Raw genomic sequence first — 143769 nt, 5'->3', positions numbered from 1 at the left:
CAGGCCAAGTCCTGCAGGAGCACTTTTCAAGGGCCACTCTGCTAATTAAGACTTAGCATGTGTTAGGGCTGCCCACATGGGCAGCCCTATGTGACTGTGGCTGAGTTTGTGGCTGGTACCCTATGGTACCCATTAAAGCCAGAAAGCCAGCAACCATGCATATCATTTTGCTCTGTTCCAGCTATCTATGCTTTGTAGTAGATGAGAAAATACTGTCTCTTATGGAAAAGAAAGAGCCTTATTTCTCTATCCCATGATTCACTTGTGCAGGAAGAATGCTATTTAAAAAATTACCTTTGTAGAAGATTTCCCCTAGCACAGTGATGGCTAACCTTTTAGAGACCGAGTGCCCAAACTGCAACCCAAAACCCACTTTTTTATCACAAAGTGTCAACACGGCAATTTAACCTGAATATTGAGGTTTTAGTTTAGAAAAAACAACTCATACATTAACATCTTTTACCCACTATTACTTGTAACCCTTAATGAACATTTCCTCTAGAAATTTGTCCAATCCCTTCTTAAAGGCATCTAGGCAAGTTGTCATCACTGCTTCCTGTGGCAAAGAGTTCCACAGACTAATTACATGCTGGGTAAAGAACTATTGTCAGGGAGGGGGTGGCTGCAAGACCTTGCCACTGCTCATTTTCTCAAACAAGAAAATATTTTTTTTTAAAAGCCCCACCCACAGAAGTGGGCTCTAAGGCTGCTATCCTAGGCACTCTTTCCTAGGTGTAAGCCTCATGGACTCTAATGGGGCTTACTTCTGAGTAGACACCCACAGGAGCAGACTCCAATCCAAGCTTGCAGAACGCGCAAAATTGAAAACGGAAACAAATGTGGGGCAGGTGGGGGTGAAGGGAGAGGAGGCCAGGGGGCGGAGGGAAGCAGCCCACCCTCCCAACACACAGGGCTTGGAAAAAGCCTCCGTTTCCTTTAAAGGGACATGCAGCTTCAGCGCCCCTCCCCAGGATGCCTGGCTCAGCGCTGCGTGCCCACAGAGACAGCGCTGCGTGCCCTGTCTGGCATGCGTGCCATAGGTTTGCCACCACTGGCCTAGCAGCTTCATTAGCCACATGGGTGTGAAGAAGAAAATAAGATGAGGCCATGATTGCAACTAAACTTGAGCAAGAAAGGAACATGGGAATCAGTTTCTTGCAGAGTCACTGCTATGACCAAGGACCATCACAACTTGTTCCAATCCCATTTTGTAGCAGAATGGGAGATGAAGTCCATTCTACTTATAATATGCCTATTTTTGCCTAATGACATTTTCTGACTTCTTCACGTATTTCAGAATGGTCAGTCAACCAGCATAGTATATTACAGGTATTTAATCTAGGCTACCACTCCATGACTACACCATAGGGTTAATGGTTTCATGAACCATGCAAACCTTCATAATCAAGCCACATCTCTAATCCACCTAAGTGATAAAGTGACGGGCAGCTCAATCCTAACCTGTGCAGACACAGCCAGGCTGCATGGCCTGTGCTATATCCAGCACAGGTTAGAAGGCAGCTAGTGGTCTACTCAGGGTAAGGGGATATTTCTCCCCTTATGCCAGGTAAAGTCCCATCCTATTCAGTGGGGTTCCTCAGATCTGTGCCAGTTAGCACAAATTTGGGCAGCTCAGTGTAATGCCGCACGGCCTAGAAGGGAAGATACGGCAGAGGAGGCCTCTGCTGTTCCTGCCCTCTTGCCCACCCCAAAATACTTGCCTCAGAACCTTCCTCCTGCCGGCTGGCATGAAACCTCTGCCAGCATCCTGGGGGTCCGGTTGCAGTGCTGGTAGACCAGCACAGGCCGTTCCACCAGCACCGCTTGCTCTCAAGTCACTATAAAATGCTTTACAGCACTTTTCCAATGGCTTACGCTGGCACTCCTCTGAAATTGCACTGATTGTTTTAAGAAGTATTACAAACTGTAAAATATTCAACTATATAGCAGTATAACAAAGTTTTGCATGCCTCATGGCTGCAAGCTTTCACCAACACCAGTTTTGGTCTGAAGTGGGTTATCAAACAACAGTGAGCTGGCACAACCAGGATTGGGGGCAAGAGCTACAGGCATTCCACTGCTAGCAATCTCTTAACTAACCCTGGTAGCTAACACCAACCCTCAGCCAACAACCTGTAGACCGGACATTAAATGAGTCAGTGTGGCTCTCCGTTGTGCTGGCTACCATGGGCACTATCCAGATCAAGCAACTTGAACCATGACAACCTCTTTGAGAACCCTATCCAAAGAACACAAAGTCAGAGGTCTGGAATCAGACAATAGTTATTTAAGTCCAAGGTCTTAGGACAGGATACCCTACACACCAAGAACACTAACAGTCATCTGCTCAGTTCTTCACAACTTCCCAGAGTCCACAACCAACCTGGGCAAGGATTAAGCTGCTTTTACCCAGCTTATAAATAACCAAGTCCACTTCCTTGAAATTACTTTTTGCCTTAGTCACAAGCCAGAGTGAAAAAAATATTACTCCTTTGATATTCCTTTTAAGTATTTGAAAATTATTTCAAGTACTAAATACTAATATTTTATTTCTGTATGCATGTTGGTCTTCTTCTGTGCATAAGTTGATGTTTAAAACACAAAACCTGATTAATGTACACCACTATACTACTGGTATGTAGAGACCAGGGGTGTCCAAAGTTTTTGGCAGGAGGGCCATATCAGCTCTCTGACACTGTGTTGGGGGGCCGGGGGAAAAGAATTAATTTACATTTCAAATTTGAATAAATTTATATACATTTACATAAATGAATATATTAGATGAACTTAAACGAATGAATGAAGGTCTTGCAATAGCTCAAGGTCTATAAAAGGCCTAGCATAAAGCAAGGCCAGCCTTTCCTTCCCTGCCACTGTTGCACCACAGATGTGAAACAGCAAGCAGTGGAGGGAGCCCTTGTCCCACAGCAGTCAAACAGTCGCCCTCACGCTGAGATCAGTTGCATCTGGCCACTGTGGGCTCCAACAAATCTCCAGAGGGCCAGAGGCTCATTGGAGACTGAGGGCTGCATTTAGAGGCCTCGAGGGCTGCAAGTGGCCCCAGGGCCGGGGTTTGGGCACCCCTGGTATAGACTATTCAGAAACATTGCTTTTTTTAAAGGCAAAAATTCAGCTGGGTTTGTTCAGTATGAGCTCCACTCTGAAATCTATGTCCAGCACTTCTGAATCACAACACGCATGTATATTTTAGAGTCTCCATTATCTCCCCTGGAAACTGCCCTACAAAGTATTTCCAGCAGCAGTATTTTCAAGCCAGATGGATGTTAGTTCTTTTTTGTTTACCATATAGTCTGCATTGTTGATCTGAAAGAAAAAGAATACAGCTGTGCTGGTTGCTCTGAGGTAGGGAGGGATGGATGGATGAATGAATGTTGCATGCTGTGGCACTGCTGGTACATAAATCACAAAACACCTTTTCTAGTGACAAACCTCAGGTGTTTGTCACAACAGTGTCTTGTGTGAGAATAGAACACATTTGCACAGATAATTCCTGACTAAACTGCTGATAGTATACAAAACATTACCAGATTGGCTTTTATTGGTCAATTATTTCTTGGCAGCTAGTATTTGTCAATGTGTTGAGCAGCTCAACAAGTGCCTCAACGTTAAGTTCCCAACTCACTAGGACGGGTAATCTGTTCTCATTCTTGAACTGTTCGGCAAATTCCCAGATTCCTTGGGGGACAGACATGTGCAGAACATGGAGAAACACATTACAGGAAAGAGTGAGGCAAAAAAAAAAAAGGAAGAGTTATGTGACAAAGAAAACAGGAAACGCAGCCACTTCCCTTGGTTTTCATATTAAAGATGCAGCCTTCTGCAAATTCTGCAAATTTGCAAATTCTGTATCCACATATTTGCCTCATTGCAGATGCCAACCCCGCTCCCAGATAGCTCCACTGAAGACCTCCCAGATGCAATCAGAACTTCATTCCGGTTGCATCTGGGAGGTTCAGAATGCCACCCTTAGCCTTTTTCAACGACTTCTGGTTTTCCAACAACAACAAAAAAGACTCTGGATGCAACTGGAGTAAGGCTCCGATCACGTTCGGAGCTCAGGTGGGCTCCAAAAACCACAGATATCATTATCCATGGTTTTCTGTATCCACGGAGGTTTTGGGAACTGAATCCTCACGGAAAAACAAGCTCCACCTGTATAGTCAAGCCTGGAACTCTATTTCTCAAATACTGCTAGTCACCAACACACAAATATCCAGCACTGCTCACAAGATTGATATGACAGGTCAACTTCCAACATACCTTTATAATGCAATACAATCAGGTTTGAGAAGGGGGAAGGGGCAAAATCCCCAGACCATGGCATAACAAACTATACAGTACAAAACAAATTTATTACAAAATAAATTTGGGTACCTCAACTTCACCCTATCCAGACCAGCATTTACAACCCCCTTTATTCCACTTTCAATGCACGTCTATTACCCCATTGCATTCTGTAGAATGTAGGTTATTAAAGATAGTTCTAACAGATCTAAGATTTCTTAACAAACTACAGTTTCTCCAAAAGGCATTGGGACAATAGAAGTGTACTGACAGTGGATTAAAGCTGCAATGAAAATGCAGTCCAGGTCTTCTCCATAAGCATCAACATGTATTAGTACAGTTCAAACATTGTGGGAGGGGTGTGTGTGACCAGATGTCATAACGCAAAAACAGACAAGGTATCCCAAAACGTAAGAGTACCAAGGAAAACGTAGGACATGACAAATAAAACCTAAAAACACTCATATATTGATTTCATGTGGTTAATTTAAACACTAAACTATGATTGAAATCAAAACTATATTACATATAATTTATTGTATATAATTCATTAATTACAAAAAGGCTATGCGCTGCCTGCAGGCTCCCACTTGCAGGGAAAAGGAAGACATTTAAGTTCTTTGCCAGGATATGAGGTTAAAAAAAGAGGAAATGTCCCAGGGAAAGAGGACATCTGGTCACCCTGAACATGGGAAATTGAAATTTACACCTCCACACCAGAACTACTAGGCCCCAGTAGGAGGTCACCCAATTCAGTTTACAGAATACTCAGGGTCCAAGATTAAGATTCACCCTTTCTTCTAGTTTAGTGTGTCTCTAGAACACATGGCATCGGATCAAGTCTCCATATGTTTTGGCACTGTTCAAAGGTGAAATTAGCAGTAAGAAGTATAAATATAAATCTGGAGCAGGGAAAATAAAATAAAAAAATTTAAAAAATGAAAAATAATTTTTAAAAAGTCAGGCCAGTTTATTTCACCTGGGCTGTGCTTCAAAATCACCACATAAAAATGAAGGAGCTAGTGAAAGCCAGTCCTTGGACACCCCTGCAGGGGTAGTATTTCTGGTGTCAAACTTGGAAATTCAGCTGCAGGAAAGGCAGTCAAACAAAATACATGGAGCTAGTTTAAACCTGCAAAGCACTGGAAGCAGATGCCAAGGCAAACAATGGTTCACATCAATCCATAACCTTCCTGTTCACAATGCACAATACAGAAAACACCCCAGGTCAGTTCTTACCTGGAAATCAATTTCTGTTACTTCTTGTTTCACTTCCCCAGTTTTGCCTTTGTCATCACACTATGAATGAATTGAGAAGAAAGCAATGGAAAAGACAATAGAAAGATTTCCATAGAAAGCAGATTTCATTCAAGGTTCCACATACTCTCATAAAGTCCAACCAATTTTAAAAGTTGTGAAGACACAGAACACCTTTGTTTAACCAAGACAGATGCAAGAAACCTAAGTTCTCAAAGAGCAGCAGTCTAAAATTATTGAAAAAAGAAGTTTCCTTCCTTACACATAAGAAACAGGCTGACAGAGTCAAACAAAAAAAATACAGGGGGGGCCCTGTATCCATGGATCCCGTATCCGCTGTTTCATGTATCCAAAGAGGCTGCAGTTATCTGTCCACAACCTTGGCAGGCTTTAGAATGGCAGTTTTTGGCTGAAAAACATCATTTCTGGTTTTCAGCTGAAAACCAGAAGTAACGTTTTAATGCCCATAATAGGCATTAGGAGGGCTGAGGAAGACGTGGAGGGTCCAGGCTGTGGGGACGGGCGTTTGCCCATATCTGTGGTTTTGGTTATCCACAGTGGGTTCCAGATCACCTGTATAGGCTTAAACAAAAAAATATATGCATACCACTCCTATGCCCAGTCCATACATTTCATGCAATGTGAAATAATCTATGACAGTGCCAGCAAATATTCTGCCATAATAATCCCTGCTTGTGAGAAAACCTGATTTGCATTACTCCCTCCCATTAATGTTTTTCTGTTGAGAGGGATCTTATGAACTAGAACATAGGAACAGCCCCACTGGATCAGGCCATAGGCCCATCTAGTCCAGCTTCCTGTATCTCACAGCGGCCCACCAAATGCTCCAGGGAGCACACCAGATAACAAGAGACCTCATCCTGGTGCCCTCCCTTGCATCTGGCATTCTGACATAGCCCAGAAGTCCAATCCTATCCAATTTTCCAGTGCTGATACAGCTATGCAAGTGGGGCATGTGCTGCATCCTGCTGTGGGAGGGCAGTCACGGAGGCCTCATCAAAATAAGGGAATATTTGTTCCCTTGCCCTGGGGCTGCATTATGGATGCATTGGCACAAAAATGTTGGATAGAATTGGGCCCTAAATCTCTATGTGGGGGCGTTTGTAATCCATACATGGGGCTACCTTAGCAGGGGAGTCTCACCCTGCTTATCCACCAGGCTATGTCCAGCACCATCCTTTTTAAAATACATGACCCATAAAAACTTTCTTTGAAAGCTTTAGGTAAGCAGTCTCGAAAAGTCCACCTTTGGGCTAAAAGTTGCAAAATATCTTTTACATTAATTCATCCTCAGTCATACCCACAACTGGTCTACCATTGCCTGATGGTGGCTCCATCCATTTCCACATTTCCAAGCTAATACCTGTATCGGTCCCCGCCCAAGTGTCTCAATCATTCACTAAGGATGATTTCCTTACAAAACTAAGTAGTTTCCTCTTTGGGTATGAGAAGAATCACTCTCTCTAGAAAGAAGAAAGGTTGCAAAATGCACAAGATGTGCATTATGCTGATTTATTGGCCCATGAGTACTAACGAGGCAGCTCCTCCTTCAATCCCTGGAGAAGTTTTGCAACTCTTTCAAAACATTTCCTCTCCTTTATTATTTAAAAAAAGGCAAAACAGATTGTGTACACATGTCACTTAAAAAAAAAAAGAAAACAGGCAGCCTGCCTGAAGTGTGCAGGAACGGCCTAGAATGATGGCCAACTCTGCATTCTGTACAGCAGAATGTCCTTCTGCTGTCTGATCTTGGAAGCTAAGCAGGGTCAGGCCTGGTTAGTACTTGGATGGGAGACTGCCTGGGACTACTGGGTGGTGTAGGCTTATACCATAGTCTTTCGAGACTGAAGGTTGCCCACCATTACAAAATCAGGAGGAGGCCAGCTTCACACAACAGGGGAGGAACCTGCTCCAACACCTCCTATTATATCTGCCCTCACATGTAAGCTTCACACCATTGGGAAGAAACACGAAGGCTGCCCAGAATCCATTTCCAGAAAAGCAATTTCCTTTTAACTCACCTCTTTTGCAGTGATTTTACTGATACCTGTGTTTGCTACAGTGATCATGAAATCATGAAAGACTTTCCAGCTACACTGTCTTTTGGGACAAAGTGCTTGCATGCAGAGTCATTGCCTCTCCTAGAAAAATCAGTTGAAGTTGGAGAGTATCAGTTACCTCTATAGAGGACAAGATATGAGGAAGGAACATTCTGCTCTAAAAAGTGGTCACCTGAGCAGCTGAATTTTAACTTACGATGGTTGTGATCCTATATAAACACTCACCTGGTTAAGTTAATGCTGCTGAGAGTTCCAGTTGAACCAGAGCACACTCTTCCTGTCCAGGTCCCAGCACAGGTCATCAGCTGGGGCAACCAAGGCAGTTTCTGTTCTGAATCCTGATTGGAAGCCAGCCTGAAATAAATGAAAAAAGAATAAAAATTACTCTATTAAGAATATAAGTTCTATATAGAAAACAGAAATAGGATGCTATGATCTGCACAACTCGGGGTTTCAGGACTATCTGGAAATACTGATGGAATCCCTTCTAAGACATCCATACACCCTTAGAACATCACTTCTGGTTTTTCGGGCCAAACCAGAAGCGTTGTTTTAAGCCCAGTGCTATTCGAACTGGGGCATCGCGACGCCCCAGCCTGTGGGTCCTGGCCTCTGCCCCCTTAAGGGGCGGGGGCAGCCAGGAGACAGGGGGAAGGGGGGCTGCAGGGGCTTGGGTGCACTTGCCCAAGCCTCCTGCAGTTTCCCAGGGGTGCGGGGAGCCCTGTGCAACCTTTGGCAGGGCTCCGCAGGTCAGGAAAAGTGAAAGTGGAGTGATCGCCCCCCCCTGCAAAACTGGAAGTGGAGCACGATCGCTCCGCTTTCCCTTCTGATGGGGCTGCAGGGACTGGGGTGCACCCTCCAGTCCCTGTAGCAGCTGTCCCTGTGTGCAGGGAGCCCTGTGCAGCACCCCAGGTCAGGGAAACAGAGAGTGGGGCGATGGCTTTTGCAAAGGCAGAGCAGATCACTCCACTCTCCCTTTTCTTGACCTGGGGCGCCCTGCAGGCGCTCGCACAGGGCTCCCCACACACAGGGACAGCTGCTGCAGGGACTGGTGAGTGCATCCCAGTCCCTGCAGCCCCCTGAGCGACGCGATTCTGGGGATCACGTTGCTGCCTTCCCCCTGCCCCTGCTGCCTCCCCCCCACCCCCGCAAAGACTTACTGTGAATTTCAAACTCCCGGAGAGTTTGAAAACTGCAGTTTTAAGCCCTTTAGAAGGTCTTCTAAGGCCTGAAGAAGCTGTGCGCAGTTGCATTAGGAGGGGCACAGTGGTGGTTGGTAGCAAGGGGGGGGAGGACCTTGGTGACTGCAGCAGGGGCAGCATTACCACCCCCCCAGAATGCAACCCAGGGTCACCTGCGCCCCCCCTTCTTTTTGTCCCAGCCATGGGTGTTTCTGGCCAGTCATATACAAGGTGAGTGCCGTGATGGTTAGAGCAGGAACCTTTGCTGGGCTCAAACCATTCTTGGATGGCTTCTGGGCTCAAACCCCTCTTGCCTGGCTCCCAACCTGTGTCTTTCTGCAGTGAGCTATCGACACCCTACTTTGCCTGAGTGCTGCTGGGGCTCCCTTGAGACTCATTGCTGTTCCTCCCCTGGCATAAGGGCTCCTTTCCACTAGTGGATGACCCCACACAAAGGAATGTCCCCTTGCCATGAAGAGGTGTGCGCATTTGCTTCACATTGTTGCCCTCTTCCAAGGGAGCTACGTATCTGTCTGGGCTCTGCTCAAAAAGGTATTCTTTGGATGTGTTTTTGTGTCAGTGGGCTGAGGAGACTTAAATCCATCGGTGAGGTGGTGAATTTGTCTATGTTACTGAGAAGGGCTGTACCTGCGTCGCTTTGCCAGGACAGGCTTGGCAGTGGTCCTTGTTTCGATGTCAATGTGCCATTGGTGTGGCATTGCCAGGACAGGCTTAGGATGTGGCAGACATCATACCAGCATCTGGGCAACATTGGTGTGGCATTCAAGTAGGACTCGGCCATTAAAGGTCGGGCAGCCACCTGCAGTCCCAAAGCCCTCTGGCAACTCCAAGGATGAGCCAAAGCTTTGGTGCAACTTCAAAGAAGCCGCCTGTGGGTTGAGCTCAGCCTCAAGAACCAAAATCACCTGCTTTGTACAAAGGGGCCCCCAAGCTCTAGAAACCCCGCTGAAGATGGTCAGAAACCATGTGTAGAACAGGGGGCATTAGGATGGACATCTTGCCTACACGATAGCCTTGTTCTTCTTCTCTAAGGAGCTGAAAGCAGAACATCTTACTCATCTATTGCCCAGGGCTTAGGCTGCTGTTGGTGGCAATGGTGTTAATTTAACCCATTTCTGCCCAGCCGACAGGTGAACACATGTGATCCCTCTTGGTTAGTGCAACGTTAGGCAGAAATGGCTTAGGATTAACCAACTTTCCAGCACCGAGGTCAGGGCAATGCAACTCCGAGGTCAGGGAACAAACATTCCCTTGCCCTGAGGAAGCCTCCTTGACTGCCCCCGACTGCAGAATGCAGCACCTGCCCCACTGGCACAGCTATGCCAGTGCTGGAAACTTGGTTAGGCCTGTGCCCTTTATTAAATATCTCTCTGAACTAACCCAACCTATCTCAGCCCGTAATGCAACCTGTGGAAGCAGGTGGCTGGAACCTGTTACTTGCCAGCAGCACCTCAGTCCAAACTGGTTTCATTCTTACAGACGCCACCATTGGCGCCTCTTCCACCCTCCAACCGCACCGCTACTGCAGCCCCTTCACGAGGAGCAGCACCCAGTTCCTGTGCAGGGACAGGCATGGAAGGATCGGCTGCAGGAGAGAAACAAATGCTGTGCTGCTGCTTCCCCGTCCTTGCCTCTGCTTCCCAGGGTGAGCAGGGAAGGACCTATCTGTGAGGCGGTGCTCAGAAGGAAGCCTGGTTCCAGCACTTTCACCCCATCTCATTCTAATGCCCACCTGTGGAGTTGGGGAGTTTGCTGAACTAGGGTGACCAGATACAAAGGGGGGGACGGGACACAGAGTGCCTATACATTTCACCATGGACAAGAGAATTTTGGCAGGTGCAGCTTTTTTAACCTTTCCATGTTGAGTTGCACCTGCCAACAGTCCCTCTTCTATACCAGGGGTGGGCAAACTTTCAACTTTAGGGATCCTGGATCTTTAACAATTGTAGAAGCGAGAATTTCAGCAGGTGCAGCTTGTCAACTCACAGATTGACAAGCTGCACCTGCTGAAATTCTCACTCCTGTACAATTCTTGCTTAATCACTCCCGAATTGGCCTTTTCAGCCACACTAGACACTATTCCAGAACCACCTTTCAGAGCGCGATTCCATAGTCTTTGAAGGTTGCTAACATGTACAATTCTTAAAGGTCCAAGATCCCTAAAGTTGAAAGTTTCCACACCCCTGTCCTATACAATGGTTAAGGGCCCAATCCTATCCAACTTTTCAGTGCCAATGCAGCCCTGATGTAAGGGAACAAATGTACCCTTACCTTGAGGAGGCCTCCATGACCCTTCCACAAGATGCAGTGTGCACCCCACCAGCATGGCTGCATCTGCGCTGGAAAGTTGGATAGGATTGTGCCCTAAGTAAACCATTTCTGTTCAACGCTGCATATATATGCAACAGGAATCAAATGTGTACACACCTGTGGGCTGGGCAGAAATGGGTTAAAGATACAGACACTTTGTCCCCCCCCCCTTTGTATCTGGTCACCCTGTTTTATCCACTCCATGGAAGTGTTTAAAAAAAGCTCCACCTGCCAAAATTCCCCCTTCTATACAATGGTGAAAGGTACAGGTATTCTGTCGTCGTCCCCTTTGTAACTGACAAACTTAACCTGATCAGAATTTATTACTTATTTTTCACATTTTTATATCACCCTTCATCTAAAGAGCTCAGGACAGTGTACACAGCTGCTCCCCTCCTTTTGTCCTCACAACAACCCGTGAGGTAGGTGAGGTTGAGAGAAAGTGACTGGCCCAAGGTCAACCAGGAAGCTTCATGGCTGAGGAGGGATTCAAACCTAGATCTTCCAGGTTTAAGTCTACCTCCCAAACCGCTACACCACCCTGGCTCAATTAAGGGAGGAGGCGAGGCGATCACACACAGTAGCGTTCTAGCCATGTCTACTCAGAAGTAAGCCCCACCTGAACTCAGTAGATACTCCCTCTGTGCAAACAGCACCATTTTAAACATGTATGCTGCGAAGCAACTCCCACTGTGTGGGCATTCTTCCAAGCAGTGCTTTTTTTGTAAATAAAAAGGTGCAGGAACTCACAACTTGTTAATCTTTTATTTATTTATTTATTTATTTATTTATTTATTTATTTATTTATTTATTTTTAAACCATTTTTTATTGGAGAAATAAAATATTTTTTATGTGCTTCCCCCCTAAAGATGAACTTACTTCTGAGTAGACATGCATAGGATTGGGCTGTCAATCTCCACATCCCCTTCCCCCTAGCTATTTTTTCTACACATGGGGAAAAATACTATACAGGTGCACTTGTAGCATGTAGTATGTAGTGTGGCACTACTTTGAGGAGAGGAAGCAGTGAATGGATTCTGAAAAATGACTTACATGAGTTCCATGTAGTAAAATTACTCTAAGCAACTGTGGGAGTAAGAACAAAAAAGGAATTCTTACACGAGAGGGGTCCTTAGGTGCACATAGAAACAGCTACGTTTGCAAACAAGCCATTAAATATGGTTTAATTCAAGTATCAGAATACTCTGTGTCTTTGGGAAGGCGCTTGGCATGCAGTTGTATGTTCTCTGCTGCCCTGAGCAGCTGCTGGGCATTGCTGGAGAGGAGCTGCAAACGCTGGCTGGCGGAGGGCATGCTTGTGGGGGAAGAATGAGGAGGATCTCTGACAAGGCTGGACAGCACATTGTACACATGTAGAATCCCTTTTCACCTGCCCTTAGCATGTGAAAACAGGTGCAGATATATATCTCTGCCAGGATTAAGACCCAATCCTAGGTATGTCTACTCTGAAATAAGTCTTGTTCTAGTCAATGGAGCTTACTCCCAGGAAAGTGCCTAGGATTGCAGCCTAAGAGCCCAGTCCTATGCATGTCTACTCAGAAGTCTACTTTAGTGAATGGGGCTTACTGTGGTTAGGATGGCAGCCTCAGGGCCCAATCCTGTGCCTGTCTACTCAGAAGTCAGTCCCATTAGAGGCAGTGGGGCTTCCTCCCAGGAAAGTGTGGAGAGGACTGCAGCCACAGAGCCCTTCCTCTGCCAGTCTACTCAGGCTGCAAGGCTATGACACTTTCCCAGGAGTAAGCCCCATTGAACACAGTGGAACTTACTTCTGAGTAGACATGCTTGGGCTCTCAGGCTGCAAGGCTATGCAACCTTTCCCAGGAGCAAGCCCCATTGAGCACAATGAGACATACTTCTGAGTAGACATGCCTAGGCTCGTGCTACCGATTGGCACGGGGCTGCACCAGCCAGTTTTCTTCCCCTCCTCCTCCGCCAAGCCAGTACCTGGGCATTCCGTGGGTGCCACAGCCCGTCTCCCTGGCTGGCTGGCTGGCTGGCTGTCCGTCCGTCCTCTTCGGCGTTGGCACGTGTCCCCGTCCCCTCCACTAGCTTGGAAGCTTCTCTGGGAAGCAGAGCACGGGGGAGGGGAGGCGGGCTGGGCTCAGGCGAGAGCTTGGAGATGGGGGCAGGAGGGGGTCGTTGTGCAGTCAGGCAGGAGCCAGGCACCTGCCCACCCTGCACCCCCCAGCACCCACCCAGTGAATGCCTCTGTTTTGCTCCCCCCCCCGGAATGCCTCCAAAGGGGAGGGGCCCCTGAAAAAAGGTGCCGGAACTCCGTCCCCCCGCGTTCCATTAGAAAAAAAGCCCTGCTTCCAAGTACATATGCAGAAGAGATTGCATCCCTAAGGTTGCTTTCTAATGCAGGCTACTACTATAATAGTAAAACACAGTGAAGGGAGAAGAGTTTGTTTTCCTCTGGGTAAACACGCTTTAATAGTAGACCGGCAGTTTGGGACTTCAGAGATAAAGTTGGATAGAATCATTTAATTTAGAATTTAAATCTCAGCATATTTTTCAGGCTTCAGTCTTTTGCACCTATACAAAGAAATCAGGCAGCAGCCTTTTTACATTTCCTGAGATGGCATGAACATCCCTGACATTTGGCATGAAGATCATATAGAGAAAATTTCCCCACCTCCCTCTTACGCTTTCAATAATTTTCATTTGTGCTATGGCTACAGTTTAAAAAAAAATCCTAACTTATTTTGACTTACAAATGTTCACTATAAAGAGATATTACCACCTAAAAACTTCCCATTCAGTCACCAATGACTTTTTTCCTCTTCCAAAATTTTATTTTAATTATATTAACAAAAAGCAAAATGTTTAAAAATTGACACTACATACATACATACAAAAACTTGATAGGCTAGCCTGTTGCCATCATACTTTTCTCCCCAAATGTAAACACACTGCACAACATAAAGTATTCCTAGATATATTTTTTTTTACAAGTCTCTCCACTGTGAACACTGGGGTGGAGGAAAGAGAGAATAATTATACTTTTAATATCTTGCAAAAACTTAGGGAAGGTAGCTCCATCAATGATATAACCCCTGCTTTGCACACAGAAAGTCCCGAGTCTGATCCCTGGAATGAGGAGCTTGTACTGGAAAGAAGCCTTGTTTGAAAGCCAGGAGGGCGGCCAGATATTATAATAAAGAATGAACCAGGTGGACTAATAATCTGACTCAATACAAGAAGCCCCAAAGTCTTTGTGGTTCTCACTCTAACTTTGAGAACCAAACCTGCTCTTGATTGCATATCTCCAGCTTTGGTTTTGATTCTTGGTCACATGATAGAAGTTTGGGGACAAATGTTTATCAATATAGATGAGTGCTGTGATCTCTGTTGCTGTATGCTGATAGAAGAGTCCTCTACATGTACTGAAAGTGAAGGGGCAGAACTGTGATTTAAGGGAACACTGCAGCTGCCTTGTACCTTAGAGATTCAATATTCAGATCACCTTCCCCACTCCATTAACTGGAAATTTCAGGAAATAACTTGTAAATATGTTTCTTTATGTTGGAGAACTTAATGATGCTGCATGGAGAAAAAAACAAATATGCCACACTGCATTCAGCTAGGATGCACACTAGGATGCGCCAAGACTTGATACCACGTAATCTCAGTGTTGTTTGGAAATTGCCATTTCTACTGTCTTGAATAAAGCAGTTGTTTCATCACATCAGTTCACAGATTTAAACAAGCAGCTTTTCCAAGAAAAAGACCAAAAACCCTGAAAGTACTGTTGGAGTTGGTGCAACTCCATCTGCTGTCCAGAGGGGGCAGGATGCTATCCAGAAGGGGTCAAACTATGGCCCAGTGAATCTGACCTTTCTACCTGTTCTCTCTGTGATCCTTGTGGGCTGTGGCCCTAACCCTTTATCCTTCCCTTCTCCTCTGAGCACTTCCTCTTGTCCTCTGACCACCGACCTGTTAAGATGGGCACACCAGGGCTCTGATGCCCAGGCCATCTTGAGCACAAGGCATGCAGGGCAAGGCAGCTCCAGGGCCTTGCTATCTCTCAGTGTTAGCTGAACCTCTGATCCTGATCAGATGCTGTAAATATACACTCAATGGAACTGTAAGTAAATAACTTCCTTTTTGCAACTTTCCTTCCAAAGTAAAAATGCCCACATGTGATTGGCAAAATCATGCCTTACTCTGGTTAAATATAAAACCTACAAGCTATCAAATTTGTAAGGCATCTAAAGTCTTTTTCCTGCTATCTTAGCCCTTCAAACTATTTTGAATAAGAAAGATTAAACAAATGAACAAAAAGATAAATTGTCCATTTTCTTGCTTCTTTCTCCCCTTATCTCTCTTCAGAAAGAAATTATGCTCTTGGAACTGAAGATGTATACTGCAATCAGAACATCAAAGCCAGTGGCCTGTGTCGAGAACTGGTTTCAAAAGCAGATTGTTGTACCCACCCTCTAGTCAAGCATCTGCTAAGATTGCAAGTCCAAAAGAAAAACATATTAGGGAAGAGAATAGCTCTGAGCATATATGGAAAGCCTCCATTCAATCAAATAGTCAAGAAACATAAGAACAAGCAATTGTGACCCAGGAAAAAGAGTGGAAATTTTTTTTTTAAACTGTACTATGGGAAAAAAATAATTTGATTCAAAACATACCAATAACATTTTAACCAAGCTTTGTCATCATTATTTGCAGGACAGCTATTTCTGTGTGATGTCAATACCTGTGCACTAAATTAATCCTCATTTTCCTAGGCTTCATCTTTTACATTCCAACAGAAAAAAATAATATTTGAGGAACCATTTACATGGAAGTGAATGAAAGATTGTAGAAGTGTCTCACACCTGAAGCATGCGCTGAGAAGCCAATGTGCATTGGGCCGTGTACCTAGAGCACAGAAGACTGTGCCATTCAAAGGAATGTTCATTTCATGCCTTTCCCACCATGAAAATTTACCTCCATGTCAGAAGAATAATATCACATGTGAAAGAGCCCTCAATATCTCACCTGATGGAGTTTGCTAGATATATACATTTATGTGTCTGCATGTATTCATGTTCCTATGTGTGCACACAGAGTATATGACCAGCAAACACTAGGATTGTCTCGCAGCTATTCTCTACCACCTTTCTAACAGACATCTCAATTTCTGTGGCTTTTAGTCCTCCTCTGCAGCATATCGTTGCTTAGAAAAGCAATAGATGCAGCAGCTACAGAAGATTAACAAGGCCAGCACAGTGTGGCTAATGACAAGTACCCCAATCGCAAAGATGTACAGGATTTTATCACAGTAATCCTGAGGGTGATGGAAGGGTGGAATGAAATTAGGTGGATAGATTGAAAACACCCAGTAATTTCCCAGGATGAACCAGAGGAAGAGAAAGAGGCTGAGGGTCAGGTGAATGTAGTATTTGTGAGCATTCTGCCTCCATGGATATTCATCATCGTCATCATCATCAATCACCACCGACTTGGACAGCAGCTGCCTCATCCTGGTGGAGTGGAAGAGCAGAAGAACAACCTATACATTGCCCATAGGAGGAAGGAAAAAGGCAGGTTCAACAAAATCAATGAGTTGCAAGGTTGGCTCTTTAATACCAAATATTTAAAGTGCTGATTATACATTAAAATTGCACCTTTAACCTAACAAGCGTAAACCTGGTTTGGTTTAAGGCACACATTAAACCCAGCATTTAGCATGGTCTGCTCAATATGCTAAGATGACGTCTGGATGGAAAGAACTTGGAAGTCCTCTTCAGTGCATGTCAATTTAGAAGTCAATTCTGTACTAGGAAAGTGTGATCTAGATTATAACTTTACATCACATCATGTCTGCATTTGTGACAAAGGCTTCTGGGAAAATTCCTCCTAGAGTTTCCAGCTTCCCCCTGAACAGGGTTCCTGTCTGCCCAACAGAAATCTTCAGTACATTTGCAGTCTTTTGAGCTGCTGCAGTCTGATTGCCTCATAACTTTTCCCCCACTGCACATAGAAGAGTCCTCTCAAGTGAAAATTTGACTAGTAGTATTCGATAAAATATTTTTTTAAAAGGAACAGATTACATCAGGTACGTAAGTTCGACTGCATTCAGTCAAAATCTATCATCATGAGGCAAAACTTCATTTCATTGACGTGTGCTCACAAATACAGCAATCGTTTCTTTCTTATCCTCCATGAATGAGGTCATTCCAAACATATTTAAGCACATCTCAAAATCATTGTATAGGAATTATTGTCAGATAAACAGTAGTACCTTCAAACTGCCGATTATACCACCCACAAGCAAATATAAAGGAATTAGTGGCTGGACTGGACAGTTGTCTAAAAACTTCAGTCCTGAGGAACAAAAAGTAACTGTTTAGTTAATGTCTAGTGGCACTATTTAATTAGCAACAGGTTAGAACAGGACAAGTGCATTGTTAAGAAAACCATAGTGCAGCAAGCCTGGTGCTGCAATCCAGATACTTTGATACAAACCTTTTATAGTCCTGCTATCAATAGGATTGCTAATGTCTTTGTGGCAGGACTTCTGTGTCTTCAACAGCTGCCTAGCATGCAGACAAATAGCAGGTGAAGATTTTCTCCTTGCCTAATCCCCATATCAGGAAAAATGTCACCTCCAAATTACCTGCATGTCAAGAGGTGCCCTGACACGAAGAAACTGGTAATCCTAACTGAAGACCTCATTGGAAACCAGTCTAGAGTTCCTGTTTAATCCATTCCTGCCCAGCCCACAGGTGTACACATTTGCATATATGCAGTGTTGGGCAGAAATGACTTAAGTAACTAGGACTGAAAAGATCACATGTGATTATTTCAGAATTGGAGCCCAGCATCTCAGTCAGTACTGATCAGTGACAGTATTCCTATTGAGTTCTATGAGTGCTATTTGGACAAGAGGCTACATAATTAGGAAAGTGATGGTAGGCTGTACTCTTGTTTGTGTAGGCCAGGTTTACAGCATGTGTGTCCTGTCCAACACACCTTTACCTGGTGGAAGAAAATAAAGTAGCCTGGAGCCTGTCAGTGTTGGGCAAATGAAAAAGAGGGAGATGCTAGCTAGCTAAATTTTGTGTTTAGACCCATAGCACTTTGAAGAAATCTCAATTTTCTACTAAGTCTACCCCATCATTTTTGGCACTGCAGCTGCCATCCTGAACTATAAATGGTAAGTGGAAATCTGCACCAATTTTCAGATGCATTTTTTTCTTTAATATAATCTCTCTCCTCCCCCCATTTTGTATTCCTCCAACTTCCAATTTACAGATCACATGCCACTCAATCACATACCACTCCCAGGGCCCAATCCTATCCAATTTTCCAGCACCGGTGTAGTTGCAATTCAGCCCCAAGGTAAGGGAACAAATGTTCCCATACCTTCAGGAGGCCTCTATGAGTGCCCCCCCCCCACAGAATGCAGGGCACATCCCATTGGCACAGCTGCACCGGCACTGGAAAATTGGATAGGATTGGGTCCCCAATCTTATAGTTGATAGCACTCTTATGGGAGAATCCTTGCAGCAATTTTTGAAGGAAACACCTTTTGTGGTGAAGGAATGAACCTCCCCCTTTTTATATGCTTGAATTGGAATCCCCCCCCCCCCACACACACACAGCTTGTTTTGGAAAAAGAGGAAAGAGGTGCTTCTGATTGGAATTTGTATGCATTTTGCTGGAGTGTCCATAAACTTTCAGCTACTCGGCCAACAGCTACAAAGGCTTCAGTGACTACAGCCTGTTGCTTCTGTGGTTTGATTCCCCCCCCCCCACCAACATTTGTTGATGTCACCTGTTTTGGTGGGTAAATTTGACCCCATTGTTCTGCAAGTCGACTGTGCTTTGTTTAATTAATTAAAACCCTGCTCTGTTTGAATCCTTCATTCATTTCTGTTACAATAATAGCACCAAACGAAAATGCCCTTGGTAGAGCGGACTTACCAGTAAAAGCCATGGACAGTGGTAATGCCAGGAAAGCAAGGAGTCCAAAAATAAGGCAAGCTACAAGGAAAAGGAATTTCATGTTTGAGGGTTTGTGTTGATTAGAAACAAAGTTGTCCTATCAACTCCTCTCTCATCACATAGAAATAGTGACAAACTGCATGGATACATGGTACAAGGATGGTCACAAGGGCTGTCTCCCAATGTGCTAGCACAGTCAAGTTCATTTTTGGACCAGGGTGGACCTTCCTTTGATTTCACTGGTCTTTGGAACTCATCATGTCTGCATCCAGACAAAGGGAAAGCAATTGTTAACAACTATCCCCACCACACATTTTCTTTTCACCAAGCACCTAAGAGGGTTAAAAAAATAAAAATCTATAATTAATGTGATCATTGTACTGCCTATCCAACACCAACAACTTCCCTGCCCCAACACACACCAATTCCCTTGAAACCTACCATTGCTAGCAATTTTTGAGATGCATCTATGACATGCCTTCTCCAAGCCCGCAGCCATTGCCAAATGCCCGTCACAGTGTTCTGTAGCCCTTGGGATAACAAGAAGCAGTGTATATTAGTGTAATATTGTATTAGTGTATTAGTGTAATATGCAGTGTATATTAGTATCCAGTGTTGCATTTTAAAGAGGCCACTTATGAACTGCATCCAAAGGCCCTTTGTGACTCTAGCAAGTGGGGGCAGTATTTGTTTGCCCCATCAACGCAATCTCCTAGAAGTCAAATTCCCTAGGATTTCATTCACTAAGATTAACTTCTTCCTGAAATGGCTGCCTCTTCATTTATCAAAAACAAATATGCTCAGAGAGGCCAAGCTGATGATAGCTAGGCACTCTAAAATTTTAATCAACCTACCTGATAGGTTTTCTTTTCCCTCTCCTCCCAAATATATTGTTTTACCAGGAAAAGCAAATTCCTACAAAGAGGGTGCACCTGATTAACCCAAGAGGCTTGTACTAGGATACTGCTAGTACTACTACTAGTAGTAGTGCTATTCTAGGATACTGCTAGGGTCTGAAAGACATTTTGTGGTAGTGGTGGCTGAAAGTTAGCGTTCCACTCAATAAAGAACTCTGTGTAGCCTGAAAGCTTGTGTCTCTTTACTGCAACAGGATTTGATCCAGTCAGTTACTGGTTTCTGTCTACCAGTTTGGGGTCTTATTTGTCTGGGACAAGCACAGCAACTACACACATCTACCTTTCCCCCTCCAGCAACTACGAATACCACATTTCTATTCCTTCATCCTCCCCAAGTTGCTCGCATGCTACCCAACTTCTTTCTGTAGGCTGCAATTGCTTTGCAATGCCATCCTCAACTCACCTTCTTATGCCAAAAGAAGATCAGAAATGAAAACCTGCAGCTTCTATTCCTCAACCAGCGTGTATGGGGTATGCCACATACGGAATGCTGCAACTTCGTTACAGGTCTTTGACAAATTGAGCGCATCAGAGAGGAAGAATGAAAAGCCTCGGTTGCTTTGGAGACAGTCACCCAAGGTTGGTGATCCCCTGCTTCGAAACAGGCGTCTCTCTCCTGCTGTTGTGATGAGAACTCTTACCTTTCTTCCCTGCACTCCCACGATCAGCTCACCCCACAATCCAACCATGCAGTTCTTCAATAGGCCATCAGAGGGCAGTGAAGGAGCCCTGGAAGTCTTTAGCCTGCTCTTTACAAAAGGTATTTCTTCTGGAATGGATTATTTTTTAACCACTTAATTTCTGAAACACACCACCGTCTCTCTCCTCTCCCCACCCCCAATCCTAAAGGAAGAGCGTCCCCTTGGCAACCAATGCCAACTAATATGAAGCATGCACTGTAATTCAGCGCATTCAGCTGATAAGATACACTGTCTCATTTTGTCTCTGGACAATGCCAGAGGTCAACTATTTTGGATGAGTCAACAGACATCTCTCATTTGTAAGGATTAATTTTAAAAAGGGTGCCAAGTGCTAGAGAGCATGTGTTCCTGTATAAAAGCAAAACTTAGCTAGGCAAGAAAATAATCAACAGTTTTTCTCCTTTGTGCCAAATTTTAGGTTGAGAAACTTCATTCTTGAAACTATACAGGTCAGCATTTTCCAACATCTCTTTATTTTCCAGCACTTCCTTGCACCAATGCGTTGAATTTGCTGTTGTTGTTTGGACTGCCATATTAGCATCTTCGCAAACAGGAGCACTCTTACAATGGCAACTGTGGCCAGGTTGGGCACTGTCTGAGGGCCCATACCCTGCAGCTGACCCAGGAGCACTATAATGCCATTCCTGTGATTGAGGCACTGGTTGGGGTGGCCAAGCCTCAGAGCCTGAGGGAGTGGGTTAATGAGACACCCCCGTCCTCCTCCTCAACAAGGTGGTCTGCTTCCTTGGACACTGACTCCTGCCTAGCCTTGTTCCAGGCTTCTCTCCCTCATCAGGCTCAGGCCTCCTCATTGTGGGCTGGTGGTAGGCTTTTAAGCTCTGCTGCCCCAGTTTCTGTTCCATCGGCCTCTGCCACCTTTGTTCAAATCTCCCGAGTCTCCCCCAATGTGCTGCCCCACCCACTGCTGTTGCTGTGGCGGCTTTCAGCCTATCCAGAAGTGTTGTGAGCAGTGGCGTAGCTAAAGGGGTACAGGGGGTAGCAGTTGCACCGGGCATCAAGCTTTAGGGGGGCAACAAGCTAACCTTGACACTAGTGACCAAAATTGTGAAAATCTTGCTCTGTATGAATAATACCATCATGTTATATATCAGGGGTGCCCAAAACCCGGCCCTGGGGCCACATGTGGCCCTCAAGGCCTCTCAATGCGGCCCTCAGGGAGCCCCAAGTCTCCATTGAGCCTCTGGCCCTCTGGAGATTTGTTGGAGCCCGCACTGGCCCAACACAACTGCTCTTAGAGTGAGGGCGACTGTTTGACCTCTTGCGTGAGCTGTGGGATGAGGGCTCCCTCCACTGCTTGCTGTTTCACGTCTGTGATGCAGCAAAGGCAGCAAAGGAAAGGCCAGCCTTGCTTTGTGCAAGGCCTTTTATAGGCCTTGAGCTAATGCAAGACCTTCATTCATTCACCTTTAATATATTCACCTTTAATATATTCATTTATGTAAACTTATGCAAATTTATTCAAATTTTAAATATAAATTAATTCTTTTTATTCCCTGGCCCCCAACACAGTGTCAGAGAGACGATGTGGCCCTCCAGCCAAAAACTTTGGACACCCCTGTTATATATCATTGGAAAGGTAATTTAATGCAGAATGCAATGAAATAAATTGCATTGGAATATCTGTATTCTATCAAAAGTTATGGCCAATTAACCAGAAAATGAAAACACAACTGTCTTGTGGAACAAAAAGTGGATTTGCTTAACTCCAAACTGACCTACGAGACTGATGGTTCTGAGTGCCAATGAGATGTTATTACGATACAGCATGGAATTAATCACTTTTTATTTATTTGCTTAATTAAATTTGATTTTATCATGCAGGGGCTCTACAAAATCTTCTTTGACCCCAGGTAGCAGATAGATGCCTTAGCTGTACCACTGACTGGGGGGGAGGTAGCAGAGCAAATGGGGGAGCTGCTGGGGGGGAGGAGGTGGCTTCCTCCCATTTTTCACTTTTTGAAAAGCCCGGGCATGATGTCACTTACGGTTGTGACATCACTTCTGGGGCAACTTTTTGAGCTTGGCACCGGGCTACACGATCATTAGCTACACCACTGGTTGTGAGTGGGGACAGTACAGCTCCCACCGCTCAATTCACTGGTGCTGACAGAATGAACAGGCCACACTTGGATCTGACACCGACAAAGTCAACCTTCATCGGGGCAGGGAAGTCTATCAGACACCGTTCTTAGGCAAGCTGCTTCCCAGCTGCAATTTGGGGATAATAATACTTACCAACCTTGCAGGGTTGTTGAAAGGATGTCAAGATAATACATGTAAAATACTTTTCACACTCAGAAATGGCTATACAAATGCCAAGAATTAATAGTGCCCGCGTCATTGCTCTTAGAACTCTAGAACATATTACTAATCCATGGCAACAATGTTTCAGAAGGTATCAAGGAAGTTCACTGAAGGAAAATTATTGGGGGAGAAGTTCAGCCTATTGATTACTATGTCATTCGTGTGCTATGTAACATCCTTCAACACTCGCTTCCATTGAATCACAGAGTCACTATAACTACATGGAAGCTGGGAATGTCATGAATTTAATCCAGGGTCCCTCTGCCATGCAATCAGATCTTCTGCCCTACCCTATCTAAAACCCCTAGTGACCTAAGGGCTGGGCAGTTCCTTTTTTGTATATATAGGTCTGACCCCGGCATCCATTGATCTGGCACCTGCAGATTTGACTCACTGCAGATGCTGCGGTCCCAGTCTTCAAATGCTGTTCTACATAAAAAGGTTAAGGCCCTACTGAAAAGCCTCCAAGGAGAAAGTTGTTAATTCTAGGGGAAAGGAGTTCCACAATCAGGGTGCCACCACCAAGAAGGCTCTGTCCTTCACCGCCAACCCCCTCACCACTGGTGGCATGGAATACTCTGAATGCTTTTAGGAAAGAACTAAATAGATTCTTTTAGGGGAGAAGTATAGAATGACAACACTGAAGGTGCCTCCTGATGACAAAGTCTGCTCCAATTACAGTTTTAGCATTTGTGTACCTTCCCGAAAAAGCACAAGAGATTCTTTGGACAGCTTTATAAGAGACTGCTTTTGATTGCTGTTCTTTGATTGATGCCTTATTAGTGAGTGTCTGGAGCCTTACAAAGGGGCTGTATTCCCATACTTCTTTTGTGGATTCAGGAACTTTGACAAATTGTTGGGTTGTATGAAGGGAGCTATGAACTGATACTATGAAAAGTATCAATTTTTCCAGATTTTTAAAGTGTTAAAAATCAAAGAGGCTAGCTTTCTTGAAATACCTAGGGAGGTTTTGTTCAGAAACAACATTTTGGTGATGTGTGTGCTCTCTGATTTCGGTATCTTGTACTAGATGCAAATTAACTGATCAGGTGTGTGGAGGAGGGCCATCAACCTTTTGGCTCTTTCCAACTCAGATTTTAGGATTTTCTTGAAACAAAGAGGCTAGGAGCTGCAACAGGTTTGATGCCACTGAATTCTGTAGCGACAAGCTTTCTCCGCCCACCCCCATTACTCTGCTCCTGTACAAAAGGCAGGAGGAGAGGAGAGAAAGTAGATGCATGCAACTGGCATCCCCCAACAGTATGTATCATTGTATAATCACTATAATTAAGTTGTCTCCATTCTTCTTTATAAATCAGTGACAGTATGTATTTAATAAGCCAGCTTCTATGAAGCAGGTTTGTTCTTAACCACTTCGTTTTTCAGATGTGCAGCTGCATTGCAGAGAGCTTAAAATAGCAAGCACTTAAGAGAACGAACAATTTGTTTCAGTAACCAGAAGTCAACTCCCAACAAGCAAGAGCCACACACTTCTGTGCACAGATTGCCCCAGCACAGCTCAATGGGGCTGCAGGCATTATTTTCAGCATAGTCCCCGTCAGTAATAGATTGGCTGAAGGACAGGGGCGCGTTCCATCTATCTTACAATGCAGTTAGGAATGCTCATCCCCAACACACATGACGAGCTGTCCTCTGTAATGCTTTTCATGACTGGGGCTAAAACTCCAATACTGACCTTTCTCCCAGCTGGCAGTTGATTCCCATTCAGATTTAGATTTTACAACACAGTAATTCAAGGCTTCACCTATTTTGCTTTACCAAAATCACTGTTCCTGCTTTAGTATTTTGCATCATCAAGCCTTTCCTTTCCACTATGTAGAAGAGAAAAATGTGCAATGTGCTATAGTCTAGAATACTCAGTTATCATTGTCTACCTTATTATTTTCATATCTAATATAATTCCACTGCCACTGTTATAACTCCAGTGAGCCAAACTCTTACTGGCCACGGTGGCCTGAGGTTTGGCAGTAATATCAGACTTCTATTTTTAAAAAGCCCCAATTCCATTTTAGAGAGACAGCAATTTACGGGCATTCTTCATCTGTTACGCACTAGAACAGGGGTCTCCAAACCCCAGCCCGGGGGCCAGATGTGGCCCGCAGTTAGCCTCTATCCGGTCCGCAGCCAGCCTCTTGTCCCCTGAAAGCCTCTGGCCCACTTGACTGAACACGACCAGAGCTGTGCTCTGATTGTTCTGAGGGCCTGAGATGCTGAGTGAATGAGCCCACTCATTCATTTATCCATTTACCTAGTTCCATCTCTTATTTATTTAAATTTTATATTTACATTTTCTTCCAGCCCTTAGCACAGCGCCAGATATTTCATGCAGCCCTCTGGACAAAAAGTTTGGAGACCGCTGCACTAGAACCATACTTGTACAGTAATACCTGGACTTTCACCCACTTGACTTTCATCGCTTTTCTCTTTCAGCCATTTTCAATTATAACCACATTTTGAATTTTGTCTACATGCTTTCCTCTTTTTTGCTGGCCAAAATAAATTTGCAAGCTAAACAAGGTTATGCTTTGATATTCAACTATTTTGGATTTTCTTTAATGCTCTGTTCCCTAACCATATAAAAGTGGAAGGTACAGCTGCTATACATTGTGCCTGTTGTTTCTCTGGAAAGTAAGAATTCACAGAAGGATTTTCTTTGGGGAAAACATTCTTTTCTTTCCAGCACAGGCAGAAGACCTCTCATCAGCAGAAATTATCCTGCTCTGGCTGATAATTCAATATGCCTACTTGATCAGCAACACTGACAGACTACACTGACAGTTACTTAATCAAATGCATCACTCTGAAAAAGAAAAATCAATGTCTCTATTGACCTCTGGTGGTAATTATGGGAAATAAAATTGATTGTAAGATTATATGTGACAATACCCATTTTTCATTTGTTTTATATTAAAGTGAATTCTCCTGACTGTGAAGGTCAAACAGACCCCCCCCCCCACCTCTCGACTGCTATTTAACTTCTTTTGTTTTGAAAGCACAAGCTTGAGAAGTAACATCTAAGTTTGTCCTTGAAAGTCACCAAATTATAACTGAGCAAGTACAGGTCCAACCTTGTTATACAAGGATTTGACTCAACACGAATGGCCACTGCAAATAAGAAGGAATGTGATGATCCCTGGAGAAGGCAAAAAATGCATCCCTCTAAAACCAAAGTTTAAAAAACTGCTTTTCTTACTGTTGTACAGAGACAATCATGCAAGTGATCATTCCAAACTTCATCTGAGCCAGGCAAAGGCAGGGGTCCTATGCATTTCTAATTGCTGTCTCAAAAAAGCTGTTTTTAAACCACAATTGTAAAGGGACACACTTTATTTTTTTTAACTGCTTCTATTTAAAACACATTTTATGGTATTAGCAGGGAGTCCCAGAATCAAACCCCTATGGATGTCAAGGCAAGACCTTATTCCATTAAGAGCAATGGAGGGGCTAGAAACCTGGAAGTGGGTCTTTAAATCTATTTTTCCCACTGTCTTTTTTAATCCATGAATTTTTTTAATCTATTAGGGTCCCAGAACGGAACCCCAGTGGATAACAAGGGACGACCTGGACAGCATTAAGACAGTATTGAATTTTGATTGTACTAAACAGATATCCTGTTATCCCAGCTGTTACGGGCATGTGTAGGACAATTTCTTAAGGGAATTTCAAGATAAATCTTGTGATTCAGCAATTACTTGAAAGTAAAATACTTCAAAAAGTTAATATCTAAGAAAAGAGGCAATCACCACTCCAATAAGAGCACTGCAGAACTTACTCATAAGAAAGGCTTTTAGTGGGATTTTTTTTTTTTTTTGCACTTTAAGAGTCAGTAATACTCATACGCAAATTTAAAAGAACAGAATTCGTGTGGATTGACATCTGATTGACAAGATTACCTTAACTTTGTATGTGCATGTAGAGAATTTGTCCTTTACTTGGCAGCTTTGTAACTCTGTGCCCCCCCCCATGGCGAGTTAGGCCCAGTCAGGACAGAGTATACTATTATGCCAAAGTTGCAACTTTTCTTATAAGGGCAAGGGGGGCAGTTAGAGCAGCGATTTTCAACCAGTGTTCTGTGGCACATTGGTGTGCCACGAATGATCCACAGATGTGCCATAGGAGTTTGGGGGAAGGTTATTAGTAGGACCATTGGGGGATGTGAGCCCCCCACCGTCAGCGTGGTGTGCCACGTCAATTGTCAAAAAACTGATTGTGTGGCTTGACAATTTTAGTGCCATGAGATGAAAAAGGCTGAAAATTGCTGAGTTAGAGAATGGTTGAGGAGAGAAAGTAGGAAAGGTGGAGTGAGGAGGATGGGACTGAGTGGATAACGCTGTCTGGGGAACAGTTGGAGTACCAACCCTCAGTCAGGTTGGTGATTAGTTAATCTGGAACAAATTAGAACAGTGGTTCTCAATCTTTCAGCACTGGGACCCACTTTTTAGAATGAGAATCTATCAGGACCCACCGGAAGTGATGTCATGATCAGAAGTGACATCATCAAGCAGGAAAATTTTTAATAATCCTGGACTGCAATTCTACCCACACTCACCCAGGAGTAAGTCCCATTGACTATAATTGTCAAAAGAATATATATAGTAGTCTGTTAAAAGTACAGATGTGCTACATTTCCTCAAATGCAGTCACATTCCATGGCAGCACCAAGTTTAATATATTAATATTGAAATGAATGGGGATCCACCTGAAATTGGCTCAAAACCCACCTAATGGGTCCTGACCCACAGTTTGATAAAACACTGAGTTAGAAGATAGCCTCGGTAACAGACATTTAAGTCTTATGAATCCATTGTACCAAGGTGTCTTCCTACAGTTCAGTTTGTAAGTTAGTAAACCTCTGTTGAACCAGAATGGGTTGATGATTTTTTTTAAACTATGAGAAAAGCCAGTGTCGCAGACCCTTTAAGACCATTTGGAAAGTATTGTAACCAAGAGCAGCGCGCGGCCCGCGGGTCCTCCCCATCGCCAATGGGCACCCGGCCCTCACCACAGTCCACACTAGCCTGACGCTAGAGCTCTGGTTCTGGCTTTTCCTCACTGCCTTGAGTTTCGCATCTTTGAAGCTCAGCAGTAGCAAACAAAAGACGAGCCCAGTGTGCACGCAGGGCCTTTTATAGTGGGAAGGTAATGCAAGACTTGCAGTTTTCACATTAGTTCAAGCATTGCAAGTCTCACGTTACTTCCCACTATAAGAGGCCCTGCATGCATGCTGGGCCCGTCTTTCCCTGCCTGGCCCACGGGCAGCACACTCATGGAGTCAGAGGCAGTGGGGGAAGACTGGGAAGGGGGAGAGAGAGAGCCTGAGGGAGGGAAGGTGGATGGGCAGATAGGCAGGCAGCTGGGCGGGCAGCTAGGCAGCAGCACATGCCACCCGAGCAAGGGAGGGAGGGAGAGGGTGAGGGGGCAGGTGAGTGTGTGGGCAGGCAAGCAGGCAGCAGCACATGCCGCCTGCATGAGGAACAGCAGGCAAGTGAGCGCTCAAACATTGTGGCAACCCTGGTGCAGCAGCAACTTAAAGATGCTGCCCTCTCTGTGTGTAAAGAACTGACTGGAAGATGCCTCCCCTTTGTGTGTATGAAAGTTCAAAATAACTGGCTGGAAGATGCCCCCCCCCTTTTGTGTATGTGAATGTGTATATGGTTTGAATTCATTCATTTTCTGTCACTAATATATTCATTTATGTAAATTTATTCAAATGTAAATTAATTATTTTTTTTTCTGGCCCCCAACACAGTGTCAGAGAGATGATGTGGCCCTCCTGCCAAAAAGTTTGAGCACCCCTGACCTAGAGGACTGGAACCCCTAGAAGTGGGTTTCCTCTGCAGAATACTTCCTGAAGGTGGGCGTTATCCTCCCTGATAGCAGCAGTCTGCCTAACTAAAGTCCACGATGGGAAAGACGAGGGAAAGTCTGTGAACCAATGGTTCCTTTGCTTCCCCCCCATCCCCCTCACCACAGCTTCTCTATGTATATTTAACTAACTGAATAAAATAAGGTATGGATTTTTTTCAGCATTCTGAAAACTGCTCCCTGTCTGGTGAAGCATTCTTCAGTCATGAATAGCTTATTCCAAAGTTATTTTATTCACTTTTCACATTGCCAGCGCCAACACAAATTTGCCATCTGAAGCACATTCAATGCATCTTCATTCCCATAATTTGTGGCTTAAATATGAATACAATTAATATGAATGAATTCAATTAAATATGAATACAATGAATACATATTTTGAATTAGTATTCAAAATATGAATACTAATGGAAACAAGCGGTCATGAAAGCAAGTTCCGATAACTTGATAAAATTCATTCAAAGTTTCTATCTTTTTTGCCCTTGTGCTCAGCAAGACAGTAAGTTTAAGCAGCTGAAACCAAAATGAATGTAAAATTTGATTTTGTCCTGCCTCTATTTTAGAGGACAACGCCGAGGTTCAAGTGAAGGACCTTGTCCTTGTGGGCATTATTCCTACTTTAAGTCATACTATTTTATGCTATTAAGATTTAGAACCATGCTGCTGGATCCTCTCAAAAATTGTGGACCTTGCTCACTTCCCCTATCAAAAATGCAGTTCAGGCAGCTGACAAAATCCTGATCTCTCATTTAGAAAACATAAAATAAGGACAAACTAACTGTACTATCATTTGCAACATTTCTAAAATTAGTGTAAAGCATATTTATGTAGCTTTCAGTAAATCGATACAATGTGTGGAAAATCTCAAGGCTCAAGTCGCATTTCTTTTTGTTCACATTTTAATTATGCCAGATCAGGCCTTAATCTAGAAGTGGCATCTCAGCAACCAGGAGCAGTTCAGTGCCATCTCCTCCCACCTTCTTCACTGCCATCAGAGCACAGAAACACACACCACTGGAGCTCTAGAAGCAGGATCCAGGAACTCAAAACTTCTCTCAGTGAAAGAGCCATCAGGGCAACGAACAGAACAGCATCATTTAGTTTACATTCTTAAATGTACTGGTCATCATCTTGATTGTTCATGAGGAGTGACCACTTGTCTGCTTCATTCTTTTGAGAATTCCCGAGGTGTCTTGGCATTCTGTCTGAGGTCAAAGAACGAAGAGATACTTGGCTGAGTTCATCCCAAGCACTTGATCTGGGCAAGTCCCGCCTCCGGTCATCCATTCCAATATGGACACTGACTTGGGAAGGAGTCAGTGGCTTCATGCACCCTTGAGCACGTGCTTCATATCTTTCCACATCAGGCTTCTTGTAGCTAAAGAAAGCAGGCAAAAGGCTTCTAGATGTTAAGAGTTCATTGACACTTGAGCTTTAAAGTACTTGGTAATGTCCCATTTGTCATTGACAAGTATTATCCAAGTCTGTCTTTCAAAATGGGACATCTACATTGGCAAAATACACTCAAATTCAGTGGTTCTCAAACTCTGTATCTTATCCTTCATACTGGTTTGTGACCCAATGCTTGCAATTGTGCCATAACACATTAATGGGAGCCACTGGAGGCCACTTCTGGGTTGTGCTGGGTCCACGACCCATTCCATGGGCCTCTGCAGACTCCAGAATGCCTTGCAGAAGCAAACCAGAAGTCACTTCCGGTTGACTATTTTATATCCTGCAGACTCTCGGCAGTTACTTACATGCTGAGATAGCAATGCTTAAACCAAGATGAAGGCAAATATAAGTTTTTTATGGAGCTTTCCAGGACTGAATTTCCACAACCTCCCTAAATATCTCCCTGAGAGCCACTGAGCAGGGCCTAGGACAGGAGGGGTAAAGGGGGTAATTTGTACCAGGGCCCAGGGTCAAAAGGGAGGCCCAGGAGCCAAAGGAAGGGGCCCAGAACTTTCCTGGGATCTTACATTTTCCTATCTACAAAGACTTGTTCCCCACACGGGATGCTGGTGACGCTACCACGAGCATGCGGCTGCAGTTATGGTAAGCCATATATGCTGGGCAGAAAAATGCACACATGACACTCCTTAACAGTGTCAGATCTGGGATGAAAACTGACCTGCTACAGTAGCTCTTCAGCTTGTGGATCTGCTTACCATGAAGGAATGTATAGGAGCTCAGGAACACAGCTGTGGGTCTACAGGTGCTGCAGAAGTATGCTTTGGTGCAATCTGGACACTTTCCATTCTAGTGTGAGACTAAATGTGATAATGCTAATTTTCTGCATGATTTTCTTTATTTAAAATTTTTTAGAGAGACTTAGGAGCGTGTTTGGTTTTCCATATTACTGTATCTAACTGCCAATGTCACACGGGTGGGAGACCTGGGCTCCAAAGACTTTTCCAGCTGTCCCCATCCTCCCCCCACCCTGTTTCACCCCTCTCCTGCTCTGTTTCACCCCTCCCCCTTTGGAAAGGAGCCCAAAAGAAACTTTATACCCCCTGATAAAATTCCTCTCAGAAGCCTCTCAAAGAAATTCCTCTCAAGGATCTGTCCTAGGACCAGTGCTTTTCAACCTCTTCATATATGACCTGGAGGCAGGGCTAAGCAGCAAGGTGGCAAAGTTTGCAGACGACACCAAACTTTTCTGAGTGGTGAAGACAAGAAGAGGTTGTGAAGAGCTCCAGAAGGATCTCTCCAAACTGGGAGACTGGGTAGCAAAATGGCAGATGTGTTTCAATGTAAGTAAGTGTAATGTCATGCACATTGGGGCAAAAAATCAAAACTTCACATATAGGCTAATGGGTTCTGAGCTGTCTGTGACAGATCAGGAGAGAGATCTTGGGGTGGTGGTGGACAGCTTGATGAAAGCGTCGACCCAATGCGCGGTGGCACTAAAGAAGGCCAATTTCATGCTTGGGATCATTAGGAAAGGCGTTGAGAATAAGACAGCTAATATTGTAATGCCATTGTACAAATCGATGGTTAGGCCACACCTGGAGTATTGTGTCCAGTTCTGGTTGCCACATCTCAAAAAGGATATAGTGGAGATGGAAAAAGTGCAAAAGAGAACAACAAAAATGATTACGGGGCTGGGGCACCTTCCTTACGAGGAAAGGCTACGGCGTTTGGGCCTCTTCAGTCTAGAAAAGAGGTGCCTGAGGGGGGACACGATTGAGACATACAAAATTATGTAGGGGATGGACAGAGTGGATAGAAAGATGCTCTTTACACTCTTGCATAACACAAGAACCAGGGGGCATCCACGAAAGCTGAGTGTTGGGAGAGTTAGGACAGACAGAAGAAAATATTTCTTTACCCAGCATGTAATTAGTTTGTGGAACTCTTTGCCACAAGTAGTAGTTATGGCATCTTGCCTGGATGCCTTTAAGAGAGGATCGGACAAATTTCTGGAGGAGAAGTTCATTATGGGTTACAAGTCATAGTAGGTATGTACAAGCTCTTGGTTTTAGAGGCAAGCTGCCTCTGATTGCCAGATGCAGGGGAGGGCACCAGGACACAGATTGTTCCTGTTGTCTTGTGTGCTCCCTGGGGCATTTGGTGGGCCACTGTGAGATACAGGAAGCTGGACTAGATGGGCCTTTGGCCTGATCTAAGAGGGCTCTTCTTATGTTCCCAAGTCCTGCCACTGAGATGTAGAGTGCTGCACTTGGATCAAAAAGATTCGAGTTCAAATCCCTGCTTAGCCATGAAGCTTACTGGATCACCTTGAGCCAGGTGCTTTCTCAGTCTCATCATAGAGTTGTTGCATGAATGAAAGGAAGAGACAGAGCCGTGTATGTTGACCTGACCTTCTTGGAAGCAAGGCATTATATAAATGTGAATAAATTGCTGAATTTTTCACTTTTAACATTGTAGAAATAGCCTCACCCCAAATTATAACCAGTCTCAACATTTTGGGATAAGTTGAAGCATAGGGCTTTATATTTAAGCTAAACAATCTGTCAGTCTAAGGCTGCAATCCTAACCTCACTTTCCTGGGAGTAAGTCCCATTGACTACAATAGGACTTGCTTCTGAGTAGACCTAGTCAGGATTGTGCCCCAAGTGTACCCACCATCAAGGGCTCACCATGCTTTACACACCACTTTGTGGTTATGCACACCACTTTGTTATGTACACTTAAGATAAGCAAGTTAGCTGTAGTCCTCAAAGTTATGTTGAGGTATCTTTGCACAACTTATTGGAGTATTCATACCCTGCTTACCATTTTAACTGCAGGGAAGAGAGCAATACCGATACTGAAGACACTGCCATTGCTGCCGACCCCATCCATGGCTGGAGCACAATTCCAATAGGCATAAATACTCCTGCAATGAGGAGATACACAGTCATCAAGAGAACTTCCTATTTCACTGTCTTGGGTTTCCTTCCCTTCTCCACTAAGCAAGTTGCCTGCCTTCTGTCTGACATCCTTCAGTTCAGAGTAAAATGAACAGCAGGGATATGGTTACTACAGATGGCCTAGACCAGTGTTTCTCAAACTGTGGGTCAGGATCCATTAGGTGGGTCGCAAACCAATTTCAGGTGGGGTCCCCATTCATTTTAATATTTTATTTCTAATATATTAGACTTGATGCTACCATGGTATATGACTGCATTTGAGGAAATGTTACAGATCTGTACTTTTAATAAGCTACTTTTTAACAATGATAGTAAACGAAACTTAATTCTGGTTAGGATTTCAGCCTAGGATTGTTAAAATTTTTCCTGCTTGATGATGTCACTTCCAGACATGATATTACTTCTGGTGGGTCCTGATAGATTCTCATTCTAAAAGTGGGTCCTGGTGCTAAATGTGTGAGAATCAGGGCCCAATCCTATCCAACTTCCCAGCACCTGTGCAACTGCAATGGAGCCTCAAGGTAAGGGAACAAATGTTTCCATATCTTGAGGAGGCCTCTGTGACTACCCCTACACCACAAGATGTAGTGCACACCTCATTGGCATGGCTGCACCGGCACCAGAAAATTGGATAGGATTGGGCCCTCACTGACCTAGACAGAAGGATGTAGATGATTAAATGGACAGAAAAAAACCACACAATTTTACAAATAGATCTGTCTTCTTTCCTCAAATCACATGGCTGAAAGATAGAAAGACAGAAAGACAGAAAGAAAGAAATTTGATGTCAACATATCCGTCTCCTTCATGTCCAAGCTCTCCCTTCTTTCCCAAAGACTGCTTCTCATTGATCACCCTTTAGACACGGTCAGTTGCTGTCATATCACTTACCACTAATTATCCTAACTGTGGATGAAAGAAAAGGTACACATAAAAGTCGCACGAGTTGGAGGCGTGTGCCTAATGTGCATATAACCACTAACTACAATTAGTCAGTGTACCTGAACTGGGTCTGAGCATAAAGGAGCTTCATCTCCAATTCATCTTCCTCTGACCCAAATGTTTATGACAGCCATCAAAGCTGTAACATACCTGCTGCTATGGGTATCCCAAAAAGATTGTATATTAAGGCCAGAATTAGATTTATTCTTATTCTTTTTACTGTCCTCTTGGATAGATGGATACTTGCAACCACATCAAGCAGGTCGTTCTGCAAAGACAAGACCAAAATATTTTTCCGACCCCAAAATCCATGCACTCCCAAGTTTTCTGAAAAAGTCCCGGGGGGACGGGACCCATCGTTTTATGTATTAAGGACTCACACGAATAAGAACAACATCTGCTGCTTCAATGGCAACATCTGTGCCTGTTCCAATAGCAATGCCAACATCAGCCCTCGCCAGTGCGGGGGAGTCGTTGACCCCGTCTCCAACCATGGCAACTCTTTTCCCTGCTGTTTGGAGTTCCTGGACCTTGGCTACTTTGTGAGATGGGAGAACCTCAGCAAAGACTTTTCTGATCCCAACCTAGATGCAAAAAGAAACCTTCTGTTAGTATGAACGAGATTCGCCTCCGTTTTCCTTCCAAATATCTCCCTTCATGCATTGCTTTGTGCTTTTGTGGAACATGGAATTCTAAATACACACAATGTTATAATCTTTAAGAGTCTGTGGATCACTTCCAACACACTCAAGTCTTACTAATTACACCCCACAATGTACATTTAATTTGCAAATGCAAAGCAAGAGTACTAGACACATGTCCCTACCTCCATAAATGGGGAAAAAATTGAACCTCAAAAGCTTTGAGGTGATGAAGGTAAAAAATGAAAGCCAAAACATATTTTTGAAGCACTCTCTCACTCACTTACTTGAAGCTTTGTTATACAAAAATGCACCCAATAAAATTAATCAAGCAATGGACTAGTTTAAACAGAGATACACAGGAAAAATTGTGATGCAGATTAGGAGTGCATTTTGGATAGCAGATGTTCCTCTTCTGATAGTAGAATCTAGTTGCTCTAGATATGAAAATCATTACCTACATCTAAACACCAGCCAGAGAATTCAGCAATTTATATTTATTTATCCTGAACTGCTATTCTTCTCATCCCTGGGTTACAGCATTGAACAAGAGGGAGACCTGGGTTCTAATCCCTGCTACACCACAAAAGTATTGCAATCTTACCAGGTGATTTGGGGCAGGCAAAACAACCAACCAATACATTGTTGTTTGCCTTTGAAAGAAGGGCAGGATAAATACATTAATAATGAATCAAACATAAATCTTATTGATGTAATTCAATTCAAGCCAAGGTTACTTACACCCTTCAACTGACCAGTTCAGCTTACTTGCCCAGTGCTATGCAGATTTTCAACTCAGATACAAAAGTCATTTTACATGCACAGAAAGAAACTGGTCAAGAACATCTAAGCCATAGCAAGTCTCCCAAATTCAGGGATCAGAGGCTGATCACATATACACTTTTTTGACCGGTACCTGAGTTGCAATTGCTTTGGCCGTTTTCCTATTGTCTCCGGTAATGAGTACCACGTCCACTCCCATATTCTGTAGTATGTGCATAGCTAGAGCTGCTTCTGGTTTGACAGTGTCAGCTATTGCAATCATGCTACAAAGGACACCTGCAGAAGGAAAAACATGTATTCATTCAATAGTCAAAATGAGGCAACATCCCATTTGGCATTTCTTCACCTTTTATTTTTTTTGCTCAGCCCAGAGGTTACAAAAAGCCAGCAAAGTTTAGCACACACCTAAAATAGCCTCACAAGTAACGTTTATCACATGTAACTTGACCATTCTTCACTGGTATTTAGCCCTGTAGCAAATACCAGGCCAAATAAAAATGCCTGCAGATTCTCAAGCATTGACAAGACTGTTGAAGAAGGCAGAAGTGGGGACTCCAACCCAGTACCCTAGAACAATGTTGGGCTACCAAGCAAAAGTCCTCTTTCCTGACCATCTCTACAAGTACCCTCTTACCTTTGCCGAGCTTGACATCTTCTCTTATCTACTCCTGCTGCTCTGCTTCGCACAAAGGGATGCCTTCTTCCTGCCTTCAAAACTTCTTCCAAGCTCAGAAATAGGACCAAGCGTAGGACTACAAAACTCCTTCCCCTCCGTAAACAGGAGACAATTCCCATCTTCGAAAGAGCTCCAGAACCACTCTGAACTGTGCAGTGTTCTATATACTATAGCACAGCTTTGGCAATCCCAGTCTTGGAGCAGTCTAGTCATCTCCCCCTCCTCCTTCCACTCACTTCCCTCTCTCTGTGCATCCCTGTCCTTTTCTCTGTCCACCCCTCCACTATTCTGCCACAAGCTTTTGCAGGTTGCCTTGAGCTGTTCCTCCCACTCCCCAGCTGATCCCAGTCAGCCATAATCAGCACTAGCCAACAACAGGTGCTACCCAATGACGTCAACGCCTCCCAGCTGACCAGCAGCATCTTTGTGCCACTGCAGTTGGTCGCCTGCTGGGCATGGGCTGCCATACCCTCATATCCCAACACATGAGTGAGCCGAACTCCAGAAGGCTACAGAATACACAATAGAAGTGTGACGGCCCAATCCTATGCATGTCTACTCTGAAGTAAGCCCCATTAGAGCCAATGGGGCTTCCTCCCAGGAAAGTGTGGATAGGATTGGGCTGTGAGTAACTCTATTGATAGACTACCATCTATAGCCACCAGTATAGCCGTGTGTCCTTTCATTTCGTGACTCATCATTGCTTCATCAACGTCACTGGAGATATGCAAGCCATTCCGTCTCATCCACTCCCTGTTCCCAATCAGCACGGCATAAGTCTGAGGGATTGTTGCATCTGTAAGCAAAGAAATACACCAACATGAAACTTCAATAGTTTTTTTTTAAATTACACAAGTTACAGGATGGGAAAACTACTTTGAGAAGAACATGCCTTTCCAGATGACCTTTTTCATAGGCACTGCAGCTTTTTTCCACTTTGGCACACATTCCAGACCTAATACCAGCTTCTTTGCCTATCATAAGCTATTAAACTTTGCTAGCCAATACACTGACTTCCTAAGTTACAGGTGGCTGCACTGATACTTTTGTGCAAATTCCATATGCCCATTGCGGTGCTTTTTGTGCAACATTCCAACTTCCAGACAGACTTCTTGGAATGGAACCAATATGTTGGGCACTTAGGGTGCAATCCAGCACTGACATAAGGGCAATGCATCTCTGAGGTAAGGGAACAAACATTCCCTTACTTTGAGGAGGCCTCTGTGAGTGACACCCAACTGCAGGATGCAGCACACGTCCCATTGGCACAACTATGCTAGTGCTGGAAAGCACTGACATAAGGGGTTAGGATTGTGCCCTTAGTGTCTATGTAGATATTTTGAAAATTATAGTGCATATAATATTAATCCTAGTGTAACCCCTTCCAGCAGGCGCAGTATCGTGAGGCCCCCAAAACCCAGAAGGCCATGGGACCTTCAGAAGCAATATGAGAACAGGGCTCTAGAAAGTTACAATTATGGGTAGGTTAGAAGCAGAAGGGGATCAATAGATTGTGTTTCTTTCCATCCTGTTCCACAATCCTTTACACCCAATTCACAGAGGCAGAGATTGGGAGCTTCTCCTAAGTCCTGGATAAACAGCCCAAATTACTCAGGTATTGGGCATAAGCAAGCTGAAAATATATCATTTCATGCAGGAATGTTTCCAAAAATGCCAGCTGCCGCTGTGGTCTGCGAATCATTCATATTAAAGCTAACCCAAAATCCCAGCTGATACTGCAGTATGGCATTGCCCTGCATAGTGCCATCCAAAATGCATCAATGTACACGTTTCTATGAGGTTGTCAAATAGCTACAACTAAGATGAGCTATTAAAATAAGATCATAGCTCCAGAGACCACTTGCATCCGAGATTGAGAGCAACCAAGTAAATACAGGGGTGTGCCATTGAACGACGGGGATACGTTCTCTGATCCTGTTGTTATGCGACTAGGTAATTAAGTGAACATTCAGCCCAATCTATTGCCTTTGTTGTGTAAACACACATAAGAACATAAGAACAGCCCCACTGGATCAGGCCATAGGCCCATCTAGTCCAGCTTCCTGTATCTCACAGCGGCCCACCAAATGCCCCAGGGAGCACACCAGATAACAAGAGACTTCATCCTGGTGCTCTCCCCTACATCTGGCATTCTGACTTAACCCATTCCTAAAATCAGGAGGTTGCGCATACACATCATGGCTTTTACCCCATAATGGATTTTTCCTCCAGAAACTCGTCCAATCCCCTTTTAAAGGCGTCTAGGCTAGACGCCAGCACCACATCCTGTGGCAAGGAGTTCCACAGACCGACCACACGCTGAGTAAAGAAATATTTTCTTTTGTCTGTCCTAACCCGCCCAACACTCAATTTTAGTGGATGTCCCCTGGTTCTGGTATTATGTGAGAGTGTAAAGAGCATCTCCCTATCCACTCTGTCCATCCCCTGCATAATTTTGTATGTCTCAATCATGTCCCCCCTCAAGCATCTCTTTTCTAGGCTGAAGAGGCCCAAACGCCGTAGCCTTTCCTCATAAGGAAGGTGCCCCAGCCCCGTAATCATCTTAGTCGCTCTCTTTTGCACCTTTTCCATTTCCACTATGTCTTTTTTGAGATGCGGCGACCAGAACTGGACACAATACTCCAGGTGTGGCCTTACCATCGATTTGTACAACGGCATTATAATACTAACCGTTTTGTTCTCAATACCCTTCCTAATGATCCCAAGCATAGAATTGGCCTTCTTCACTGCCACCGCACATTGGGTCGACACTTTCATCGACCTGTCCACCACCACCCCAAGATCTCTCTCCTGATCTGTCACAGACAGCTCAGAACCCATCAGCCTATATCTAAAGTTTTGATTTTTTGCCCCAATGTGCATGACTTTACACTTACTGACATTGAAGCGCATCTGCCATTTTGCTGCCCATTCTGCCAGTCTGGAGAGATCCTTCTGGAGCTCCTCACAATCACTTCTGGTCTTTACCACTCGGAAAAGTTTGGTGTCGTCTGCAAACTTAGCCACTTCACTGCTCAACCCTGTCTCCAGGTCATTTATGAAGAGGTTGAAAAGCACCGGTCCCAGGACAGATCCTTGGGGCACACCGCTTTTCACCTCTCTCCATTGTGAAAATTGCCCATTGACACCCACTCTCTGCTTCCTGGCCTCCAACCAGTTCTCAATCCACGAGAGGACCTGTCCTCTAATTCCCTGACTGTGGAGTTTTTTCAGTAGCCTTTGGTGAGGGACCGTGTCAAACGCCTTCTGAAAGTCCAGATATAATGTCCACGGGTTCTCCCGCATCCACATGCCTGTTGACCTTTTCAAAGAATTCTATAAGGTTGGTGAGGCAAGACTTACCCTTAAGAAGCCATGCTGACTCTCCCTCAGCAAGGCCTGTTCGTCTATGTGTTTTGAGATCCTATCTTTGATGAGGCATTCCACCATCTTACCCGGTATGGATGTTAGGCTGACCGGCCTATAGTTTCCCGGGTCCCCCCTCTTTCCCTTTTTAAAAATAGGCGTGACATTTGCTATCCTCCAATCTTCTGGCACCGTGGCTGTTTTGAGGGACAAGTTGCATACCTTAGTCAAGAGATCTGCAACTTCATTCTTCAATTCCTTAATAACCCTTGGGTGTATGCCATCAGGGCCCGGTGACTTATTGATCTTTAATTTATCAATGAGGTCTGAAACATCTTCTCTTTTAACCTCTATCTGACTTAACTCCTCGGTTAGGAGGGGCCGTTCGGGCAGCGGTATCTGCCCGAGGTCTTCTGCCGTGAAGACAGATGCAAAGAACTCATTTAATTTCTCTGCCATCTCTAAGTCTCCTTTTATCTCCCCTTTCCCTCCCTCACCATCCAGAGGGCCAACCGCTTCTCTGGCGGGTTTCCTGCTTCTAACATATTTGAAGAAGCTTTTATTATTCCCCTTAATGTTGCTGGCCATGAGTTCCTCATAGTCTCGCTTGGCCTCCCCTATCACCTTCTTACATTTCTTTTGCCACAGTTTATGTTCCTTTTTATTCTCTTCATTAGGGCAAGACTTCCATTTATGGAAGGAAGCTTCCTTGCCCTTCACAGCCTCTCTAACTTGGCTGGTTAGCCATGCGGGCACTCTCCTGGATTTAGTGGAACCCTTCTTTCTTTGCGGTATACACCTCTGCTGGGCCTCTATTACTGTTGTTTTAAGCAGCCTCCATGCACTCTGGAGAGACTGGACTCTTTTTACCCTCCCTTTCAACCTCCTTCTAACCAGCCTCCTCATTTGAGGGAAGTCCGCCCGTCGGAAGTCAAGGGTTTTTGTTAGAGATTTGCCTGGTATTCTTCCCCCAACGTGCACGTCAAAACGGATCGCAGCATGATCACTGTTCCCCAATGGCTCAGTAACGTTTACATCTCTAACCAGGTCCTGCGTACCGCACAAAATTAAATCCAGAGTCACCTGTCCTCTGGTGGGCTCCGTGACTAGCTAATCTAAGCCACAGTCATTTAGCACGTCAAGAAATCCGGTTTCCTTATCGTGACCAGAACACAAATTGACCCAGTCAATATGAGGATAATTGAAGTCCCCCATGATTACAACCCTGTCCCTCCTTGTCACCTCCCTGATCTGTTTCCTCATTTCAAGGTCCCCATCAGATTTCTGGTCTGGAGGACGATAACACGCCCCCAGTATTACATCGCTGCACAAGCCTGGTAATTTAACCCACAGAGATTCTACGGTGGAGTCGGACCCACCTTCAATCTCTACTTTGCTGGATTCTATCCCTTCCTTAACATAAAGGGCCACCCCACCTCCAACACGCCCCTGCCTGTCCCTCCTGTAGAGTTTATAGCCCGGGATTGCGCTATCCCACTGATTCTCCGCATTCCACCAGGTTTCCGTTATGCCCACTATGTCAATATTTTCCCTTGTCACCAGACATTCCAGTTCTCCCACCTTTGCTCGTAGACTTCGGGCATTCACATAAAAGCATTTATACACGGAATGCCCCAGGATGGGCTGCTTATTCTCTCCTTTGTCCCCGCATCCTCTCATTGTGCCAAACCGTCTATCACATCCCATCACCCTACCTTTCCCAATTTCTTCTCTTACCCTGCCTTTGTCTTGTTGTTCTCTAACCTCCCCATCCTCATCCCATAGGGATGAGGAGTCCCGAACCGGATGCCCCTCGGCTCCTGTCGGCCTTCCCCCAGGGATCAGTTTAAAAGCTGCTCTGCCACCTTTTTAATGTTATGCGCCAGCAGTCTGGTTCCATTCTGGTTCAAATGGAGCCCGTCCCTCTTGTACAGGCCCCGCTTGTCCCAAAACGTTCCCCAGTGCCTAACGAATCTAAACCCCTCCTCCCTACACCACCGTCTCATCCACACATTGAGACCCCTGATCTCCGCCTGCCTAGCTGGCCCTGCACGTGGAACAGGTAGCACTTCAGAGAACGCTACCTTTGAGGTCCTGGCTTTCAGCTTCCTGCCTAAAAGCCTAAATTTGGCCTCCAGGACCTCCCAGCTACACTTGCCCACATCGTTGGTGCCGACATGCACCACAGCTGCTACCTCTCCCCCACACACTCCCACACACTCCCACACACACTCCCTGCTAGGCACTACCTGGCTGAACAGGCTACTGGAGAGATTGCTTCTTCTTTGCATTAAGAGCCTCTCTGTTGTGTAAACAGAGACTCTGCTGCAGGCTACAGGAGATGCCATTGCCTCATTAAGAACATCTTTATTGTGCTTTGACCACCATCATATATGCGGTCTGTTGTTAAGCAAACGGTTGTTAAGTGGCGCACACCTGTATACTGTCCAGTTTTAAAATATAAGAAACATCTTAACAAAATGTAAAGCTAGTATCTGAATTCCTGTGTTTTACTGGTTTTGAAACCACTCAGTATGCTGATAGCTAGCATGATGTTATGCTGTTACCTACCTCCAACGTTTGAGATCAGAGGCTGAGAACTCTGATTTGCAGCACTTTGGTCAACATCAGAAAGCTGAGGACTGGGAGTGACTAAGTGCTGCTCTGGCTTACCCAGCACAGCTTCAATACTGCTGACTTTACAGCTTATTCCACAGCCAGGAACTGCCTGGAAATCTTTGCAGTATCCCAAGGTCTCGGTACCAAGCTCCTGAAAAATTAAGGTTTTAAAATACTACTTTACTTTTCAGGGAATTTCTCAATGTGCTGCCCAGAATTGTCAGGAAATGCAATACCCCAGCTCAGGAGTGCCCAAACCCCAGCCCTGGGGCCATTTGTGGCCCTTGAGGACTCCCAATCCGGCCCTCAGGGAGTCCCCAGTCTCCAATGAGCCTCTGACCCTCCAGAGATGTGCTGGAGCCCACGGTGGCCTGATGCAACTGCTCTCAGCACGATGGCCCACTGTTTGACCTCTTGCGAGAGCTGTGGAATGAGGGCTCCCTCCACTGCTTGCTGTTCACATCTGTGATGCTGCAGTAGCAGCAAAGGAAAGACTGGCCTTGCTTTGTGCAAGGCCTTTTATAGGCCTTGAGCTATTGCAAGACCTTCATTCATTCATATAAGATCCATCTATAATATACTCATTTATGTAAACTTATTCAAATTTGAAAAGTAAATTAATTCTTTTTTTCCCGGCCCCCTACACAGTGTCAGAGAGATAATGTGGCCCTCAGGCCAAAAAGTTTGGACACCCCTGCCCCAGCTCATCCAACCTCCAAGCACAATACCGCATCAACTGCAAATTGGAAGGGACACTGCACCCCACCTATTGCTGCATAGCAGTGTGGCAAGGTGACAGTCTGCTATCTCCAACTGTGATCAGTATACGTAGAATTTAGAGCTGCACTTGAGGTCACACATATGAGAAGCAGAGACCACACCCTTCCAGACTCCTATACAATGAGCTAGGCCAATTTAACTTGGGATGCTGCTTCAGGCCTGATGCAAGGAAGGGAAACCGATGCACCCAGTGGACCTGGCAGGATACACTCTGCACCAACCGAGGTAGGCTGCTGTTTTCATAGGAAGGATGCTTCCTTCAATGTCAAGGAAAACTCCAAAAGGAGATACACCTTGGAACCACAATCATTATTGTTCTGTGCACGGGTGTGTCAATGGAAGAAATGGAAAGAAAAGCCCTACTTTTCAACATCAAAGCTCTTTGCAGAAGCTATAGCAGATTCAGGGTGTTGGGTCTCGACTTATACCATGAAGCAACACTCCTTGATCTTCTTATAGGAGTGCTCATACCAGAAGTTCAATGCACCTAACAAAAAGAAGTTCTAAATTGCCTTCTACAGGATCCAAGAATACAGAGTTCATTACATGTATATAGAGGATGTCCTTTCCAAACAGGGACTAAAAGCAGAAATTTAAGATGTACCTCTTTGCAATACTGAGTGACGGCCATTCCTAAAGGATGTTCACTACTAGCTTCTGCGGTGCCCACCACAGCAAGTATCTTCTTCACAGAGAGTGTAGCTGCCAGGTCTCCTAGCAAAAGCACTCTCATGACTCTAGGAACACCATAGGTGATAGTCCCGGTTTTATCAAACATCACAGTCTCTACCTGCAATATAAAGAATAGCAGCTGGGTTACAGCAGTTAGTATTAAGTTGAAAACACTCAACCTGATCCTATCCTCTACTACAGGGGTGCCCAAACCCTGGCCCTGGGGCCACATGCAGCCCTCGAGGCCTCTCAATGTGGCCCTCAGGGAGCCCCCAGTCTCCAATGAGCCTCTGGCCCTTCGGAGATTTGTTGGAGCCCACACTGGCCCAACGCAGCTGCTCTCAGTGTGAGGGCAACTGTTTGACCTCTCGTGTGAGCTGTGGGATGAGGGCTCCTCCACTGCTTGTCATTTCATGTCTGTGATGCAGTAGCTGCAGCAAAGGAAAGGCCAGCCTTGCTTTGTGCAAGGCCTTTTATAGGCCTTGAGCTATTGCAAGACTTTCAATCATTCAAATAAGTTCATCTTTAATAGTTTCATTTATGTAAACTTATGTAAATTTATTCAAATTGTAAATTCTTTTTTCCTCCCCAGCCCGACACAGCGTCAGAGAGATGATGTGGCCCTCCTGCCAAAAACTTTGGACACCACTGCTCTAGTATATAAAAGCAACATAAGGAAGAAATAGCCCCATACTATATTGGCCTAGAAAAAGGGAGTTGCCTCCCACCTTAATAGCTTGAAAGAAATGCCAGTCTCTCTCAGTTTCATGAAGAATGTGCTTTTACACATTCAGTTCATTTAAAAGATGTGCATATGCTCAAGATGCAGACCTGTGTTAGATTCCCAAGTACAAGAAAACACAAACTAAGCAGACGAAATAGATGCACTGGGGGAGGGAGGGCAGTGTGGGCACAGAGAGGTGGAAGATTGAACAGAAACACTGAAAGGAAGCCTGAATGCAAGGTTTGATTAGGCTCAGTCCCAGATACTGTGGGTGTGGAGATCCAGTTCTAAAAACATAAAACTGGAGGGCTTGATGCATCTAGAAATTCATTGCCTCTCTCAGGGACCTCCTAATACATTTTCTAATTAGGAAATCAGAACACACCCTATTTCCACTCTCTATTCCAGGTTTTGAAGAAAAAGAATTGAAATTTGATGTCCATGGTCTCTTCCTTTGTGGTCATGATATTTTTATGTTAGACAGATTGGCCAAAGGTAGCAGGAAAAATTAAAATAGCATAGATGATCCGACCAGCTTTTCCACTTACAGCCATTAAGGGCTGCGGCTCAGGGGTAGAGCATCTGCTTGGCATGCAAAAAGGTCCCAGGTTCAATCCCAGGCATCTCCAGATAGGGCACAGGAAAAATTCCTGCTGGCAGTCTTGGAAAGCTGCCTCTAGTCTCTGTTGACAGTACTGATCTAGGTGGACCAAGGGACTGATTCAGTATAAGGCAACTTCTTATGATCCATTGTGCTAATGGAATAAGTACAGTTCAAGTCTATAGCTGTTTTTCAGTTGCAGTACATCTTATGGCCCAATCCTATTCCCCATGGGCACTGCGGTAAATAGCATTGTGTTGGCAGAAGCTGCTTAAGGCAATCACAAAGCAGCTTCTACCAGTGTGTGCTGCATGCCTGCAGGAAGACAAAGCACCCTCCCACGCATTGGTGGATGGCCAAAGATCCACTGACCCAGGTAGGATCACCCAGGGGGTTGAAGGGAGGAAGGAGTGGAGAAGGGCATGATGGGCAGAATGTGGTGGTGGAGATGGTGGATGGGCCCTGGGAGAAGGTGGGTTTGGCAGTGGTACACACCTCTATTCATCTTCATGGATGAAGACTTCTGCCAGCAATATCGATGGCGCAGGTTCGAGTTGCCCCATAGGAGCTGCTGGAACTTACCCTGGGACAAGGGAACAAATATCCCCTTACCCTGAGGAGACTACCAATAGCCAGAAATCCCCCATGGAATATAGTGATAGCCATGCCAGTGCACTTCCGTGCAGGGATTTAGGATTGGACTGCCTATGGGGTCATCTGCCCCTCTTTAAACTGATGAATCTTGAAACACAATATCCATTTCCACATGCATAAAAGACTCCCATATTTTCAATAGATACTATAGGCCAGCTTTTGTATATCGAGGATGTATACAGCAGTGATCTGTGGTAAACCTGTAGTGTACCCAAGCATTTACATAAAATATATGCAAAAAAATTAGGAATGGAATATTGATTAATTGCCAGCTCACAGCCCAAACCTGAGCTGCCTGGAGCGTGGGGCTGCCATGGCATCGAAAATGGCTGTGGCATCCTGAGCGCAACAGGGTAGCCGCTGGTCGCTCCTTTGAGGAAGGGAAGTAGCTCTACAATGGAGCTACTTGATTCTGCAGCAGCCCTTAGGCTGCCGTAGGATGAAGAGCCTTCGTGTCGGGCTGTGCATCCTGACACGGAGCTCAGGATTCAGTGGAGCTGAGATCCACTGGTCCTGCTTCCCTCCCACCCTGCTCCCTCCCCCTGGCATCTCCTCCCCATGTCCCCCCACATCCCCACCTACCTCTCCACTGGAGTATTCCACTGGTGCTAGCCCATCACCAGCTGGCACTGGGCCAGCCCTGGCGCTCTGCTGGCACTAAGGGCTTGCAAATCTGCTTTATGGCACGTTTGCGACAGTGTGCGCCTACAGTAAGCTGGCTTACACTGTTTAGGATTGGGCCCTCAATCCATTTTAAAAGATTTGTCTTTTGAAGCAACGACAAAAGGTTGCAGCTATTCACTCCCAGACTTGTAAAACAGCAACAAGTAGAAAGTTAGTAAATGACAATATTAACCTTGTGTGCCATTTCCAGGGGTTTCCCACCTTTGATGAGAATACCATTCTGTGCAGCAACTCCAGTGCCCACCATCACAGCTGTTGGGGTAGCCAGACCCAAGGAACAAGGGCACGCAATGCACAAGACTGTGATGGAGGTTTGAAAGGCAAATCGCAGGATGACTTCTTCTCTTGAGATGTGCTTGCTATGATGCTGCAAGGCAAATAAGAAACATTTGCTCACAAGTGAAATCTTGTGGGTAGTAAACATCAACAAAACAGGCAGTAAACATCAAGAAAATACAGCTGATCACCAAGTCAGCACACACTTTTATTGCAAGCGACAATTCAGATAGCTATATTCATATTTGAAAATTTAATTCAATTCCACTACTGATTAGTATGCACTGCAGAAACAGGTCTGCGAATGTCCTTAACTTTTAACAGTCCTCAACATATGAATGAGATTCTGTTTGGAATGTGTTGCAAGAAAAAAAATTCCCCCACATATCTGGATACGCTTATTTCTCTCCCCGCCGCCTGACACCATTGCCCTGGTAAGGAGTTGATTTCCTCTTATTTATATTTGAAGACTATGCCCCACCAAATATTTTATCTTATTTTTCTAATCTAAACATGACCAGTCCCTCACAGTTTTTCCTTATCATATCTAACCGTGTTTGTTTGTTGTCCTTGGCAGCCACACCAGACACAATACCCCAATACTGAGTGGATCAATCTCAGGTCTTACCTACCAAGTTTCCCAAAGCAATAACTAGTGCTGCAATACTAATGAAGTGCTGTCAATGCTGTCATTGACATAGTGCTGTCAAATGAAGACAATTCTTATTCCAAAGGGCAGGCTACACATTGCTTAAGGCACATGGAAGTCCGTTGGGTGTTTCTTTCCCCCTTAAATAGCAGCTGTGAGGATGTGGTACCATTGGGGAGATTCTTTCCTGGGGTTAGCGTTGGGGGGAGGCAGAAAAGACACTGAGACCATAGCATACAGATCGGCCTCCTCCCATTCCACAGTGGCTGCTTAGGAGGGATATGAAGAGTCCTACCTGGAGATGCCAGGGACTGAACATACAAGCAAAAACTTGATTTACAGAAGTTATATAAGCTGCCTTCCCCCTAAAACTATAGCATGCTCAAGGCAGCTACACTTATATCTGTATCCTCACTCCCACACCCCATATGATCCTGTAATGATCCTGTGCCTCCCCCCAGTCCTGTCCAGGTGCAGTAAAGAGAAGTACATTCCACATTCTCCAGAGTAACCTTACCTCGCACCACAAGGTTTTTTGTTTGTTTTTTAAGGCTACTCAGTTTCAAAAGCAATTTGCCATAAAGCTAGCCAAGAAATCAAATGCCTTCTTGGACTTTTAAAACTATTTCATGGTTCTTTGGATTTGGCTTTATCATGGAATTCTGGGCATATTTGTTTTCTCAGGAATTTCAGCTTTGGCTCTAAAATGAACAAAATGGCTTTTTACAAGGTTTTCAGAGGTTTCACGTTTCAGAGTAGGAAAGATACACTCCTGTACTCCACATGACTAGCCAATTATCTTGGGATCCCAACAATTATTATGATATCAGCTTATCCATGCATGCCCTTTCTCATCACTATCAAAACTAACATTCGACATCTGTCAAATATTCAAGATAGTCAACGATCCAAAACAAAGGGCAAAATGGCTCTGGGCATGTAACTTAGCCTCTCTTGTTCAGAAGTTGGATTTTGGGTGGCAAACACAGGACATCTGAACATTAGAAGTTGCTTTAATGGCTTGCCTCATCCATGGCACTGTGGCTCAGGGTTTCTCCCCTTGTAGCCCTTTAATTAAAAAGCGTGCAGAGATTCATGGATGCAGAGCGTTCTAAATTCCAGATTATTTTTATTTCTCCCAAGAAATTCCTATTGCCTTTGCATAGTATTTAAGGAGTGAACAGAAACAAACCATCACTCAGTGTCTGGTATCACTAAGTCCAGGTCAGCAAAGTAAAAGGTCTAGGCACTGACAAATAGTTGGCTAAAGTAAATGTCCTCATTATAATTATGGGCCATAAATGAAAAGCAGAATCGCAGCTGGACAAAAGATGGGTTCCCAGCAGGCACATATACACTGAATGAGCTATGCATTAATGCAGAAAGGTTGGGGATCCCATATCCAGAATTCTGAAATACAGAGTATTCAGAAAACCACAACTTTTTCAAGCGCTGACATGGCACTCGACAAGTTTTAAGGCAGAAAAAAGGGGAAGGACTTCCCACTCCAGGATGCCCATCTTGGGGACTCCTCGGAGGGGCCTCCACTACTCACTGGGAGAGGCCACAGAGCCTGTTCCTGCACAACTGCTGCTGTGGTGATCAGCTGATTGGCAGCAGCACTGATTTTGCTTCCTTTCTCCTTCATTCAGCACAGCCTGCTAACCAGCTGATCTTGCTAGCTGGTCTGCCCTCATTCCCACCTTTACTGGTGGGGAGAGGGACAGAGTGCCTGCGCTGATCATGCAAGTATTCCAAAATATGGAAAAATCCAATATCCAGCACACTTCTGGTCCCAAGGACTTTGGATATAGGATGTCCAACCTGTATTACAGATGCAACTATTTCCAGAGTAATTCAATAGTTCAGAAAGAAACTAAGAATATATTCATACCAGAACATAATACTTACAGGAAAGTATTTCAGAACAATATCAAAATGTATAAATCCAATTACAATCCATGCTACCAGAGTTGCAGTTGAAATGATTACTATAAAAGGGACAAAATAGCCACTAAATTTGTCAGCCATTTGCTGGATGGGTGCCTGTAAATTCAGAAATAACAGAGCCCTTAGAAGTAAGCAAAAGTTAGTACAAAAAGCTAACAGATTCAGAGCCCAATCCTGGGCTCCATGCCGCGGCTCCGTGCCGTGACGGACTTCCACAAATGTGCTGTAAGGCACATTTGTGAGCCTCACCGCTGGGCTCCCACCTGTGCTAGCCCAGCACCGTCTCACGGACCGCTGAGCCGCGGCATGGTTGATGGGGCGGGGAGGAGGCGTTCCGGGGAGGAGGGAGACCGGCCAGGGGCAGATTGAGGGCGGGGGAGGCTTGAGCGGGGAGGGGGGCAAGTGGGAGGCGTGCTGGGGGAGGGAGGGAGGCGGGTCTGTGGAGCTCCACTCCGCAGGATCCAAAGCATTTGTGGAGAGCTCAGCGCCCTACACGAACGCCTTTACTGCCGACCTTTTACAGCCCCATTACAGGGCTGCTTACCTTACCCGGGGGAAGGAGACAAAAGTCTCCTTCTCCCGAGGCATGCCCCGGGCAGCTTCCATCACAGAAGCACAAAGCTTGTGGAAAGTTTTCCAGATCCTACTCAACTAGCAGGCAACAGCTGCATAAAATATAGTGCAAAAAAATAAAATAGTTGTTTAGAACAGTGGTTCTCATACATTAAGCACCGGGACCCACTTTTTAGAATGAGAATCTATCAGGACCCACTGAAGTGATGTCATGACTGGAAGTGACATCATCAAGCAGGAACATTTTTAACAATCCTACCCACACCCAGGAGTAAGCCCCAACTACTATCATTGTTAAAAGAATATACATAGTAGCTTGTTAAAAGTAAGGCCTATAACTAGTTGCGTGCCTGCCATAGACCTACCTGGGGCAAATGCCCCAGGCGCCGACCACTGAGAGCCTACGGAAGCCTCTCTGAGGCTCCTGACAGGGGTTGAAACTGTGCTTCCGCTTTGCCGGTAGCACAGTTTTTAGAGCGGGGAAACTCACAAAGGTTTCCCTGGCATGGGAGGAGGTTGTGCGAGGCTCCATGAGCCTCTGGCGAGTAGGGGGGGCCGATTTCTGCCCAGGAAGGGTGGTCATAGCCCACGGAGGGGACGCCATTGCAGAGCTGTGACCTGGGCATGGGGCTGTGGAGGTCCGCAGCTGCCTGTAATTTCCACAAATGCAGTCACATACCATGGTAACATCAAGTCTATTAAAAATAAAATATTGAAATGAATGGAGACCCACCTGAAATTGGCTTGTGACGCACCTTGTGGGTCCTGACCCACAGTTTGAGAAACACTGATTTAGAAAATGGGCATGCATTTTTCTCATTAAAGCCAATGGAATTTACTTTCAAATACTTTTCAAATCCTGGGGCATTTGGTGGGCTGCTGTGAGATACAGGAAACTGGACTAGATGGGCCTCTCTCTCTCTCTCACACACACACACACACACACACACACACACACACTGGAAGCAAGTACTTAGCAACAAACCACAGATCAAAGAAAATTCAGGGGTACCTGGGCATGAGGAACAGGAGAGGGATCTGAATGGAGCAGCATTCAGAGAAATCTGTGGGGGCAGGCAGAGATGACTCGCAGTGGATACTAGGCTCCTGATTCAATAGCAGCAACAGTATATGGAAATTTTGCAGTGAAATCACAAAACTCTGCTGGGGTTGGTCAGTCTCCATTTGTCACACTAATACACCCTTCTCCCACCACAGCCGGCAACTGGCTTTCATGTATGCTGATGCCTTCCATCACACACCATCACCCTGCCTGTTTAGTAAAGCTGTGCTTAAGGTTCATCTGGATCAGGGAGCAGGACCAGCTAGTTGGCTTGCTTAAAAACATTATGGAAAAGATGAATTGGGTTCAGAAATTGAGAGGATAGGTGGTCAGGCAAGCAGACAAAAGAAGAGTTTTAGTTTGGGAGAAGGGGCTTTGGATCAAGGCAAAACATAAATGGGGGATGTGTTTTGGTGACTTTTGGAGCAGGCAACTGAGATTACCCCTTTTGGGTTGAATGCACTTTTGATTTAAACACATTAAATTAGGGTTTCTTGTCTCCTTGGTTCAGCATAACATACAGAGTCAGGTTGAATGCACTCATTCAAGATCCCAAAACCCAGAATTGTGCGTATTTTACCTTCGACATCTGAGCGTCTTCTACCAGTTTCACAATTTGCGCCAGGGTCGTATCCGAGCCAACATGAGTTGCATTCACAAGGACGGAGCCATGAGCATTGAGAGAGCCTGCGATGACTGTGCTGCCTGGTTTCTTACTGACAGGCATAGCTTCGCCTACAAAAATAATAAGCTTTGTCAACCAACACCCCTTAAGACACACTCCCTCATTTAGCAACTCTGATTGAACAAGAACCATGGTGGAGCATTTTTTCCAGGTTTCAGTCAAAACACCAACTCATTGGCAAGGAACAAAGGTGTCTAAGGCCACTGTGTGAGACAACACCCTAGTAACTCAGAACAGCATTAAGCCTCTTTGCTCTCTTTTCTCTCTCCATGTTTTCCCAAAGCAACTTTGTACCTCCTTACAGCAGCTAAGCAAATCAAGCAGTTAAATACAATCCTTTATCCAGGAAGAGGTTCCAGACACATCTCATCACCCCCCAAAACCTCTTCAATTATTTGTTTTGGAAACTGAATATGGTTGTACCTTTGAATTCCTAGGAGCGTCGATAAATAAACCTTGTATAACACTTCTTTGTAAAAAATAAATGGACCAGGAAGTGGAGAGATATTGGGAGAGAGACAAGAACTATTTCTTTCCAGGGTGAATTTTGACAGGCAAGTTAGTTTGCAATCTCAAATTTGGATTGGTTTCACCTGCAGTTACTGTTAGAATGTGGAGAATTTGAATGTGGCCAGTATGATGCATTTGGGATGTAAAGAATTTTTACCAGCTTGTGATTGGGGACATTGATAATTCCCTTTTCTAGAAATTGGATACAGCCTTTCACCTGCAAGATGTGCAATACCCTGTAAGATCCAGGTCTACAGAGCTTGCATCTTGAGTACACTTCTGTACTGCAGCAAGTCATGGACTCTTTGCTCACAACAGGAGAGGAAACTGAACACATTTAACATGTGCTGCCTCCAACGCACCCTCAGTATCACCTGGCAGGACAAAGTTCCAAACAACACAGTCTTGGAACGAGCTGGAATCCCTAGCATGTATGTACTGCTGAAACAGAAGCCTGCAATGGCTTGGTCATGTTGTGAGAATGGGCGATGGCCGGATCCCAAAGGATCTCCTCTATGGAGAACTTGTGCAGGGAAAGCGCCCTACGGGTAGACCACAGCTGTGATACAAGGATATCTGTAAAAGGGATCTGAAGGCCTTAGGAATGGACCTCAACAGGTGGGAAACCTTGGCCTCTAAACGGCCCGCTTGGAGGCAGGCTGTGCAGCATGGCCTTTCCCAGTTTGAAGAGACACTTGCCCAACAGACTGAGGCAAAGAAAGGCCCATAACCAGGGAGACACACCAGGGACAGACTGCACTTGCTCCCAGTGTGGAAGGGATTGTCGCTCCTGAATTGGCCTTTTCAGCCACACTAGACTCTGTTCCAGAACCACTTTTCAGAGTGCGATATCATAGTTTCCCGAGACTGAAGGATGCCAATGATGATGTCTCACATCACCAGGGAAACTATAGACCTGACTGAACCTTACCTGGATCCCTGCTGGGTTTGGCTCACTCATTGTCCAGCCTGCTCACTTGATCTGCAAGTGGGGAATCTGAGGGTTCAATAACAGCCTACCAGAGCCGGGGGGGGGGGGGCTCATATCCCCAAATGAAATAAAAGAAAGCTGAATGTTTGATTAAAGCTAACCATTGGGCTTTGTTAAGATGCCAGGAAAATGAATGTTGTGTCCAGCCAAAAAAGAAAGAAAAGAAAAGTCTGGCTGGATCAGCCCAAAAGTTCATCTAGCCCAGCCTCCTGCATCTCACAGTGGCCCACACAAGACAACATGAGACCTGCATTCTGGTGCCCTCTCGCATCTGGCATTCTAAGGTAGCTTCCTTATAAAAATCAGGAGGTTGCACATAACCAAATTTTATACTTGTGATCTGGGACAAAGTTTTAAATTTTTTAAAAACAGTTTCTCCCTTAAACTATCTTGCATGAAAGAATCCACTTACAGCCAGGAAGGAAAAGACAGTTTAGGAACCTAAATCCTTTTTGACTGTGGAGGAAAGTCCATCGCAGGTTACAAGCCATGATGGTTAAGTGTGTCTCTCTCATTTTCCCTTTTGTGCACTTGTTTGATTACAATAAACTTTCTCATTTGTTTTTGATAAAACAAGCCTGCCTAATTCTTTAACCTAAAGAGCAGGTTTCCTCTAAAGCCTTACTCAGCCAAACACTATCAAGAAATGCCAGTGTGTATGAGAGAGAGACACACAACAACAAGAGGGTTCTTGGCCCTCTTCTTTGCCCTCCCACCAGTAACATTCTTCCCTCCTTTCACTACTTGAAAGGAGTTGTAAGCTAACAGCCAGGCGCACTCCCCCCCCACCGACTGCAAATTAGGGTTTTTAACAAGGTCCTAAATTCATGTTGCTGTTGACAGTGAAAAGAATACCAGATCATGGAGGGCAGTGGCATGTTATGTATACTGATGTGATCAAAGGATGGGGAGAAGAACAGGTTCAATGAGGCAAGTCTGGGTCCTTCTATAACCCTAGGCATCACCACACTACCAGACAGCTATATTCCACCAGTCACAGAAGGTGTTCAGTTACTGCAGACAAATAACATCCCCTGCCGTGATTAATGACACAGATATTTGTTAACTGTTTCAAATTATTTCATTTTAAATCATTTTGTTATAAAGTTGATGAAGGGGGGGGAAGATTCCTGGTTGGGACCAATTTTGTGGAGTGGAGTTTGCACTTTCATGTCTGCGTGGGTTTTCTCCAGCCTAGAAAGCGCACATTTATTTCAGAGTTTAATACCAGAAGTGCTTTAGGTCTTTACTTAGAAATTTGGTGATGCTTTTGTGACCAGAAATATGCTATAGGAACAGAACTCCTGTTTATGTATATCAATTAGCCTATGGTAAAACTGGTTCTGTTACAAGTCATTTTGCTTTAAGTTTCCAAGAACCTACCAACAACATTTGAGGCCTTGCTGTAGCACTAGGATTGAAGGGAGAGCTGCATAAACATACTTTATTTGCACCAGCATAACAGAATTAGCTCCTTTCCCATTTTTAAGGACAATCTAATTATGTGCACCCTGCTGGCATGATATATACATGCTCCCCAAGTCATGGACAGTTATGTCAGTACTTTCGCACAGATGTAGTACATTCTTTGCTGGAACTTATTTGCAGGAGTGATAGCACTTGACCAGCAAGAACTGGCTGTTCCAACTTAAGTCAGCTTCAAGTTATGGATGGACCTCCAGAACCTAACCTCTCTGTAAATACGGGATTTAACTTTTTTTTTTAAAAGGGAACTTTAAATTTTATCTCGCCTGAGGTTCCCACCTAGCAATCGTCTTTGTACCAGAAGTCAAGACCTCACAAACAACAATCTTTAGAAGCACTATGAGTCAACACTATTTAAGCATGCAAAACTTACCAGTGATGAGAGACTCATCAGCCATAGAAGTGCCTTCAATAACTTTTCCATCAACTGGAAATTTCCCGCCGGGAACCACCTTTACAACATCTCCCCGTTGAACCAATTCAACAGGCACTTGATCTTCTCTGTAAAGAGAGTTCACAGTTTAGATCAGGGGTGCCCAAACCCCAGCCCTGGGGCCACATGTGGCCCTTGAGGCCTCTCAATGTGGCCCTCAGGGAGCCCCCAGTCTCTAATGAGCCTCTGGCCCTCTGGAGATTTGTTGGAGCCCAAACTGTCCCAACGCAACTGCTCTCAGTGTGACGGCAACTGCTTGACCTCTTGCGTGAGCTGTGGGATGAGAGCTCCCTCCACTGCTTGCTGTTTCACGTCTGTGATGCAGCAGAGGCAGCAAAGGAAAGGCCAGCCTTGCTTTGTACAAGGTCTTTTATAGGCCTTGAGCTATTGCAAGACCTTCATTCATTTGTATAAGTTCATCTTTAATATATTCATTTATGTAAATTTATTCAAATTTGAAATGTAAATTAATTCTTTTTTCCCCGGCCCCCAACACAGTGTCAGAGAGATGATGTGGCCCTCCTGCCAAAAACTTTGGACACCCCTGGTTTAGATTAAGTGCTCATTTACTACAAAGTGGATCTCCAAATTCCAGAATACTGAAGGATCTCATCTGTCATACAAGAAAGATACTTATACCTGATGATGCAGTTATCAGGGCCAAGTGTCACTATAACGGCTTCCGTTGCTTGAAGAGATATTAATTTGGCAAGGGCCTCTGATGTTTTACTCTATCAAACAGAAACAAATGTCAAGATTGGTAGATACAGTGCATTTATTCAATTGCCTATTAAGGTCCACAAAGTCCGAGATAACCTCCACTACCTATTGATTAGTCACAATAATTGATTTTCACATTATCCCATCTACGAAAGATTATTCCTCCCATATTAATCCCTAAACTTTTTTGATAAAAAGATTGCAAGTCAACATCAAGCATATGAGAGTATTTTAATAGACATGTAATATCCAAGACTCAGGCATTGGTATTGCTTGTCTGTTGTGAACTGAAAAGAGGTTTCAGTGATCATCGGTTTATAAAGGGTGCTGACTAATTAGGAATTAAGGAGAGTAGAGGACAAAATTCCAAGGAGTAAGCCATGTATAAAAGAGGAAGCAGGAACAAGAAATATGCTGATGTATTCAGCTCCATATGAGATGCCAGAAACAAGGAGGAAACTAACATATCCTTCTAGAGGACAAAAAACTGTGGTCTCTTACGAAGGGATTTCTCATGTCATGGTTACAGAGGACTAAAACCCGTACCTCAAAAGGTACATCGGCAAACCATTCAGATGCTGGAACTCTACAGAACACTCAGTGCTTTACGGAGCAGCTGGGAGCCAAACATATTTTTCTGTTTCAGAAGACAAAAGGAGTAATCCAATATCTATGAGTAATTCTTTATTGTGGTGCACTTTTGGATGGTGCTGTTCTAACACATTGGCCTTTGGTTGATTGCTTCAGAATCTGACTCATTTGTTTCTACTTTGTCCACTTGCCTTAGATCACATGATCTTCTTGGCTATGCAGGGATGGTAAAGTTTTTGAACGGGTATTGCTTTTCCAACACTTTTTGTTTAAATCGCTTTTTCAAAATGGCTTAACACACAATTGCATTGCATTATTGATGGCAATAGGAGTTTGCCACAAAAGATGAGCCATTACACCAATATTCCTCTACTTCATCCAAGGACCCAGGGGCAGTATCTATAGCATGCACACTCCATTTCATCCTCTCACTGATCCTGCAGATCAGGCCAAGAGACAGTATTTGGCCAACATCACCCACTTAGCTTCATGGGTAAACTGCTATTTGAGCCCATGAGTACCCAGTTCAAGTCCAAACATCATACTGGCTCAAAATGTTTGCTCCTTTGAACAACTGAACAAAGGGAAAAAAAGAAACAAATGCATGTGAAGGAAGTAGTAGAAACAAAACTGTCCATGCCCTCTTCATTGCTTTATATCACAGAAAAGGATAAAAGGTGACAGGACATTTTGCTTGTCCCACCACAGCTGGTCTGTCAAAGTTGTGAATGATGTGGCTTATGTCAAGTGCTAGGCAGAGTTGGGCTGCCCTTCACCACGAGTCTTCTCCCTCCTAGCCCATCCCAGATGGAACCACATCGATCTGCACTAAAAGCAAGCAGATCACCTGCTTCCCTACCCCCTTACCTTGCTTCATCCTTGTGCATCTCTTTAAGTAAATCAGGAAGCATGCTTCCTATTTTGTTTAGAAAGGCCACTTGAGGAAGGAGCAAGCTAAGTAGGTAGAGAAGCAAATGCCACTGTCTGCACCTGAAAAAACTGCATTGGCAGCAGCAATCTGCCTCCCTATCCACTCACCTTGCTTCTTCCTCACATGGTTCCTTTAAATAAAAAGTTCAGTCTCACACTTTCTGTGTTTTAGAAAACAGGAGAGAATGAGGTAAAGAGAGAGATTCTTCTGCCCAGGTTTTTGAGGGAGTATATGGGCAGCGGATCAGATCAAGCAGTTGATGTTAGGCCCTCCCCGAATCACCACATGCACAACCATAAAAGCCTTAATTTCTGCAGGCTAACCATCAATTTCAAGATGCATTACCTTTGCTATGTGTTCCAGCCACCGCCCAAGAGCAATGAACACAAACAGCATTGGAGGAGTGTCAAAGAAGGTGATGGGGCTTTGCTCTGCCTTTTCTGCTATGGCAACCGCTAAAATGACACATGAGTAGATGTAAGCTATAGTGGTGGCCAGCACTATGAGAACATCCATATTGGCCATCCTGTGCTTCAGTGATTTGTAGGCTTGGACATAGAAGTACCATCCACCGAGGAACTGTTAAAAGGAAGAAACAGCAACAATTCCACATTAAATAACTTCTAAATTGCTCTATAGGCTCTTCCTATTCTCCTAGTGAACATACTGCAAACAGTTATGTAATGGGAGATTAAAAGGAAAGAATATATTCTAGACTTGTACCTGAACAAAAGTGCAAAGAACAAAGAAGAGAAGGTTTAGAATAGATAATCCAGGAATTAGATTTTGTTCCAGCACCATCGATTCATGCTGCTGATCGCCAGGTATTAACATGTAAATCATTAAGATCAAAACAGGGATACCAAATACCAGGCTGGATAAGAATGATTTCTTCCACCTGAAAAGACAAGGAGCCCAAAGTATTAGAAGATAAATCTTCCTTCGGCAAACAGGCAAATATCGCACAACGCCTACATCTGTTCATATGAGCATCAGCTAAGTAGCAATGAACTCTGAATACAGATATTGGACATTGGTGTTTCATTGCTGCATACAAATGCACTGGATACTGGACAGATACTGGGAACTCAACAAGGGTGAAAACAGATAAAATCTCTAAACGGTTGGTTTAGGTTTTCTCCAAAAATATATCAACATCAAATGAAGTAACAAAGGTGAATTATATAGACATGTCGAACCGCAAATTATTGTTAATGTTCAACTGTCATCCACACTTCTTCTCATTTACAGAGGTACTTACTGTTTGATCTCCTGTTTGTGATCCAAGTTGTGATCCTTTGGATCTCTTTTAATTAAAGTTGCTTGAAAGCCAATCCCCTTTAAAAACGGAGATAGAGAAATGCTTGAATCTGTCACATATGACGCACATCACAGTTGGCCATAGGTAGTTGGGTAGCTTTGCTGGTCACCTATGAGGAAGGCGCTCCACTCCTGAATGCCAATATCCTCCCCAATATTCCCCCCTCCCCAATAAGCTGTTGCCAGGAGAAATTTGCTTCCAGCAAAGCCTATTTAGTATGATGAACTGCATAAACCATCAGTTTCTGTAGATTGATTAGCATCAGCCTCTCAAACCCAGCAATGCAGAGCATTCCAAAGATGCGTACATAGATATAGAACATCAAAGCAGCCCGTAACAACACAGGGGGGAAAGCAGGATACAAATGCCAATAATTAAACATATGTATCCTTTAAAATATCTGGCTTACAGGTCACGTCACTCCTTCTTTGTGATAAGTGCACAGAATGTTTTCCTATGCTTCTCTCCCCCCCCCCTTTACAGCATTTGTACAACTGGGTGAATATTGGCCTTTTACATTCCAGGCTTCCTGCTGAACTACCATTTTAGTAATGCATTTTTTCCTTTAATTCCTTTTTCCTTTAGTGAGGTTTTGCAATTTGCTTTCAAATTTCTATAAAAGTTCACTCTGATTAGCCATTACAGAAAATCCCAGAGTGCTGCAAGATAAGTCCATTTGTAAAATTGATACGCCATAGGTTTGGCTTTACTTATGATAGGAGGTAGAGGAATTTTCCTCAAAATTTTCATGATAAATTTTCATGTTTGCCATTCCCCAGAGACTTCACGCCAATTTGCAAGTTCCTAAGCGTAACAGAAAGCATAGGTGGCTGATGGTCACCCAATGTCAGCCACGTGCAAAGGATGAAAGGCTTGTTAGCTCAGTTTATTAAAACAAGTCTACTAGTCCAGTTGCTGCACAAAACCAGATGCTTATCCATACTGACTCCTGGCTGCGACAACAAAACAAATCCAGATTTAAAAGTTTAAAATGTTAATTTTTAATAACGTACCTCAACTATTTTTATAATGTCTCGAGGACCAACAACTTCAGGGTCAAAGCGGACATGAGCTTTGGAAGTAGCCAGTGCGACAGATGCATGAATTACACCTAGCGTTTTGTTAAGTCTTGATTCAATGTTGTGAACACAGGAAGCACAGGTCATCCCAGTGACCTAAACAAAATTGCAATTAGTGAAACCTGCAAAGCTGACAGATATACCAAGTCAGTATATTGATCCATCTAGCCCAACAGCAGTTACTCTGACTGGAACTAGATCTCCAAAGACTTGGGCAAATTCTATGCCTACTGCCCAAGAGCCTTTTAAATTGGAGGTTCTGGGGACTAAACCTGGGAGCGTACACATGGAGATGATGTGCTCTACTACCATGTTATGATCATTCCCATTAGCAACATTCATAACAGGGAGCAACTACTACACCTTAGAAAACAGGGACTGGATTCAGTGAACACAGGAATATTCACAGATAGGCCATTTCCTCCCACCCCAATTTGATTCCTTTGGTTACTTCAATGCCAATTCATTTCTCCAGCATCCACATGCATTGAGTAATTACTCAATTTTCTCCTACAAGCTCAAAGAAAGGTAACATGACAGCCTTTGCCTTTATCACGTACACCAAGTCCTGCTTTTTTAAATTTAAAGACACATTCATGCCTATATAAAAATTTTACTTTACATCTAAACACTACACAGTCCCGAAAAATGACATGAAAACCTACTATACTTTGTGATACTTTGGGAACAATGACCAGGATCCAAAGAACTATGAAACTTGTTCTGCGATCCCAAGATAATTTTAGACTCCTTCTCCTTAAAAGGAAGCCCCAATACTGCATGGTAAACTGCTTTGGGGAAAAAGGAGGATTTAAAAAGCAATGTGTGATGCACATGGGGGACACAGCATGGGAGTCAACCAATTCCACAAGGCTAATGCAAGCCCCTTGGAAGAACCTAAGCAGCTCTTGGGATCTTGGCCAGTATACCATGTAAGAACCTATCAGAATTCAAATGAGACCTGTTCCATAAAGGGAAACTTTACTATTGGCGGTTTCAAACTATACCGCTTTGCCAAACAGATAAATATCAGTGCTTCTATCACCAACACCCAACACTTCCTCCTATGGCAGCACTCCTAAAGATGCAGATTTCTTGGGGCAATTCAGACCCTGACATATTTGCCAAGAATTACTTCGAGCCTCAATTAAATTTCACTCAGAAATTCAAAGTATGGTCATTTTTCAAGATTAAAATCCATCCAGATTTCATTACAAGATACACATTTTATAAAAATTAAAAACAAAATAAAACACCCAACTCTCTCTCACCCCAAGCCAGGTTGTGTCACTGGCATTAGAAATTTGTTACAACCATCCTGTCACAATGGAATTTAATGCATAAGCTTCAACATTTGTATCCATGAACTCAAAAATCAAATGGCATACTTCAAAGTGTGCACATTCATATTGCATTTGAAAATGTGTTTCATTGAAAAGATGAAGTGCTCCATGGGGGGGGGGGATGTTTCCATCCAACCAGTCTATACACCCTCTAAATACTCACTTTAAGATTTATACTGCCAGCTGCATCGGTGTAATCTTCTATGACTGATGCTTCAAAGCCTAAATTCTTGATCAACTGAGTTATTTCAAGAGGCTGAATTAGGTCTGGCTTGTATTTTATCTCTGCTTTCCCTGCCATCAATGCAACAAGCACAGAAACTATTCCTGTAACAACAGATTTGCATCAGACACAAAACTACTTCATGGATCATTCAACAACCTACTCAAGAGCAATTGCTCAATCCATCTTCATTGTTAGGCCACAGTTTTTGTTATTCAGTTCAGGTGGCTGTTGCAGACAGGGAGGATGCTCCTCAGAAATCACTTGCTTCCCAAGTGAGGCTTGGGAGGCTTGCTTCCCAAGAGGATGCATTTACAATGGAGATGCTCCACTTCTCATTTTAGTTGTGCTGATCTCACCCCCAGATGTTGCATAAATGAACTGCATTTTCTGATTCTCTCGAATTACCATCCAACAGCAAGATGCTAAGCTATCTCTAATGCCATAGGCATGCAACTTTGCTAATCAGCAGTGAACGCTCAGTTCAAGTGCCACCTCCCACCCCCTTACCCGGGCAGCATGCTGCAGCAATTTGATGCACCCAGCCAGCAGATGTAAAGAGCTATCATTCTTCCTCCTTCCGCATCGGATATGAAAAGAAAGATGGGAAGGGAACAGGAGGGAAGTTATGGGCTAGAGCATATTTTCACCTCTCTTCTACTTCCTCTACTATTTTGTCCCTTTTCAAATCCAGAGCAAGAGAAGAGGCTCTTTGAGCTGCTGGCTGAGCACATCAGACCATTACTACCTGTCTCCAGGGGTTATCACTAGCTCGCCAGTTTCCTTGTGACAGCAAGGAACACATGCTGCTGCCGCTGCCATACCACCCGCTAATCTGCTATCTGAAGCAACCACCTCAGTTTCTTTCAGGTGAGGCTGGTCTTAAAGAGGAGAGATCAAAATCAGCTATTTTACCATCTTCTTTTTGAAGATTCTTCTCAATGTTTGATACACATGATGCACATGTCATGCCTGTGATTTCCAAAAAAAATTTTTCGGTCGTTCCTGCACTGCAGCGCTTTGAAGAATCAGGGTGCAACTTTTTCCACAACTCATCATCTCTGTATGGCAATTCTGAAACAACTTCCGTTCTCAAGGGAGCAGCAGCGAGTGTGCCAACTTCCCTATCCCCATCAGTAGGTCTCCCAGTAGTGGTGTCTTCAAAAAGAACATCAAAATGGCATTAATATGAGTTACAGCTTAACATAAAGAAATCATTGCCTGAAAGCTATCCAGAAGAGGGTCTGGAGCCTCCTTAATAAACATACAATCCTATTGGTAGCTGGCATCATGCTTCTGAAAAATTTGGTCATGCATTGAAAAAGTTAAAGGAACACCACAAGAATAAATATCTAAAATACAATTTCAGGAAAGGTTAGGTGCTCATTCTACACCACTGGTTCCCACAGGTGGTCCACAGGACCCTGAGAAGTGGTTCCCAAGGACTCAGGAAAATCACTTCCAGTGTCTTGCTGAGTAAGTGCTCTCCTACAGACCACTGAAGGAGCTGCAGCTGCAATGGTCCATTCTCCACCTTCTCTGGTGGTCAGTGGTCTCCACCAGGGACCACCGCAGACAGCCACTGCCAACACTTCCACTGTCTTGCCAAGTGCTCCCCCATGGACTACCAAATATAATTGTATTTTTTGTGTGCAGGGGAGTGAGGATTACATGTGGTCCAACCCACCACGTTGGGGTGGTGGTGCACAGCTTGATGAAAGTGTTGACCCAATGTGCAGCAGCAATGAAGACCAATTCTATGCTCGGGATCAATAGAAGAGGTACTGAGAACAAAACAGCTAATATTATAATGCTGTTGTACAAATCTATGGTAAGGCCACACGTGGAGTATTCCATTCAGTTCTGGTCACCACATCTCAAAAAGGACATAGTGGAAATGGAAAAGGTGCAAAAAAAGAGCAACTAAAATGATTACAGGGCTGGGGCATATTCCTTATGAGGAAAGGCTACGGCGTTTGGGCCTCTTCAGACTAGAAAAGAGGCACTTGAGGGGGGACATGATTGAGACATACAAATTTATGCACGGAAAGGATAGAGTGGATATGGAGATGCTCTTTTCCCTCTCACACAACACCAGAACAAGGGGACATCCACTAAAATTGTGTGTTGGGAGAGTTAGGACAGAAAATAGAAAATATTTCTTTACTCAGCATGTAGTTGGTCTGTGGAACTCTTTGCCACAGGATGTGGTGATGGCATCTGGCCTAGATGCCTTTAAAAGGGGATTGGATAAATTTCTGGAGAAAAAATCCATTACGGGTTACAAGCCATGATGTACATGGCCTCCTGATTTCAGAAATGGGCTATGTCAGAATGCCAGACACAAGGGAGGGCACCAGGATGCAGGTCTCTTGTTATCTGGTGTGCTCCCTGGGGCTTTTGGTGGGTCACTGTGTGATACAGGAAGCTGGACTAGATGGGCCTATGGCCTGATCCAGTGGGGCTGTTCTTATGTTCACGATGATTCTGATTTTTGCCTCAGTGGTCCACAGGCTCCTAAAGGTTGGGAACCACTGTTCTATACAAACACAGAGGGGAGATGGGAGAAAAGGATGCTGGTGGTATATGTATAGTATGTGAAAGTTTGGTACAGTTATCCCAGTCACGGAATGTAGACAAAGCACCAATACAATCAGGAGTGAGGTTTACAGAAAGATCCTTTCATCAATTTACACTTCATAGGTAGAGTGAATATGTCTTGGATTGTATACAGCTTCATTGGCAGCCTTAGAAAAACAGCTCATCCAAGGGACTGCTTGGGTTATTTTTAAAGTTAGGCAGGCTCAATTTCTCATTCCAAGAACAATATTCTGTCCATGGAAACGCATGTGTTCTCTTTTACAGATGACTTTCTAAGTATCACTGACTTTGACTAAGTTTTGTGAATAACAGAGCTGACCATTTTTAATCAAATAACTTTTTCCTCTTCAAGGACATTAAACCCAAAGTTAAAGAGAATAGGACTTCATCCATACCACATGGTTATGGTCATATGCTTCAGATTAATTGAACGCAACAGCAGCTGTCACAAAACAAATATGTGTTCAATTCAAGGCAACATTCAAGGCAACAGCAATATCTTTGAGATTTCACAGCAATGGGATTAAGGGCCACTGCAACCAATTCACTGGTGTACAGAAAAACATATCCCACACACATTGCTTTATTTATATTTTTAGGGTCTACTCTTGGGTTGGACTGCACAAGTTCTTCTCTAAAACTTGGAGAGATCGTGATCACCACATGAAGGTGTTTGGCCATTCCAAAGCTGAGCTGAACAGTTCAGAGGATCAAACACAGCTCCAGAGAAATGTTCTGTCAATTAGCTTGCCTATACAGTCCGTTCAAACAATTCAGTCTATAAATATATGTTTACAGTTTACCAATCATTAGCTGCTACCTGAATAGAGGTAATAAATATTCCTCCTATTCACAAGACAACATAGAAAAGGCACACGATACCTGTTAGGACAGAAGCATCAAATCCCATGTCTTCTATAGCAATTCTCAATTCTTCAGAGTTAGTTATCACTGCATCATAGGATATAGTTCCAGTCCCTTCAGCTAAAGACACAGATATACACACGACTCCTTCCCTCTGAGATACAGAGCTTTCAATGGATTTCACACAGGAATTGCAGGTCATTCCACCAATGCTAATTACAGTTGTGCTGAATTTATCTGGCAGCTGTACTTGGGGAGAACTGCTAGGAAAACAAGGCAAAGAAGATGAAGTGCCTGAACTAAGCGCTCCATCATGGCCCGGCACATCACTAGAAAAGGATACTTTAAAGTTACCAGGAGGAAGGGCCTGAATGGCTTGCTGCAAGGAAGACGGGGTGATCAGGTTCTGATCAAACCACACAACAGCCTTTTTTTGTTCCAAGGACACTTGAATAAGGTGCACACCAAGTAAATCTGAGATTGCTCTTTCAATTGTGTTGATGCAGGATTTGCAGTGCATCCCTTCCACACCGAGAACTACGACAGAGGCTTCGTTGACTTTGTTCTCCAAAGGAGCTCCTCCACCATCAAGTCCATCTGGCATTCCAACGTTGACCTGCTGTAAGCGTTCTGTGTCAATCAAGCCAAGTTTCAATGGTGCTGGCTTATTCTTAATGGTGCTTTCGTATCCCAGACTATCTATGTTGTTCTTCAATTCCTCAGGCTTAATTACATAAGGAAGGTAAGAAATAGTGGCTTCCTGGGTGCTGAGAGCCACTCTAATTCTCTTCACACCATGAAGCTTCCCAATCTTTCCCTCAATGGTGTTGACACAAGACTGGCAGGTCATGCCTTCTATTCTGATCTTAACCAAAGCTTCGCTGGTCCAATGTGCAGAAGTCTGTATTGCTTCTACAATGCTAGCATCAAATCCCATGTCTTCAATTTCTTGGCAGATCTGATGGGGATTTATTTCCAAATCCAGAAACTTTATCACAGCATTACTTTGCTTGAGAGAAACCTTGATGCTCACAATTCCTTTGACCTTGGAAATTCTGCCCTCTATGGATTGTACACAGGATTGGCAAGTCATACCCAAAATCTTGATTGTAACAGTGTTAACTTGAGAATGAAGTGGGGGTGGATGTTCTGTGATTTCCTCAAAACCAAGGTTATCAAAGGCGAGTTCACGCTTCATTGCTGATGCTGAGACATAGGCCAGGGAAGTGCATCCAGATACAGTCTAAAGTTCACAGAGAAAATGAAATTTAAACATCTCTAAATAATAATTTTGGCACTGTTAACTACAAATATATCAAGCACAAGATACACAAGGTTAACCAGTTCACAAAACTGGAATGGGCAAAAAGCTTTTGGGGTTACTGCCTAGTTACAAAAACAAATGGATTTCCTTGCCAAGACAACACTGCTGTTTTCTAGGGTAACTTATAAACACACACAGAGCAACAAGAGTTGTGGCAGATGTATCCAAAACGTAGTTTTTTTCTACATGTTGCAGTTTTCTAAATTTTACATTCACATAGTCACGCTAAGAATTATGAACTCCTTAAATCACATTTCATGTCAACCCACTTAACACTGTATTTCACTATCTACATCTTGCACATAGCACATTTCAAAACTGAAATATTTCAAAAGCCCTACAGAGTTGAGCATGAAAATGTTTCATATCCAGGTTGCAATTCTGAATATAAGTAATTCAGTGTGACTGACTTCTGAGGAAACAAGCTTAGGGATTGACTCCAACATTTCCAGTGGATTATAGTTTGGTACTGTACAATTACATGTGTACAAATCATTGAAGCTTCTGAGTACTCCATGTTAGGAATCCTATAAATCTAGTTTTAGCAGAATTAAAAACAATTAGCTTAATAAATTGAAGTATAGAGTACTGTGATACAAAAACTGCACAGAAAAAAAAAGCAGTGGCCACTTTATTCACCATGCTAGCTATGCTGCATCTCACTTGAAATTGTTCTCCAGGCTATGTCGCTTTTGCTGCCTCGCTTTCCTTCTTCCTAATTCATTCCTTCCCCTCCCATGTTTCTCTCTTTCCATATCTGCTTTTACTCACATTTTCTTCAAAACTTACCTATACTATACCTACAGAATAGCTACCTGCAAAGTAACTGTATTGGAACCACGGAAGATCTGGTGAGGCGGTAGAATGTGGTGTTTGCAGTGGCCCCTTTTAAGAATTAAGGCCTGGCCTTTCAGCAAAGGGTGTGCTGCACAGCTGCAGCCACTAGAGGCAATGAGATCCCTAAGGATATAAGGAGCACCTGAGGCAGGAAGTGGGTGTGGGTTGCAGAAGGAGTGCAAGTTGGGAGAGGAGGCAGACTTGGCTTATTGACTTTGGCTTGGCTACTCTGACTGACTTACCTGGAATCTGACCTTGGACTGTGACTTGGCTGACTGACTTTGGACTCTGACTTGGATACTCTGCCTTGTGGACTGACCTTCTGGCTAATTGACTAATGGACTACTCAAACAGGCTGTGGAGAGCTAAGGTGTGCTGCTATACCTGAAAGGACTGCTGCCTTAGAAACTGGGAGGAGGTGTCCCTGCAGTTTAAACAGCCAAGTTATCCAGGTGGTGGAGTCTAGCAGTACTGCCATAGAGAACTGGGGCCATTGTTGAGCAAAGAAAGGGAGCTAATTAGTTTAAAGTGGGCATAATTCTCCAGGCAGAGTATTTTGCCTTGGAATCTGGCAAAACAGTAACCCATCCCAAAAGGCTTTCCTACAACACAATTGTATGCATGTGTACGTTCAGGAGTAAGTCTCATTGAATACAATGGAGGGAAGTGTTATACATCCCTGACCATGCAAGAATTTAACTACATTTTTGTAGGAACTGAATATAACACAAAGAGAAATGTATTCTGTAAACGCACTTAATGGTTAAGGGGTAAGGGGAAATCAAAGGGATGAGCCATAGCCAGCCCCAACCCTGCGTTGGATACGGGGCAGGCCAGCTAGCCTCCCTGTTGCAGCGTGGGTTAGGATTGGGCTACCCAACTGAAAGCCATGTTTAGCTCCACTATAAGCCGAGCTACAGTAAGCATCCATGCTTTTACCAAGTATGCAGCTATAAAAATGCCTTTACTCCTATGCAAGCCCTAAAGTACTAAAACCAACTGTGGAATAAATCTGTTGAAAGGTAACTACTACTTAAACCACTGAACCTTTTGTACTGTTATTGCTAGAATCCATTTCCAGTAAGCAGATTATTTATAATTATGATAGCTTCCATTTTCAAGCAATTATTATTTCAGCTTCTATACTGCCCGCAAACAGATGCCTAGCTAGTGTCAGAGCAAACTGTTTTTAAAGAGCTGGCTGATGCAAATTACCTGAAAAGAGGTAAATAATCGTGCTAGAAAATTCTCAGTAAAAGGACATGTTAGTTTCAGGAGAATAATGAAAGTTTGATATAATTATGCAGTTATAATAATGTGGCTCAAGGTCTCCAGAGACCCATATTCCTTACTTATTTACTTACTGTATTAATATCCCACCTTTTACCCCAAGGCGGCTTACAACAATAAATAGAAATAAAAAAATGTAATCACAATTAAAAACATAATTAAAACAAGGTAAAAACACTTCACAGTTGGAAGTTAAATGTATATTTTAAACTCTTCTGGAGATTTATAATAATGCACTGTGTTAACAAGCATTCTTTCTTCCCACATTGAGTAATGCGACAGAAAGTGCTGGTACAAACTGGTGAGGCTAGGGGTTGCCCCCTAATAGTACAATCCTATGCATGTCTACTCAGCAGCAAGTCCCATTTCACTTAATGGGATTTATTCCCAGGTAAGTGTGAATAGGATTGCAGCCTAACGGTTGTGTGCACGTGTATTATTAAAGAGTGATATAACTTAGATGAAGATGCATAATATCAACAAAACACAGATCAAGAGAATTTAATTGCTGGTTTGTATTTTCAGTTTACCAAGTCTGCTTTATTTTTCACATTTTTATATCTCCCTTCCTCCAAGGAGCTTAGGGTTGTGTGCATGGTTTTCCCTCCTTTTATTCTCCCAACAACCCTGTGAGGTACATGAGGCTGAAAGAGAGTGACTGGCCCATGGTCACCCAGGAAGCTTCATGGCTGAGGGGGATTTGAATCTGGATCTTCCAGGGCTAAGTCCAACACATGGTGGTCCAACCACCATGACACCATCCTGGCTTGAAAATATTCTATTTTTAGGAATAGAAGCTTATATCAGGAAAATATTTGTATTTAGAATTAGATAGTACTTCCACTGGGCTGAAGATTGTGTCCTAGGGCAAGTTGCTTCCAAGGGACAGTTCTATAACCTCTGTACAGTTCTAAACTATCTTTGCGTGCAAGTTCCATTTCTCTCTCACAAGCTAAGCCCACAGTAAGATTTGAACGCAAGTCTCCGCACACTACCGTACATAGACATCCCTCCCTCCCATTCAACTGACCTGTTGGCCATTGCTTTCTAGCACTTCTGGCAAGTTACTGTAGGGGATGTTCTCCTCTTTTTGAGATAGGCTGCTTGTTTTCACAATACCTCCTGGTCTGCGAGGTTCACCATTTTCCAACTCCGACAGCTTTTTAGAAGATTGCTGCTTGCAAAAACACACCAGAGTGATGTTCTTGTGGTCTAAAGTTGCAAGCGAGGACTGGCTCTTTCTCAAAGACCTCTCTTTTTGCTTTTCCATCACTGTGTCCAGTTTAAATTAGGCTTTCCAGTATTTTGAACACACACACACAAAGTTGTTCTCAAGATGCTATTTGGTTTGAGGCTGCAACAAATGTTCTATTTCTACATCAGCACAGCGAACTCGGTACAGCTAGATAGTTGCATCAGCTCCTCCTCATCTTTTTCATAATTGGAAGCAGCACGTTGCACTTGGCCGTATACATTTACAAACAGGTTTAAGTATTCCCCACCAATTGTCATCCTCGCACTCCATGAGAAACGGTATTCAACACTATTCATCTTTGCACACGGCTCTCCCAGTGTCCTCAGTCAAGGACGCCTTTCACAAGCTTGTCAAACACAACTTGCATGAGGCAACCCAGTGTATTATTAACTCCACCAGCTAAGTTTTCATCCTCCTTCAATCCAGGCATGTTCTAAACACTGAGGAACTATGACTGGTGAAATTTTATTTGCAGACACTTTTTTTAAAATAAAACAATGAGAAGGAGAGTGGAGTGTACACTGTGAATTTATGCTAGACAGGGACACAGAAAATGCTGACAGCTACGAAGCTTGCGATCAAATTCAGAAAAGGTTAATCAAAGTATTTTTGATTAGGTATGAAGTGCTTGTACAAACTATATTCCCAATAGGGTCTACTACATTTTCTTGCTGACTCCCCCACCCCAACAGCTATTTGTAGCAAATATCCACTTTTGAGGGGAAACAGCCCACTCAAAATAGGAATTTTCAGTGAGAAAATAGCCCAACAGAAATGCTAAGCCTTCCCCCCACCTGGCCTGATCAAAGAAAGGAACACTTCTGGCCCACTTCCTGTTTTACATCTAGTGTTTACTGCCAAGCTTAATATCACATTTAGTTTGGCCCTTCCTCACAAATGCCTGCCAAGAGCACATCCACACCCCTTCTATACAGAGCCCAAATCCACTACTTTGGCACATGGCGTTTCCATGTGCCAAACCATAATCAACACAACTTCCCAAGTGTTTTTCTCTATTTCTGCTTCCTCATCCTTTTCTTTTTATCAGCCAAACTTTGCCCACTCTCAACCCTGTGAGGTAGTTAGTCTGAAATATAGTATCTGGGCCAAGGATGCACTGTAAGCTTTGCTGATTAGGGATTTGAACTCTGATCTCCTTGGTCTGGGTGCAACACTACACTGGCTCTCATGCTTGGAGAGCCATCTCATGGAGTCAGGACATAGGCAGTGGAAAAGTAGTGGGGTGGGAGGAATACCAACTGCAATAACAAATCCCCTGCTCCCTTCTCTGCCCCCACTGGTAAAGTACCTTTCAGACATAACCATAAGCAAAATCCATGGGTATTATTTCACAAATGCAGCTAGCCAGGTCTTGGAAGAACAAACAATGGTTCCTCCCCAACTGTAATCTCTTGGTTCCTCTAACAGCAAAAACATTTTTAAGACACCTAAACAATAGAACCGCAACCTGAACCTTGGGCTCTAGAACAAAGCTGAAGAGAGGACTGTTTAAGATGACACACAAAAGGGAACAGAATCAGGTGTGCTTATGTATTGGCAGAGGTTATGGGGGGAGGAGACATTTACCCTTGAGATGCATATGTAATCTTCCACTGTAGAAAACACTCATCAGACCAAATTGCAAGCTTAGCAGCCATTTGTTCTGCATCCAAATTTGTCTTTTTTCTTTTGCAGAGAAAAAGATTGGTTTTAGAATATTAGAACTAGTGCGCTAAGTAGCAGATAAAAGTATTGGACTAGGAATTGCTGCACTCATTCATGAAACTTAGTGAATGACGTTAGGTCAGTTATAGCCTAATCTACCTCACAGTATTGTTTTGAGGAAAAAGTGGAATGCCTGTCTGTACATTGTCCTTGGAAGCAAGGCAGGATACAAATATGATTATTGGGCACAATAAAATCACTCCCTTACTATATCATCTTTGATTGACATTTCAATGAGAAAAAGTCATGAAGCAGTCATAAAAACTATCATTTGCCATTAAATTATGCAACATCAATTTTCTTTTTTTGTACAACTCTGTCCTATATCAGTACAACCACTGGAATTGCAGTTGTCAAAGCACTTACAATTCTTGAGTAACCATGGAGTATTGCTATTTACTCAATCAAGATTTGCAGCCCAATCCTATGCAAGTTTATTCATAAGAAATTCCCACCAAGTTCAATGAGGTTTACTCCCCAATAATTGCACCCAGAATCACAACGATGCAGTTTATTCACTATTACATACACTCATTGTGCAGTAAAAAAATTAAACAAACCTTTAAGAAGTTATCTATAAGTACTTAAAACTTACTCTGTATGTCAATAATCTAAAGCTTCTTTGGTGCAAAGCATTTCCCCACATTTTGGAAGCTATGCCCTCACTCTTCAGTAGTTCCCCAACACTGTCAATGCTGCATGATGGACACCAAGAGAAAAGCAAAAGCCAACAACTGAGCAACCAGGAATTAAAGGTCACAAGATGGTCATGTGAATGTTCTTGTGCCCAGCTAATTTAATTTTTTTTTAAATTTATCTACAGGTTTATTGTATGAAGTTGCCAGCATACATTTTATTCAGAGACCAAGTGAGTAAATCCAACTTGCCTGCATAAGTGGCTTTCCTGTGCTCCCTTTCTGCCTAGAGTTGGGCTTCCTAAACATTATAACCCAGCAGTGCATTTGTTGGACTAAAATGTTAACTTTTTATTGGTTTTTTTTTCTAGTTGACAACTCCTGTAAGAGCAAATCTTTCAGTTATGAATTGAATAAATCTAAAATAATTGCTAGTACTCCAAGCCACACTAAAACAAGTTTTCTTTCCTCCCCAAAAGTTCCACATAATCAGGAGATACCTGAAACTAGGTTTATGGTCCAAACCCATCAAAGACTAGCAGGGCAGGAGGTCTGGCTCAGTTGGTAGAGCTGCCGCCTTGTATGCCTGAAGATCTGAGGCTGCCAGTTCGAAACAACCGGAAGTACCCAAGAACTGATGACACACTGATATACTGATGAGCTGACCCTTGGTGGCAGAGAGCAGTTGCCGTCAAGTGGAGCATGGGAGGCGAAGGGTCAGAGAGAGGCCAGATCGGGAAGGAATCCAGCTGGAACAAGGAGTTCTATGAAAAACTAGAACTATTCAATTGTAAAAATCCCTACGGGCAGCCTGCCTATGTAAGCCTATGTAAACCGCCTTGGATTAAAGTCTGAGGAGAAATCTGACAACCAAAGAAAGGCGGTATATAAATACCTGTATAAATAAATAAGACTAGTGCTGGTGGAATGCACATTCTGCCAGTGCAGGCTGCCGCAAAGAAGCCATAAAGTGGTCTGGGGATGGGGCAGGGGGTTCAGTGGTGATGGTGCCTGTCAAATCCAAACCTCCTTCTCAGGCCTGATTTGCCTGCACAGGAACTTGCACCACCAATATTGCTGCCATAGGTCTGAGTTGACTCATAGCAGCTACTAGTGCTTTCCCCAGGGCAAGGGGACAAATGTCCTCTTAATGCAGTGAGAACACCAACAGCCAAAACTCCCCCATAGGATGCAGCAGAGGCCAAGCTGACATTGCTACATCACCACACAGGGGTTTCAGTAGGATTGGGCTGCTCATGTGAAGGAAAAACATGCACATTTTACCTACTTTGAAGAAGGAAGCAAAAGAATGACTGAAAGTTTGGCAACGTAGTACCTGATATGTTTTCTGTGATCTTAAGGTTGTACCCTAAGGACACAATCCCAACTCACTTTCTAGCACCAACATAAGGGTAATGCAACTCCAAGGTAAGGGAACAAACATTGCTATACTTTGAGGAGGCCTCCGTGACTCCCCCCCCCCCAATGGCAGGATGCAGCACATGCCCCACTGGCACAGCTATGCTAGTGCTGGAAAGTTGGTTAAAATTGTACCCTAAGAATACAATTTATATGTTCATTTGTCTTAGACCAGGAAGTACTCTTGACCAGTTGCACTACCTCACAAAGACTTTCCAGTCATTATCCACTATTGTTGCGATCAGTAAACCTTTCCAGAAAGTTATACCAGTCTGGGAATTCTGTGATGAATATACAACGTCATAAAGGCTCATGGGACAGGATGAGGCAAATAGCTCAGTCCTTTAGGTCACCTACTTTGCCATCAGTGTAGTCTTTTGGGTTGAATGTCTCAGTCTTGGTGAACAGCTGAGCTCTAGTGTCCAGAACCCAAATTCTCAACATGAAACTTGGGAAGTGCTAATTGAAACACCAGGAGAAAGAAGTTCAATGCTCTTTTGATAGGGGTCTGTATCCCCAACACAGAAGAAGCAAACATGCCAAGAGACACAAGAAGAATTACACCAAACGTACATACGTTATATGGTATGATTTTTCAGGACCACTTGTGATCAAAACAACTTTGGACAAAACCTCTGTTTCTGTGAGTTATACTGGCTATCAGAATGACAGAAAAAGAACATATGTTCTTTCCTCCTTTCATAGAATTTAAGACTTAATCTCTTTTTTATATATTGTAAGACACTTCAATTACTTTTCAGAGTAAGGCAGGGAATAAATACGTATAAAACAAAGCTAATAAACCTTTTGCTTTGGTCAATGTGATTCAGATAGGGTATTGTCAAATTAGCAGCACATACCATAAGCCAAAGAAATTGGAATTTTTAAAATGTTAGAGTATTTGGCAGTGTCAAAAGCATGTGCAAGAGAGATTTCTAATTTAGCACATTTAAGCAAATTACATAATCAAATGAGCCTTCTTTCTAAATTCTAATGCTCATAGAACCTGAGGAAGCAAACAAACCTTGGATTTTAGTCCTTTTTTACTTTCATTCATGGCCGAGGAGTGAATTTACAACACCAAGCATGTCACAATTTTTTGTCATTCTGCTCCAGCTCAAGATCATAGCAAGAGGGATCTCTTCTGTGCTGTCTCTCTTCTTGTATCTCCAACTCTAACAAAGAAATTACCACATCTCTTTACTTGACCTTTCCCCCTCTTTAACTTATAGTAAAGTCCAGTATTTTCCCATGAAGTACCAAAAATGGCCACTTTTTGTGTGGTAGTATTGACAAACTGCAAATTATGAGCTTCATAATTAAGAAATGTGCCAAGTTCATTCGGATAGGTCATTTCACCACAAGTACATTAAAAAATGCAAACAACCCAATACCAGAGGTGGTACACAAGGAAAGAGACCCTGTACAGTATTTGCCTTAAAGAGCAGTTCTATGTGTGTCTACTAAGAAGCAAATTCCATCATGCTCAATGGGACTTACACCCAGGAAAGTATGTTTAGGACTGCAGTGTTAATCAACATTTTAGTTTTACATAGCACCTAATCTTAATTTCAAAAGCAATTCTCTCATTTGCTTATTTACTATGAGGAAATTTCTATACAACACATAAGTACCCTTTAAAAAGTTTAAAAGTGCTACCAATTTCTTTTCCTATGACTCTCCCTTTCCCACTTCCCTACCAAAAAAAAAAAAAAAAAAGGAGGAGGGGAAGAGAAGAGGATTACAATCCAACATGTTTCATCTTAATACCCTTCACAGCTTACCAGTTCTTGGGTCCAGTAAGAAATCCACAATGATACATGGCTCCCCATTCTGTCAAATTTATATAGCTCAACCTCCAAAGTAAAAGATTTCCCATATAGGCCCATTACTTTCCCAAAATGATATATTTCTCATACAATTAATGCCAGGGGTTTGAGTGTTCATACAAAAAGTGAAGGCGTTAATGTGCCTGCATTAAATACAGGCTTAGATGTGGTATGTTAGATTTATAAAATACTGCTGTTCATAAATGGAGATAATAAATTTATCTTGTAAGTGAAGATAATTTTAAAAACTCCAGTATAAGTTTATGTATAAATTAATAGAGTATAAATTACACTATTAAATTAGTGCTATTATTAATTTATTTATAAATTTATACATTATATATAATTTATATTTTATAGAATATAAAGTACATATTTTATAGTATACATAAATTTTATAAACATGTACTTAAAGATATATAAATTTAGTGCTATTGTTAGTGCTAAGTATATAAATTTAGTGCTATTGTACAAATTAACTAGGTATAAATGAATGCAACTCATAGTCACCCCAGTTGCTGAGACTGGCCACTGCTTTCACAGAGCACCCAGCGTGGCGGACCGCAGGGGGAACAGTCCCTTCCAAGGGATGCAGGCGAAGTCCTTTCCCTGCCCAAGTTACCCTTTAAATTTTACCCAACTTCGCTGATCGGCTACGCGAAGCTCGATTCTGGGGCGTTATTGGCTGCTTTGACTTCGGGCGGACGCCGATTGGCTCTTCAGGCGCACCGATAGCGGCGTCTGATTGGCCCTTGCTCTGGAGAAAACTCTTAGGTGCCCGGCGAAAGGCCATAGAGGTAGACGTTGTTGGCATTGTGGGAAAAATTACCCTAGAATGACGGTGCAAGAGCGACGCCACGTTGGAACGTTCAGTGTTTCAGCATTCTACCCCCCCGTCTCTATGCCACGAGCGTCGAATGGCGACTGCAAGCGAGCACTGTTTGGGGGTGGGTGGGACGCATGCGCACTCGCTGGCGGGGAAAGGCGTTCCCAGGCTGCGCGTCTCCCGGAAGGAGGTGGGGAAAAGGTAGTTGCGTGGTAACGGCGGCTTCCTGGGACGGCAGAGACACTTCCGGGATGGTGGAGAGACGTTGGCGGCGGCTTCCAAGATGTCCGCTTGGCGGTTTTTCAGGTGTGAGGCCCCCTCCCTCCCTGAAGGCGAAGGGAGGCCCACCCAAGCCGCCTTCCTGAGTGGCGCCTGGCGGGACTCCCCCCTCCCTGGTCAGGGCCAGCCTTGTGGAGGCCTTTGGGCCTGTGCCTCCCACCCCCGGCTCTGAGGGGCCTCCCACCAAAGACACGCTGGCCCAAGCGAGGGGCTGTCAGGGCGTCCCGGACCTTGACAGGAGCAGCTGCCGCCAACGTTGGGCGCTGCCCTCAGGCCCAGTCCTGGCCAGCTTTCCAGCGCTGATGCAGCTGTGCCAGCGGGGTGTGCGCTGCCTCCTGTGGTGGGGGAGTCGCAGAGGCCTCCTCAAGGCAAGGGAGCGTCTGTTCCCTTGCCCCTGCTCTGCATTGTGGCTGCACCGTCCTGCCTCCAGCCTGCCTCAGCCTCGCCTCCCTCCTCCCACCAGGTGGGCGAGGATGGCAGGGCAAGACTGAATGCTCCCCCTCTCCCTCCGCCCTGTTTTGAGCCGGCACTGCCTCCTTTGCCCAAACAGTCAAGGTGAGGAATGGGCCCTGGATCAGATTCCTGCGCCCCACCTCTCCTTGCCTGTCCCTGGCTGCTTCGTGGGCAGCAGCACACCCCCCATCTCCCATAGCAGCAGTGGGTGGGCTTCCACTTCCAATAAGCTGGAAGGGGATTGGAGAGCCAGTTGAAGCGGCTCTGATGGCAGGCCGAGGGACACATTGGGCAGATATGTGGTGTGGGACCCTCCCTTTGTCAGCTCCCCCGTCTTGGGGCAGCAAGCATTTCAGCTGGCCGCATTGCTGGGCCAGCCCTGGAAAGGGGTAGGTTGGGAAAAGATCTTGGAGATAGTGCTCTAGCTCAGGGGTGTCCAAAGTTTTTGGCAGCAGGGCCACATCATCTCCCTGACACTGTGTCGGGGGCCCGAATTAATTTACATTTCAAATTTGAATAAATTTACATAATGAATATATTAAAGATGAACTTGAATGAATGAATGAAGGCCTTGCAGTAGCTCAAGGCCTATAACAGACCTTGCACAAAGCAAGGCCAGCCTTTCCTTTGCTGCCGCTGTTGCATCACAGATGTGAAACAGCAAGCAGTGGAGGGAGCCCTTGTCCCACATCTCATGGGAAAGATCAAAGAGTCACCCTCATGCTGAGAGCAGTTGCGTAAGGCCAGTGTGGGCTCCAACAAATTGCCAGAGGCTCATTGGAGACTGGGGGCTCCCTGAAGGCCGCATTGAGAGGCCTCGAGGACCACAAGTGGCCCCAGGGCCGGGGTTTGGGCACCCCTGCTCTAGCTCACTGGTGGGGCACATGCTTTGTATACAGAGAGCCCCAGGTTCAATCCTTTACAGCTCCAGGTAGGACTGGGAGAGACCCTGAAGAGCTCCTGCCACCCAGAGCAAACAACCCTGACTTAAAACAGTGACCAGTGGTCTATCTTGGTATGAGGCAGCTTTGCATGTTCAAAAGACTCTTCTGTTGAGCAGGGTGTCTGAAGTCTTATTTAAAGGAAGCACAATACTATGTGCTTCCTTTACTGTGTACCAGCAATACTGTGTACCAGCAAATGTTGTTCTGTTGGCCCTTCATACCATTGAGGGCTGCTCACAGCTATTTAGCAGGTGATCTGTTGGTCCTTTGTTTCTACCAAGTTGAAATACACACCATTGGATGGGATGCCTCCGGTAGTTCCTGCCTCTTGAAAGCAATAGATCTAGATTAGAATAAGGCTGCAGTTATGCCCAGTTTCATGTGAGTAAATTTCATTGAACATAGAACAGTCTCTTCCTAATAAATATGCATAAGTGGCACTTTAAGTGTCTTGACATTTTCGCTCACCCTCTTTCAAGGGAGGACTGGGGCCTTGTTGATATCATGCTGTCTGAAAGGCAGCAAGACTTCTCTGTATTTCTGAGCACCCCTAAATTACAGTGTGGAGTAGAGATTCATCCCTGACATTCTATTTAGTGTCCGGCTTGGGAGAAAAGTAGCAGGGGGCTTCGTTTTGCAGTCATAGCAAGCTCTGAAGCGTATCCAAGCATCTTCAAAGCCCAGGACAAAGTAAAAGGCAAGCTCCTGGGCAATGTAGACATTCCTGCAGTATACTTTCCTGCAACAGTGCTTTCTTTAGGGCTGACTTCTGTCAAAATGTGTGCCAAGTTTTTGGGTAGCATCTTTTCAGTAAGTAGAATAGAATGAGTCATTCAAAAGCAAAGTTGACTACAAAGTGGTATTTTAGTCAGTTCAAATAATGTCTTTTGAGGAAGACTCTAGAAAGCTGAGCATTTTTACTTTCAGTCAAGATGCTGCACTGCTTGAACTTTGTTAGAGGAATGTTGATTTTTATCTTATGATATTCATGCTAGTAATAAATTGTGTATGGTGTTTTGATATGTACTCTTGTCTGCATCTGGTGTTCAGAGATAGCCTACTTTGAGAACCAGGAGGTTGTGTACACCCATCATGGCTTGTAACCTGTGATGGATGTTTCTTCCATCAATCCCCTTTTAAAGGCATCTAGGCCCTTAAAAGGCTCTGCCACCTAGAATTCTCCAATAGTTAGGTTTGCCATAAGAAATATCAAAAATACAATTTTTTTTTGTACAAACACACAAACTTCAGACATCAGTTCTTCAAATATCAGTATTTCTTAATAAATACTTTCTAGGTTTCAGAATTGTTACTGTATTTCTGTTTCTCTCTTGTTCCAGGTTGCTGTCAACTTTGTTTATCCCTACAATGGTGGCAAGTGGAATTCTGTGCATCTGTGTCCTCATACTGCTCATTGGTTTAAGGCTGTGGATCCGACAAAGAGCTATACGTCAGTTAAGAAGCCGAATAGAAGAAGTGAAAAGGTCACTTATAATTGCATTTTTTCATCCATATTGCAGTGCAGGTGGTGGAGGAGAGAGAGTGTTGTGGTGTTCTCTAAGAGCACTGCAGAAAAAGTAAGTACACATTTCACTTCTGTACAGTGATGTAGCGCTTTTGCTTTACTGCCTAACGTTCTGGAAACTTGTTGGAAATGACAGACTGATCTGGTAAGATAATATCCCTCAACTAAAACCTTGTTTCTACTTGCTGTCATTGATTTTTTAATTATATTCTTGTATCCGTATTGTATTTTATTTTAAATAGCAGTTGGTTTTTGGCTGAATAAGCTCTCAGGATGCCTTACAAAACACAGGAAAAATACATGTACTGCTCTTATATTAATTAAAAGGAGCTCACAATTTTTCTTCACTAACTTTAAGCAGACACTGGGTATTAATATAGCCAGGATGAACCTGCCCTCTTGCAGCCTGTTGCAGCCTTTTTTGCCACTATCTAACAGAATGGCTGGTGATTAGGGAGATGCTACCCTACGAGCTTGGGAAGTTACCTGTCATTTTTTCACCAGTCTTGTACCTTTGCGTCTTTTCTTCTTAAGATTGAAGTTGGGGGGGAAAATAACAGCCCCACAAAGCAGTTACTAGTCTGCTCATGTATTTTTGGGCAATTTAGGAATTTCCTATTTTTGACATGGTCTTCTTTTTACTATAAAATAAAGTTGATATTAATTGGAGAGTGCTGGATTAATGAAAATGAAAATAGACAGAGGTATTTGTTTCAAGTGAGTAAGACAGGATTACAGCCGAAGTCTTACTGAACACAATGGGTTTACTTTGAGTAAAATAAATAACACCATTTTCAAATACCTCTAGGAGTTTCTGTGCAATCAGTATTTTAAGGAAGACAATTATGAGGCTAAGTTAAACATTTATTTTCCTATAGGTTTTGCACTGATGTGTAGTAACTCCTTTGCTGTGAACTTTTTGTGGGGGTTACTCAAGCTTCAAGGTTGGAGAGCATTGGTTGGACCAGCATTGGAGACCGCTGGTCTAATCCACTGTAGCAAGATTCAGCCATGAAGCCATTTCATGGAGCAAGTTAAAAGGGACCAGAAAACATAAAAAGGAAAATATAATCAGTTGCATTTATGAATTATGTTTTTTCTTCCCCTGAGCAAGTGTTTGAGAAATAAACAACATTTCATTTTCCAGGTACCCAGATGCCACTTACATAGTCTATACTGGTGATAGTGATGTCACAGCTGAGAATATCCTCGAAGGTGCTTACAGACGATTCAACATCAGATTAAATCAACCTGTGAACTTCGTGTTTTTGAAGCAACGCTACCTAGTGGAAGCTTCCCTTTACCCTCATTTCACTCTATTGGGTCAGAGTTTAGGTTCTTTGTTTCTTGGCTGGGAAGCTCTTATGAAGTGTGTTCCTGATGTTTATATTGACTCCATGGGTTATGCCTTCACACTTCCTCTCTTTAAATATTTAGGAGGTTGTAGGGTAGGCTGTTACGTTCACTACCCCACAATCAGTACTGATATGCTGTCTGTGGTCAGGAATCAGAATGTCAACTTTAATAATGCAGCAATCATCACAAAAAATCCCCTGTTAAGTAAACTGAAACTTGTGTACTACTACTTTTTCGCTTTCTTATATGGCTTAGTTGGATCTTGCAGTGATATTGTCATGGTTAATTCTTCATGGACTCTCAATCACATTCTTTCCCTTTGGCATTGCAATGACTGCACATATGTCGTGTATCCGCCTTGTGATGTTCAGACCTTCCTAGATATTCCTCTCCATGAAGAGAAGAATGCTGTGGAACAAACTATTGTTTCTGTAAACCAGTTTAGGCCAGAGAAGGATCACTCTTTGCAGATCAGAGCCTTTGCTAAGTTGTTGGAAAAGATTGCAGGGCAGCAGGTGCTGCCCAAGCTTATTCTTATTGGGGGCTGTCGTAATCACGAAGATGACCGACGTGTAAACCAACTTAAAGAGCTCTGCCAAAAATTGGGTGTTGAGAAAAGAGTGGACTTCAAAGTCAACATTCCATTTGCAGAGCTAAAGAAATATCTAGCAGATGCAACCATTGGTCTTCACACCATGTGGAATGAACATTTTGGGATTGGTGAGTAGTTTTGCATATATTAATTTAAAAATAATGTATAATCTGACTTTCATTTTTTACAAAATGTACCAAGGCAGATGTACAATCAAATTCCAAATACAACAAAAATTAAACAGTACATAACCAAAGAAGCAGTGAAAGGCAAAATGATATTCATAAAAGAGTAAAAAGCAGTGTGAAATCAAATTATGTCCTTGCTGGAAAGGTAAAAAAGGTTCAGTTTACTTCTCAGTAGAGAGAGTTCCATAACAGTGGCATATTTAAAGAGAAAGCCCTTCCTCATGTTGCTGCCAGTCAAATTTCAGAAGCTGATGGCACATGCAAGAGGACCTCCTAGCTGATCTCAAGAGATGGGCCCGCTCATATGGAAGAAAGTGGTCCATGGCGCTTTTTTGAATGTATTTTAATTCTGGATCCAAGTTTTATTTTGTTTTTAAATGTCCTGTTTTTACACGCATATCTATATAATGTTTTTACTATGGTTTTATCTGTGAGCCGCCTTGGGATAGAAAGGCAGCATATGAATTCTATTAATAATAATAATAATAATAATAATAAAGGTACCCTGGCCCTAAGGGCTTTAAATATCAGAACACTACTTCCTTTAATTGTGATTGGAAACAAACTGGAAGCCAGTGTGCACAGAGGAGAAGCAGGTTGATGGAGAAGTGGTCTGACAAGTTTGAACCATCTTGCCCTCATTGCCACATAGGCTCCCACATTCTGCACTAATTGCAGTTTCTGAACAGTCTTCAAAGGCAGCCCTATATAGTATGCATTGTGATAATCAAGTCTCAAAATCTGCATGCATAGACCACTGCAATCTGGTCTGAACGATTCAGGTATGGTCACAGCTGGCCCACCACCCAAAGGGCACCACTGCTACCTGGGCATCCTGAAGCAGCAAATAATCCAGAAAGATTCCCAAGCTGTAGGCCTATTCCTGCAGAAAGAGTGCTGATCTAGTACCTGCATTGCACTTTCCTAAACAATAGGACACGTTTTGTCCAGATTTCATTTTTGCTTGTTTGCCCTCATCCAGTCTCCCACTGACCTCAGACACCATGCCCTCATGTGGCCTTATATGCTGTGAAGTTGTTTCTTTGTTTCCCAGTGCTTAAGTTGGTGATCAGTTATGGGGATTTATGCTACACTTTCAGTACAAGAATGTTATGCTGGAGTGTTTGCTCATTCTTGCTAGCAGATTAGTTATTCCTATATTGAGAATACTTGCTTACAGTCATTTAATGAGGTTGAGTTTGATTATGAATTTGTCTTGGAGTTGTAAACTGAACAGGTCTAATCTCTGTTCTGTAGCTTATCATAAACCCTTAAAAAAAATCCCGACCACAATGACTTAGAAAGTGCCAAATGTCCACCGCTGTAGTTACACACTTGTATCCAGAACAAGACTACACAGATTAATTGTATTCAATACACTTGCCATAGCTTTTGGTTTACTAATATTTTTCACTTAGTACTGAGGAAAAGTTATCCTATTAATGAATAGCAAATCTAGAGATATGCTGCTATTCAACTACCTTTTAAGAACAGCCCCACTGGATCAGGCAGTAATTTCAGTTCTGTCCACTTTCTTGCCAAGCTTGAATATGCTAGTGTGGTGAGAAAACTAGCATACTATGAGGATTAAGTTAACAACGTAATCCAATGCATGTTTACTCAGCAAGGTCCACTGTATGCCGTGGAGTTTACTTCCTAGGGTTTAGGATTGCACCTCCATCTGTGAGGCTCTGGGCACGGCTTTTTACAAGTAACACATAGCTGCTGCAGCAATTGTTGAATTGAAACAAATGTAAGCATTTAAGTTTGTTTCAAATCTTCATTAGTTCAGTCTGCATTATTTTTTATCAGAGGTTGGTCCTATGAAATACCACCTTATCTATTTTGTGAATCATATTCTATTGAATGAAGAATCCCATGTAAATTCAACATCCCATCTTGAAACTACAAAAGTGAAATGTCATTGGGTGCCACCAAACTATTGGTGCTGCAATTTGATGGAAGCTTTTTGTTCCTAGAAGGTGCTTCTGATGATGAAAGTTCTGGATATCACCTGTTGTGGATATCACCACTATGTGAAAGTTCTGGATATCACCTGTTGTGTTTTCCCAAAAATGTTTAAAGGTGTTACAGATATTGACATCTTCAGTAATGAACAACTGAGAGAACTAAAGTTCACTACAGTTTCAAATCTCTTACAGGAGTCGTTGAATGTATGGCAGCTGGCACAATTATTCTTGCTCACAATTCTGGAGGACCCAAGTTAGACATCGTAGTGCCCTATGATGGAAATACAACTGGTTTTCTAGCAGAAAATGAGGATAGCTATGCAGAGACTATGGCTCATATCTTTTCATTATCTCCTGCAAAAAGGATAGAGATCAGACAAAATGCTCGTCAGTCTGTGAGAAGATTTGCTGAACAAGAATTTGAAGAAGCATTCCTGCTATCTGTGGAACAGTTATTTAAATAAAGCATTTTCTGTATATAGTTCTGGTCATACTTGAATCACTGTGGTATTGCATTTGTATTTTTCTAAAGCAGTGTTTCTCAAACTGGGTCGGGACCAACTAGGTGGGTCACAAGACAATTTCAGGTGGGTCCCCATTCATTTCAATATTTTATTTTTAATATATTAGACTTGATGCTACCATGATATGTGACTGCATTTGGGGAAATGTTATAGACCTGTACTTTTAACAAAATACTATGTATATTCTTTTAACAATGATAGTAAAGGAAACGTACTCCTGGGTATGCGCGGGTAGGATTGCAGCCCAGGATAGTTAAAAATTTTCCTGCTTGGTGATGTCACTTCCAGTCATGACTCTCATTCTGTCCCGGTGGGTCCCGGTGCTAAATGTGTGAGAACCACTGTTCTAAAGTATTTGTGAGATTGATTCTCATGAGGGTGGAGATCTACAACAGAGTGTACATCTTTCCCACTTCGTATAATTTACTGAGGCAAAATACTATTCTAGCGTTTTAACTTCTATTGTTTGGAATACAGTAATTCACACTTAACAGGTGAGTATACCTGAATGATTCAGATTTGAGAAACCCATTAGAAGAGTTGTCTTGCAAGGGCCCACGCTGCATGTGTGTGCATAATAAGTGCTTGGCAAATGTATAGAGAGCAGAGATCAGCAACTTATGGCCCACAGGTCAGATGTGGGCTGCCACCCAAAATCATCTGGCCCATAGTCCCAAGAAGATACCTAACCAGCCCAGTTCTAAAAAAGAATTCAGGTTTGTAATTCTGTGTAAGGCTTACAATGTGAGCAGATGAAGGGCGGAGGCTTCCCTTGACCACCATTCTTTGGGAACAAATCTTTTTCTTAGCTGTATGGCCTAAGCAGGACGTTCGTGCATGTCAGAGCCAGTGTCTAGCCCAGTGATTTTCAACCTTTTTCATCTCGCAGCACACTGGCAAGGCACTAAAATGGTCAAGGTACACCATCAGCTTTTTGACACTTGACAAGGCACACTATGCTGTCAATGGGTGTTCATATCCCCTAATGGTCCTATTGATAAATGACCATCTCCCAAATTCCTGCAGCATACTTGGGAACCATTTGCGGCACACCAGTGTGCCATGGCACAGTGGTTGAAAATGGCTGGTCTAGCCCCTAGGCAGAAGAAGGTATATAAATACATGTATAGAGAAAGACAAGCTTACTAAGTTTCAGTGAGTGTTGGAACAGATAAATCACTATATCTTTTATGCCACTTGATGACCTTTTGGTTAAAACAAGTTTATATGAACCATTCCTATTTACACTCCAGAGGGAACTGCAAAACTGAAAATTCTTTGTAATTGAAATAGTTTACTTGTAGACAAGTTTAACATTTAATACCAAATCCCACAATTTATGGCATGGGTGTTTGGACATTTGTATTTCTAAAACTAGGAAATAGTTGGTGGTTTGTGTATGTGTGTCTTTTTTGGCAAGTACATATAAAAACATAATATACTTCATGACTTATTTCTTATCAAGATAGTTATCACAAAGTATTCAGTTTTACATGGCTATGGCTCAACTTGCTGTTGTGTGACACTGAAGTTCAATTTGATTTTCAATTAATCTTTGTCATCAAGGCCTTACTAAGATGTACCCCTTACTTATAAAACAGAAGGTTGAATTTCTTAATATTTTCTTCCCAGCCGTGGTCTGTTTGGCCTACCAGATGCTGATCCTTGTAACAGGGCTGTCCTTAGCAGTAAATATGTAACTCCCCAGTTGTAAGTTGGCTGAAACTGTCCTACAAAATGGAAAATGAAAAGTATCCTAGGAAATGGTTATACAGTATATGCATGAGTGTTTCTTTGTATGTCAACTATTATTTCCTAAAATAATGGCTACTGCTGCTTGCAATAACACACCCTTAAGAAACAATTGCCCAAGAGTGTGTTAACTGATTGCAGCTTCCTGTTCATTTTTGGGTGGATTAACATTGTCTTCAATCTCTTCACTAGGTTCTCTAAGTATACTATTAGTTAGGCATTCTATTTTCAGTTGATCTTTGTCCACTGACTCAAATGGATCATTTAAGACCTCCTCTTCTAAAGCAGATACCACTGTTTCCAGGGATGCTACCAGCTCAGCCCGTAGTTCATCTTCTGATTCTTCAAAGTTTCTGTTTAACAGGAGAAAATGGATATTCAGAATTGTGGCGTTTGTTAAAGCAACTCATCAGTGTGTTTTGTTTTTAACATTAATCTGAAAACTGGTTCTTGTATTACACTCATACTATAGAGAGTGCAGGATCCTCATTATATCTGTGACCTGGGCAGGACTATCTGAAACTGTTACTTATGAAAAATAAAGAGATGTCACTATACATATAGTGTAAGTCTATGGCTTCCCCATTTTCTGTGATGGCACTGGTACATTGAACCATTGTCCTCTTAAGAAAACTGGAGTGGTACATTACACCCACGTTGAAAAATCAGTTCATACTTCCCTGAGATCCTAGTTAGAACATAGAAGATGATAGGTGTGAGGCCTCCTGGAGACTTCTTGTGAATCAATCAGATCACTATGAAACTATTTTCTGTTCCTTATCACATTCAAGTGACAACTGATACAGCTAACCTGGAGCATTAAGACCTGTGCAGTTTGACAACGTTGGGTAATAGCTTCTGCCAGTTTGCTACTCATCATATGTTCATCATGTTATCAGCCAGGGTGGCCCATGTAGTAAGCTGGGGGAGGCAACTTGCTGGCTAGGAATGTCTTGCAGCCATGTCTGCTTGCCATCTCCCCAGCTGCTCTGCTCAACTGCCCCATCCTTTTTGCGTGTGCTCAGAGCATGTGTGAGGAGAACAGAGAGGACTTATCTCTTCCAGCTTAGCCAGGAGAGAGTTTTGCAAGCAGAAAGGTTTTTCCTGGAATTCTTCCCATTGAGTCACTTTAAGGAAAGCTGGAGGAGTACAAAAACAGTGAGGTGTACTTTGATGTATGCACATGCTGATGGAAGGGGTGGTGGTGTGTGCACAAAGGTAGAGAGATGGAGGGAAATTTGGAGGTGGGTTCAGATGGCAGATCAGCTTGGGGTACCAGTTCACCCATTGTCAGCACCTTTTTCACAGTACATTAAAGATGAATTGAGTGGTAAGATGGGCAGAAGGCAAAACAACCACAAGACTTTTTTGTCATATGCAAAGTAAACTGTGCCTCAATTGTAAATGTTTGCACTAACTGATCTAGAGATGTTATGTTATTTCATTGGTGTGGAGTGTTAATGTATGAAATCACTGTAGCTGAAAAAGTTTGTGTGCTATCTTGATTTTGTCAAAGAGGAACTATGAAGACTCTAATGACACTAACTTACGTGTCATCGTCATCAGATCTTGGTTCAAGTCTGTCTTCATCCACTTCAACAGGAGAACTCTTTTCTGAATCAGCTTCATCATTTTTTGGAGTCCATGGAATTACTGCCTCTTCGGAAGGGAAACTTGTTTTTAGTTAGTGGTTTTAATGTCACACATGAAACTTCTGTGAAAGCTATAATGACTGGCTATAATGGCTATAATAACAGAGCTATGATGGCTGGCTAAAAAGTTCTTATACCCCAAGACTGGTACCCCAGGACTGGACCCAAGACTTTCTTATACCCCAAGATTGGTAATTAGGATTTAATATAAGGGTAATAGGAGAATATTTTCCTCTTATAAAAAGTGATTTTCCTAGTGACATTTTAAGATGAAGTTTTACACCCTCATTTACTTTTTCGGCTACTCCTTTTTTCAGTAGTGGGATGGCATATTAGTCAACACCCCCAACCAGTGGAACACCACTGCTTCAATTATACAAACCATCTGCCCCACAGTATCTTACTAGGACTGAGCTGCAGCTCTCATACAGATCATTACAGATCTTAAATCCTAAATCATGATGCTAAATCTGAAGAAAAGTAGAATTCGGTGTCAACAGAATATTCAGTGCATCTCCTTGAATATCCTTGGATATCCCAAGAAATCCTTGGATATCTCCCTCAACAGTTTTGTGTACATGGGGGACAAACTGGGATTCTACAGAATCTCACAATGTAAATGCTGTGAGGCCAAACAGTATCTCCTTATTCTGTCTTCTGGAATTGGCAATCCAGTAAGGAGCAGAACCACTGCAGTACATTAGACCCAATATCCTGTATTCGTTTTTTTGGAATACACTAAATAAATAAACAGTACCTCCAATCCACAAAACCTTGACCGTCTACCCAGAAGAATATCATGACCGATAGTATGTAAACCCACTGGGAGTTTCAAGAAAATTAGTGGATTATTCCTGCTATCCTTCTCCCAACATGAATAGATGAGGGAGATAAAAGCATTTTATGTACCAAAACAAGGCCTAAAACAAAATTAAAACTGATCCAAAACACTCAACCAAAGACATCAATACACAAAACCTCAAGGAAACAGAGAAAGACAACTAAAAATTTCCTCTTATGAATTAGCTTTTTAAAAAAAGTATTGTAACCTGCTCTAAAACTTTGGGATCAAGTCCAAATAAAGAAAAAATGGCTCTGCAGAAATGCTGTGCAGAGATGCTGAGTAATTACATAAGAACAAGCTCCGTGAGTTGTTTCTCATATAAACCAGGTTATGCCTCCAGTGACTGGATATTTTTCAGCTGGGTTGTTAATTGCTGTTTGGGACTCTGGCACAGTATGGATTACAGAAACCAAGAGGTTGTTAGTCCTTAGTTGTTGTTTTTTCAGGATAATTAAAAACATTTTATATATTATCGCAAACACCAAACCACACAGTTGGAGGTTCAAGACTCCTATATATGAAAAATCCTGTTTGAAATAGGGGAGTAGTCTAGCCTTCTGTTGGAGGTAGGAAATAATATTATAAGACCACGCTGCTTCTTAGTTATATGATTAAAGTGGTGGACAGGCATTGTCACATTTGAAATTAATAGTCAGCCTCCAATTTTGAAGTGTTACAGCTTTCTCATGTGCCCTGGCACTAAAGTGGTTGCCAGTGGCATTTTACTATACACAATTTTTATATTTGCTCTGTGCAGACATGATGTTGATGTCATTTTGCTATTATGATGTATTCATCACCGATTACTTGCTTTTCAAGGGGTTGCCCTTCTGTCAGTTTTTCCATTTACATCCTGTGCACCACGGAGTTAATTTCTGCCCCCTCATTCATGTGTTTAAATGCCCCAATATCAGCTGCGGACCTCCGCAGCCCTGTGCCTGGCGCATTGGCGCCCCCCCCCCCGCAGGCTATCACTCCCCCCATGCAGAAATCCACCCCTCCCCACTCACCAGAGGCTTATGGAGCTTCGTGTGACCTCCTCCCACGCCGGGGAAACCTCTGTGAGGTTCCCCAGCGCTATAAACTGTGCTTCCGGCAAACCAGAAGCACAGTTTCTGCCCCCATCAAGAGCCTCAGAGAGGCTTTGGCAGGGTCCCAGTGGCCTTCACCTGGGGCATTTGCCCCAGGGTGGTCAATGGCAGGCATGCAGCTGCCTAATATTGCTTCACTAAACATAGAATAAATCTCAAAAATAACTCATGTAGGAAGCAACATAAAAATAACTTACCGAGCTCTTCAGATTGGCCTAATGTTGCACTAGAGTATGCTGCTTCTGCTAACATGTTCATTAGTGTTCCAGGTGATTCTTTGCTCCATTTTTTCCTGTTTTCAGATAATTCTGAAGGCATAATGATAACCTGGTCAACTGAGAAATAGGATACATTAGCTTACTGTAATGATCTTTATGTAATAGTCCTATGCATTTCACCCTAAATAACAGGGTCTTCCTTATGCCACCTCTCTTATCCTCCACTTGTCTTGCTCCTGCAGCAATATCTGTTCTTCAGCTAAGGGGCATTCATTTACCAGCTCTTCTTGCTTGGGCAACAGCAACAAAGAATATAGCTTTCAAAGGATGAATTCTAAAAGAGCATAATGACCATTCCCGATGCTTCTTCATGAACTAAGACAAAACACGTACAACAATCCATTGGCAGAAATGGGGTATGACCAGCAATTCAGGAAACTTCTTTCTGAAGACACAAAACTACAGATATTTTCACAGGTCCACAAATTAGGTGACAATAGGAGACAAGTACTTTCAGAGAAAATACAGATCCGCTCAGATATTACAAGAATTCACTGTTCATGTTCAAGGGTACTGGAGTGGGGCATAGAACTTTGAAGGAAAAAGAACCCTAGTGGAAATGTTTCCACTTTCAGAGATTCTTTTTTCAAGAGCAGATATCCATGACTGTATACACCTGCACCAAGGTCCTATCAGGGAAACACAAAATGAATTCCTTCCTTCTTGATATATGTGAGGGAATCAGTGCTCCTGAAGCCAAAAAGGAGACACAAGATTGCAGGATAGGAAGCACTACCCAGAATAAAAGCCCATCCCAACCAAATCTCGGGGGGGGGGGAGGTGAAAAGGGTTTTTTATGTTTTATCCTTTTGTTAAAAGGGATTTGACCTCTTTCCATAATGCATCCTTCTGAGGTGCTAAGAAGACAAGTCCAAGAGGAAGTCAACTCTGCAAATAACCCCTCTGAACTGTGGTCAGAAACCACTTCTCCCAAACATCAATTCTTAGGGCCTTTCAGGCAGAGGTCTAGAATAGTCAGGTGAACACGTGGCACAACCTATAGGAAAATTAAAGTTCTTGCTTTTCTCAAAATATTGTCTTTTATCTTTGATAACTATGTTTTGAAGATAGTATGTTTTATAATCTAGTTTTGCTACAGCATTGCTTATTACCAGAGATACCCACCTATAAGTAGATCTCAAAGATAAGCAGAGGGCAGGTTTTGAACCAAAAAATCATGGAATGTTCTTTGCCCTGGAGGAGTTGCCTTGGAGACTGACAGCCCTCTAATTCAGTGTTTTCTCAAAGTGTGGGTTGGGACCCACTAGGTGGGTTGCGAGCCATATTCAGGTGGGTTCCCATTCATTTCAATATTTTATTTTTAATATATTAGACTTAATGCTACCATGGTATGTGACTGCATTTGAGGAAATGTTACAGACCTGTACTTTTAACAAGCTATTATGTATATTCTTTTAACAATGATAGTTAACGGGTATGTGTGGGTAGGATTGTTAAAAATTTTCCTGCTTGATGATGTAACTTCCAGTCATGACATCATTTCCGGTGGGACCTGACAGATTCTCATTCTAAACAGTGGGTCCCGGTGCTAAATGTGTGAGAACCACTGCTCTAATTATCTCTGCATTGCGTTTGCAGCTTTGCTTGCAGAAGTTGCTTGAAAAGCCTTGACAAAAAGCCTAACCCCTGAGCAACTAAGGAAATAAGGCGAGATAATGATCTAAGCTTGATTTATTGGCAAAAATTTCAGTATCTACAGTATTTGATGTTTTAATGGCTTATCCCCACTGTGTAAACAACTTTGAGCAAGCATATACAGTGGACTGGAATACGTTTATATATTCCGTAGCCTAGAACCTGCCCATACCTTGTTACAGATACCTAGTTCATATTTTGAAAATGAAATATTATCTTTAGTCACTAGAGCCCTTCTGAAACACCAGCTGCATTTCACTTTGAAAAATGGAGACATGCATATCATGCAGTCCTTAAGCCTTCCTTGACTCCATAAAAGAAATATTTCACAAAAGTAACCTTCAGCCATGGTAGGGCACACAGAAGTGATATCTGCATTTTCTAGAAGATTCAGCAGAGTCTTGGGTGCTGCAGCTTGCCAGTGTTTTCTGTTTACTATGGCATCTTCATTGTCAACATCTAAAGGGAAAGATGAAATGATACTGAATGCCTTTTAAACCCTATTGGATGTGATTCTAATATTTGTTATACACAGATAGAGTGCTAGTTAAAACAACTTTCGTTTTTGTCTAGCAAGTGAGTTTTTGGCAGAGGTCTTGTGATAAAGTTCTGTAGGCAACAAGTTTTGGTGTATGGACTGACCACATACTTCTCTTCCCCATGGCCTTCCCTTCTTAGCTAGTTGCTTTTGGGTTTTGTGGTTATATTTGTATTTTGTTCTAATGGTTTTTATTGCACCATTCTTTAGGATTATTTATTGCCCTTTATTTATTTATTGTACTTCATACTCTTTTTCTTTCTTTTACTACAATGTACACTGCCTTGAATGCTCCAGTTACTTGGAGGGAAAGGAGGGATATTTATTATTTAAATAAATGAATAAATACTACGATATGCCTAAAACAATTTTTTTAATTGATCTGAAGGTGGCATGACTGCTGTGTATGTATGGCAAGAAAACAGGTGTATGAATCAGCTCTGTGAAATATAGTGTAATATGAGTCAGAGTATAAAAGAATGCATCTGGTAATTAACAGAAAGAACAAAGGTAGCAATTTTAAGAGGAATACCTGCTTCCCTACAGCGTAATTGTACCAAAGCTTTGTCTATATAGTTATCGTAGATATGTGTCAGTTTTTCCTTAAGTTTTTTTCCATCCTCAAAAGTCAAGGTTTCATTAAGTTTATCAGGTTCCTGAAATCAAACAAAAGAATATGTGCTAAGAATGTAATTCAGTTAATTCACATTGTTTAATGTCCCCTCTCCCATCATCCAGGCAAAATAAGCAATGTAAGGCGTTGCAATAATATACAAACATAGACAAGTACAACACACCAAACATCTATCTTGATTCTCAGACATGTTCCACTGAAAGCAGTCCCTGAACTCTGTTTATGGACCAACAATCTTTCCTTGAACTTTCTTTCACAAACAATGTCAGAAATGAATTTATGGCAATAACTCTGAAACAAATTTTAAGAAAATAGACGCCACCATGTTATACCCTAATTCAGGGATCCATGTTCATTAATATGGATATGCAGCTTTTTTTGTGCATGGGAATGCCCCATTTATCCCTAATACAAACAGTTTTTCTACGAAAATGACTAAAAGATGCAGGAAGGGAAACTCCATGCACAGATTGGAGAAATGCACAGCATTTCCCGTGCTTGGGGAAAAAGAAAAATCACTAGACCGAGTGATATGTAATCATCAAAAGTTATACCTCTTTCTCTTCCTGGAAGTTATCCACATCCAAAACACCAGCTTCTAGATCAATCTGAAACGTTACTCCTCCCTTAAAAAAAAATCATTTCAGAATTTTATAAAACACAAAAAAGACCCTAAGTAACAATGAAAAAGGTTGCTAAATTTTTAAAGCTGTGAGATTTTTAAACACACTTCACGCCGTCTGTTCACTGAAATGCAAACAGATGATGCCTTGATGGTAATTTCCCTTGCACTAGGAAAAGGAACAGTGACAACCCACAAGTGCATTCCTGTATTTCCTTCCCCATGACACGGGCTTGTGACAAAGGGGGAATAGGAGGCTAATGGTGAAGATACAAAAAGATAACTATGGGCTCAATCCTAACCAACTTTCCAGCACTGACATAAGGGCAATGCACTGGCACAGCTGTGCCAGTGGGGCGTGTACTGCATCCTACAGTTGGGGGGCAGTCATGGAGGCCTCCTCAAGGTAAAGGCAATGTTTGTTCCCTTACCTCGGAATTGCATTGCCCTTATGTCAGTGCTGGAAAATTGGTTAGGATTGCGGCCTAAATCTCCCAATTACCTAAGACATTCGTTACAACCCCTATCACTGTTATAGCCACCTGAAACCCTGTTTCCAGAGCTTTGAGACCAACTGAAACAAAGTGGACAGAAAAAAGGCAAAGAAAATAAATCAATCCTTAACCTTTGCTTTATGTTTTATTTCGAGGACATTTCCCTCCTGCCAATTTTGCAGTCCAATTTGCTTCATATTTTGTTCAACATCCTTAAGAGGAGGAAAAAATTGTTAATATGCTAGGAATATAACAAGTAAATAATACAATATATGCAAACTACCATTTAATAAAAGGATAGGCAATCAAGAGAACAATTTGGTACAAACCTGGTCAAATTGCTGACTTGAGGGTGAGAGTAGCTTAAAGCAGAGCTATTCAAACTGGGGTGTTGCGATGCCCCAGCCTGAGAGCCCTGGCCTCTGCCCCCTTAAGGGGTGGGAACAAGGGGAAGGCTGAGATGCAATCCCCAGGATCTGCCATCTGTTCACTGAAATGCAAACAGATGATTGCATTGCTCAGGGGGCTGCAGGGACTGGGATGCACTTAAAACTGGAAGTGGAGCATGATTGCTTTCACTTTTAGAGGGCTGGGGAGCCTTGCAGGTGCTCATGCAGGGTTCCCTGCACCCCTGGGAGGCTGCTGCAGGGACTGGTGAATACATCCCAGCCCCTGCAGCCCTCCTGAGCCACGGGATCCTGGGGATCGCGTTGCCGCCTTCCCCCCACCCCCGCTGCCTCCCTCCCCTCCCCTGCAAGGACTTACTGTGGTCTTCAAACTCCCTGAGAGTTCAAAAATTACAGGCTTAAAGGATAGTTTTCAGTATACCAAATAAAATGTACAATAGGTATAACATAGCAGTCTGCCTAACGCCAGATTTTAAATTATTGTACAAAACAAGAGATAAGAACCTGTGTCTGCTAGCACAAAGTACCATGATAGATCATTATAAGATCATTGTTTTTTCTTCATCTCATTAACATGGCTGCTTCACCTATCATAGCATACCATTGCCCATAACTGAATTATAAAAGCATGGCTACCTGTTCAGGTTTATCATTTCCTCCAGGAACATTACTGCAAGCAGGCTGGTCCGGAGTTTTCCTTCGTTTCACAAGATAGGTCTTATTTATATTTTTATTCTCCTTTAGAATAGAAAATATTTAAAATAAACCTTTTAAGCTTTTTAAAATTATGCTTGGTGCAACAAAAGAGTGAATGGGTTATTTTTACCCTTCCTTCCTCTCCGAGGCATTTAATCAGAATTTTAGATTTAAAAACAAAACAAAACATTAAAGTAATGAAAAAGGGAATACATTTGTCACATCACATCCTAAAAATGGAGATGCGGAAAAACTATGGTAAATAGTGCAAGCAACGTTACCTCCACTGCTTCTGCTTTAAGTCGAATTTCATTTATTTCACTTTGGTACTGTTGACGAATTTTCTGAAGCTGTTCTAGATATTCCTGTTGAACATCCACAAGTTTAAAAAGAACTGTACATCAGGCACTTTTAATACAACAGCAGATATATAGGCAACGTAAACTTCATGCACACAGAACAAAAAAAGATCTCTACTGAGCTATATATTACATCACACTGGCTAAATTATAACATGCCAATTTTCTATAGATGGAGTTGTACAAGTCAGATACACATAATATCCAGCAAGGTGAATCATTTGTCTTTTTGCAGCTGACTAAACTCATTTTCATAAGTGTGGAATGTCCCTTATTATAAACATCCACATACTTGGTTTGGTACTGAATTTGGTAAATTACTTTACAAACCAACTGGTCTAGAAATTTATTTATTAATTGTTGTTCAAAATTCTGAGGGTGCTGTCAGATATGTTACAAGCTACACGATGTGGTCTGATGCAGCCTTACAGGAACCGGTATGCATTGCTTCTACAAGTTCTACAATCCAAATTGTCTCACAGCAATACTGAAGGATAAACTACTATTATTCACTGTTATAGAGAAGGAGATGAAGCTGGATGCAGGTGATTTTGCTCAAGCAAACCCAACTAGTCCATATGTGAATTGAATGAATGAATGAATGAATGAATGAATGAACCTTTATTAGGCATAGATAGAGAAATAATAAAAGCAAACATAATTAGTCCTAATCCCGTTTATCAAAAACGGGAGTTAAGATACTAAATTACTAATAAAACATTTACAGTTCAACATAAAATATCAACATTTTTGACAAATTACATTAAGAAGGCTTAGAAATCACCGAAAGTAAAAATTTAGAAATTCCCTCTAGCACATCTGGTGAGCAGTCATTTAGGAGACACTTCAGTTTTGCCTCATCCGAAAGCCCATTCATTTTGCCGAGAAGTGGAGTCATGTAAGTGTGGCGGTATCTAGTGTGCCGAGGACAATAAAAAAGAATGTGTATGATTGATTCAACATTTCCCAAATTACAAGGGCAGAGGCGTTCTTTATATGGTATTTGCCTGTATCTGCCTTCTGTGACCTTGGATGGAAACACATTGAATCTTGCCAAAGAGATTGCACAACGCTCAGAAGGGTTAATCAGAATACTCAGATAAGGAGCCATTTGCCCATACTTTAGCGGGATAGAGAAATTCAGAGGGGAGCAAATTCTAGAAGCAAGTTCAAAGAGGTTTTGTGCCTCAATGTCTAGCATTCTTTGCTTTACCCTTTGATAAACTCCAGGGTATGGATAGAAAATCCAATGAAAAACCAATTGATTCGATTTTTGATTTAATTTGGCTATACCATTTAGAAGAACCAGACTCAGATAGCATTCTGGATAGGAGGCTGCCTGGTTTCACGTTATAATGTAATTGGAACCAATAGCGTATGGTTAAAAGCCATGCTCTTGATACTAAGAGCGATTGTCCGGTCTCCAAACATAATGCAGAGTATGGTACAGATTTAGGTAAACCCAGAATAGCCCTCAAAAATTTAGCTTGGATACTCTCAAGGGTGTGATTTACAGAGCTAATCCAGATAGGGCACCCATACAGGAGCTGTGCCAATACCTTGGCATTAAATACCTTGAGAGCAGCTGGAATATAACGATTGCCCTGGCTAAAAAAGAATCGATTGGTGCTCTGCAAAGTGACACGGGCCAAGTTGGTAACCAATCAATGTGAATTGATATTTAACCCAGATCTTTCAACATTCAGAGCCAATATCTAACATTTAAACATAATATTGAGTGAGGGGGAGTGAAGGAGGGAACTTTCAGGTGCAGATGATTTTTGCCCTATTAAACAGATAGTGAGGCAGTATCCTTTTAAAAAAATTTCATGCATATTCCTTTACTTATTGCAAAGGAAAACTTGCAATGTGGATTTTTCTATATGCCCACTCATAAGATACAAGTGAGTCCTACGCTTGAGGTTGCATTGTTTGTGTCCCAATCATTAAAGTCAGAAGAAGCTGTGTCATTCCTTTTCTAGTTTCCTCAATTCATACCCAAGTGATAGGACAAGGCTGCAAACCTATATACACTTACCTGAGAGTAAGCCCCAGAGTGGAACTTACTATTAACATGTTAGGATTGCACTGCAAGTTAATTGGAGGAATGAGGTTCCCATTCTTACCTGTTCTTTTATTATATTTTTTTGAGCAAGAGCCTTTTGATCAGCCTTAAACTGTTCTTCCTTCATCTCACGATTCTGCAACTCACGACAGTAATCAGCAGAAGATGGTCGCAGCCCCTATTAATATGCAGGATGATTTGGGGGAAAAAATAAGAGTAACATCTGAAAATATTTTATTTACTGTTCTGAATTCACCTCACTGAACAAAAAACTCAAATGCATAAGATTCATGCATTTGAGTTACAGCGAGTTTTCATTTTAGTACATTTTTTTTAAGTTCAACTGGAATTCCTTCAGAAATTAACAATGAGATTACCTAACTGTTTCGATTTATGAATGCATATTATCTATCTATCTATGCTTACGAGTTGCTTCTCTGCTTTTAACTTGTACTGCTGGGCATTGAATCGTCTTTGCAGATACTCTTTGGGCCTAAAAAAAGAAATTTAATGAGAAATTGAGTAGAGATGAAATCTCATTTCATAGCGAATTGTACCGATATAGAAGTACATTAAAATGTTAAATTGGAAGAATATTTACACATTTTGCATCTGTTTCCCGTTGTTAATGCCTAGTAACGCCATACTTTCTCCACTTAAAAACCAATTATCAGCCTGTTATAACACATTTTTGCAAACTATATTATGGCCAATATGGCTCATTTTCAATTTCACTTGAAAGTTTCAACATTGTGCTCAATCAAGGGCAGTCAACACAACTGTGTGTAGGATTGGGCTAAAAGCCAGGGTTTAGACTAGGGGTGTCCAAACTTTTTGGCAGGAGGGCCACATCATCTCTCTGACACTGTGTAGAGGGCCGGGAGAAAAAAGAATTAATTTACATTTCAAATTTGAATAAATTTACATAAATGAATAGAGCTGGAACTTATATGAATGAATGAAGGTCTTGTAATAGCTCAAGGCCTATAAAAGGTCTTGCACAAAGCAAGGCCTGCCTTTCCTTTGCTGCCGTTGTTGCATCACAGATGTGAAACAGCAAGCAGTGGAGGCAGCCCTCGTCCCACAGCTCACGCAAGAGGTCAAACATTTGGCTGTCACACTGAGAGCAGTTGCATCAGTCCAGCGCGGGCTCCAGCAAGTCTCTGGAGGGCCAGAGGCTCATTGGAGACTAGGGGCTCCCTGAGGGCTGGACTGGGAGTCCTCAAGGGCTGCAAGTGGCCCCCAGGCCGGGGTTTGGGCACCCCTGGTTTAGACACTGGAATAAATAAACAAATAAAATTGCACTCTTAAATAGTCAGGAATTCCTAAATTAGAATAAATCCATTTTTAAAAGTTATTACCAATGAGGCGGAGGTGGTGGCAGTTCTTGAGCTTTCTGCTTATAATACTCTTCCATTCTTTGGCCAATATGACAGTCACCCTGCAGAAATCGTCTCTTCTGCAAGTTCTCAAGTTTCACATAATAATGGTCATAGTGCCCACACCTTTTTGCAGCTTCAGGCTTTGCTCCAATTTTAAACTCAGGATTTTGTACCTGAAAGCATATCACACATATGAAAAATGAAAGTCAATACATTCAAGACACTGGACCCAAACATTATGTTAATACACATATTATAAATAGAATGGTAGACTATGCTATATTGAAACCACACTTTGGCAGGTTACATGCATCCTTAAATGAAATAGACCAGGGGTGACAAACTCATCTCATATAGTGCGCTGAATAGCATACATGGCACTTGTTGAGAGCTAGAAGTGATGTCATTAAGGAGGAAGAGATGCCACTAAGCAGGAGATAACCAGAAATAAGTACTTTTTTCTCATGTAGGAACTCTTTAGCTGCAAATTACAGAAAATATGCAAATCTTGATTTTCAAGATATGGGAGACCCCAATTATCACACCGACTACCTTCTCAGCAAAGCCATTTTTGCTGAAGTATCACTTTGTAGCTCAGCAGCCAAGAGGTGCTATTCAAAGTGATGCCTAGGTAGAAACAGTGCTGCTAAATGGATGGCCTACGTGATAATTGGGCTCTCCCAGCACCTCTGCAGCTTCTCCCTTTTTCACCCTTGGTCTTCTTTTCACCCTGTACCTTCTTTAACTTCTTAGGCCTCCTTTGTCAATCCCTCCCAGCACCTCAGCAGAAGTGGTACTGCTGAAAATGCAAAGCTCAGAGAGCCCAATTATCTTATGGGCAGCCCTTTCAGCAGCAACACCTCAGCAGAAGTGGCACGTCTGAAAGGGTGGCCCACTCGATAACTGTGCTCTCCAAGCACCACCCTTTCAGCCAATGTGTCACTTTGCAGCTCAGCAGCAGAGAGCAGCTAATTGTGGTGCTGGGAGAGCCCAGTTATCATGCAGGCCAGATAAAGAACTTCCATGGGCCATATCCAACTTGCAGACCTTATGTTTGACACCCCTGGGTTAGACCTAACTTTATTTCTGAATTCAATCATTGCAGCATGGATTGGTATAGCTGGTTTTGGAAGAAGGTCCATGCTCCAGCAAAACAAATATGGTTAAGGAAATCATAGGTACTGGCACATAAAATTAATGAATGAAATCACATACACAAAGAGATATTAAATGGGGAACTTTAAACTGTTAGAACTTGATTCATCACTGTCACCTGTGGTCACCTTGCAGCACAGGTAGAAAATATTGAATTTAATAGTACAATCCTGTGCATATCTACTCAGAAGCAAGCTTCTCAGTGGGGCTTACTCAATGCCTTATACATTGTATAGGATTGTAACCCTAGTGGGGAGATGCGGCCAATGGCCCACTAGGTCAAGGAAGCCAACTGTCAAAAAAGTTTGGGAACCACTGATTTAAGGGATACAATGAATCCAATTTAAATATTGTTCTATTCTGTGAATCCAAATCATATCATTAATATGAAAAGTGTGTATGTGGCTGCAAATTACTCTTATCTCTGTAGAAGTCCAGTTAAGAGGAAGATGAGTGCATACTGAAAATGTCCCAATGGGGTAGTGTAGAGTAGAGAGCTCTGGCAGGCCAAGGTACGAGAGAGAGAGAGAGAGAGAGAGAGAGAGAGAGAGAGAGAGAGAGAGATAACAGAATTAAAATAGTTCAATGCAAGGGATACAATGAGAATTTTCCATTACCCGAATAACTGGATTCTGGAGCCTTGAAGGAGATTTCCATTCATTTTTATGTAATAATTCCTGTTTTCTGGGAAGCATTTCCTCCTTGACTCTTGGTCGACCATGACCATGGATTTTTTGTTTCTGAACTTTAGGAGCTTAACGATACAATTAAAGAATGCTTTGATAATTATTCCTAGTGTAAGTTATATTATTATTAAATATGAGATACACTGCATGACAAACAGGAACAACCTGAATGATTTCCTATTTCTCTACAGAATTTAAAAAAAAGTATGTTCCCTAAAGAAGTGCCACACTAATGTTGCAAATTCAGTATTAAACTCATTTTGAATTTTTACAATTTTCAGACAATAATTTAAAGTGAAGGACTTAACCTTCAACTCAATGTCAATTTATACAGCTCAGTTTTAAAGCACAAGTATACAAAAGAAATATGTAATTTGCAATAGCTGGAACCAATTAACAGATTCTCAGATAATCTGACTAGTTTTGAGAAACAAAAATGCTCTGTAATAAGTATACAGTCATTTTTACAGTGTGTGTGTCAGAGGCAAACATACACAGACCCATTATGTTTTATTATTTATAAAAACATACGTTGCAACAACTTCCTGGAAGGCAGCGATGCAGGTTTTTTACTGTGAATAACAGTGTGGCTGAATTCTTCTTCTAATACCTAAAAGAAAATATAACAGATTATGTATTTTTGCACTATTTTTTGCTAGTTGCTATCACTTTTGCTATTTGCTGAACATTCAGATGTATCCCACTTGATGTTCTACCCAAGCTTCTTCTGAGAGCACAAGAAAATGGCATAGGGAAAGCAGCAGTAGCAATCATTTTGAAGGGACAACCACACCTCAGTTAATGTTCCCCTCAGTTGATGTTCCCCTAGAGACCACCATAGGCATGAATGTAATACAGCAAAGGGGATACTCCTCCTTTCATGAGAGCAAGGAGAGAAAGAGGTATGGATACCAAAGAAGGAGGGATAGTTTTCATTTTTTCATTGGGTTGAACCTTTGTATGCTACTTGGCCACAGCAGACACACTCACCTCAGGGGGCAAATATTTCTTGATGCGCTTCTCTAAAAAGGGTTTTTTTAAAATTGAGTTGATGGAAGGCCGATCTCTTGGTGATGTTTTAAACAACTGAGAAATTAAAGTCCTCAAATCATACGAATATTTTGTAGATGCTGGCCTGAAATGACCTCTGCAGATCTTCAGCACAAGTTGATGCAAGCTGTTGCCTTCAAACTGATAGATTAAAATATAGCCATAAATAGTAAACTGTAGATTTTTTAAATGCACCCTTATCTCACTTTTCAACCTCCAGAGAGTCCCCCAAAATGGCTCACAAACAGCAAGTAAAACTATTTTTACATCTTAATATAAAAAACAACAGTTTTTATCCCTCTACTAACTAGGCATAAAGGCTCTTTTTAAAGTGGTGTGGTTAGTGAGAGGACAACGTCTTTTTTCACCCAGAGCGGCAACTTTGCTGGTGTCTCTTTTGCATATTTATTTAGAGCCCTTTGTGGACAGGGAACCATTTGTGAGCCCTTTGTGGACAGGGAACCATTTTATTTATTTATTTAGCTATGTAAACTGCTTTGTGAACTACTTTTGCTGAAAAGTGGGATACAAGCATTAACAACGATAACAGACACTTAAAACCATTAAATATCCTAACAATAATTATCAGAACAAGACAAAGAGCAGCAGAGAAAAATAAACCTCAGGAGGTGGCGCAAGTCCAAAAAGACCCACAGGTGCCAGGGTGCCTTACCCGGAGAAGGGAAAAAGTTTCCCCTCACCTCTGGCTGAGCCACTTTGGACCCCTATCCCACACTGGATACAGCACAAGCCTCTTGGCTTGCCTGTTCCAGAGCAGGGTAGAATTGCACCTTAAGTGTATTTAACTTTTAAAACATGACTTTTAAAGCATGATTTATTCAAAGAAAAAACTTGTAGTTTCCTTAACATAGCGTCTCAAGAAAAATCCATTAGAACCCTTGACCCTGGATTGAGCTTCTCCAAATAAAGCAAATCAATATTTTCAAAATGCCATGTCTTTTATCTCTCTATAAGTAATCCAAATAGTGTGATATACCATGTTTTAGTTCTTCCCCTGAAATATCTGCCCTCTTAAATACTTGCTGAACAATTTCTGTGCCACTCAATTGCAGCTCCTTTGGAGATGAACATGGCAGAGCTACAAGTGAAATACTATTGAGTCTAGAATGGCTAGTGAGATTGCTTAAGAATTCCCACACTTCCAAAATAAATCAGTACCTTAAAAAAGGATGAAAAACAATTCAAGATTTTATTATCAGAATTCAAAATACTAGTGAGAAGAATGGGACTTTGTGTGAAAAGCATCACTGTGTGAAAAACAGACCCTAACACAGGTTAGGATAATTTCCATTTTTACATTTTTATGTTTTCTTTTTAACATGATGTTTTTGTGAATAAATGTGTTAAAGAACTCCTGATCTGTGCGAAGTGATTTTTGATAATACATCTGAAATGACTGACTTAAGAAATTTAAGGAAAATTTCTGATCAAGTACCTCTTCCATGTTATACAGTATGTTATCCAGGAAAACTGCATTCTGAGATTTACAAAACTTGACTACTTCTTCCTGGACTGTCTTCAATCAAGAAGCTCTGTTGTATTTAAAGTTATGATTCTGTCAGCCAACGCTATAAGTGTCCACTGAACAATGCCCAGTAATACTCCGTATTATATTCAATAATACAAGGCTAACCAGTTTGCTAATATACTTACAGGATGTCTTAACATACATAGCTCGTATAACACACATCCAAGAGACCATATATCTCTGTAAATGAAAACAGAGTATTAAGAGAAATAAATTAGAAGAATATCATAGCTCTGTTAGTAAATTAACAGCAACCAAATTGTCACCACTGCTCTCCTAGAACCGCAGTCATGGGAATTCAGGTGGCCCTTGACAAACAGCTTTCCTGGCCCCCTCCTGCCCAGGTGAGTCCCAACTATCTATCTCCATGACCACATGAAGGTTATGGACAAAGAGGTGGCCTCAGGAATCAGTAGTGAGTTTATTTAAAGCCCAATGGCCCATGGCAGCTACCCAACAATGCCAACCTCCAATGACAGCAGCTACCCAATAATGCCAACCCCTAATGACAGCCCTGCATGGGGGATCCCTTGTCCAGATCACGACCATGGCAGAGGGAAAAGAGATAAAGCATTCTTGTACCCTGTTGCATTCTAATTTGGATCTTCCTCCCCCACCAACAACAGCTGCTATTTAACATATCAGATTAAAAATTGTGATCAGCATGAAATCTAATTTGGTCATTGATTTTATTATCTTCAGATGATTATACAAGTTATACACTTGCATTTTAAAGACACACAATAAGATACGAAAAGCCCTACTGAATCAGGTCAAAGGCCTATCTAGTTCAGTAAGCTGTTGAACTGGTGGATCACTCATAGTAATCCACCAGTTGCCTCTGGGAACACCACAAGCAGAGAATGAAAGTATACCCATCACACTCTTGTTCCCTTGAAACTGATATTCAGAAGCACATTGATCCTGGGCGTAGTACACAGCTATCATGACTAGTAGTCTGTGATAGTTTTGTCCTCCATAATTTTGTCTAATTTGCTTTTAAAACTATCTAAGCTAGTGGCCATCATGACATCCTGTGGGAGTGAATTCCACAGAATAATTACACACTGTATGAAGCAATACCTTCTGTTAACAATCTCAAGGTTACAGTCCTATAACACTTTCCCAGGAGTAAGCCCCACTGAACACAATGCATAGGATTGGGACTTAAATCTCTCTCCAATTACGATGCATAGGATTACATAAATCTTTCTCCAATTACGATGCATAGGATTACATGCATAGGATAACACAATGCATAGGATTGGGCCTTAAATCTCTCTCCAATTACAATCTCTCCAATCTCGTAGTTTCATTGGATAGCCTCTGATTCTAAGTGTTGTGAGAAAGGGAGAAGAACTTCTCCCTAGTCACTCTGTCTCCACTATAATTTATAAAGTTCAATATTGTCCTCCCGTAGTGGCTTTTTTTCTAATCCAAAAAGCCTCAAATGTTGTAACCTTCCCTTGTACTGAATTTAGATCTGTATCAGCTAACATATTTTGAACATTCAGGAAAGAAAGCTCAATGTCCAAAAATGAAAGTGTTATCCAAATTTCTCATGGCCCTTTGGTCACTGCCACTGAACTCAGCCCTACCAGTGAAGGCCACCTTTAAACAACCATGGGTAATAGAAGGGCACACATCACAAACAGATACCGGGGTGAAGTTTAACAAGAACAAATATTTTTTACTGAAAAAGAGGTAAAAAGTAAAGCTTTGTTATATAGTAGATCCCCAGAACATATAACTAGCTATTCCCCTTAAGAACATAAGAACAGCCCCGCTGGATCAGGCCATAGGCCCATCTAGTCCAGCTTCCTGTATCTCACAGTGGTCCACCAAATGCCTCAGGGAGAACACAAGACAACAAGAGACCTGCATCCTGGTGCCCTCCCTTGCATCTGGCATTCTGATGTAGCCCCTTTCTAAAATCAGGAAGTTGCACATACACCTCATGGCTTGTAACCCATAATGGATTTTTTCTCCAGAAACTTTTCCAATCCCCTTTTAAAGGCATCTAGGCCAGATGCCATCACCACATCCTGTGACAAGGAGTTCCACAGACCAACCACACACTGAGTAGAGAAATATTTTCTTTTGTCTGTCCTAACTTTCCCAACACTCAATTTTAGTGGATGTCCCCTGGTTCTGGTGTTATGTGAGAGTGTACAGAGCATCTCTCTATCCACTCTGTCCATCCCCTGCATAATTTTGTATGCCATGTCCCCCCTCAGGCACTCTTTTCTAGACTGAAGAGGCCCAAACGCCGTAGCCTTTCCTCATAAGGAAGGTCCCCCAACCCAGCAATCATCTTAGTCGCTCTCTTTTGCACCTTTTCCATTTTCACTATGTCCTTTTTGAGATGTGGTGACCAGAACTGGACACAATACTCCAGGTGTGGCCTTACCATTGATTTGTACAACGGCATTATAATATTAGCCGTTTTGTTCTCAATACCTTTTCTAATTATCCTAAACATAGAATTGGCCTTCTTTACTGCCACTGTACATTGGGTTGACACTTTCATCGAGCTGTCCACCACCACCCCAAGATCCTGATCTGTCTCAGACAGCTCAGAACCCATTAGCCCAGGGCTTTTCAAACTGGGGCGTGTGGGGCCTGGCCTCTACCCCCTTAAGGGGCAGGGGCAGCCTGGAGCCAAGGAGGAGGCAGCAGCACGATCCCCAGGATCGTGCCACTCAGAGGGCTGCAGGGGCTTGGGCACACTTACCCAAGCCTCCTGCAGCCACCCGGGAGTGCAGGGAGCCCGTGTGACCTTCTGCAGGGCTCCCCGCAGCAGTGAAAGTAAAAGCGGAGCAATTGTGCCCCAACTCCGCTAAAGCAGAAGTGGAGTGCGATCTCTCAGCTTTCACTTTCACTGCTGCGGGGAGCCCTGCTGAAGGTCATGCCGGGCTCCCCACACCCCCGGGAGGCTGCAGAAGGCTTGGGTAAGTACCACTGTCTTCCCCCCGCCCCTGCAAGCACTTACAGTGGCTCAAACTCTCCACGAGAGTTTGAAAACTACTGCATTAGCCTATATGTTAAGTTTTGATTTTTTGCCCCAATGTGCATGACTTTACACTTACTTACATTGAAGCGCAACTGCTATTTTGCTACCCAGTCTCCCAGTTTGGAGAGATCCTTCTGGAGCTCCTCACAATCACTTCTGGTCTTCACCACTCAGAAAAGTTTGGTATCGTCTGCAAACTTAGCCACCTTGCTGCTCAACCCTTTTTCCAGATAATTTATGAACAGGTTGAAAAGCCCCTCCTAAACCCTCTGCTGGGCAGGTTATTGAAAGGGAATGATAAACATGGTTTTCCCCTTTGGTTGGTAGTCAGCTGCTGGAAAGCTGTATTTTTGGGCATAACAATCTCTAGTAGGTAACTTGGACCACAGATGGATGTTTGGGTCTTGGCTGGAGTTCAAGCACATTCTCTAGACAGGTAAGGTCTCTCCCTGTGAGCCCTTCTTCTGGAAACCCTCCCCCAGCCTTGTCCACAGAGAACTGTAGCCCTGAGTTGCCTTTTGCTCTCCTTTTTATATGCTGGTCTCATGGAACCTTCTAGCTGTGTGGCCAATCAGACCACTCCCCTGCCTGCTTATTTGCATAACTGTCACCAGCTGTCTACAACTGTCAACTGGGAGGGGCTGAGGAGGAGAGTTTACCTCTCAATTACCCTCCCTTACATAGGTCTTCTGACTTTAAAGTCTTCCAAGAGAAAGAGGAAAATACTTTTTTATGTTTACAGGTTGAGACTAATTATTCGCTAATGAGTGTTCCATTCCAAGCACTCATTATAGCAAATCAATTTAAAAAACAAAGTTTCTTTTCTCCAGTGATTTAAAAACAGCCTTGATGACCTTTGTGATCTAAGATAAGAGTCATTAAGGAAACAATCATCAATCAGTCTTCCTCCAAGTGCAGAGTGTTTCACTCAGCCCCTCCCTTCACCAATGCAAAGTGATCACCTTTCTTTCATGTGCTCAGGGGGAAGGGAGGGGTCACCTGGAGAGAGGACTGATGGATTGTCAGCCAGCTGCCCCCCCCCCATTAAGGAGGCTATTGCTAAAGGACTGTTCAGTTTTTTAAACTGATTTTAAAGGGATGCATTTTTCCCCTTCTCCAGGGATCAGCACATTCCTTCTCATTTGCAGTGGCCATTCATGTTGAGTCAAATCTGTGTATAAATAGGCTGGACCTGTATAATGTTATTTCTTTCTTTGACTTCATTCTTTTGTAAGTAAAATGGTTAAACAAAAAAGTATTACAAACAAATGCAGAAGAGTGAAATATAAAACAATGTGTATAAACACTGAAAACTAAAAAGGTTGCTGATGAGAGTTACTTGAAATCATGAGATAAAAAACTGATTCAGATTTTCAGCTAAATATCCTGAAAAATTATACTATACAAAAAAGCAACTAGAAATATTCTGATACTTACGTTTTATTGTTATATGGCCTGTTCTCACAGATTTCAGGAGACAGGTAATATGGGGTTCCTACACAGGTACGAGCAAATTCCATGGTACTGTTATAAAATTCAAAATTGAAATGTTATAAAGCAGGGTTGTCAAACATAAGGCCTGGGGGCCAGATTCAGTCTCCAGAACATTCTTATCTGGCCCTCAGGCTCTCAACAACTAAGCAGTGCTGAGATGTTACTGCTGTACGAGAAGCCCACATTAAAATGGGCTGCCCTATATCTTGAATAATGACATCACTTTCTGCCTAATGACATAACGTCTGGCCCAGGTGGATCGGGACATACCAGAAAAGCTCAGGGCCTGTCCAAGACCCAACAGGTGGTTTGGGACCCAACAGAATAGCTCAGAGCCTACTGAGACCCACCAGAAATGCCCAGAGCCCACCAGAGAAGTGCCAGATGGGTCAGGACCCACCAGAAATGCCCAGGGCCCGCCCAAAACACAACAGGAGGGCCAGAACACACCAGAAACAGCCAGGTCCCACCCAAGACCCACCAGAAGGGCCAAGATTCACAAAAATGCCCAAGGCCCAACCAAGTCCCACCATGCAGGCCATGACCCACCAGAAATGGTCAGGGCCCACTTGAGTCCTTCCAGGTGGTCCAGGACCCACCAGAAATGCCTAGAGCATGCCTGAGACCCACCAGTTGGACCTGGACACATCGGAAAGGCATAGGGCCCACCCAAGACCTACTGGGAGGGCCAGGACCTACCAGAAACACCTTGGGCCTGCCTGAGACTCACCAGGAGGGCCAGGACCCACCAGAAACACCCTGGGCCTGCCTGAGACCCACCAAGTGGGCCAGGACACACCAGGAACACCCAGGGCCCGCCTGATACACACCAGGTGGGCCGGGACCCACTGGAAAAACCCAGCGCCTGCCTGAGACCCACAAGGTGGGCCGAGACCAACCAGAAATGTCGTGGGCCTGCTCAAGACCCACCAGCTGGGCTGGGACCCACCAGGAATGCCCAGAGTCCGCCCGAGACCCACCAAGTGGGCCTGGACCCACCAGAAATGCTCAGGACCCACCCTAAACCACCAGGTGGTTTAGAACTCATCAGATGTGAGCATTTCAGGTGTGTCCTGATACACCTGTTGGGTCTCGGGCAGATCCGGTGCATTTTAGGTGGGTCTCACCTGAGGGGTTTTGGGTGGGTCCTGAGTAGGAAACCAGCAACAACACTGGTTTTGTTGAATCCATTTCTCCATGAGAGATACATCCCTAAAGCATGCATCAGCAATGCTGCTGACTAGTAAATGATTCCAGTTGGCTACTTTCCCACAAACTGGAGCAGTCAGCAAGTCATGGATGAATTGAAAACTCCAGCAGTGCTGGGAAATTTTCTTTTTTGGGGGGGTGTAGAAGAGAAAGAATTCTGATTCAGAAAAGGGAGAAAAGAGTAGGAGCAAAGGATTGGGCTTTCAGTTGGTTTCTGTCAAGGCTTAACTTGGCTTTTGACTGCAGTGCCAGAGTGCTGAGCCCTAGGAAAGGATTAAAAAACAGTCTAATCCAGGGGTGTCAAATATAAGACCTGGGGGCCAGATGCGAAGCTTCTTATCCAGCCCTCAGGCTCTCAGTGGCTGAGCAGTGCTGAGATGTTACTGCTGTAAGGGCAGCCCACATGAAAATTGGCTCTCCCATATCTTGAATAATGACATCACTTTCTGCCTAATGACATCACTTCTGGCCCTCAGCAGGCATCATAAATGCTGTTCAGTCCTTAGTATGAAATGAGTTTGACACCACTGTTATAAAGGGATTAAGAGCCCAATCCTATGCATGTCTACTCAAAAGTAAGTCCCATTATAATCAGTGGGGCTTACTCCCAGGAAAGTGTGGATCGGATTGTAGCCTAAAAGGATTAACTGTTGTGAAGACCAGAATGAGAACTGAACAAGTGGAGGTATGGAGCAGTTACTCAATTGGCCTGAATGTTCTGTCACCAGAGTTATAACTGACCCAACTGATAGGGGGGAAAGTCCAGTAAGTCCTGTCAGACAGAGGGTAGAGTGTGCTTAGTGTTGAGGCAGTGCAGTTCTGGACAGAGAGAGAGAGAAAGAGAGAGATTGTTGCTGCCAGTCAGCCTGGATAGAGGGGATAGATTGTTGCCATGTCTGCAGCTTGACCACATTCAGAGATAATGGGCAAAACACAGAGATAGCAGAAGCGCAAACCGGCAGCTGCAATGTGTGGTGCACAGGGAAGAACACCAAAAAAAAAAAAAGGGAGGCAAGACTCAGGGAAGTTCCAGCACCAGAGTCTATTTACAGGCAGTATTTACAAGTAGAAGGCAGTTCCAGAAATCGGCAAGCAGAGGCAGTCCAGCAAACAGTCCAAGTAGTCAGCAAATCAGGCGTCAGTACAGCAGAGATTCATGCAGCAACTCACTCCTACAACCTACACAGTGGAGTGTGCTTGTTGGACATTCATACTCCTGTCAGCCAATGGGAAAGGCCATGACCCCATCACTGAGGAATGTCATTGCATCATCCTGGGCAGGGATTGCAACAGCTTTTTCCATCTCTCCTTGTTCTGTCCAATGACTCAGCACTTTGCCCTGATTGGTCCTTGCCCCATTGTCTGACAGGTTGCTTACCTTTGCTTACACACAACCTGGTAAGTCTGGTAGGCAGTCTGGTAGGCCTGCCTTATCCAGCCACCAAATTGCCTTACTGTATGGGGCACATACTATAACAGTTCCTCCACTGTGATAACTTATCAGAAAAAGCCTGTGAAAGAGCCTGTCAGCGCAGCCTGAGGTTGTGTCCAACAAAGTGGGTCTCTGTGAAGGAAATTTGTTTTCTTGTTGGGATGTTGTTACTGTGCCCGTTTCCAGGAAAAGTTTTCATTCACTGCAACCTTTTGTTTGCGATCATTTTTTTCTCAGCTACATTTCTAATTCCTCAGCCCCAGGGCAGCATTAATGCGTAACAGTACTAAAGAAAATAGTGGTCAAACACATTTCTGTAGTGCAAGCTAAATATTCAAGATGAGTCAATTCATTGCTTAGAGCTACTAAGAACAAACTAGAACACTAGTTATATATTTCTATAGGGAACAGAGTGGCTGTACTTACATTTTTAAAAACTGCCTCACTGTCCCATTAAATACATAGTGGAACAAAACCATAATTAACACAATCCTTTTAAAATGTCTGATTGCTGTTTTAAAGATTTTTTTGTGAAGTGTTTTTAACTTGTTTTAATCATGTTTTTAATTGTGTTTATTTTTCTGTATTCTTTTACTTAGTGTTGTAAGCAACCTTGGGTCCCTTCAGGGAGATAGGCAGGATATAAATGTAGTAAATAAAATAAAAAATAAATTTAAACACAATAAAATACCAAAAAAATCAGATAATGCAGCAAAGAAAAAGCAATTTAATGAGCAGGCCTAACAAAATTCAAAGGAAAGTTAAATGAAACAAAGATAGGCAGTGTCAGGGATAGTTTGGCCCCCAGAAGCTGTAATTTTACAAGCAAGAGGCTGCCATTGAAAGACTGAAATGTAACCCCTGCTAACTGGGCAACTAGACACCTTATAAAGTTGTGTCCTCTTATATTTAGCAGGGGAATAGCAGCTGTCCTTCAGCATGGTCTTTTCCAGTGGCTGGTATGTCTTTTGCATCTTTTTTTAGATAGTGAGCCCTTTGTGGACAGGGAGCCATTTATTGATTTATTTTGCTATGTATCACACATTGTGAGCTAGTTTTTGTTGAAAATTAGGGGTATAAATATATACAAAATAGCAAGTGCAGACATGAAAAGCCCCATTGCAAAATCCCCCTGAGGAGGCCTCCAATGGCTTCCCATGCTCGCAGGATTTGCCATATTGGCACCACTATCCCTCCAGGCACTGGAAAGCATAGAGGACTGTAGGTAAAGTTGTCTAAAGATTCTGTTATTCTTAATTGCCAGAAATTACTAAGTAGCTAGGGAACAGAACTGTCCATTTACCGCACACAACATGCATCAACTATAATCTAGAGGGAGGCCATATCTGCAGATCCCGTATCTGCCTAGATTCACTTATCTGTGGATCGGGTTTGTGCCCCCCCTGCACAAGCCCCCTGCAGAGGTGAGGGTCCTCTAAGCCCGACAGTTAAAAAAAAGCACAACTTCCAGGTTTTTTTTGTAAAACTGGAAGTGACGTTTTTGATGTCTTATAAGGCACTAAAACATCACTTCCAGTTTTACAGGGAAACTGGAAGTTGCATTTTTTAAACTGCTGCCTCTGTTGCAGGAATGCCCAAACCCTGGGGCCACTTGCGGCCCTCAAAGCCTCTCAATGCGGCCCTCAGACAGCCCCCAGTCTCCAATGAGCCTCTGGCCCTCCGGAGATTTGTTGAAGCCCGCACTGGCCTTACGCAACTGCTCTCAGCGTGAGGGCAACTGTTTGACCTCTTGTGTGAGCTGTGGAATGAGGGCTCCCTCCACTGCTTGCTGTTTTATGTCTGTAATGCAGTAAAAGCAGCAAAGGAAAGGCCAGCCTTGCTTTGTGCAAGACCTTTTATAGGCCTTGAGATATTGCAAGACCGTCATTCATTCACAGGAGTTCATCTTTAATATATTCATTTATGTATGTAAACTTATGCAAATTTATTCAAATTTTAAACGTAAATTAATTCTTTTTTTCCCCCACAGTGTCAGAGAGACGATGTGGCCCTCCTGCCAAAAACTTTGGACATCCAAAGCTCTGGAGGTGAGGGGAGCAGAGCTCCCCTCAACTCCAGAGGGTGGGGGAGGTGTTCACCTGTATCTGCAGTTTCATGTAACTGCAGGGGGCTCCACAACGGAACTCCCATGGATATGGGGGCATGCCTGTACTTCTTTAGTGGGTGTTTAGCAGTAATAACAAAATCATTTAACCTATTATTTAGGATACAAAAAACCAAGAAAAAAAAGGTTTGTTAATTTGTAACTGAAAGTTAGTTAAAGCCTAACGAAATTGTACCAAACAACCCATTTACCACAGAGTTAAAAGTTTTCCATATTTTTTGAGCTATTTCCTTCCCAATATCAGTACAGGACTGTAGGTGTTCTTTATTACCATTTAAAAAATTTTTTAAAATTAGTCTTGATCCAGTCAAAATGCATTATCAAAATCTCAGTCTGATTACTGAGTCTGAGACTCAGTCTGATTACTGAGTCTGATTACTACAGTCTGATTCACTTCCCAGAGATGACAGGAGCAATAAAATGTAAAGAATAATTAAATAATCCAGTCTGCCAATTTTCTTTTCTTGACTGCCAATAATCCAGTCAAAATCCAGTCTGGAACAAAGTTGTTTTTTAGAACTTGTATGAAAGGAAGAACATAGAAAATTTATAAAGCCATACTTACTTGCTCAGCATTCTTGCAATTCCAAAGTCTCCAAGTTTTGCTACCATTTCATTATCACTAAGGAAAATGTTCTGGAATACATGAAATCATAAGACATTGTAAATAAATGTATAATGAAGATACTCAATGAGGAATAAAAAGCTGTCACCAAAGAATTACCTGTGCTTTCACATCTCTGTGTAGAATCTTTCTGTCATGTATATGCTTCAGTCCTAAGGAGATTTGCACAAACCAATCCAGAATCTATAGGCAAAGATAAAATACCATTAACCTACAACTAAGCACTCTAATTTCTACAACTGAAAAACAGAAAGAAACCCTTTGTTTCTAGGCACAGAGGACAGCAGGAAGTGATTAGATAAAATCCTTAAATATAAGGGGAAAAAATAGACCCTACAGGTCTTACTTCTGCATGGCTTCCACTAGCTGCAATAGGAATTCTACTTGTATGAAGGATAATAAAATCAGGCAGTAACAGGATTAGGTCCAACTGAGGTGTTTTCATACATCAAAGGCACTTTAAACCTCTTTCTCAGTTAACTTTTTTGCCTCAAAAAGAAGGTATGGGATTCAAATCCCACTGTTTATACATGGTGCTCCACCCCAAACCTAGCCACAACTGTGTATCTTTGCCCTTCTCCCCATGAAACATCTTTTCAGCCCCTCCAAGGCTCCTGTTCGAGGGGATCTGGAAGTTGCACCTGTTAGGGACTGGGTATATAATATATATATTATATACACACACACATATATACATATATACGCACACACACAACAGTGCTTCCCAAACTTTTTAGTATAGGGACTCACATTTTAAAATGACAATCTATCATGACCAGCTTTACGAGACCCTCCCCCCCAAAAGTGATATAGAAAGAAAAATATTTTTATTAATTCATCATCATCATCATCATCATCATCATCATCGGAGTCCTGTGCTCCCAAGGCTCCTAGAGACCTTACATATAGTATGAATGCATAGAATTTTGGTCGACCCTCCCTAGAAATGGAGTCAAAGGGGTGTCTCCCCAAATCTTTACAGTCATTCCAGGGTGTCTAGAAGGTTGAACTGGAGAGCAAGATGTACACTTAGGGACTTCCAGGCCAGACAAAAGGCTGAAATTGGGTTCACAGTTATTACTAGCGCAGTAGTTCCCAAACTGGTGGGTCACAACCCACCAGCCTGGGAACCAGTTGTCCATGGGCCCTTAAGAGGTATGGAAGGGGAAAGGTAGTGACATGATCACCAGGATCACTTCGCTGCTGGGGACAGAGGGAGTTTTCATTTACCTCCGTCTACGCTGGCCTTCATGGGATGCAGGGAACGCTGCCAATGCCTCTGCAAGGCTCCCCAACCCTTATCAAAGTTAAAAATAGTGATCAGAAACCACTTCTGGTTTTCAATCATGAAACCGGGTTTCTGATCGCTAATTTTTAAACTTTTCTAAGGCTTGGGGAGCACTGCAGAGGCATCTGTGGGGCTCTCTGCACCCCCAGGAGGCTGGCACAGGTGGGAGGTAAGTGAAAACCCCCTCCCCTCTCTCTGGCAGCAGTGCAATCCACAAAGTGGTTCCCAAACTTCTGAGGAGAAGTTTGGGAACCACCATACTAGAGAAATTTGGAAAACGTGACATTTTAATTTGGGTGTATGTCTTTCCATTCAGATTGCTTGCTGCTGCATTTTTCTTCTGCAAACCAGGCAAGGGTGCTTGCAAATTTAATTTTTTTTTTTGTATTTCAGAAACTTTTTGTGACCCACTAAAACTTGGTTCAAAACCCACAGTTTGGGAAACAGTGCACTACAACATTTTGTTACAAGTCCCCACTTGTAAGAATAATAACAAAGAGTAATGTGTCAAAATGAAAGTCAGAATACAAATCTTTTCCTGGTTATCTTTTATTCTATGATAGGGAGAATGAAAGTAAAGAAAAGTGTTCTTTGAAATGCAAACCTACTTTGTCCTCATCAAATAGTACTCCACGTTGCATATTTATCCTTTTCATTAAATCACCTCCATCACAGTATTCCATAATAATATATAGTTGATTTTTCTCTACAATAAAATATAGTGGGTATAAATAAACATTTATATTTATAGATAGAGTAATTAAAAGTTTTCACTACAGCTAATGCAGCAAGAACAAGCTTAACCAAAACTATCAACTGGTGTATTCATTTTTTTAAAACTTCTTTACCATTTCTTTATTAAAAGTGCTCAAAATGATTTACATTTCAACATTTATACTCAAGGCTCCTGGTAGGAACAACTTACAGAGCAATCCTAACTTGTGCTGGAACAGGCAGGCTGGTGGGTCTGCGCTGTATCCAGTGCAAGTTTTGGGCCGGCTGTGGCTTTGCCCGAGGCAAGGGGAAATAATTTCCCTTACCATGGGTAGAGCCGCAACGGCCCCAATGGGTCTACTCAGATCTGCGGCAGCTGATGAGGTGGCACAAATTCGAGTAGCCTGGTGTTGCCCTGGGTTGCTTGAGAACGGGGCTAGGATCCGGCATAAGGGTTAGATCTGGGCGTACCTTCTGCTCTCTTCCTGCCCACCCATGGGCTCCTGTGCCTTGTTTTTAAAGTGATCAAAAGCAAAAGAGAACAGGTGGGGCTCCTGCGCCTTTCAAACCCGTCCAGAAAAAGGACATTTAATAAGAAGCAACTTTTTGTACAGCTCTGTGGGAAAGGTATCTAGCCAAAATTCCTGTTTGTATACAATATTTAGATATTATACTCTGCTATCCCCCTTTGCTCCTGGTCTCCTTACAAAGCACCTTTTATTGTAGGTATTTTAATTTTTCATTGCTAGGGAAACTTGCATATATAGTAGGAACTTTATAAACAAATTATAAACAAACAACCATGAATAAAATGAGACCTTGATGTGAAGCGTAGAAGGCTACTATATTAGGGTGTTTCATCCCAGCCAGAAGTGTGACTTCTTTCTGAGAAGATTCTTTTTCTTTTTTTGGCATCTAAATTAGTTTTGAAAAGAAAGTGAGAAAAGAATTACATAAAGAGTGGATTCAGTGACAATCAAGCTAAACTACAACAGTGGTGAAAGGATCGTGTGTGCCATCTAAAGCAGCACACACATCAAATTCAACTGTAATCTTTGGCAGCAAACTTGAAACCTGTCTTGACACTTTACTAGGTCTTCACAAAGCTTTATATCTCCTGTTGCTGGGATACAAAGCAGTCTTGGCTCCTCCCATCCATTCTCCCCAAGTGGTCCCACAATTCACTACTTTCCTTTGTTTTTGGTGAACTCAACTCCATGTGTACTGCAGAGCAGATAAGGGTGGAGAAGGTGCAAATGACAAATTGCTTTAAGTTTTAAGGTTGAAATTCTTAAAACGTGTTACAAATTTAATACTCTATTTTTCTGTAATGCATGTGTCATAGCACTTATGGAGCATAACTAAACTTGACTACCATAGTACCTGAAATTTTTGCCAAGTAATCAAGCTCACATTATCACTTGGCCTTATCTCTGGGTCAATCAGAGGGCAGAGCCTTAAAGTTTGGTTTCTCAGCTCAGGCAGGCTCATTTGTTTCTATAGTAACATTCCTGGGAAATTCCAGCCAAGGTTAACCTTTTATTCTCCTCCATTCCCTTTTGCTGCTGCAACCTGGTTCCTTTTTGCAAATGCATGCATTTGGCAGGAGTCTTTTTTTTCCAACACTGGGATGGGATCCTCCTTTCTATTAGAAATAGTTCCAGGCTACAATTCAGTGCACCATTACTTAAGAATAACACCCATGGAAAGCAGTGGGTCTACTTCTCAGTAAAAAGGGTTGCAAATATCTCATCTCTCTGCTGTGAACTGAATTGCACACTCTCAGTTATGTGTTGTATGTAGAACTTCTGGCTTAACACACCAGACACCTTAAACATGGATTTGATTCATGGATCAACTGCAGTGGTTCCCAACCTTTTTCACTTGCATATCCCTTGTCAGCCCATTTCCATAAATTGTACCCTTCATATTAGCAAAATGTTTGTAATTAATAATACAAGCCCTCATCTCCTCTCTATGAAAACCCAGACTTCATGTATTCATCACATATTTTCTCTTTCATCTGTTTAAAGAACAGAAGACTCTGCCTTTGCACTGTTTTGCACCAGAAGTATGCTGAGAAATTCTGGGTGATTTATCAATTTCCATATTATGTTTCAGTGTTTTTACTGTGCAGGTTTTCAATCACTGGTTCATACATGAATTGATGACCAAAAACTAGCTATTGGTGGGGTTTTCACAGCCAACTAGCTACCTCCCTTCCTGGCTTGCTGGTCCTCGCAAGGCAGGCATTCTAGAGCATGACCTGCCTTTTTCTGCCATTATTCCATTCTTTTTCAAGTATGCCTAAAGGTCCTGTTGAATGTCTCTGGGAGTACATGAATCCCAGGTTGGGAACCCCTGGTACAGTTCTTAGGTAACAATTAATGGTAGGTTATTTTTCAGGATCTGGCCTCGGGTAAAATCAGACAAAACTATAGTCAGACACCCCCCTAAGTTTAATCCCTGACTTATCCGAGGGTCATAGAAAATTCCATGATTGTTGGCTCAAAACCTGCCCTCGACTTATCTGTGGGATCGATTTATAGGTGGGTGTCTGCAGTGATATTTTAGATTTCATATATGAAGTGAAATGGAGCCAAAATATTTACTGATCTGACTCAGTTTTAAACTTTGGCACAATTAAAGCATGGGATGGAATGGAGTGTATTGAAAAACACTGGTGCTTTACCTTTGTCAAACTGATCTCTTTGATAACACATTGTTGGCCATCTTCCCTTCCTTTGGCCAAGAATACTTTCCCAAAGGATCCTTCCCCAATCATTTCAATTATTTCATATTTATCCATGGTACATTATTTTTGATAAATGCCTGAAATACAAGAAGACTAATAATATTTGAAATATAAAACATCTTTATGACTTATCTTTATCAATCTGTAAAAAAGCAGCACTGCACATGTGAAAAAGGAGCACTGAATTTGACTTTGGAAGCCTTTTCTATGAAGATAATTGGATTTGGGTTAGGTATTTACAATCAGGATTGTTAATAGTTAAAAGGAAGATCAGTACTTCCCTCTCACCTCCAGTTTATGAGTTAAGCACCAAACTGATTAGTGATCAGGAATACACAATGGAGAATTATTGGTTTGCAGGTTATGAATATCTTAAATGTGGGACCCCACACTGGGTGCCACCTCTTTCTACAAACGCATCTTTTACTCTCACTCGCACACAGTGAAATCCTGATTTTCCTCTCAGAAATAAGTCCCACTACATTCAAAGGGACTGTAGTCCTATAACACTTCCCTGGGAGTAAACTCCATTGAACACAACTGCATTTACTTTGGGTAGACATGCCTAGATTATATTCTCTAGTGAAAGAGTTGAGGATTGGCCCATTCATGTATACAGGCAGGTGGAGGAAGCTTTTTGCAGTCTGCCCTAGGGAGCCATTCCATCCAGATCCCTTTTCAGATGAGTCAGTCCCCCCTTGACACCAGTTCAAGATCTTCTCTATGAATTATTCTTAAGAGGTTGCTGGGCAGCTGTTGCAGAACCTACAATGGGGGGGGGGGGGAGCATTTTTCTTTCCACACTTTTGAAGCAGTGGTTGTTTAAAAGTGAAATGGGGGCAGGGTGACCAGATGTCATAGCCACAAAAGAGGACAAGGTGCCCCAAAATGTAGGACATCCAAGAAAAATGTAGGACATGACAAAATATAAAGCTAAAATTGTTCGTGTATTGATTTCAAATGGTGTTTAATAATAAGGAATGTGGTTAATTTAAATGTAAAAGTATATTTTGTTACATTTAGGCTGCAATTCTAACCACACTTTCCTGAGAGTGAGCCCCACTGAACAAAATAGGACTTACTTCTGAGTAGACCTGATTAGGATTGTGCCCATAATTTATTAGTGCCAAGGAGGCTCTGTGCTGCCTGCTCACAGGGAAAAGGAGGACATTTCAGTTCTTTGCCAAGACAGGAGGCTAAAAGAAGAGGACGTGTCCTGGAAAAAGAGGACTCCTGGTCACCCTGAAAGTGGGGTGGGGGAATTCACCTTAAATGACTGGCAGTCCAAAACAGGACTTGAGCAGAGGCTGCATTGGGGCAGAGCTTATGAGGTCTCTCGCTCGGCCCCTCTCCTCGCCCATAACTCTGCCCTGCTGCGTTCAGACGAACTGCACGGGAGAGGCTCCACGGAAGGGATTCAGACGCGAAGGGGCAGCCCCTCAGCTCACAACAGCATCCCACACAGGCAGTGCCAGCCCCTCCACCGCCTCGGGACACCCTTCCCGCGCGTGTGAAGAGGGGGAAAGACCTCCAGCCGGCCCCCCTCCGCCAGCGTTACCATAGCAACAGAGAAGACGCGCACGCCACAGGTTCTCCCCGCACCCGCGGACTCTGAATCCACTCACCGACGGCAGGCGAGACGCCGCAGGAGGAGGGAAGAGGCGGGCTGCAGGGAAGCAAGCCGCAGAAGGGGCAACAGGTTCCTCCTCTGGGCGCGTCTTCCTCGCTCTCCGCCCCCAACTGTAGCAGCCCAACCTCAAGATAGGAGATGGAGTTTTCCTGGCTAAGGCTGCCATCCCCTCCACACCTTCCTGGGAGTAGCCCCATTGACTGTAATGGGACTTGCTTCTGAGCAGACAGGCAGAGGCCTGAGCTCTGAGGCTGCTATCCTCTCCACACTTACCTGGGAGGAAGCCCCATCTTATGGAAGTTCAGATCATCAGCTGGATGATGTGGTGTTAGCAGGGATTACGTGTTTTGATAGCTGGTTGACAGCTCTGGGAAGGGCAGTGCTGGCTCCACAGCTGTAATCAATCAAGGGCAATGGAGACTGATGGACACCTGAGCTTCATTTGACCTTTATGGGAATGCTTACAACAACAAAGGAAAACAACGCAGGAGTCTTCCTGCATGTGCCTTCACTAGTTTATCTTGTTCAGGAGTAATGTGGCAGTTGAAGCAGATTTTTGTTGGGGGGGGGAGGCAAGCCTGCTGCAGCTGCTCCGTTCTCTAGGCCAGGGGTGCCCAAACCCCGGCCCTTGAGCCACTTGCGGCCCTCGAGGACTCCCAATGCAGCCCTCAGGGACACCCCAGTCCCCAATGAGCCTCTGGCCCTCTGGAAATTTGCTGGAGCCCGCACTGGCCCAATGCAACTGCTCTCAGCATGAGGGCGACTGTTTGACCTCTCGCATGAGCTGTGGGATGAGGGCTCCCTCCACTGCTTGCTGTTGATGCAGTAGCGGCATGTCTGCAGTCTGTGATGCAGTAGCGGCAGGAAAGAAAAGACCAGTTTTGCTTTGTGCAAGGCCATTCATAGGCCTTGAGCTATTACAAGACCTTCATTCATTCGTGTAAGTTCCACCTCTAGTATATTAATTTATGTAAACTTATGTAAATTTATTCAAATTTTAAATGTAAATTAGTTCTTTTGTTCTCCGGCCCCCAACACAGTGTCAGAGAGATGATGTGGCCCTCCTGCCAAAAACTTTGGACACCCCTGCTCTAGGCAGTGGAGGGGCCAGGCAGCTGATCTCTTCCTTGCCATTGTGTTCAGCCCTGGAGGTAATGGATGAAACCTTCCAGGGGCCCCTATTCCTATCACTGCTGCTAGAGCAGAGGATACCTGCACTCCTAATACCCACCCCTTCAAAGAAGCTTCCACCTACAAATGGGGGGGGGGGTAGGCTGTATGTGCAGTTTTTTCCCCCATAAACAGAAAGGTTGAATGCAAATTTTTTTTTAATTGTGCATAATTTTCAAATATATACATCACATTTACCAATTAAGGATTGTTTTTTAATCTTCATTAGTCTAGCTCAGTGATCTTCAACCTTTCTCATCTCATGGCACATTGACAAGGCACTAAAATGTTCAAGGCACACCATAAGTTTTTTAATAATTGACAAGGCACACTGTGCTGTGCACACTCACATCCCCCAATGGCCCTAATAACAAATGACCCTCTCCCAAATTCCCACGGCACACCTGGGGACCATTCACAGCACACTGGTTGAAAATGGCTGGTCTAGCTATTAACCAACAGCATAATAAACATGATGGTATATTACAAAAAAGGTCATACTGAGGATCCTGAAGCACTTCTCTAAATGAAAGCCAACTTCTAATGTCATAAATCACTTCCAGAGGCACAGCTGTGATGGTCTGGTAAAAACATCAGAGGCTTGTAGCACTCTGAGAAATAAAGTTATTTGGCTTTGAAAAGTGATTGACAGAATTAGGTGCCTTGACAGCCAAAAACACTTAATATTTATTTAAACAATTACTCCTCCTTTCCCTCTTGCAATGATGTGTATAAGGCAGCTTACAATAAAATTTGTAATACATTACAAAATTTTAAAAAACAGCAGCATAAAAACAGTAATCAAAACACCACATAAAATACAAAGCAGCACAGGTACAAACTGCAATCCAAAGCAAATAAGATGGCAATACTCAAGCGAGCAACAGAACCCCCCCCAACTACAATGAAATGCTCCCCCCAAAAAAATTTCAAACACTTCCAAAAAACCATTAGGGAGGCTACAGGCAGTGGGGGGGGGGGGGAAAGAGTTCCACAATTGCGATGCCACCACAGAAAATACACTACCACTTGTTGCCACCTACCTGATTTCATTCAACAGTGGCAAATATAGGAGGGTCCCCCATGATTTATCTCAAGGGGTGAACCAGAATATATGGAATAAGGGTTTTTTGTTTGTTTTTTGGAATCAACTTGCATTTTCAGTCAGTAGGCATTATGGTGACTGAGGGCTGCATGACCGGCATTATATATGAAGATCAGTCACATCTGTCAATTCAGCCCAATTAAAAAACTTGCACATTGTTAACTTGTGCCTTATACAAAAACATTAAAGAATATTACACATTAGGTTTCTATTCCACCTTTTATTGACTTATTTGAATCAGTAAACAAACTTACTGTTGCACAAAAGTTATGACAGTTTAGTGCAAAATTATAGCAAACGTAGGAAGATAATGCTTAATGGAAAATGGGAATCCCTTTTCCCCCATCCCAGCTACTGTCTTTGGTTTGTCAAAAACTTCATATGGAATTTTGGGTTTGTACCTAAACATGCCTCTACTGACTTTCAAACTGTTTTCTAAAAATGAGTTGCCAATTAGTAATTGGTAATCAGAGGTTTTGCATTAAGGTATTAAAATTCTGATTTGATCAGATATATCTTATGGTATTTGTTTCTCCAGTTCCATTATTTCACTGTCACTTCACTGTAGTCATCCTTTTCAGTTCAAAAACCCAATCTGGATCATCTTCTGCTTCAAAGTCCCTATAAAAAAAGATTTTGTAAAGTATCAGTATTTTAAAACAAAATTTGTCATTTGCTTCTCTCAGTTGGAGGTGGCATATAACAAAATTTTAAAATACAATTTAAAAACTCACTTTGTAGCTATGATGGAACAGAAGACAGAAAAACAAATACCCAACACTTCTTTCAGTGACACAGCAGTTTATAGCAAGTCTAGATGTTTGAAAATAATTTGTCTTCTCCTTACTCAGTTTCTTAAACACTCCCAGTTTCTTCCTTCATACCTCTTCAGCTTTATCATTCTATTCCAGCATATGTACAGACACATGGAATATTGTACAAATATTTGAGTGTTCTGACTATCAATACCAGCACAGGAATCTTGAGTTGCGGACATACCTCAGATCCAGAAACTGAACTGACCAGTTGCAACAAGTGGAGCTATATATGCCACATATGGTTCCACACACAGACATTTCTACTTTCCTGGTGCACATATTCCAGTTGCAGTGCTAGATGTATTCCACACCACACCTGATGATCTCCTACATATCAGGAATAGCTTATCAAAAAAGAATTGGAAGCTGCAATTATAAGTGGAATCTGAAACCTCACTACCCTACAGAAGATCCTCCCTACGTTAAAAACATAGGAACTTTGCAAGTGAATGATGAAGGAAAATGATATGAACTGTAGAAAGCTAAGTTTTATACAAGGAAAGTTTACTTGGGAGCAGGTATAGCAAAGCTGGAGAAACTTCAAGTATAAAGTTTCAATCTGTGTTTGAACATACGTGTCTTCTTCATCCGATCTAGGTTCAAGTCTTTCTGTATCCTCCATAACAGTTTCACCATCTACTTCATCACTTGTTTTGACTTCTTCAGCAAGTGGTCCTCTCAGTAGATCATCTGAGGCTTAAACATTAGCAAAACAAGAACAGAAACATTCAGGGTTTCCCTTTCAAAGATTAGAAAACCAAGAGCTTCAGTATAAAATTCAAAAGAAATGTACTCTGTTCCATCATGGTTTACTCTTCATTTTCTTTTCTTTTCTTATTCATGCAGTGCAGGCTTTTGCATCGGTGATGAAACTTTAGTTGTTTTGCCCCCGATTTCATTATCTGGAGATATTTACCCCATCTTTCTGTCTTTTCAAGGGTCTTGCTTTTAGTTTTGTCACAATGAATTTGCATTATAGCTTCTTCACCATGCACATTTAGCTAATCTGTCTGCTAATTTTTTTAAGCAAAAACTAACCTTCGCTACTCATAATCCTGTCTTAAGGATCCCATTTTCCCCATACACAGTACTTTTTTTAGCACATCACATCAAATTAGGCTTAGGATAGAAAATAGGTTTTTTCCCCAAGAAGCCGATAGCAATATAGAACACACACACACACACACACACACACACACAGAGCGCGCTCATGTACGTGGTTATGTTCCTTTATCCCACTTTTTGTATTGTTTAAAAATCTACAAACCTATTTGATCCGAGGCAATTTAGGTGTCATAATTCCTGATCTAAACCAGGATTTGGCAGTTTAGGAATGTGCAGTGGGCCCATGCACTTCCTTCACACTTGCAAACACAAGATGCCCACCCCCTCATGGTTTGCTATAGCCGTAGTTTCCTATTATATCTGAATGGAAGCAAACTAGCAGTCTTCAGGTTTTCCCCAAGTTATGGGTTTATAAACTTCATTCAGGTGAAATTTATATACTTGGAAATCACACCTAATAAATGCAGTTCTATTGGAATTATCCTTGCAAACAGAACTTTAAATAGGCCTAGGTATGGTCAGTGCTTGGATGGGAAACTCATGTACACCATCTTGAACTCCAAGTAGGAAAAAAGACAGGTAAGTGAGAGTTTCTCTAGCACCCCTCCCCTGAAAGCAAAGAGGAGGGTGGTGAGGCCAGGGAAGCTATCCTGATAGGAGGCCAGGGTGAATTTCACTCTTTTCTTTCCTGAGCAAGGAAAAAACCTTGCATACGCATTGGACAAAAGGAGAGTCCTGCATGACCAGGAAGAGGCTGCAGACAGCTCAAGGCTGTTTGGAGCCCTGAAAACATAGTGGTTGTGCTGCAACATATTAGGCTAAGCTATTTTGGGGTATTCACTTTTCAGACTTTTTTAAAGGATGAGCTGCATGGACAGGGTGGGGTCGGGTTTTGGAATGGAACTCCTAACAAGGCACATGTATGCAGTTTCACACATTCAGAATGCTGATAGCTGTTACATTGCTATTTACCTGCTTTGTAGATTGTGTATGTTTTAAAGGCTAAGCTAATATCAGCATTGTGGAGAATTTTCATTAAAGTTTCAGGCGGGTCTTTGTTCCACTGCTTTCGGGAGATATTGTCATTGTATTTTCTCACATCACCACCTATGTACAAAAACAAAGAAGAAATCACAGGAAACAGTGGAAATACAAAATTTACCTTGAATAAACCAAATATTTAGATAAACTATAGGAGTAGCCATGCTAGTCTATATCAGAAATCAGGCAAAAAAAACCAAAACAAAACAAAAAAAAGCAAGAGAAAGAAACAGAGAGTTGAAGATTGGTGAATAAAGATCATGGGCATTGATAAGTTAACAATTTTACTTAAAGTCAGTAGTAACGTTTATGAACAATGGGAAACCATTGACTTTCTGCATACTAGAGAAAAAGTGATATAATTTCTGGATTTGAGGATTAGAGAGAAATGAAATACAGGTCCAGCCTCGTTATACATGGATTTGACTCATGAATGGCCACTGCAAATGAGAAGGAATGTGCTGATCCCTAGAGGAGAAAAATGCACCCCTTTAAAATCAGTTTAAAAAACTGAACAGACTTTAACAATAGCCTCCTAATATGAGAGAGAGAGGGCAGCTGGCTGACAATCCATCAATCCTTCTCTCTCCAGGTGACCCCTGCCTTCCCCCTGAGCAGTGAAAGAAAGGTGATCACTTTGCATTGGTGAAGGGAGGGACTGAGTGAAGCAAAGGCGCTTGGAAGAGGACTGATTAATGGATTGTCTTCTTAATGTCTCTTATCTTAGATTACAAAGGTCATCAAGGCTGTTTTTAAATCACTGGAGCAAAGAAACTTTGTTTTTTAAATTGATTTGCTATAGTGCGTTTTTTGCCATCCACATGAGTGCTTGGAAAGGAACCCACAAGAATAATGAGGCTAAACCTGTAATTGAGGATAAATAACTACCTGATAAGTTAAGAAAAGAATTATATAAGAAGTGCAGATGAAGACGTATATTATATTTCCTGATATTTGGATTAGATGATAAGGTAACCATATATATATATATATGGTTATACATATTTTTTGTTTGTTTTTTCTATTAGTAGATTTGCAGCCCAATCCTGAGCTGTCCGGGGCACCCAGCCTCAGCGGCACCGAGAACAGCTGCCACTGGATCCTGCGCACCTCGGGCTACCAAAAGGTTGGCAGTAAAGTAAAGCCGTTCGTGTAGGGCGCCGAGCCCTCTATGAACGAACAGGATCCGGTGGAGCTGAGCTCCACTGAACCCGCGTCCTGCCTCCCTGCTCCCTCCCCCAGGCACGCCTCCCACCCATCCTCTCCCCGCCCCCACCTTGCCTCCCATCCACCCTCCTCCACGCCCCCGCTTACCATGCTGCAGCTCAGCAGTCTGTGAGACTGCCGAGCAGTGGAGGCTGGGCGCCCCCCCCCCCCCGCACTAGCCTGGCACTAGCCCAGCACCGGCTGGTGCTGGGCTAATATGGGCGGTAGCCTGGCAGTGAGGCTCACAAATATGCCTTACAGCACGTTTGTGACAGTGCCCAGTGGCACGAAGCCGAGCCCAGGATTGGGCTCTTGGTTGAGTTGTTCAGTTGAATTTTTAGTTTTTTATATTGTACATCAATTTTGTTTATCATAAATAGAGCAAAAAAAAAGAAATGTGTGCATATAAATGAGCAGTGCTGGCAATAAATAAAAATATTGAATCTGATCTTACTTGTATCTTCCTTGTCTATAATACTGGAAGACAGTAAAGATGCATTTTCCAAGACGCTGATCAGTGTATTAGATCTTCCCTTTTCCCACTGTCGTCTGTGAGGATTTGGTAAAGCAGCCTCTGCTGAGGCTTCATTCTTCCCTAATAAAATATTGATCAGTGTCTTTAGTTGTTTCTGATCCCCAACAAAGAGATTTTTTTAAACACAAGATTCCAGCCATGACAATATCATATTTCCATGATATTTAGTTATATGATTTTTTTCTGTAAGTTTCTGTGAACTTTTTTGTTGAAAAGCTGTATATAAATACTGTTTTTAATGCTATTTTTATGGTTCTGTAAGCTGCTTGGATGCCCTTTCGAGAGAAAAGTGGAAGTAAATAAACGAATCTTACCCAGACCTAAGTTTAAATTCTATTTGTAAACTTCAAAAATAACTCAAATATTTTCAAATAGGCCTCCGCCATAACAAGTGTACTGACTTTTCTACTATTGTTTGGTTTTGTTCGAGATCATTCATAAAACTCAGAGGAGCAATTCCCAGATCACCCACACTGATGTAAAACCCAAAGATTTTATCAGAAACATATCAGTTAACACATCATTGCGGAATTCCACAAACAATTACCTATTTCATCCAAGTCTGTTTTCTGCAATCTCATGTCAGTGAAATGCTTGGAAACGGCCTTTGGTCCTAAATTGCTCGTCTTGCTTCTTGTATGTTGTTCCTCCTTTAAATAGTTTAAGAACAATAAGAACATAAGAACAGCCCCACTGGATCAGGCCATAGGCCCATCTAGTCCAGCTTCCTGTCTCTCACAGCGGCCCACCAAATGCCCCAGGGAGCACACCAGATAACAAGAGACCTCATCCTGGTGCCCTCCCTTGCATCTGGCATAACCCATTTCTAAAATCAGGAGGTTGCGCATACACATCATGGCTTGTACCCTGTAATGGATTTTTCCTCCAGAAACTTGTCCAAATGATCTCTGTGCCTGGCTAACAGAACTAAGCAAAATTTAATTACTTTTTATGTTTTAATTAGTAAACAAATGTTTTATCTGATTTGCCAGCATAACAACAAAATAACTGCTGTGAAAACTACCAGTAACTGACCCATTATATTCCATGCTGTGATGATTCAGTGCACAACTAACTAGACAACTAACTTTTATGGACTTCTGATTGACCCAGTCTCCACTGTTCTGGTTGGCCAATTCAGAGGTAGAAAACTTGGTGCCAGCCCCTTGAACCACTTGGCCACGGGTTGTGTGGGGACTTGACAAATGGGTATATAGATAGCAAATTTAGCAGAGTGCTAGCCATTATCAATCTATTCTTTTCTTTTATGAAGGCCAAGTCTTTGCTGTAGATATCCCTCATTCTATGTGGACTTGACTCATCCTAGTCAAGCCATTTTAGACAGACCCAGGGGTTTTCTTAAAGTGAGGAGTCTCTATTCATATATGTGCTGTGAGTCATGAGATAGAATGCTGATTTATCAAAAAGCACATTCCTTCTTGTGAGTAAAAACCAATTTTTTTCAATAATGGAAAACATGTATATGTCAAAGTGAATATGCAAAATAAAGAACCTACAGGATAGACAATCACATGGGAATGATCATCTCCCCAATGCATATACTGGATATCCAAAAATAAGAATATAAGCTGATTATCATTTGCATTAATCTAGTATCACTATCATCATTCATTAAACTTCAAAATTAAGGACATTCATTGGTCACTTGGAGGACTATCACATTCCTTAGTAATTATTGATTGGTTTTACATTTTGAACACTCACTAGCAGATGTAGGTGAATGAATGCATGGGAAGGGCAGTAAGAGTGCCCTTGAGCTGCTATGCTCTGCAGCTCCATCCCCAGCCAACAGGATAAGATAAGCATAAAGCACTTCCACTTGCTGGTGTATGTCTATTGCTAATTTCTCTTCCCAAAGGCAGAGCTTCATGCTGCATTGAATTCCCCCAACTTTCAGGAGCCACTTTTCACACAGCTCCAGTGGGAAGAAAAGGAAGTGTCAGAAAAACCCTGAGGGGTGTGCAGATCGCCACACATATGTGGATCCATGCCATAGTATTTAAGAATTAAGCCCTCTGTTGTGAGGTTAAGGTCTTCTAGATACTATTGAACTGTATTTAATAATACAGTTAGTTCAATAATGCCCTTCAAACCATAACGTTAAAAATAGTTATTTAAAAAGACTGGTATGTCTGTACAAAAACATATCTGTATGTTCAATTTTCCAGAATGCTAGTACCTCAATTGAAGCAACATTTCTGATAAACTTTGATAGGCAGTTCCTTGTAAGAATTGTACTAGCTGATGGACGATTTCTGGGATTCCTCTTAAACATCTGTTTTATCAAGTAATGAAGTTCATAAGTATAGTGGGATGGAAGTGGATTGTAGTATCCTTTACATATCTTAAGGATAAGATGTTTCCAACTATTTGCCTGAAACTGAATTGAACAAATACAGAAACAATTCAGTAGTCATATTTATTATTTATTAAATGCCTCAAAGATCTGGACACAGTACACAAAAATTAACTATACACAAACTACACATTAATGTTGTCTTGGGTCAAACACATGTGAATGATTTATTAATAAGCCAGTCTAGAAGATATAAGGAATATCCTACGGGAATTTTGCCACTGAGACAAATGCATGTTGTGCTTCAGAGCAGCAACGATGTACCATTTTGTCCTCATCTTAAGAGTCAGTGTTGGCTCCCAAAGTAGTCTTTTATCCTACCTTTAAGGCAACAGCATGAAATGCAAGCATAAATGTCAAGGTACTTACTATAGTAAGTAATGTCCCTTTTTCAACTGAACTTTTTTTTAAAAGATGAATGAACTGCTTTCCAAGGTTCAAAGTGGCAAAGATTTAACATAAAAAAAGAACAGAAATAAAATTGCTGAAAAAAGATACAAGGAGAAGATAAAAACCATACAACAAAAATAAAACCATAAAAGTAGCACAGAGTAACTAAATGTATACATAGTTATTAAAAAGGAGTCACAAGGAAAATATCTCCTCAAAACCAGGCAAAATCAATGTTTTTAAAAACTGCCAGAAACCATACAGGGAGGGGGTTGTCCTCATGTCTTCAGGAAGTTGGTTCCACAGAATGGTGTCACAACAGAAAAAGCCCAGAACCTTCCTGCCATCCCCTTGCCTTCATATGGCTATGATTATGTATGTTGGCAACCTTCAGTTTCGAAAGACTATGGTATCGCGCTCTGAATGGTGGTTCTGGAACAGCGTCTAGTGTGGCTGAAAAGGCCGATTCGGGAGTGACAATCCCTTCCACACTGGGAGCAAGTGCAGTCTGTCCCTGGTCTGACTCCCTGGCTATGGGCCTTCCTTCTTTGCCTCAATCTGTTGGCCAAGTGTCTCTTCAAACTGGGAAAGGCCATGCTGCACAGCCTGCCTCCAAGCAGGCCGCTCAGAGGCCAGGGTTTCCCACTTGTTGAGGTCCATTCCTAAGGCCTTCAGATCCCTCTTGCAGATGTCCTTGTATTGCAGCTGTGGTCTACCTGTAGGGCGCTTCCGTTGCCCGAATTCTCCATAGAGGAGATCCTTTGGGATCCGGCCATCATCCATTCTCACGACATGACCAAGCCAATACAGGCGTCTGTTTCAGCAGTGCATACATGCTAGGGATTCCAGCACGTTCCAGGACTGTGTTGTTTGGAACTTTATCCTGCCAGGTGATGCTGAGAATGCGTCGGAGGCAGCGCATGTGAAAAGCATTCAGTTTCCTCTCCTGTTGTGAGTGAAGAGTCCATGACTCGCTGCAGTACAGAAGTGTACTCAGGACGCAAGCTCTGTAGACCTGGATCTTGGTATGTTCCATCAGCTTCTTGTTGGACCAGACTCTCTTTGTGAGTCTGGAAAACGTGGTAGCTGCTTTACCGATGCGTTTGTTTAGCTCGGTATTGAGAGAAAGAATGATACTCTAAACAGGGCCCTAGTTGCTAGTGTTAGGGGAGAAGTGGGATTATGCTGGAGAAGGTGGTCCTTAAGATATCCTGGTCCCATAACCATGTAGGGCTTTAAAGGTGAATACCTTGCATTGGGCTCAGAATTGAATAGGTAGTTAGTGTAACACCAACAAGCCCTGGTGACTACCCTGGCTGCCGCATTCTGCACTAACTGCAGTTTCTGCACCATCTTCAAGAGCAGCTCCATATATTCTAAACAAGATGTCACTATGGCATGGACCACCATAGCTTGTTGCTACAGCAACAAGTGCCTGAGCTAGGCAAAGGTCTCCCTGACCACAACTGCCACCTGGTAATACAGGAACACCCGTTATCCAAGACCAATAGGTCTAGAGAGGGTTTCTTCAGGAGGGCAAATGATCACCACTTGGACTTGGGGAGCAGTGCTGGTTGGGCATGCACCCCCTCCCTCCCTCCTGCTGACCTCCCAGGTGCCTATTCTGCACAACCACTAAAGGTACAGGAGCCCTATCCACCTGCACAGAAGTAAAAGATGTTTTTTTCCCCTTGGTCTAGCTCTATTCAAGAGCTAAAAAAATTAGTAGAGGGGGGCCAAGCAAAATTAGAGGGGGCCTCCAAAAGCATTTCCAATTGGGATTGCAGCTCCTAAGGCTGGCTCTGAGTTCCGTTGTTCCCAAACTGGTGGGTCAGGATCCACTGGTGGGTTGTGACCTGATTTTTGGTGGGTCCCATAGCAGCTGAGCAGAGCTTCCAATGAGAATACAGGTGATGGAAAGATCAGGCAACTAATTGCCTCAGGCCCTGAGGCTATTCAAAAATCATATAGCTGCTAATTGCCCTGCAAAGAGCTCAGCTCCTGCAGTTTGCAAGTATGTGCAAATATAGGGAGACAAATGTTTAAGCATCTTTTGGGGTTTTTTTATTACTTGTAAATAAATAAATAGTTTCTTTCTAGATATCTTTTTTAAAGAAGTCTCATAAAGCTAGGCGAGTCCTGATAGAGTGTTGTTTTAAAAAGTAGGTCCCAGTGCTAGAAAGTATGGAAACCAGTACACTAGTTAATTCCCTATTCCAGAGGTCAACTAAAGCAGTTGGTGAGTCACTGACCCCAATAGCAAGAAAATCCCCAAGGTCCTCAGGAAGCCATGTGGATCCATTAGCCTTTGGGAGAAGGACCATATTATTACATCTCCCACCCTTGCAAAGGTTAGGCACTGCTATCACTCGGTTACCCTATTACCCTGCCAGGTAATGATCTATCAAAGGAGTAACCTTGATCTTCACCACCACCAGATCACTATAACAAAAATCAGGTCCAACATGTAGTATTCAATATATATCTTGAAACTCTCCATGTAACTCTCTATTACTTTATTAGTAATAAAGGAGTGCATTTCATTATACCAAGCCATTTATTTTTAAAGACAAACTTAAAATCTCACATTGTGTTTTTTGTTATATGCAGTTCCACAATAATGTCAAGAAGTCACGGGTGGGCTTCTCGATGAGAAACATTAACTTAGGACTGGTCTCTGAATTGGTTTATGGATATAATAAATATAAAACATGGTACTTACTGGATGTTTAAGAGTACACAGCTCATATAAAATGCATCCCAGAGACCAGATATCACTGGAAAGAGGAGTTTGAAAAATAGGGTTTAAGGCCTTCGGTTAGTGCCACATTTTCTACAAATTAAATACCATGTAAATGCCCCAAATAAAAAATTGACAGTACTAAATAATTAAGGTTTACACACAGCTATGCAGAATTGTAATAAGAGGACACAGTGACTGAACAGTAAAAGCAACTAGATAGGTTAGATGATCTGCATGTGGTAACTTAGAACAATCAAGTTTGTATCCCACAGACTGTTTATGTCACCTACAGAACTGCGCAAAGAGGCTGTCCCAGTTTTACAGCCCCTACCTCCTTCCACAGTATGTTTGATGGAGTCTGAAGATACAATCCCAATTAGAGTTGGACCTCGGTACCTGCAGGGGATATGTTTCTGGATCCCGCACAGATACAGAAACCCACAGATAAGCAAATCCGTGGGTCCAGTTCATAGGACCTCCAGACGTAACCGGAGATGTTCTCCAGTCTACATTTGGAAGTGTTCCGAGGCGTGCAGCCTCTGTAGGACTCAGAAAGTCCTCTGGAGGCGGTTTTGTAAAAACCAGAAGTGCCTTTCCTCCAGAACCCTTTCTGAGGCCTACAAAGGCCTCAGAAGGGCTCCCAAACATGACCAGAGAACACCTCTAACTGTGTCCAGAAGCTCAGGTCCAGTTCTCCATCATGGGTTCAGAACTTTCAGTGAGCTGAATCTGCGGTTCCAAATCCACACATAAAAAGGCCAGACCTGCAATTCGGACTGAAAAGGTACTACATACCAACTCATTAGACCAGTGTTTCTCAAACTGTGGGTCGGGACCCACTAGGTGGGTCGCGAGCCAATTTCAGGTGGGTCCCCATTCATTTCAATATTTTATTTTTAATATATTAGACTTAGATGCTGCCATGGTGTGTGACTGCATTTGGGGAAATATTACAGATCTGTACTTTTAACAGGCCCCTATTTTAACAATGATAGTCAGTGGGACTCACGCCTGGGTAAGAATGGGTAGGACTGCGAAAAATTTCCCTGCTTGATGTCACTTCCTGTCATGACATCACTTTCGGTGGGTCCTGACAGATTCTCATTCTAAAAAAGTGGGTCCCGGTGCTAAAAGTGTGAGAACCACTGTATTAGACTATTAGGGTGGAATGGATGGCAGCACAGGCACACCCTGGCAGCACATTTCCTCCACATGTCTAAGTAGTTGGCTACAAAAAGTGAAGAAAGCATCAGCAAAACAGAAGGCTGAGATCAGCATCCAAAGCACTACACTAGATACCATTCATTGCTGCAAGTTTCAGATTCCACAAAAATCCATACAAAATTGGAACAAAGCATGCAAATTGAGTTATTTCATCCAGACTATGCATACGTTAATTTGAAAATGTCCTAAAATATTAAAGTGAACCTTTTTAGTCTCTGATTAATCATTACCTTTTATTGTTGTAGGGTGTGTTCTCCCAAATTTCTGGAGGCACATAATATGGGGTACCTACATATGAACAAGCATATGCCATTGGGCTTATATAAAAAAAGCACACACAATAATGTTAGGAACAACAGTCTTAACATTTCTACAGCAGCTAGAAAGTTGTTTTTAAAGGAATGGCAATACTAAGTTGAAAATCCAACTATGGTATTTACTTACCTGGTAAGAAGAAGTGCTGATCCAAAATCTCCCAGTTTTACTTTTCCATTTTGAGTGAGAAATATGTTCTGCATTACAAAACAGAAAGGAGAGCATCTATGCAGTAGCCCCTCACTCCCACCTTCCTGTATCCACAGTTCGAATATCCACACAAATAGCCACTAGTAGATTCTTCATTCTTCTAAGTAGGAAAAGGCTAGTTGCATAAGCACATAATATAAGAGTCCCGCTGGATCAGGCCAATCTAGTCCAGCCTCCTGTATCTCACAGTTACTCACCAGATGCCTTGGGGAGCACACAAGACAACAAGAGACCTGCATCCTGGTGCCATCTCTTGCAGCTGGCCTTCTGAGGTAGCCTAATTCTAAAACCAGGAGGTTGCACATACCTATCATGGTTTGTAATATGCGATGGACTTTTTCATCTAGAAATCTGTCTAATTCCCCTTTTAAAGGCATCTAGGTCACATGCTATCACTACACCATGTGGCAAGGAGTTCCACAGACTCTCTACCCAACTTACAGAGCAATCCTAACCCCCGAGTTAGGCCGGCACAAGTAATTTGTGCTGACCCAGGGATGTCGCATACGTGCCATTAGGCATGTTTGCATCAACTCAGGAGTCGGGGAGGCCAACACTGGATCTAGGCCTGTTGGGGTAATCGTGCATTGGCCGAGCTCAGTTGATGCAAGGGTCTGGGTGGTGTGGGGGGGCAGGGAAGAGGTGTTCTGGAGTGGGTGGAGGGCAGACGGATGGTGGACGTTCCCAGGGACAGGGCAGGTGGGTAGCGGGGCAAAGATCTGGCAGTTATGCCAGATCCTGACCCCATTCCTGAGCAGTACAGAGCAGCCTGTGACTGCTCTGGTGTACTTGGATTTGCGCCACCTCCTGAGGTGGCGTAGATCCAAGTAGACCCATTGGGGCCACTGCAGTACAACACAGGGGAAGGGGAGAGTTTTCCCCTTACTTTGGGTTGCGCCAGTTCTGGCCCCAAACTTGCGCTGGATGCAGCACAGGCCCACTGGCCTACCTGCTCTAGCATGTTAGGATTAAGTCCTTAGTTCCTTAGTCAGAAAGGCCATTCAGGCAGCAATATCTGCCCAAGGTCTTCTGCCGTGAAGACAGGTGCAAAGGACTCATTTAATTTTTCTGTAATCTTCAAGTCCTCTTTTATCTCTCCCTTCCTCATCATTCAGCCACTTCTCTGGCAAGTTTCCTGCTTCTAACATATTTGAAGAAACTTTTATTATTCCCCTTTATGTTGTTGGCCATACACCGCTCAAGCCTCCCATGTCACCTTCTCGTATTTTATAGTATAGCAATTTTATAGTAATGGTAATTAATGGGATTTCAGTCACCTTGGATTTGAGGTCTCTGTGCAACACACGCTTGTCATGAATATATTTCACACCCAGGCATATCTGTGAAAACCAATTAAGTATCTGGAGGGAAAAAAGATATAGCACATGAAATTTTTTTCCATTTTGCGAGTAATATACAGACAAAAAGAAAACAGTGTGACAAGAGAATGTTATGAAAGGGTTAATTTATGTTGGCAGAGATCCAGAAGGAGGACTACAGCTATGAGGAGTTCTGCTAAGTTCTAGTAACTGACAGATCCAACAGTCAGTTACTTGTCAGCCATTTGAGAAGGTTGAGGGAGCCACTGGGATAGTTAAGAAGGAGAAACCCAGATAGGGGTTTTCTTCCTTTTTCTTCCTCAGGGGTTCCCCCCCCTCAGCTGCCATCCTAATTCTGGGCCATTATTGTTCACTGTTATTCTAAGGTGTGTTTGGGGGTCTCCATTCTATAACTGTTGTTCCATACTTTTAGTTGTAGAGTATTTTTTCTCATAACTCTCAATAAATTGCCTTTCCTGTTTTCCTGGTGTCTGTTTTGGTGGGTTAATCCTCAGGGTCTCAACCTTGTGACAGAGTCCTGAGGGCAAGGACTCTGGCAACAACAGGACAGCACATTTATTCTACCACTGAGTAACAGTCAGTAACAAATCACAAATGTGAAATATTCTTACTATACTTCAAATATCTCTCTTTACTAGGTTCTTATTACTTGTAATCCATGATTATGCACTGAGAATATGTGAACTGGATTCTCCAAGAAAAGGATCTTGGGAGATTTTGTGTATTGATGTTGATATTTGTCATTTTGAAATAGAGAAAGATAAGCATAGTTTAAACCTGGTAATGTGTTCTTACCATCTCTTCTGGAAACAATTTTCCCTTCTGAAATTTAATCTTCTGCATTAGATCTCCATCATCACAATATTCCATCACTATATACAGATGTCCATCAGCTAATAGCCAGAGAAGACAAAATTCATTAATAGCACCCTTAGTATACAAAAGATTTACTATCATTCCCTCCAACACCAAACCCAGATGGTTGAAGCTCATCTGTTTGGAAGAAAACTAGAGACACCCAAACATTAGGTAATGTCTTCTGTATACATGGGGAACTGCCAAGATACATAGATGTAATATAGTTTGTAAGTTAAATGGAAAGGCAATGGCAAAATTGTCCAATAAGGTGGGCTTCCAGGATCGTCAGAATGCTGAGTGTATCTTTAATGCGAAAGAGGTGCTGAAACCCCCTTTACCATTTGGTAAATAAAATAAAACATACCATGGGCAATTTTTATAGCAACTGGACTTGTCAAGTTAGCGCTTGGTCCCCAACAATTAACACTGACACTGTACGTTTGCTTCAACAGAATTTGATTAGAAGCTTTACAATGAGCCAAGCTTGCTAAGGGTTAATGGCAAGGATTAAAGTATCTTCCCCAGGAGATTTGCTCCTTGATGGTGCTTTCCAGATGGTCTTCAGGGAATACTTCTCATGTACGCATACTAGAGCCACTGACGAGCAGTCTGTCTTACAGAAACTGTTTCCCCAAATGCTTCTTCAACTGCTTCTCTCATCCCTTTCCTGCTTCCTGGGTGTGCAACATTGATGTTGTTCCCCACTGTTCCCTGGTGACACAGTTGACAATGCAGAACGAACAAGATCTGACTTGAGCCTTTAAGTCAGGACAACTTAAGGTGTCCTACACAGTGTCCCTTTCTCTGCAATCCAACCACTCCATTCCTTCATCGATTCCTCCCCTCCCATACATACACTCTCTCTCTCCCCCCCCTCATTCCCTGAAAACTGGCCTGCTTGAATCCTTAGCAGCTATAGTATCAAGGTGCATGTGTATGTGTGAGAGAGAGATTAGAATCAGGGGTAAGTGTCAGTGGCGTCACTAGGGTTCACGTCACCCAGTGCAGAATGCCAGCGTGTCAACCCCCACAGTGAGCAGGGCAACACCCCAGGTGGTGGGTGTGGTGATGTACCATCACTCCACCCCCACTGGTTTTTTGGCTGTACCTTTTGATAGAACAAAGATAGAACACATTCTGCATGAAATTACGCATCGATTGATATATAGCAGGGGTGCCCAAACCCCGGCCCATGGGCCACTTGCGGCCTTTGGGGGCTCCCAATCAGGCCAATCCAGCAAGTCTCCCTCTGGCCCTCCAGAGACTTGCTGGAGCCCGTGCTGGCCTGATGCAACTGCTTCCAGCAGGAGGACCACTGTTTGAGCTTTCACCTGAGCTGTGGGGTAAGGGCTTGCTGTTTCACATCTGTGATGCAGCAGTGGCAGCAAAGGAAAGGTTGGCTTTGCTTTATGTAAGGCCTTTTATAGGCCTTGAGCTACTGCAAAACCTTCATTCATATAAGTTCCATCTCTAATGAATTCATTTATGTAAATTTATTCAAATTTTTAATGTAAATTAATTCTTTTTTCCCCCAGCCCCTGACAGTGTCAGAGATGATGCGGCCCTCCTGCCAAAATGTTTGGACACCCCTGATATATAGCATGATAGTATTATTCCTCCAAACTGTGATTTTGGTCACTAGTGGTTGTATTGGAATTGCGGAAGATATTACCGAGGAGATAGGGTGTGGTGTCCACAGTGCCCCTTGCTCTAAGTGAATGCAGGATTAAGGCCCAGGTGGTAGCTGGAGGTGTGCTGCACAGCTGCAGCCACTAGAGGCTAAAGGAGATCCCTCAGGATATAAGGAGCACCTGAGATAGAAAGGATGGTGGGTTTTGAAGGAGTGTAGGTTGGAGAGGAGACTGGCTGACTGACTTGGTTTATTGGGAATCAGACTGGATTGTGACTGGACTTTGGCTTTGAACTTTGATTTGGATACCTTGACTGATTGGACTGACCTACCTAGAACCTGACTTTGGATAGTAACGTGGCTTATTGGCAACTCTGATTGATTGGACTAGTTTACAAGGCCCAGTGGTTTGGGATTTGGCAAAACAGTGGTTCCCCCCCCCCCCCCAGCGTGTCAACTTACTAACAACTTATTGCAGCAGCTCTCAAACGTTTAGCACTGGGATCCACTTTTTAGAATGACAATCCGTCCAGAACCCACCAGAAGTGATGTCATGGTGGAAGTGACATCAGGCAAATTCAAATAAATAAGTATAAATAATTAAAGTAAAGCAATTAAATAAGCAGAAGCCAGCCCTGTTCTACCAAGTGAATTTCCTCTGTAGCCTGCCTGCAATAACACCCCCCCTCCAAAATCAGTAAGGTTTAAGGTTTTCAGCCCTACCCAGTGCCCAGTAAGTACCCAGTAAAAACTTCTGTTTAAACCAGATCACTTTCAGGATCCACCGGTCCTTGCAAGTCTCAAAAAAGTTTACCATATCAGCTGAAGCCTGTTCTGATGCTTTTTAGGGCGGGGGGGGGGGGAAAGCTGCCTTCAGGAGCATTTGTTGAGCTCCAGTCCCATCAGATCAGGACCATTCTGGTAGCTTCACATTCCCCTTTGCCTGGCCTGACCACCAGCCAACACAGGTTTGCTTACTCATGAGTAAACACAACTGTGAGGCTTAGTTTCACTTTCCATTCATCTGCTTGGAGGGCTTCCTTCACAGGTGTTTTTGGGGGCTGCATTCATTGGATCAGGACCATTCTGGTGTCATTGGATTCCTCTCAGCCTGCCCTTTCCAACGGAAAGGTTCGCCTACTCATGAATGAATGCGCGATATGGCTCAGTTTCACTTTCCATAGGGCTTCATGCATTTTTTATTCTCCAGTTTTTTTGGCCATAACATTTGATAGGAGAGATTTCATTCTAGTTTTTTGCATTGCATTCTGCTGGAAATTCCACATCCAATGGTATATAACATGACAGTATTACTTGTAACCACCGCAATTTTAGCATTTCAACCCCCAGTGCGCATCACCCCCGTGCAGCCCACACCATCTTGCAGTTGGGGGGCAGTCACGGAGGCCCTGTGACTTTTGTTCCCTTACCTTGGAGTTGCATTGCCCTTACCCAATGCTGGAAAGTTGGTGAGGATTGTGCCCTAAAGTTCTAAATATGACCACTGATGTAAGCAGTAGGAGGTATATTACAAAATTTTATTGCGGGTTCCAAGGATATTTTTCTATGTAGACAGTTCAACAGTATACTATACAAGGACAGATAAAAGAAAACTATGCAACATATATACGAGTTTTTAAATGTGCATATTTACCTTCAAATGATTCCCTGTAGGTGACAATATTTGGGTGTTTCATTTTAGCCAAAAGAATGGATTCATTCCAGGACTTCTCTGTATCATACACTGACTGCAAACAATATTGCTAATCATTATACATATATAGCTACTGCCCTAATAAACTTTAATAAGCTACAAGACACACAAGGTCAACATTAGGGTTCTTGCAAGCAACAAACCCCATCCTTACAGGGGAGCATGACCTTACCCAAAACAGACATACCCACAGTTCATTCACACACTGTGACCCCCACGATCATCTATTTGGGCAGATAATAATCAGTCTAACCTGGATTAATAATAGTTAGGGTAATATTTACCTTGGGAAGTCTTATTTCCTTCATTGCATATTTCTGATTTCCATTTTTATAATCAACCAAAAGAACTCTCCCAAATGAGCCTTCTCCAAGTACTGTTAGTACAGTGTATTTTTCCATAATTATCCAATGCCTGAATGTTTTTTTTGTGATTCTCCAAATCTCAGCTGTTTTCTTTCCCTGGAATTCTTGAAAGTAGCAAAACAATAGAGATGATTTCATATTATGGGGTAACATTCATAATAACATAAGAACAGCCCCACTGGATCAGGCCATAGGCCCATCTAGTCCAGCTTCCTGTATCTCACAGTGGCCCACCAAATGCCCCAGGGAGCACACCAGATAACAAGAGACCTCATCCTGGTACCTCCCTTGCATCTGGCATTCTGACATAGCCCATTTCTAAAATCAGGAGATTGCACATACCCATTATGTATGCGGGTATGTGGTAGACCAGCTAGGATTCTTGCATTCCTCCCTTACCTCTGCCTTAAGTTTTTCCTTGAGCTCTGCCAACCAGGATGAGAGAGTCTCATTAAGACAGTCCAATACCCTTATCTGCTGCTGGGCATTTGACAAGGCTTCAGCATAAGCCAAATACTGTTCCTTTAAACAGCAGATTAACCCATTCAGCCTAAGCAGTTCCCATTTCAGGTAGCATTTCAGGTAGAGTTATTTCTGTAGCACTATCCCCACCTCAAATTGAAGGAAACAATCTTACCAAACTTCCAGGTATGGACAAGTACAATAATTAATGTCTATATCATTCCCAACACACTCCATGCATTCAAAATCACAGCAGAAGTGTACATGTCCTTTACTAGGGGCTCCAGATCCAAAAGGAGTCCATTCCTTTGCACACAGCTGTGTCCCTCAGTATTAATTGCCTCAAGCTTTAAATCCCATTGCTGGTGCAAATTGGCCAATCCTGCCAACTGTGCTAATTTGTCTTGCAATCCTGCCAGTTATGCTAATTTGTCATGTCCAAATATTCCAACTCCCTTCTAATGCCCACTTTTATCCTTGGATCCCCTTGTTAAGTCCAAGATGCAGCTCAGCTGTGAGCTATCCCTTCAGTCCATGCCCATTCAAAGTCCCATCAAGGTCAAATGAAGCTCAGGTGTCCATCAGTCTCCATTGACTTTGATTGATGACAGCTGTGGAGCCAGCCCTGCCCTTCCTAGAGCTGTCAAACAGCTGTCAAAACATGGAATCACTGCCAACACCACATCATCCACCTGATGATCTTCTATTACACAGCCTGGATCATTTCTGCATTCTAGATAGTTACCAGGGCATTGACAGGACCACTAGGGAAGGTAGGGATGTGCAGTGGGTGGATGTATTGGAATAACGGAAGATCTGGTGGGGAGGTAGAATGTGGTGTCAGCAGTGGTCCCTTTAAGGGTTAAGGCCTGGGCTTTTCAGCAAATGGTGTGCTGCACAGCTGCAGCCACTAGAGGCAATGAGGTCCCTAATGATAGAAAGAGAAACTGGGGCAGGAAGGGTTTGTGGGTTGTAGTGGAGAAAGGAAAGGAGACTTGCTTGTGGGGTTGATTGCTGGCTGAATGGACTGACTTTGTGGCTAACTAACCTTATGGGCTGCTAACTGACAGACTGACTGGCTGGCTGGCTGGCTGGCTTATGGCTCTGTGTTTTGGACTGACCTTCGGCTAACTGACTTACTGGCTATTGACTCACAGACTGTCCCACGACTCTGCTAACAAACCAATGGACTGGACTTTTGGACTGGTTATGTGGATCACTAACTAATGGACTATTCAAACAGACTGCTGAGTGGAGGAGAGCTGAGGTGCAGCTGCTGTAGCTGGAAGGGCTGCTGCTGGAAGAGCAGGGACCCTGTAGACTTACAGGCAAGCCACCTAACTGGTCTGCTTCCTGCTGGTATTGGCAGATCTAGTTGTAGTCAAGCTGGGGGAACTAATGAGCTACAAAGTGGGCATAGGATCCCTAGGCAAGGCTCAGAACAGGGACAGAACAGGCTCAGAACAAACACTCACAACCTCACAGTGGTGGTGCTTTTTGAAGAACTCCAGTGAGGAGGCTCTGCCTCACCTGCCTCCCCCTCACCTTTATGCACAGGAACCATGCCTCAGGCATAATGAAGGGGTCTCTGCCACCTCACTGTATGTAGGCTGTACACAGGAGCCCAAAATAAGTGGATGTTACCCATGAAGACAGCTATTCCAATGTGTCCTAAAGAACCTGCTTTGCACCACTGATCCAGGAGTGCAGTTCCATTCAGTGGCTTTGCTGGTCGAAGTGCACCAGCCTTTCAAGGGCCATATCCTGAGAAGGGAGAAGGAAAACGGGGGGGGGGCACTTTTCCCTTCGTTCACAGAGGCGGGCGGGAAAGCAAACCCCTTTGCGATAGCAGGGTGGAAGATCTCCTATGGGGGCCCCCCCTGAAGCAATGAGCCCCCCCCAAAGCATGTGCTGCAAGGAACACGCTGGCTTTTAAGGCGCCACAAAACCCCTCCTTACTTTGGCAGCGCCAGACTCAGAGCCCACCCCTCTGCGTGTCTACTCAGAAGCAAGTTCCACTGAGTTCAATGGGGCTTACTCCCAGGAAAGTGTGGATGACATTGCAGCCTAAGGCGACCACCCTAGCCACACTTTCCTGGGAGTAAGCTCCACTGACTATAATGGGACTTACTTCTGAGTAGACGGGCACAGGCGTGGGCTCCAGCGCAGCGACCACTGGGCAACTGGTGGAAGCTGCGCGCCTCCGTGGCGGCCCTTGTCCGACTGGCGAGAACGGGCGCCCTCCGCGCCTCCCTCTTCACCTACCGCCTCTCGACTACAAGCGCTTCCTGGGCTTCTCCCTGCTTAGGAGCAGCGACGCCGACGACGACAAAGCAAGGCGGGGAGGGATCACAACAGCGCCTCCCTCGCTTGCCAAGGGAGGCGCCTCGGCTGCGCTTCACTGCTGGGCGCTCTCCTTCGCGTGCCCGCTGGGCGGCACAGGCTAGTTCACAGACCAAGCCTAGGCATGCCTACTCAGGCATAAGCCCATTGTGTGCTGTAGGACTTACTCCCAGGGAAATGTGTACAGAATTGCGCCTCAGGAAACTCGGGTTTGTTGAGGCACCGCACTGGCCAAAAATCAAGTTTCCCCTTCAGCATGGGCTGGACTGGCAACCCAATCTATGCGTGTCTACTCGGTAGTAGGACCCACTGAGTTCAGTGGGGAAGACTCCCAGGAAAGCATGCATAGGATGACAGCCTAGAGCCCTAGACTGCAGCTTTATGACAGCCCAGTCCTATCCACACTTTCCTGGGAGTAAGCCCCATTGACTCTAAGTGGACTTACTTCTGAATAGACTGCATAGGATTGGGCTCTCCGAACCTGTACACGAGAATGGTACAGAAAAAGCCATGCTGACAATGCCCTAACCTTATCTGACCTCATAGGTACATACCTAGCATGGGCTCAGGACACTGTAATATTAGTAGTCGTGTTCTGGATCCCTTTCCTAATGACCTCTGATGTTGAATTTGCTTCCTTCACAATTGCTGCAAAGCTATGCCTCATGCTATCAAGATCTCTTTCCTGATTCATCCCTGACATCTCAGACCCCTTCAGTGTATATGTGGCAGCCTCTTTTAACAGGTCCTGCCCTCAGGTCACCACTCAGCAGGGACAGGTAGACTCTAAAAACTATTATTTTTTGAAAACATGTCCTAGGCATAACTAGCAGCAATACTAACATGTCTTTGCTTCCAAAGCTAGAGCAGAAGGGCTGCATCCAATAGGACTGTACCACTTAGGGCACAACCCTAACCCCTTATGTCAGTGTTTTCCAGCACTGACATAAGGGTAATGCAGCTCTGAGGTAAGGAAACAAACCTTCCCTTACTTTGAGGCCTCTGTGAGTGACACCCAACTGCAGGATGCAGTACATGTCCCACTGGCACTGCTATGCCAGTGCTGGAAAGCACTGACATAAGGGGTTAGGATTGTACCCTCATCCAAGTATCAGAGGAGCAGATACCTAAACCACTTAAAGTCTCATTAAATATGCCACATTCACACGTTGGAAACTGACAACTCTTTTTGAGGCTAGAAACTTTTTCTGTTGAATCCACCAACACTGGCAAAGAGCTCCTGTAAACGATTACCATCAAGTTCAACTTTCATTTCTGCCTTTCCTTTGTTAGGTCAACAATGGTGCCAGGTAGATGACATCACAATTGCTGTTTAAATCCACTTGTTTCTAACTGAACTTTGACAGTTGTTAGGAGGCAGGAAAGTTGGTTGAATGGTTCCTGGCTTGAACAGAACAAACTGGGTATGTGAAGCAATTTGTGTATTATAGCTGAATTTTAGATTAGTTAGGCATTTAGTAAGCTCCCTTAGTTAGGATGCTACACTATTTACTATCTATGGAGACAAAGGCACTTTTAAGGTAGGAGACAAATGTAATTACACTTGATTACTAGTATTAATTCTATTAATACTATAGCCCAGTCCTGGCCTGTGCTGTTAGGGTATAAGGCAAATGGAGGTCTCCTCAGGGTAAGGAGATATTTTTCCCTTTATCTCAAATAACACCCCAGCCAGCCCTATGGGATTACTCAGAAGTCTGAGCAGCTTGGTGCAAGCTGACTGGAGGCCTCAATGGATCCTGCCCCTCCCAGGCCTGACCCACCCTGTTCTGCCCTCCCCTGCCCAGAAATGACCCCACCTCCAAAACATCTCCCACCAACCTCTCCCAGCCTCTGCCCCACTCTGCATGAAACTCACTTCTGCCCGTGGCTTGGATACAGTGCTTGTGGGTCCAGCACAAGCTGTCCCACT

At 43.0% G+C, this 143769-nt stretch overlaps 5 protein-coding genes across 15 annotated transcripts; 1 reads left to right on the top strand and 4 right to left on the bottom strand.

Moving 5' to 3' along the window:
- Positions 1-13950: 13950 nt before the first annotated feature.
- TMEM272 (transmembrane protein 272) lies at positions 13951-20863 on the bottom strand. 2 transcript variants are annotated; one of them, XM_066639690.1, is made up of 5 exons: positions 20442-20863; positions 19563-19651; positions 19101-19160; positions 17416-17498; positions 13951-16683 (listed from the first exon to the last, which is right to left on the bottom strand). In XM_066639690.1, exons 2-5 carry the CDS (start codon positions 19618-19620, stop codon positions 16321-16323), a joined length of 564 nt encoding a protein of 187 aa, XP_066495787.1. In that variant the 5' UTR covers positions 19621-19651; positions 20442-20863; the 3' UTR covers positions 13951-16320. The 2 variants fall into 2 exon arrangements, with proteins under 2 accessions (XP_066495787.1, XP_066495794.1); XM_066639697.1 differs by having other exon boundaries at positions 20680-20863.
- An 8227-nt stretch (positions 20864-29090) lies between these two features.
- Positions 29091-75660, bottom strand: ATP7B (ATPase copper transporting beta). Of its 4 annotated transcripts, none has more exons than XM_066611568.1 (21): positions 75584-75660; positions 64778-66002; positions 62210-62452; positions 61235-61398; positions 59663-59824; positions 58590-58666; positions 58052-58226; positions 57674-57907; positions 55726-55817; positions 55027-55154; positions 51563-51717; positions 49308-49442; positions 46644-46838; positions 43741-43926; positions 42309-42507; positions 37021-37167; positions 35829-35971; positions 34652-34855; positions 34422-34539; positions 33193-33295; positions 29091-30328 (listed from the first exon to the last, which is right to left on the bottom strand). In XM_066611568.1, the coding sequence occupies exons 2-21, from the start codon at positions 65955-65957 to the stop codon at positions 30061-30063; spliced, it is 4308 nt and encodes a 1435-aa protein (XP_066467665.1). In that variant the 5' UTR covers positions 65958-66002; positions 75584-75660; the 3' UTR covers positions 29091-30060. The 4 variants fall into 4 exon arrangements, with proteins under 4 accessions (XP_066467665.1, XP_066467638.1, XP_066467655.1 ...); XM_066611541.1 differs by lacking the exon at positions 75584-75660 and adding an exon at positions 69241-69726; XM_066611558.1 differs by lacking the exon at positions 75584-75660 and adding an exon at positions 69330-69433.
- A 474-nt stretch (positions 75661-76134) lies between these two features.
- On the top strand, positions 76135-86039 carry ALG11 (ALG11 alpha-1,2-mannosyltransferase). The gene is made up of 4 exons (XM_066611527.1): positions 76135-76205; positions 78916-79152; positions 80248-81176; positions 83399-86039. The coding sequence occupies exons 1-4, from the start codon at positions 76183-76185 to the stop codon at positions 83668-83670; spliced, it is 1461 nt and encodes a 486-aa protein (XP_066467624.1). The 5' UTR covers positions 76135-76182; the 3' UTR covers positions 83671-86039.
- Positions 81721-118955, bottom strand: NEK5 (NIMA related kinase 5). Of its 5 annotated transcripts, none has more exons than XM_066611489.1 (23): positions 118921-118955; positions 117233-117372; positions 115359-115455; positions 114435-114532; positions 112638-112721; positions 112479-112549; positions 107091-107177; positions 102766-102820; positions 101032-101232; positions 100573-100651; positions 99973-100109; positions 98180-98373; positions 97245-97311; positions 96880-96996; positions 94676-94759; positions 94335-94436; positions 93423-93503; positions 92730-92801; positions 92074-92197; positions 91343-91462; positions 89267-89404; positions 87033-87141; positions 81721-85835 (listed from the first exon to the last, which is right to left on the bottom strand). In XM_066611489.1, exons 2-23 carry the CDS (start codon positions 117347-117349, stop codon positions 85610-85612), a joined length of 2460 nt encoding a protein of 819 aa, XP_066467586.1. In that variant the 5' UTR covers positions 117350-117372; positions 118921-118955; the 3' UTR covers positions 81721-85609. The 5 variants fall into 5 exon arrangements, with proteins under 5 accessions (XP_066467586.1, XP_066467578.1, XP_066467594.1 ...); XM_066611481.1 differs by lacking the exon at positions 118921-118955 and adding an exon at positions 118854-118918; XM_066611497.1 differs by lacking the exon at positions 118921-118955 and adding an exon at positions 118854-118918 and having other exon boundaries at positions 89267-89377.
- Positions 118956-121084: 2129 nt separating this feature from the next.
- Positions 121085-141837, bottom strand: NEK3 (NIMA related kinase 3). 3 transcript variants are annotated; one of them, XM_066639654.1, is made up of 14 exons: positions 141759-141837; positions 138951-139135; positions 138607-138700; positions 135260-135357; positions 134402-134485; positions 133044-133111; positions 132830-132916; positions 131355-131409; positions 128066-128266; positions 126413-126515; positions 125785-125925; positions 124056-124190; positions 122594-122714; positions 121085-121821 (listed from the first exon to the last, which is right to left on the bottom strand). In XM_066639654.1, the coding sequence occupies exons 2-14, from the start codon at positions 139065-139067 to the stop codon at positions 121755-121757; spliced, it is 1371 nt and encodes a 456-aa protein (XP_066495751.1). In that variant the 5' UTR covers positions 139068-139135; positions 141759-141837; the 3' UTR covers positions 121085-121754. The 3 variants fall into 3 exon arrangements, with proteins under 3 accessions (XP_066495751.1, XP_066495759.1, XP_066495766.1); XM_066639662.1 differs by lacking the exon at positions 141759-141837 and adding an exon at positions 141625-141747; XM_066639669.1 differs by lacking the exons at positions 138607-138700; positions 141759-141837 and having other exon boundaries at positions 138951-139035.
- Positions 141838-143769: the final 1932 nt, after the last annotated feature.

This window comes from Tiliqua scincoides, chromosome 1 (genome assembly GCF_035046505.1).
Source record: "Tiliqua scincoides isolate rTilSci1 chromosome 1, rTilSci1.hap2, whole genome shotgun sequence".
NCBI classification, from domain to species: Eukaryota; Metazoa; Chordata; class Lepidosauria; order Squamata; family Scincidae; genus Tiliqua; species Tiliqua scincoides.
Note: the sequence above shows the minus strand (reverse complement) of the source record. Positions and strands in the feature narration are given on the sequence as shown.

Coding starts and splice junctions, on each gene's coding strand:
- NEK3 (XM_066639654.1), bottom strand. CDS start 139,067: ATGGAAAAATACACTGTACTAACAGTACTTGGAGAAGGCTCATTTGGG. Junction 135,358..138,606: donor CTACAGGGAATCATTTGAAG/GTAAATATGCAC, acceptor TCTGGCTATTAG/CTGATGGACATCTGTATATA. Junction 134,486..135,259: donor AATTGTTTCCAGAAGAGATG/GTAAGAACACAT, acceptor TTTTCCCTCCAG/ATACTTAATTGGTTTTCACA.
- TMEM272 (XM_066639690.1), bottom strand. CDS start 19,620: ATGGCTGCGGGCTTGGAGAAGGCATGTCATAGATGCATCTCAAAAATT. Junction 19,161..19,562: donor CTCAAAAATTGCTAGCAATG/GTAGGTTTCAAG, acceptor TTTTCCTTGTAG/CTTGCCTTATTTTTGGACTC. Junction 16,684..17,415: donor GTATAATCGGCAGTTTGAAG/GTACTACTGTTT, acceptor GGCAATGTATAG/GTTGTTCTTCTGCTCTTCCA.
- ATP7B (XM_066611541.1), bottom strand. CDS start 69,480: ATGGAAAAGCAAAAAGAGAGGTCTTTGAGAAAGAGCCAGTCCTCGCTT. Junction 66,003..69,240: donor TAGAAAGCAATGGCCAACAG/GTCAGTTGAATG, acceptor TGTGAACTTTAG/ACTGTATCTGGATGCACTTC. Junction 59,825..61,234: donor CTGGCAGTATAAATCTTAAA/GTGAGTATTTAG, acceptor AATTTTGTTTAG/GTCACTGGGATGACCTGTGC.
- NEK5 (XM_066611489.1), bottom strand. CDS start 117,349: ATGGATAAATATGAAATAATTGAAATGATTGGGGAAGGATCCTTTGGG. Junction 91,463..92,073: donor ATTACGCTGTAGGGAAGCAG/GTATTCCTCTTA, acceptor CTTTCCCTTTAG/ATGTTGACAATGAAGATGCC. Junction 89,405..91,342: donor GTGCCCTACCATGGCTGAAG/GTTACTTTTGTG, acceptor CCTATTTCTCAG/TTGACCAGGTTATCATTATG.
- ALG11 (XM_066611527.1), top strand. CDS start 76,183: ATGTCCGCTTGGCGGTTTTTCAG. Junction 79,153..80,247: donor CTAAGAGCACTGCAGAAAAA/GTAAGTACACAT, acceptor TTCATTTTCCAG/GTACCCAGATGCCACTTACA. Junction 81,177..83,398: donor GAATGAACATTTTGGGATTG/GTGAGTAGTTTT, acceptor AATCTCTTACAG/GAGTCGTTGAATGTATGGCA.